The 144,179-nt window shown below is 47.0% G+C and overlaps 1 protein-coding gene and 1 pseudogene across 2 annotated transcripts; both read left to right on the top strand.

Moving 5' to 3' along the window:
* Nucleotides 1–7,692: 7,692 nt before the first annotated feature.
* Nucleotides 7,693–20,041, top strand: LOC136587452 (uncharacterized; annotated as a pseudogene).
* Nucleotides 20,042–63,056: 43,015 nt separating this feature from the next.
* On the top strand, nt 63,057–134,075 carry LOC136588511 (oocyte zinc finger protein XlCOF22-like). 2 transcript variants are annotated; one of them, XM_066587791.1, is made up of 11 exons: nt 63,057–63,182; nt 78,031–78,104; nt 81,698–81,847; nt 84,187–84,327; nt 84,807–84,930; nt 109,809–109,933; nt 110,004–110,195; nt 110,277–110,397; nt 115,670–115,767; nt 121,025–121,136; nt 132,622–134,075. In XM_066587791.1, exons 3-11 carry the CDS (start codon nt 81,773–81,775, stop codon nt 133,884–133,886), a joined length of 2,253 nt encoding a protein of 750 aa, XP_066443888.1. In that variant the 5' UTR covers nt 63,057–63,182; nt 78,031–78,104; nt 81,698–81,772; the 3' UTR covers nt 133,887–134,075. The 2 variants fall into 2 exon arrangements, with proteins under 2 accessions (XP_066443888.1, XP_066443887.1); XM_066587790.1 differs by having other exon boundaries at nt 132,619–134,075.
* The last annotated feature ends 10,104 nt before the right edge of the window (nt 134,076–144,179 follow it).

Here is a 144,179-nt window from a genome sequence, read left to right as displayed (position 1 = left end):
ATCACCACAAATGTCTCCTAAGGAGTACACAAACGGCAGTTTTAGGATTAGTGACTGTGTAACCATCCTGTAGTACCTGCCGGGCCACTACACTAGCGCGACAAACCCATGTTGATACACACCCCAGACTCTGCTAAGCGCGGGAATTCAGTGATTAAGTTGCAGTAGAAGTCTTGAGAGGACTCCCTTGCAATATGAAATAGCTCTGGCTAAGCGACATCCCCTCTTCTAAATACGTTTCTCTGTACTCCAAGCACACCTTCTGTCTGTATGACCCCTACAAAACAAAGTTCACCAATAGAGTACAGCAACTTTCGAAATCTAGCGCTATGGAAGACAATCAAATCCAATGTGTCCAGCTCACCTCTGGGGTCCCCCCCTGGTATTACCATCTCAAGTCCAACTTTTGCGGACGTACTTAGGGCCATAACGGAGTGTCGATCTGCCATTACTGGGAAGATTGAGGCCCTGCAGTCTGACTTCAGATTACTACGGGCAGATGTCCACAACCTGCAAGAGCACACCATCATTATGGAGATGTGAGTCTCTGATCTAGAGGACATAGTCGCACCACATAAAGTTTGAATCTGCCTCCTCCACTCAGCAGTTAAAATTGACGACTTGGAAAACCGCTCTCGCAGATGTAGTATTAGGATGATCGGCTTGCCTGAGGGAGTGGAGGGGAGACAACCCTGTGAATACCTCAAATCATTACTCAGGGAAGTTTATGTCTCTACTTCCTTCTCAACCCTCTTCTGCATGGAAAGTGCACACCACATTACCATCAAAAGCCCCGCCTCTGGTAGCGCCACTGCGCACATTTATCACCAAACTCCTCAAGGGCTGGAACTGAACCCAAGGATGGACCCCCCAAAAGTGCAGCAACAGCACGTTAAAATCTTCCCCGACTACTCCCTAAAACGACAGAAACGTCACCAGAAGTTTATGGAGGCGAAGCGTCTCTTACGAGCTAAACAGCTAGAATATGCCATGATGTATCCGGCTGAGCTTAAAGTGATTAAGGACAACCAGGCTCACTTCTTTGATAAGCCGGAAGATGTGATTGCTTGGCTAGAGTGCCAATAAATTCTGATTGTCTTTAACATCTGAGTGGGACTGGTCAGTCAAAGTAACATTTGATACTTATTGATGACATTAAAGGGGTTGTCCCGCGAATTAAAGTTAATCTAAGCACTTCTGTATGGCCATATACATGCACTTTGTAATATACATTGTGCATGAAATATGTGCCATACAGAAGTTATATACTTACCGACAGGCCCCCCCCCCCCCGCGCTGTGTTGGCGTCTCTGTTGTCCTGGCGCCGACCAAAGTCTTCTTCTCCCTGCTGGAACAGTCGCACTTGCGCAGTAGCCTTCTTCTTTCCTGTGGACGCGCCTCTCCAGCGTGCTCGCGCGGTTCAGGTCGTCTGCGCATGCGCAGACGACCTGTTACATCGCATGAGCGCGCTGAGCGCCCATTCTTCTACTTGCCTCAGAGAAGAGAAGAAGCAGGAGCGGGAGCCGCAGCAGACTACCGGACCAGCACATCAGCAGACCCAGGTGCCGTACCCAGAGCAGTCACCAGGTAAATGAGGGGGGGGGGGTTGACTGTCGGGGGCTAGCTGGTGTCTGTCAGGGGTCCAGGGGTGACTTTCGGGGCCTTGGGAGACTGTCAGGCCCTAGGGTGACTGCCGGAGTCCGTGGATAAGTGTTGGGGCCCTGGGGGGACTGTCCGGTGTCAGGGCTTGACTATCTGGGGCCTTGGGGTGACTGTCTGGGGCCCTGGGGTAACTGTCGAGGCCCTGGGGGGACTGTCGGTTGTCCGTGCCTGACTGTCGGGGGCCCTGGGGTTACTGTCGGGGGCCCTGGGGTGACTGTCGCGGGCCCTTGGGTGACTGTCGGGGGCCCTGGGGTCACTGTTGGGTGGGTTGTCGGGGCTGGGCAGTGGGTGCCACGGCCTGCGGGTGGGTTGTCGGGGCACTTGGGTGGGTGCCACAGCCTGCAGGTGGGTTGTCGGGGCACTTGGGTGGGTTGTCTGGGCACTTGGGTGGGTTGTCGGGGCTGGGCAGTGGGTGCCACGGCCTGCGGGTGGGTTGTCGGGGCACTTGGGTGGGTTGTTGGGGCACTTGGGTGGGTTGTCGGGGCTGGACAGTGGGTGCCACGGCCTGCGGGTGGGTTGTTGGGGCACTTGGGTGGGTTGTCTGGGCACTTGGGTGGGTGGTCGGGGCTGGGCAGTGGGTGCCACGGCCTGCGGGTGGGTTATCGGGGCACTTGGGTGGGTTGTCGGGGCTGGGCAGTGGGTGCCACGGCCAGCGGGTGGGTTGTCGGGGCACTTGGGTGGGTTGTCTGGGCACTTGGGTGGGTTGTTGGGGCTGGGCAGTGGGTGCCACGGCCAGCGGGTGGGTTGTCGGGGCACTTGGGTGGGTTGTTGGGGCGCTTGGGTGGGTTGTCGGGGCTGGGCAGTGGGTGCCACGGCCTGCGGGTGGGTTGTTGGGGCACTTGGGTGGGTTGTCGGGGCGCGCGGGTGGGTGCCACGGCCGGCGAGTGGGTTGTCGGGGCACTTGGGTGGGTTGTCGGGGCGCACGGGTGGGTGGTCGGGGCCGGGCAGTGGGTACCACAGCCTGCGGGTGGGTTGTTGTGGCACGCGGGTCGGTTGTCTGGGCCGGGCAGTAGGTGCCATGTACTGCGGGTGGGTTTTCCAGCAGCCAGAGGGAGGCTAAGATAACAGCATCGACTCTATCTCTCTATCTCTCTCTATCTTTCTCTCTCTCTATCTCTCTATCTCTCTCTATCTCTCTCTCTCTGTCTCTCTCTCTCTATCTTTCTCTCTCTCTCTATCTCTCTCCCTCTCTTTTTCTCTCTCTCTCTTTTTCTCTCTCTCTCTCGCTCTCTCTTCCTCTCTCTCCCTCTGTCTGTCTCTGTCTCTCTCTCTCTATCTATCTCACTCTGTCTCTCTCTCTCTATTTCTGTCTCTTTCTCTCTCTCTCTCTTTTCTCTCTATCTTTTTCCCTCTCTCTCTCCTTTTTTCTCTCTCTCGCTCTCTCTTCCTCTCTCTCTCTCTTTCTCTGTCTCTGTCTCTCTCTCTGTCTCTCTATCTGTCTCTCTCTATCTCTCTCTATCTATCTCTCTATCTATCTATCTATCTCTATCTGTCTCTCTATTTATCTATCTCTCTCTGTCTCTCTTTGTCTCTCTCTGTCTCTCTCTATTTCTGTCCCTCTCTTTTTCTCTCTCTCTCTCTCTATTTCTGTCTCTCGCTTTTTCTCTCTCTCTCTTTTTCTCTCTACCTAGCTATCTCTCTATCTATCTCTCTCTATATCTCTCTCTATCTCTCTATCTCACTATCTATCTATCTATCTCTCTATTTCTGTCTCTCTCCTTTTCTCTCTCTCTTTTTCTCTTTCTCTCTCTATCTATCTCTCTATCTCTCTCACTATCTATCTCTATGTATCTCTCTCTCTATCTACTTCTCTCTCTATCTCTCTCTCTCTATCTCTCTCTCTCTCTATCTATCTCTATCTATCTATCTATATCTATCTCCATCTATCTATCTATCTCTATCTATCTCTCTTTCTCTATCTATCTATCTCTCTTTCCCTATCTATCTCTTTCTGTATCTATCTCTATCTATCTCTCTTTATCTATCTATCTATCTATCTATCTCTATCTATCTATCCATCTCTATCTATCTCTATCTATCTATTTCTATCTATCTATCTATCTATCTATCGCTATCTCCTATCTATCTATCTCTATCTATCTCTCTTTCTCTATCTATCTCTATCTCTATCTATCTATCTCTCTTTCTCTATTTATATATCTCTCTTTCTCTATCTCGCTCTCTCTGCTATTATATTTTATTTTTTTTAGTTGTTTCGCTAACTTTATTACATGTTGTTCGTCAATCATTTTTTACTCCACTATGATAGTTCATTTTTACCTCTCTCTCTCTCTCTCTCTCTCTCTCTCTCTCTCTCTCTCTATATATATATATATATATATATATATATATATATACATACACTAAAAAAGGGATATATTTATATATGTATGTATGTATGTGTGTATGTAAGTGTGTATGTATGTATGGATGGATGGATGTGTGTGTGTGCGTGTGTATATGGATGGCTGGATGTGTGGTTGTGTGGGTGGATGGATGGCTAGATGTGTGGATGGATGGATGGATGTGTGAGTGTGGATGGATGGATGGCTGCCTGGATGGATGTGTGGATGGATGAATGGCTAGATGTGTGGATGGATGGATGGATGGCTGTATGTGGGGATGTGTGGATGGATGGATGGATGGATGGATGTGTGAGTGTGGATGGATGGATGGCTGGCTGGATGTGTGGATGGATGGCTGGATGTGTGGATGTGTGGATGGATGGATGGATGGATGTGTGGATGGATGGATGTATGTATGTGTGAGTGTGGATGGATGGATGGCTGACTGGATGTGTGGATGGATGGCTGGATGTGAGGATGGATGTGTGGATGTGGATGGATGGATGGCTGGATGTGTGGATGGATGTGTGTATGCATGTATGTGTGAGTGTGGATGTATGTATGTATGTATGTTTGAGTGTGGATGGGTGGATGTGTGAGTGTGGATGGATGGGTGTGTGTGAATGGGTGTGTGTGTGTGTGTGTGTGTAGAAGGATGGATGTGTATGAATGGATGTGTTTGGATGGATGTGTGTGGGTGTGTGTGTGCCTGTGAGTGACAATGGATGGATGGATGTGTGTATGTATGTGTGAGTGTGGATGGATGGCTGTGGATGGCTGTGTGTGTGTGTCTGTGTGCGTGTATATATACATTTATATATGGATGGATGTGTGGATGGCTGTGTGTGTGGATGGATGTGTCTGTGTGTGTGTGTTTTAGCATAGCATGTAGGTTATTCTAAGCCTTTTTTTAAACTGCAGAGCTGATATGTCGTTGCACAGCAGAGACCAGTGTCGAGTCCCAGGTTAAAATGTGATTGTTCTCAGCAAGAGAAAAGACGTAATCTTGTAGATATGATACCTTTTAATGGCTAACAAAAATACATGATGTAATAATAGCGAGCTTCCGAACCGACGCAGGGTTCTTCTTCAGGCTTGAATGGATTGGATCTGAAGAGGCATGCATATTTATACACACTTATAACATACATACTTATGACAAGGCACAGATATGGATGTGATTGGTTCGCACTTAAAAGGAATTCTGCAACAGCAAACAAACTTTTTTTGTCTAGGCACTGATAGCGAAGTGAAAGTTTTATGGTCCCTAAATTACTGTTGGAGGGGGGAAAAGTCAGCAGGCTTGAATTGCTACAAGATATACACAAACATTTTTAGCTAAACACTGATAAGGGAGTGAAAGTTTATGGTCCCTGAATTACTGTTGATGGGGGTCTTATCTGTGCAATCAAGTCTCACACTTCCCATTCACGCATAAATCCTGGGGAATAATTTAAAGGAGATGTCTCGAGGAAGCACTGAATTTTTTTTTTGCCCAGTCCCCCTAATTAAACATACATTACTAAATACCCCTGTAAATTACTTTCCTAGCTGGTTTCTACTTACCGTTCCAGCGTTTCAGCAACTTATAAAACTTTTTCCCAAGATGGCCGCCAGCTCTTTTCGCATCGCTTGCTGTAGCCCGACGTGCGCGCTCCCGAGACGCTACCAGCTGTGTCTCCATGGCAACCAGACGCCCCGCAGCCGCAGACCGGACCCCTGGAGTGAACACGGCCGACCTGTCACCCACTGCCAGGCAGAAGGTAACCGGCGCAGCCCCCTCCCCCCCCCATCACAGCGGCAGCCCCCCCGGCCCAGCGACAGCCCCCCCCGGCCCAGCGCTAGTTCCCCCATCACAGCGGCAGCCCCCCCGGCCCAGCGACAGCCCCCCCCGGCCCAGCGCTAGTTCCCCCATCACAGCGGCAGCCCCCCCGGCCCAGCGACAGCCCCCCCGGCCCAGCGCTAGTTCCCCCATCACAGCGGCAGCCCCCCCGGCCCAGCGACAGCCCCCCCCCGGCCCAGCGCTAGTTCCCCCGGCGCAGCGACAGCCCCCCCCATTGCAGCGACAGCCCCCCCATCGCAGCGGCAGCCCCCCCCCCGGCGCAGCCCGGCGCAGCGGCAGCCCCCCCGGCCCATCACTTACCAGGACAGCTGGGCGGCTTCTCCGGACAGCTCGGCAGCTCTGCACCTTCCTCTAACAGAGGAAGGTACAGAATGGCCGCTCCAGCGCGCTCCCGAGCAGTGACAGCTTGTCTGCGCATGCGCAGAAGAGCTGTAGCGGGGAGCACACTGAAGCGGCTCGTGCTGAATGGAGAAGACCGGACTGCGCAAGCGCGTCTAAAAAAGCAAGCTGCTGGCGAATTTAGACGGAACCATGGAGACGAGGACGCTAGCAACGGAGCAGGTAAGTGAATAAGTTCTGTATGGCTCATATTTAATGCACGATGTATATTACAAAGTGCATTAATATGGCCATACGGAAGTGTATAACCCCACTTTGTTTCGCGAGACCACCCCTTTAACCCAGTATTCAGCGTGTCAAAGGTTGTTATCAATTTATATTCCCAAATTCTTCTGTGGTTTTGTGACTTGAAACCACCCTTCAATATCAAAACTCTCATATCTCCTATGTCATGTCCATGGTTAGAGAAGTGCTCGGCCACCGGTAGTTCCCTTTTTCTGTGTTCAATCGTGTGGCGATGAGATCTCATCCTGGCTTTCAGTTTCTGTCCTGTTTCTCCAACATAAAGACCCCCAACAGGACATTTACTGCACATGATCAGGTACACAACATTGGACGAGGAACATGTAAATGTCCCTGGGATCTTATAGTCCTGCTGTGTGTTGGGGATCCGTATCCTGTCCGCAGTCAGTACATGTGAGCAGGTCTTACAGCTCCTTACATTACAGGGATAAGTTCCTTTTTGTGTGTCCGAGGGTAATGCACTCCTGATTATAAAGTTCCTCAAGTTAGGAGGTTGCCTGTAACACAGAAGCGGAGGGTCCGGGAATATGGTTTTCAGACGGTCATCCTTGTGCAGGGTATGGTGGACTTTTCTTGCGGTTTTCCTTAGTACCTCTAGTTGCGGATTGTAGGTCACTACTAGAGGCACACGATTGTTTCTTTCCTTCTCCTTGTATTGGAGTAGTTGATTTCTGGGTATCCTGGTGGCTCTGGTGATTTGGTCATCAATTGATTTGGGATGGTAGCCCTGATTTATAAATGTTCTTTTAAGATGGTACAAATGTTCCTCTCTGTCCGTTGGGTTGGAGCAGATCCGGTTGTATCTGATGGCCTGGCTGTAGACAATGGACTTTTTGATGTGTTTAGGATGGAAACTGTCCCATCTGAGGTATGTGGGCCGATCAATCGGTTTTCGGTATAGGAATGTCTGTATTGAGTTGTTTGAAATCTTTATGGTCCCAGGTTCACACTCGTAATCTTCTTCCGAAGTCACTGCAAGAGGGTGAGTATCTGCACCACATATTCTTCCCAAACACAGCAGATCATAGCTTCTTTAAAACTTCACTGTGCTCAGAAATTCATTTGGAAAAAAACACACATATATATATAAATACAGCACTAAAAAAACACATCACAATGCCGACCTGTGTGGTTCCTAGCTGCACCACCTACTGAAAGAGGGGTGGTGAAAATATTAGTCTTCATGTGTTTCCAATAAATATGGAAAGAACACGACTCTGGCTACAGCAGGCTCCTCACATCTTCGTGGACATAGATGAATGGATTACGAAGATTTCCGCAAAAAAAGATGCAGATAATTTCCGATTATGTAGCAAACATTTCACGGAGGATTGTTACATAGAAGTTGGCAACCGAAAAAAATTGAAGCCCGATGCCGTACCTAGCATTTTCCCAACAATGTTGGAAATTGAGGCCCGAGCTAAGCAGACAGAGAAGACAGGGGAACCGTCTTGAAAACGGCGAAGAATAGAGGAGACACAGCAGCCACAAACATCACGAGCAGAAACGAGCGCAGTTCCAGAAATAAACGCCGACGTATATCTACAAGATGAAGAAGCCCTGGTTGAAATTCCTGTTTTAGTATGCTGCGACGGTTCTGCTGGAGAAGCAAAAGTCATCCTCAATATAAAAAGGAATGTAGAAGACAGAGGTACCAACACTGAAGCAAGCATTGCAGAGATGGGTACATGCAAGACCTGGCAATCAGCTAAAAATATCTCTGCACAGAAAATACAACTAGAGACAAGAAGTATTGGCATCCAATGCGATCTGATTGACGCTAGTCACCACCTTAATCCCGGTTTATTTAAAACTCCCCAGAGAACTCCAGTAAGCCCTGCAATTAAATTGAAAACATGCCATTCTTTAGTTATAAGAAATGAGAACCTAAATTCAGCCTCAACTGCACCTGCCAGACCCTCCGCCTTCACAGTAATGGAGAGACAGACAGAAAAACAAGCGGGAGCGTATGAAACAATAACTATATGTGAGACCGAGGAAAATGAAGATATCAATAATCCAGCTTCCAACATTACTTTTGCTCCACACCAGTAAAACCTAATCTAGGTACTATTGCCGTGCTAGAGAACCCCGCAGAAAGCCCAATTTCAAAAGCAGTAAATGAGGGAGATAGAATCACTATGCAACCTTCAAGTTGCACTATGGATTCTACTTGGATGAAAGCTTTTCAACCATTGTTTCCGATGATCCCAACAACTGGACGTTTCAAGTCTCGCAAGCATCGGAGAGTTCTGGAAGTGAAGAAGTAACCATTCAGTCGGATACAGATAACCCATTGACCAATCCTTTGCAAGATTTCGAAAGCCTAGCAGAAACAGATATGGATCCTGCTGCAGAAGACAAATACATTGTCTTCAAAAGCACCTTATTGGCTTTATTTTCCATGATTCCTTGCCCATACAGAAAGCAATGCTTTCTGAAACTCACCCATGTCAGAATTTTTCCAAAGGGATCTATGATAATTGTTAAATCTGTTTGCCAAAGAGGCCACACCTGCAATTTGTGGCGAAGTCAACCCCTGATCCACAATTGTCCTGCTGGGAACATTTTACTCGCTTCCAGTATACTTCTGAGTGGTTCAAATTTTTCCAAAGTACGAAATATGCTTCAAATTCTCAAACTCCTGGGAATATCCAAAACCACTTTTTTCCGGCACCAGCACAATTTGTTATTCCCAGTGATAAATAATCATTGGATTCAGCATAGGGCTAATCTCATTACCCAGATGAAATCTACACCAGTGTGTATAGTGGGCGATGGCCAATCCGATAGCCCTGGATTTTCAGCGAAGTACACCGTGTACACATTTTTGGAGGTCGAAAGCAAAAAAAAATATTGGGCTTTACGGTGGAACAAGTTGTTCTACCAGCTACATCTGTATCGCTTGAAACGACAGCTTTCAGAAAATCACTCCTGGAATTGTTCGCAGAGGGCTTAAACGTGCAAATTGTGGCAACCGATAGGCATGTCTCCATCCGTAAAGTAATGCGAGAGGAATTCCCCGAAATCATTCACGAATTCGACATCTGGCATGTGGCAAAAGCAGTAGGTAAGAAATTGCTTGGGGCCTCAAAAAGCAGTCACTGCTCAACAATAGCACCATGGATATCCAGCATTAAAAATCATTTATGGTGGTGTTCGCATACCAGTAAAGGAAATCCTGATTTACTGGTAGAGAAATGGTCATCGGTATGTAGCCATATAATCAATGTTCACGAGTGGGAAAACAATACCCAGTATCACCGCTGCAGTCACGAAATTCAGGAAACAGACACCGCTTGGTTGGCCCCTGACAGTGCGGCACATGTAAAAGTGAAATCAGTTGCTCTGAATAAGAATTTGCTGAAAGACATCCGTCACCTATCCCATTTTTGTTATACTGATGATTTGGAGATCTATTGAGCTGGAATATGGTTTTCTCCAGCAGGCTTTAGGGTATTCTGTAGCTTCCTAATTGTGTAAAAAAACAGTATGAGCACACCGACCAAATTAGACGAAAGTTATCAGTCTCATGTCCAAAATGGCTCTCTGGGCAGGAATGTCCAGACAGCCTCTTTTATTGAAAGACATAACACCTGCCCTTTATGGGCGTTTAACAGATTACATCAGTAACATATATATATTCTTATTCGCTGGGTTATATAGAATTCCCCGCCTCCCCCTCTCCCCACCTCTCTCAAGTCCGGTCTACATAGGAGCCTTTTGTCTTAACAACATGTGGTCAAAACTGAAAGTATCCCATTTGTTGGAGAAGTTTCTGTGTGGGGGATGGGAAAGGACTGGGAAAACACTCAGTATTGAATACAGGTATACATGTAGTACTAGGACTTTTAACTCTTAGAGGCTGCTTGTGCAACTTTATGTATTCAGCTAACATTATACCACACATCTTTCACCATGCCATTGTCCAGCAACTACCATGATGAGATTGTGTGGCCATCAACCTCCACAGAGTTAAAAGTCATTACAGTAGCGTAATACATTTGGTTTATACAAATCAATAGACATTTTATACTAACTAATTATCATGTCTACTACAATCCCCCCTTGAAATGTCTATTCTCTAACTTTCCCTAGTAATTCCACAATCCCCTGCGGGTGACCCTCCTTGGGGTCCCAAATCTAGGCAGGCCAATCGAGCATACCAAGGTAAGCTCTCTAAGCCAACCACGGGTTCTTCACAGCCCTTGCGACTGGACCACAGCTAGCCTGGGTCCCCCGTAGTCACCGACTCATAATTCCAAGGAGGGTGGTCTAACCCTATAACTGGAGCGCGTTGTAGGTTGGATTTAGAGTCTTCAAGGGGGTGTAGGACTTTGTGGGAGCGGCTTTTTCAACAGCAGTTTCACAGGTCTTTTTGACACAGGGGACAACACAGCAGGCTAATTGGTCAGCTAGTCCCTGTAAGGCATCTCTGGTGTAGTTTATAAATCGCTGCTGATTGTAATAAATATAATTAATCCAGTCAACGTTTTTATTTACCGTAATGATTGGGAAAATGGACTCGAATCCAGCTTTAACTTGGTCTCTAGCTTTATACTCGGCAGGTACCCCCCTTGGCTGTCCTATGGCGTCAATGTACACGTGTAAATCGAAACTACCGCCAGGAGCCTCTCTTCTCACTCTATGGTAACTATGGGGGGTAACCTCATTATCCTCAACGTTATCTGATAGGATGTGGAGGGGCATAAGGGCTTTTCCTAAGGCACACTCTCCTGTCCAATTACCTTCCAGACGGGTCCTCAACCTCATGTCTCCACAAAGCCAGTAAACGTCTCCTAAGGACTGGACCTGATTCTGCGTCCATTCCCCTCCCAGTGTACTGTAGAAGGAGCAATACCCGTTGGTGAGGTTCCCCAAAAATCTTCCCCCCCCCCTTGTCTGTTTGCATAGCAGGTATAGTTTCTGGGGTAGATTGTAATACTCTCCCCAGGGCGAGGCACTTGGGTGATTATGGGGTATTCCTTTTTCCACTTCTCACAAGCAGTGTGATTGGTGGAAATGTTCGTGAAGAGACTAAGGAAACACTTTTCAACATCTACAGGGAGATTCAGTGGGACCATCCCCAAGTGCGGTCGGGCACTACCGCACACGTAACAGTTGGACTTGTTGCTCTTGTTGGCGTTATACTTCATCCACTCTAACCAGAGATTCTGGTCAGAGTAGCCAGTCTCTACTGTCATGACGTCTTCAAAGGTAGGGTCGGCTATGGCCATCATGTTCGTCAAGGTCTTTATTTTGGGGCGCAGGGGGTTAAATATAGGCACGGGACTAGGTGAAGGCCTCCATTCGGGAGCATCTACCATATCCCTTATTTTAAACTTCCCTAAGGGATCTGTCCTCCCATACCGGTATGTCCCCAAACAATAAGTCCCCTTGTCTCCCGGGCTTGGATTTTCTATGGTTAGTGTAAGAACCATATTAAAGCCAAGCAGCATACTAAGTTCAGCCTTCCGATTCCCACTATCTTTATTATTCTTAAGGAGGGTCATACGACTAATTAGGGATTTCCCGCTCTTATCTTTCTTATTTAAGGCACTTTGCGGTTTATAGGACCAGTCTGTTCCTGTGTTCCATCCCACTGATCCCCAATAGCGACAGTCTTCTCCCCAGACGTTATCAGTGACACAAATATATTGAATTACCTGGGTGTACAAGTCATATAGCCAGCTGGACCGGGCTGAATCCGGCCCATGGTGGGGTTTTGTCTCTAGACACGAGACCACAGTACAATAGTCGAAGGAATATGTAGCCACCTGAGTGTTGGAGGAGTTATACCAAAAGGTAACAGTACCCTCATATTCCTCCGACCAAGGATTCCAGTTGCCACCCTCCTCTCTCGTGATTACTGCTCGAAACCCACCTCCCACTCTGATGAGTCCCAACCAGAATAATGTCCACAGCATGACTAGACCTGGTCTCCCAGATCTGGAACTTTCTTACAGTGGGAAGCGTGGATCCAGGTGGGTCTTCCGGCTAGTTTCACAGCTGTGGCAGTAGTCAGAAGCACCTGGTAGGGACCATCAAATCGAGGCTTGAGGGAGTGCTTCCTGAGGAACTTCTTGACATACACCCAATCCCCAGGCTTCAAGGTATGGGTCCCGGTGTCCGCCTCTGGATCTGGAATGGAAGAGAACACCTGTGCATGGACCTTGGTTAGTTCTTTGGCAAGGGAAGTCACATACTTAGTCAATACATCAGATTGCAGTTGTAACTGTTGGGGGTAGTAACAACCTAACCTTGGGGCTGACCCAAACAGGATCTCATAGGGGGATAGTGCATGATCCCCCCTGACAGTCTGTCCAGGGTAGCCCTGTTTCCTGCGTCATTTTGAGCATTTTGCTCTTTAGTGTGCCATTAAGTCTCTCTACCTTTCCACTACTCTGGGGGTGGTAAGGTGTGTGGAACAGCAGACTGCTACCAAGGGCCTGCCAAATCTCTTTGGTGACGTTGGCAGTGAACGCTGGACCTTGGTCACTTTCGATGACCTCTGGGATTCCGAACATGCAGACGAGTTCTGAGAGTAGTTTCTTAGCAGTAGTCCTTGCAGTCATATTGCTCACTGCGTATGCTTCTGGTCAGCCGGAGAAGACATCTACCACTACTAGGGCGTATTCCTATCGCCCGCTCTTTGGCATTTGGATGTGGTCAATCTGGATCCGTTGAAAGGGATACACGGGTCTGGCGAGGTGTTTTGCAGGAACCCTCTCCATATGTCCTGGGTTACATTCCGCACAAGTAATGCACGATTTACAGTCAGAACTGAGATTCCAGGGGCCACATAGTACTTCTGAATGAGGGCATTCATCAGCATTTTGGATAAGTGCGTGGGTCCATGAGCCCATTGTACCACTGCCGGGTACAGAAATCTTGGAAGACAGGGTTTCCTTGAGATTTGATACAGCCCTCTTCTGTCTTTGGTAGCCCCCTTTTCTTCCCAGATTTTCAGCTCTTCTGGCGTAACTCTCGCCTGTGCTTTTGAAAGACTTCTTACATCTGGGGTGGTAGACACTTCTGGTCCCGTCTGAGCGACCATTTCCATTGGCTGATCCTCCACCTGAGTCTCACTTCCTTCGTCTGGACCTGCTGCTGCTTCTTTAGCTGCCTTGTCAGCTAGATAGTTCCCTCTAGCTTCTGGTGACTTTAACTTTCCGTGAGCCTTGACCTTCAGCACAGCCACTTGGGTAGGTAGAAGCAGCGCATCCATCAGTTCTCCGATAGCCTCATGATGTTTCACTGGAGTACCAGCTGTCGTCAGGAATCCCCTGGTTTTCCATATTAGTCCAAAGTCGTGAGCCACTCCAAGAGCATACCTGGAGTCCGTGTAGATATTTGCAGTCTTCCCTTTGGCCAATTTACAGGCTGAAATCAGGGCTTGCAGTTCTGCTTCTTGTGCAGACATAGTTGGAGGCAGTCTCTGAGCTTGGAGGTGGTGTCTTCCGTAGTGATTGCATACCCCGTGTGAAACCTTCCCTTGCTGTCCGCGTACCTGGAACCGTCAATAAAAATTGTAAGTTCGGGATTCTGCAGTGGGGCATCTAGGACAGTAGGTAGGTGTGAGGTTTGTTGTTTCATGAGCTCAAAGCAATCATGTTCGGGCACCCCCGGATCATTTGCTTCTTTTTCCTCTTCTGACTCTACACCCCCCTCAGGAATTGGGAGGAGAGTGGAGGGGTTGAGTATATGGCATCGGCATAGAGTCACATTATCCGGCAGGAGGAGCGAACATTGCAGTCTGAGGTGTCTTGCTGCCGAAAGATCTTTTGGTTGCGTTTGATTGAGGATGGCCGTAATGTCATGAGGAGCTTGGACAATCAAAGGGTGTCCCAAAACAAGGTCAAAAGTTTTGTCCAACAGGACCTGAGCAGCAAAAACGGCCCTTAGGCAGGAGGGCCCTCCACGGGCTACTGTGTCTAGCTGTGCAGAGTAGTAGCCAACTGGCCTCATTCTGGGGCCGTGAGATTGGGCAAGGACACCCGTCGCATGTCCCTGCCGTTCGCTGACAAAAAGGTGGAAGTCCTTGTTATAGTCCGGGAGGCCCAATGCAGGGGCTGTGGAGATGGCTGTCTTCAAAAGATAGAAACTTTCAAGCGCCTCGGGTTCTAGAAGAAATGGATCCGTCTTTAAAGCATCATACAGAGGTTGCATCAGTAGAGAGGCTTCTGGGATCCATGATCTGCAGTAGGAGATGAGGCCAAGGAAAGCCTGTAACGCCCGCGTGGAGTTTGGCACTTGTATCCTCTGGACTGCCAGTATCTGTTCGTGGGTGAGGTGCCTGGCCCCCTGCGTGATGCAGTGACCAAGGAAAACCACCGAAGTGGAACACCACTGGAGCTTGGATAGAGATGCTTTGCAACCTTGGTCGGCCAGGAAGTAAAGCAGGCTTTCCGACGCCGCCTCAGCTGTGTGGAGGTCATCAGCGCACAGCAAGAGGTCATCAACATATTGTAGGAGAACCACCGTAGTGTTTTCAGATTGCCATGGTGCGAGGATAGACGTAATGGCTTTCGCGAACTGACTTGGAGAATTCTGCGCCCCCTGAGGCATCACGGTCCATGTATATTGCCGGCCATCATGGGTGAAGGCGAAGAGAAATTGGCAGGACGGGTCCAACGGGATGCTGAAGAAGGCATTTGCAAGATCCACGACTTTGAAGTATGTGGCGGTGGGCGGTACCCCCGTCAACAGGGTAGGTGGATTAGGCACAAGGGGTGTGTCCAAAATGGTGGCCTCGTTCACTGCTCGGAGGTCCTGCACCATACGGTATTTCACCGGCATCCCCTTGGGTGTCTTCTTCTTTACTGGAAACAACGGGGTGTTGCAGGGAGATTCACAGGGTATGAGTGCCCCATTTTCCAAGAGTGTCTTCACTTGCCCTGCGATAGCCTGTGAGACAGCAATCTTAAGTGGATACTGCGGCCGACATGGGAGGCTGGCTCCAGGTTTCAGTTTAACTACCACAGGCGGCACTCGGAGTTTACCGATGTCTTCCGGGCCTTTGGACCACAGTTTATCTGGAATTCGCTGGAGGACATCGGCCGGCACTGTATTAGGGTTTTCCGTGCTGACTGCAAGGAGTAAAGGTTCTGATGCCAGAATCATCGTATCTTCTTCCGATAAAGGCGATGACACCTTTATTCCTCCATCCTCGGTATAGGTGATGGTGGCTTGCAACTTGGATAGCAGGTCTGCTCCCAGCAGGTTCAGCGGAGATGTCTTGTGGATCACAAACCGTGCTAACACATTAGGGAGAGAGCCAATCTGTAGGGGTTTTGAAAGGCGGTGAGAGGTAGGACGTCCTTCTATGCCCACGGTCAAGATTTCGACATTGTCCAGCAGGGTCTTGAAAGGAAAATCCGCTTCCTTAATCACACTTCTGGCTGCACCTGTGTCCAGGAGGAAGGTAGTGGGACAGCCTGCAACGGAGAGGTAACCTGGGCTTGTGGACCCGGCAGATCAATGTTGGTATCCCGCTGAGACATGGCCATAATGGACGCAGGCTTGCCACTGTTCTATTGTAGAAGGTCAGTGGCTGGAGGAGGCGGGGGCGGAAGTTGCTCTCTGGTACTTTGGCCAGAACGTCGCCTTCTTGGGGCGCGGCAGTCACGGCGGAGATGTCCAGGGCGACCACAATTGTAGCATGTACGCAGGTCTGGTTGTCCAGGCTGTGGCACCCGAAACCTCTGCAGGGATGGGTCCTCTGCCAGCATTGCCAGTGAGTGTCCTTTTCCTTCTAGGCCCTTTGCTACCAGTAACAGCGTATCCATGGACAACGTCTTGTATTCCGGACGAGATGTGATGAGACCTTTCCGTATGGGTTCACGAAGTCCCGACACAAAGGCAGATGAAAGCATTTGGGCATGCGCTTTGGTTTGCGTGGAGAAGCCTAGGTCATTAAACAACTGAATGAGGCGAGTGTGGTACTTCTCCACAGATTCCCCCTTTTCCTGGGTGACGTCTTGGATGGTGGTCGCTTGATCTGCAAGACGATCCTGGGCCCACACCTTGATCTGTTCACAGAACTGAATACCGGATTCATATGTAATGTCGCTCTCCACCTTCAGTAGGTCCAGGTGCTTTTCAATCACTGGCCAGTAGGTGTCTCCTGCTTTAACTTCAGTAAGGGCCTGGAGGTCCTTCCAGGTAGCACTAAAATTCTTCTGAATTTGCACCAGTCTCCGGTAAAAAGGCATCGGCTGTCTCTTCGGGTCAGGGAGACTGGTATTAAGGGTGGACGCCTGAGTAGGAGTAAAAGAAACGTACAACACAGGAGCATCAGCTGGAGGCCGGACTCCTGCGGACTTGGGAGGCTGTTGGCTGTGGGCTAAACGTGCGGGCCCTGGCATCCGGGCCCATTGGTCACCACTTGCGTTAATGAAGTGTTTAAGGCGGTCCTGCGCATTTCGGATATCTCTCTGTACTCCTTGGAACTCCCCCAGGAGGCTTCGGGTTGCATTAGCACTAGAGGGGGATAGATCTGCCCATGGATGGAGTCTGTAGCCAGGGGCAAGGCTCGGGGAACCATCTTCCCCTAACATCATGAGGGGAAGGCTGCCAGAATTGAACTGGTTAGCTAGTTCAACAGTGCCTTCTAGGGATAGAGGCACAGCACTGGATGGCACATGAAAAGAGCCATCTGCATGCAACACTGGATACAGGGACATCAGAGAATTAGGATTCCCGGGTGTAGCAAGATGGCCGCCGGAGGAGGAAGGGGCGAGGCCTGGGGCGGCAGCACTTTCAGGTGAGGCAAGATGGCCGCCGGAGGAAGGGGCGGGGCCAGGTGAGGCAAGATGGCCACCGGAGGAAGGGGCGGGGCCAGGTGAGGCAAGATGGCCGCCAGAGGAAGGGGCGGGGACGGGTGAGGCAAGATGGCCACCGGAGGAAGGGGCGGGGCCAGGTGAGGCAAGATGGCTGCCTGAGGAAGGGGCGGGGCCAGGGGCGGCAGCACTTCCAGGTGAGGCAAGATGGCCACTGGAGGAGGAAGGGGCGGGGCCAGGTCCTGCCCCAGATGGGGAGGGACCGGAAGTGATGTTACCGACACTAGAAGTGGGCACAAAGGAGGAAGTAATATCACGGTAGGGGCGGGACGCCCCACAATTACTGCAGACCTCACGCCATGTGGGATTTTGAACATTACAAACAAGGCAAGTCCAGCAGGGATGGCCGACATCATAGGGAGGGGGTGTAGTGGACACAAAGGCATTACACTGTTCATGATACAAGTAATACACATCCCCTCCTCCTTCACCTCCTCCTCCACCCAATTCTGCTCGTGTATCCCTTTTGCTACTCTATACCACGCCTCAGCAGACTGCAGCACCCCCCTGTCTGCCAGAGCCCCCTTTTTGTCCCTCAAAACTTTCCTCCATTGTTCTGGCTGTAATCTACCACCCCTAATCTTCTCCCATCCTGCAACTTTCCTGATCCTCTCCCATTGTTCAGCAAACTCTGCTCCCTCCCTTTCAGCAACCAAATCACAAGCTCTATGGCCCTTGTCCTTGCTCACTTTGTTCCCCATTCTCTAAACAACCTGCGTCTATGCCTAACCTTCTCAATCTGCTCAACTCTATTCTACCTACCAAGTCTATCCTATCCGAAGTTTCTGGACACAGTAGTGTTCCTCTTGTAAAATCTGCTTTCTTCAAATTCTTCCAATATAACCCCTCTTTCCCACTCAGATCACAATGCACATTAATTCTATAATACCGAACAGACGGTACAGACGGGATTACTGGAGAATACCCACAACGGCTAAAGGTATATGGCTCACCTACCTTTGCAACAGCCCACCCTCCACTAGTAATCCCCAACAGCACTCCCTGCACACAGTTTGGACAGGACATTTAGCTATACACAGAGACTGACGATTATATTCAGTGACCAAAGACAATATCCGGAGACGTCAGCCGTCACAAAGCACGGCTATAATTCCCACGTATCCCTCCCTTTGTACAAGAGCATATACCGTGCTCAATCATACAAATGGATACGCGTATTTTAAATTTACCTGCCCGCTCTCCAAGTGTATTAGAGCAAACATGCCCTATTACCTAGGGGAGCGCAGCCCTCGGGCGTTGCGCCCTCAAAGCGTATAGGAACACAGAATATGTCCGGCTATACACTCGAGTCCGCCCCTCTACACACAAAAGGTTAATCCTCACAGAATTTGTCTCTTGGTCTTAGATACACAGTCTTTAACCATCTCAGACACAACAGCCACAGCATACAGAATATGCCTAGACAGGTAACATGGTGGTAATCGGGTGGGCAGAACTAGAGTTATTACCTGCCTTTCAGTGAAGGTCTAGTCTGGATCAAATACAAGCAGATTAGCAGTTAGAAATCAGCTTGACACAGGTAGATAAAGCAATCATACCGTGTTCTGTAGATTTTTGGGCCCCTGAGTTCCGCGTGCTATCTGCCAGTCTCTATACGTTCTAGGCTCTGACTTCACAGATCCACCCGCTCACCCAGGAACGCCAATGAGCTGGAATATGGTTTTCTCCAGCAGGCTTTAGGGTATTCTGTAGCTTCCTAATTGTGTAAAAAACCAGTATGCGCACACTGACCAAATTAGACGTAAGTTATCAGTCTCATGTCCAAAATGCCTCTCTGGGCAGGAACGTGCAGACAGCCTCTTTTATTGAAAGACATAACACCTGCCCTTTATGGGCGTTTAACAGATTACATCAGTAACATATATATATTCTTATTCGCTGGGTTATATAGAATTCCCCGCCTCCCCCTCTCCCCACCTCTCTCAAGTCCGGTCTACATAGGAGCCTTTTGTCTTAACAACATGTGGTCAAAACTGAAAGTATCTCTTTGTTGGAGAAGTTTCTGTGTGGGGGATGGGAAAGGACTGGGAAAACACTCAGTATTGAATACAGGTATACATGTAGTACTAGGACTTTTAACTCTTAGAGGCTGCTTGTGCAACTTTATGTATTCAGCTAACATTATACCACACATTTTTCACCATGCCATTGTCCAGCAACTACTATGATGAGATTGTGTGGCCATCAATCTCCACAGAGTTAAAAGTCATTACAGTAGCGTAATACATTTGGTTTATACAAATCAATAGACATTTTATACTAACTAATTATCATGTCTACTACACTATCATGCCAGTGTGTTGAAATACAGACCCAAACGGATTCATTTTTTTAATGACGGAACGATGGCTAGAACGCAACTTGCAGTCATAGACCACAATTATAACGTTGGAAGAATGCAGTCTGTCCGAATACCAGCGGGATCAGAAGACGGGAGCGAAGCCCAGAAGCATTACCGAGTTGAATACTCAAAAGCAAGAAAGGAATGGATTTTGAAAAATCTTTATGAGCCTAAATCCATAGAATTTGCAATTGACATCACTCGAAAGATCATGCAGTTCGCAAAAGGTGAGATGGCTATCTCCTGGCAATCAAAGGCCAACGAATTGCCACGAAATATTGCACCGGTATTAAAACCCAGTGAACAGGAATTGATTGAAAAATTCAAAAGCCGATTTCCAACATAGATAAAAAAAAATTTTATTTTTGTTGCTCCGACCGAAAGTAACAATAAATTTGAGAAAAAAATAGAGTAATTTATAATTTGTTGCCATGTTTGTCTCTCTTTTTTTGCATGTGTGTCTGTCTCTTGTACATAGGGGGTCTCTGTATTTTTTTCCGGTCCGTCTGTCTCTTCCCTGTGCGTCTCTCTCTTCTTTACATTAGCTTTTGTATTTTTTACATGTGCGTTGCTGTCTTATTTCCATGTGGGTATTTTTTTTTTTTAATTGTGCTTGCTTGTCCTTTATTTCCATGCGCTCCAGCCCCTTAGTAACTTGCATTTACATGCCTTTTTCCTCTCTGCCATCATCTGCAGTACATGCCTTTTTTGGAATGAATATAAAAATGTTAACATCTGAAATGTTGCCCGGCTCATCAAGAGATTCTCCGTTCATTGTCACTGTTTTTTTCAATATATTTTCATTTTTCCTACTTTTGTTTTTTAATTTCTAAAAATTTTTTTGGTGTCCTTTTCGGTTCAATTTTAGTTAGGGCCTTTTTAATTTTTTAGATAGGACTCACAAGCTAATGAGGATCCTTGTCGTGGATTGCGAGCTTACGGTAAAATGACTAAATTAATGACACATCTATATAAATTTTAACCTTTAAATTATTCAATTTGTCTTTCAAAAAACTTGTTAATTTGGCCATTTTACTAACCAATACCTCATTAAATTTTTGGTTTTGAATAGAAATTAGAGTGATAGCATTACATATACAGGTTGCAAAAGCACATGACAAAAGAGAATAGCAACACACAGAAAGCTGAATACACAATTTATATTCAACCACCTTGTATTTATGCTTGCTGTCAGTGTTGCATCACAATGTCACCAGGACTCATGTTAGCTGCCGAGCCCGTCCCCCAATAAAGAAAAGGCTGCCACAACCGTCAGATTGAAACGTTGCACGCCTTTTTTAGAAATAGTAATGCAACTTATTTTGGTTTATGTATATGTATATACATATATATATATATATATATATGTACTTAAAAATATATGTGTACATATTTATATATGTGTACATATATATGTGTGTACATATATGTGTATGTACATATATATATGTGTATATATATGTGTACATATATATGTGTGTACACATATATATATATATGTGTAATTATATATGTGTGTGTATATATATATATATGTGTGTGTGTGTATATATGTGTATATGTATATATATATATATATATAGGTATATACATATATGTATATACATGTATATACATATATGTATATATATGTACATGTATATACATATATATACATATATGTATATATATATGTATATATATGTTATATATAAAACAACATATACATATTAGTGTGTTACAACATGAGTATGGCCGCCTGCAGACAAGCGGGTCGGATCCGGCGGCGAGAATTCTCGCCGCGGGACCCGACCCGAGCGCCTGCAGGGACGAGCGCGTACTCACCCGCGCCCGGCGGCCCCGGCTCTTTCATGTGCTGGCTGCCGGGCAGCCGGCGCATGCGCAGACCGGAGCCGGCGGCCGGGTAAGTGACGTATCTGTGCGAGGCTCTGCGAGCCCAGCACAAAAATAGGACATGCCGCGGTTTGTTTGCCGCACGACATTTCGCGCGGCCAAACCGCGGCCGTCTGCATAGGAGTGCGTATTGTAATGCACTCCTATGCAGGCTTTGAGCAGCGGAAATCCCGCTATGGCCTATATGTGTGAGTATATACCTTAGAGTACCTATATATATTTGTATTTATACCAAGATGTTTATCTGCATATACACATTCACACGTGTTTATTAGAGATGAGCGAGCACCAAAATGCTCGGGTGCTCGTTACTCGGGACGAACTTTTCGCGATGCTCGAGGGTTCGTTTCGAGTAACGAACCCCATTGAAGTCAATGGGCGACCCGAGCATTTTTGTATTTCGCCGATGCTCGCTAAGGTTTCCTTGTGTGAAAATCTGGGCAATTCAAGAAAGTGATGGGAACGACACAGCAACGGATAGGGCAGGCGAGGGGCTACATGTTGGGCTGCATCTCAAGTTCACAGGTCCCACTATTAAGCCACAATAGCGGCAAGAGTGGGCCCCCCCCCTCCCAAAAACTTTTACTTCTGAAAAGCCCTCATTAGCATGGCATACCTTAGCTAAGCACCACACTACCTCCAACAAAGCACAATCACTGCCTGCATGACACTCCACTGCCACTTCTCCTGGCTTACATGCTGCCCAACCGCCCCCCCTCCCCCCCACAGCGCACACCAAAGTGTCCCTGCGCAGCCTTCAGCTGCCCTAATGCCACACCACCCTCATGTCTATTTAGAAGTGCGTCTGCCATGAGGAGGAACCGCAGGCACACACTGCAGAGGTTGGCACGGCTAGGCAGCGACCCTCTTTAAAAGGGGCAGGGTGATAGCCCACAATGCTGTACAGAAGCAATGAGAAATAGAATCCTGTGCCACCGCCATCAGGAGCTGCACACGTGGGCATAGCAATGGGGAACCTATGTGCCACACACTATTCATTCTGTCAAGGTGTCTCTGCATGCCCCAGTCAGACCGGGCTTTTTAATTCATAGACACAGGCAGGTACAACTCCCTATTGTGAAGTCCCTGTCGACCGACAGCATGGGTGGCTCCCTGGAACCCACCGGCGATACACAAAAATATCCCATTGCATTGCCCAACACAGCTGAGGTAGTAATGTCGTGCTTAATGCAGGTGGGCTTCGGCCCACACTGCATGCCCCAGTCAGACTGGGGTTCTTTACAAGTGGACACATGTAGGTTAAACTCCGTGTGCACCTACAGCATGGGTGGCTCCCTGGAACCCACCGGCGATACACAAAAATATCCCATTGCATTGCCCAACACAGCTGAGGTAGTAATGTCGTGCTTAATGCAGGTGGGCTTCGGCCCACACTGCATGCCCCAGTCAGACTGGGGTTCTTTACAAGTGGAAACAGATGCATTTATAATTCCCTGTGGACCCACAGCATGGGTGGGTGCCAGGAAGCCACCGGTGGTACATAGAAATATCCCATTGCATTGCCCAACACAGCTGAGGTAGTAATGTCGTGCTTAATGCAGGTGGGCTTCGGCCCACACTGCATGCCCCAGTCAGACTGGGGTTCTTTACAAGTGGACACATGTAGGTTAAACTCCATGTGCACCTACAGCATGGGTGGCTCCCTGGAACCCACCGGCGATACACAAAAATATCCCATTGCATTGCCCAACACAGCTGAGGTAGTAATGTCGTGCTTAATGCAGGTGGGCTTCGGCCCACACTGCATGCCCCAGTCACTCTGGTAATATGTACCTTAACAGTAACCGCGTTGGTGGTAATGTGGTGGTGACTGCGGACCTAGTAGCACGGTTTTATTTTGTTGGTTTTCGGAATGTGGCCAGGATTAAGTGGGCCGTGGCGGGGGATGTTTTGGAGGCACTATGTGTCCTCTCCACGTGTCCGTGGTTATATGCACCTTAACAGTAACAGCGTTGGTGGGAAATGGCCTCGCCGCCATCATTTCTTTGGGAAGCCTCTGTTTCCACACCCCAGAGACATACCATTAGCAGCGGTATAGGCAGAGCCCAAAATTAGTGACATTTCAGCCGTAGCATTAGCGACAGGCCCCACTAACATATCACTAGCAGCATTATAGGGGGAGCACAGTCTTAGTTCCATTTCAGTAATAGTAGCAGCCTACACAGGCCCCAGTAACAATTCCGAAGCAGCAGTATAGTGGGAGCGCAGTCTTCGTTCCATTTCAGTAATAGTAGCAGCCTACACAGGCCCCAGGAACAATTCCGAAGCAGCAGTATAGTGGGAGCGCAGTCTTAGTTCCATTTCAGTAGCTGCAGTATAGCCAAGGCCCAAGTTACATTTATGTAGCTAAAGTGTAGGCCAACCCCACACACACTTCTGTACCATGAGTGCAGGCGAAGAACATACAAATTGCTATGATTACACTGTAGGTGAGGGCCCCAAAACATTGGTGTACCAACAGTACTAATGTACCAAGATGGCAGGTGAAACCCATTAATCGCTTTGGTTAATGTGGCTTAAGTGGTAACTAGGCCTGGAGGCAGCCCAGTTTAACTAAAAATTGGTTCAAGTTAAAGTTTCAACGCTTTTAAGAGCATTGAAACATATAAAAATTGTTTAGAAAAATTAGATGAGTGAGCCTTGTGGCCCTAAGAAAAATTGCCCGTTCAGCGTGATTACGTGAGGTTTCAGGAGGAGGAGCAGGAGGAGGAGGAGGAATATTAGACACAGATTGATGAAGCAGAAATGTCCCCGTTTTGGATGGTGAGAGAGAACGTAGCTTCCATCCGCGGGTGCAGCCTACGTATTGCTTACGTATCGCTGCTGTCCGCTGGTGGAGAAGAGAAGTCTGGGGAAATCCAGGCTTTGTTCATCTTGATGAGTGTTAGCCTGTCTGCACTGTCGGTTGACAGGCGGGTACGCTTATCTGTGATGATTCCCCCAGCCGCACTAAACACCCTTTCCGACAAGACGCTAGCCGCAGGACAAGCAAGCACCTCCAGGGCATACAGCGCTAGTTCAGGCCACGTGTCCAGCTTCGACACCCAGTAGTTGTAGGTGGCAGAGGCGTCACGGAGGACGGTCGTGCGATCGGCTACGTACTCCCTCACCATCCTTTTACAGTGCTCCCGCCGACTCAGCCTTGACTGGGGAGCGGCGACACAGTCTTGGTGGGGAGCCATAAAGCTGGCCAGGCCCTTAAAGACTGTTGCACTGCCTGGGCTGTACATGCTGCTCGATCTCCGCACCTCCCCTGCTACCTGGCCCTCAGAACTGCGCCTTCTGCGACTAGCGCTGTCAGATGGGAATTTTACCATCAGCTTGTCCGCCAGGGTCCTGTGGTATAGCAACACTCTCGAACCCCTTTCCTCTTCGGGAATGAGAGTGGGAAGGTTCTCCTTATAGCATGGGTCGAGCAGTGTGTACACCCAGTAATCCGTAGTGGCCAGAATGCGTGTAACGCGAGGGTCACGAGAAAGGCATCCTAACATGAAGTCAGCCATGTGTGCCAGGGTACCTGTACGCAACACATGGCTGTCTTCACTAGGAAGATCACTTTCAGGATCCTCCTCCTCCTCCTCCTCCTCATCCTCCTCAGGCCATACACGCTGAAATGATGACAGGCAAGCAGCATGGGTACCGTCAGCAGTGGGCCAAGCTGTCTCTTCCCCCTCCTCCTCATCCTCCTCATGCTCCTCCTCCTCCTCCTGAACGCGCTGAGATATAGACAGGAGGGTGCTCTGACTATCCAGCGACATACTGTCTTCCCCCGGCTCTGTTTCCGAGCGCAAAGCGGCTGCCTTTATGGTTTGCAGGGAACTTCTCAAGATGCATAGCAGAGGAATGGTGACGCTAATGATTGCAGCATCGCCGCTCACCACCTGGGTAGACTGCTCAAAGTTTCGAAGGACCTGGCAGATGTCTGCCAACCAGGCCCACTCTTCTGAAAAGAATTGAGGAGGCTGACTCCCACTGCGCCGCCCATGTTGGAGTTGGTATTCCACTATAGCTCTACGCTGCTCATAGAGCCTAGCCAACATGTGGAGCGTAGAGTTCCACCGTGTGGGCACGTCGCACAGCAGTCGGTGCACTGGCAGATTAAACCGATGTTGCAGGGTGCGCAGGGTGGCAGCGTCCGTGTGGGACTTGCGGAAATGTGCGCAGAGCCGGCGCACCTTTACGAGCAGGTCTGACAAGCGTGTGTAGCTTTTCAGAAAGCGCTGAACCACCAAATTAAAGACGTGGGCCAGGCATGGCACGTGCGTGAGGCTGCCGAGCTGCAGAGCCGCCACCAGGTTACGGCCGTTGTCACACACGACCATGCCCGGTTGGAGGCTCAGCGGCGCAAGCCAACGGTCGGTCTGCTCTGTCAGACCCTGCAGCAGTTCGTGGGCCGTGTGCCTCCTATCTCCTAAGCTGAGTAGTTTCAGCACGGCCTGCTGACGCTTGCCCACCGCTGTGCTGCCACGCCGCGCGACACCGACTGCTGGCGACGTCCTGCTGCTGACACATCTAGATTGCGAGACAGAGGTTGAGGAGGAGGAGGGTGCTTTAGTGGAGGAAGCATACACCGCCGAACATACCACCACCGAGCTGGGGCCCGCAATTCTGGGGGTGGGTAGGACGTGAGTGGTCCCAGGCTCTGACTCTGTCCCAGCCTCCACTAAATTCACCCAATGTGCCGTCAGGGAGATGTAGTGGCCCTGCCCGCCTGTGCTTGTCCACGTGTCCGTAGTTAAGTGGACCTTGCCACTAACCGCATTGGTGAGGGCGCGTACAATGTTGCGGGAGACGTGGTCGTGCAGGGCTGGGACGGCACATCGGGAAAAGTAGTGGCGACTGGGAACTGAGTAGCGCTGGGCCGCCGCCGCCATCATAGCTTTGAAAGCCTCCGTTTCCACAACCCTATACGGCAGCATCTCAAGGCTGATAAATTTGGCTATGTGGACGGTTAATGATTGAGCGTGCGGGTGCGTGGCGGCGTACTTGCGCTTGCGCTCCAACACTTGCGCTAGCGACGGCTGGACTGTGCGGTGCGAGACATTGGTGGATGGGGCCGAGGACAGCGGAGGTGAGGGTGTGGGTGCAGGCCAGGAGACGGTAGTGCCTGTGTCCTGAGAGGGGGGTTGGATCTCAGTGGCAGGTTGGGGCACAGGGGGAGAGGCAGCGGTGCAAACCGGAGGCGGTGAACGGCCTTCGTCCCACCTTGTGGGGTGCTTGGCCATCATATGTCTGTGCATGCTGGTGGTGGTGAGGCTGTTGGTGGTGGCTCCCCGGCTGATCTTGGCGCGACAAAGGTTGCACACCACTGTTCGTCGGTCGTCAGGCGTCTCTGTGAAAAACTGCCAGACCTTAGAGCACCTCGGCCTCTGCAGGGTGGCATGGCGCGAGGGTGCGCTTTGGGAAACAGTTGGTGGATTATTCGGTCTGGCCCTGCCTCCACCCCTGGCCACCGCACTGCCTCTTGCAACCTGCCCTGCTGCTGCCCTTGCCTGCCCCTCTGAAGACCTGTCCTGAGTAGGCGTTGCACACCAGGTGGGGTCAGTCACCTCATCGTCCTGCTGCTCTTCCTCCGAATCCTCTGTGCGCTCCTCCCTCTGACTTACTGCCCTTACTACTACCTCACTGCAAGACAACTGTGTCTCATCGTCATCGTCCTCCTCACCCACTGAAAGGTCTTGAGACAGTTGCCGGAAGTCCCCAGCCTCATCCCCCGGACCCCGGGAACTTTCCAGTGGTTGTGCATCAGTGACGATAAACTCCTCTGGTGGGAGAGGAACCACTGCTGCCCAATCTGAGCAGGGTCCCGAGAACAGTTTCTGGGAGTCTTCCCGCTCCTGAGCATGTGTCATTGTAGTGGAGTGAGGAGGCTGGGAGGAAGGAGGAGCAGCAGACAGAGGATTCGGATTTGCAGCACTGCACGGCGCAGAAGTGTGGGTGGATGATAGCTTGCTCGAAGCACTTTCTGCCATCCACGACAGGACCTGCTCACACTGCTCATTTTCTAATAAAGGTCTCCCGCGTGGACCCATTAATTGGGCGATGAATGTGGGGACGCCAGAAACGTGCCTCTCTCCTAATCGCGCAGCAGTCGGCTGCGACACACCTGGATCAGGAGCTCGGCCTGTGCCCACACCCTCACTTGCGCCTACGCGTCCTCAGCCGCGTCCACGTCCTCTAGGCCTAACCCTACCCCTCAGCATGCTGTATTACCAGTGATTTCCAAGCCAGGAAAGAAATTGGCGTAAGCCTGCAGCCAAAATATAATTTTTTCCCTTGTTTTTCAAAGGACAAGCCACACTGCGTGTATTCAATGAATACTACTAAGTTTAATAACTGTGTTGTGGCCCTGCAAATGTGTCAGAGAACTGTAGTGATGCAAAGTTATTCGCTACAGCAGATAAGGGATTTCCCATGCAGGAAAAAAATTGGCGCAAGCCTGCAGTAAAACGTAGCTGGCTGCGTCTGATTTTTTTTAACGTTCTGCACGCAGCACACACGTACCCAGAGCCCTGAGGACTGTCAGAGGCAGGCGAAATAGAATTTTTTCCCTTGTTTTTCAAAGGACAAGCCACACTGCGTGTATTCAATGAATACTACTAAGTTTAATAACTGTGTTGTGGCCCTGCAAATGTGTCAGAGAACTGCAGTGATGCAAAGTTATTCGCTACAGCAGATAAGGGATTTCCCATGCAGGAAAAAAATTGGCGCAAGCCTGCAGTAAAACGTAGCTGGCTGCGTCTGATTTTTTTTAACGTTCTGCACGCAGCACACACGTACCCAGAGCCCTGAGGACTGTCAGAGGCAGGCGAAATAGAATTTTTTCCCCCTGTTTTTCAAAGGACAAGCCACACTGCGTCTATTCAATGAATAATGTATGTCTTCTGGCCCTGCCTACACAATTCTATCCCTGTAGTATTAATGCCGGGTGCAATGCTCTGCACAGCCGATTTTGAGAAAAAAAAAAAAATGCAACACTGCTAACAGCAGCCTGGACAGTACTGCACACGGATAGATGTGGCCCTAGAAAGGACCGTTGGGGTTCTTGAAGCCTACACTCACTGCTAACACTCTCCCTGCCTAACCACCACTTCTGTCCCTATTGCAGGGCGCAATGCTCTGCAGATCCAATTTTGAAAAAAAAAAATACAGTGCTAACACAGTACTGCACACTATTAGATGTGGCCCTGAGAAGGACCGTTGGGGTTCTTGAAGCCTACACTAACTCCTAACGCTCTCCCTACAGCAGCTCCAGCACGATACCACTGTCCCTCAGCTAACTCACAAGGCATGTGTGGCGAGCCGCGGGAGGGGCCGACTTTTATACTCGGGTGACATCTGATCGCCCCAGCCACTCACAGCAGGGGGGTGGTATAGGGCTTGAACGTCACAGGGGGAAGTTGTAATGCCTTCCCTGTCTTTCAATTGGCCAGAAAAGCGAGCTAACGTCTCAGAGAGGAAACTGAAAGTAACCGGAACACCGCGTGGTACTCGTTACGAGTAACGAGCATCCCGAACACCCTAATATTCGCACGAATATCAAGCTCGGACGAGTACGTTCGCTCATCTCTAGTGTTTATGCATATAACAATATATATGTCAATACAATACAATACAATATATATCAGTACAGATATGTGATTATAGCATCGACGCTCAAAAAACCCTGTAAAACATGCTTTTTACAATTTTATTTCAGAAATTATACATTTGACATATAAAAAAGAGTCACCCATAAACATCAAATGGACATAGACCGCAAAAATCAGGACTATAAATTCAAATCAAAATCCATGTTGTTTTCAGTAAGGTCCATATAGAATTTGAATCCTGTGTATTGTCCTTCTGAATCAGGGTAAAGATTCCGGATAGCTTTTATTGCACACGAAGGTATTGGAATTCTATTGTATTTGCCAAGGAATCTGTGTATCCATGCCATATGCGCCCACTCGCATAACCCTAAGAAAAAAAGAAAAAGGAACTTTGTTACTTTGCTATTCTTATTCAATCTTTTAATAAAGTCTAGACAAAAAAAAATAAAATAAAAAGGGATGAAACACTAATAATATATTTTGTTTTTCATGGTGACGTTTGGCACAAAGTAAACACTAAATTTTCGGATGAACATGTCTTACACTTTTGGATTTGAATAAACTTTTTCTTTTTTAAAAATCATACTTTGTTTGTCTTTTTTTAGTATAAAAGAAAATTTTAATAAATACCTATTGTTTGTTATGTCATATTCTCTCCTGGTGAACAGAAGATAGTCTGATCGTGTGTTCAATGTTTTAAGCGGATGCTTTGTAATGCATGTGCAGTCTTCAGGCAAGATCTGAAGCACTACTTCGTGTTCTCTACAACACACGCACTCCGCCACTGTGGGCATGGCAATGCACTGGCCGCATTGACACCACTTTCTGTCTGTAAGTCTGCCATCTGGATCTTCAGCGGATCCTGATGCCCCCTCTTCTAGTGTTCCATGATAGTGGATCATTTTGAAAACACTGCACACCACATATGTCCGCCTTAGCATGTAGGGTGTCAGCCAGTTGTTGTTGAACCTAAGAAAGGATTGCATATTTAGTACAGCTTATCATTTTATCGTTACAAAAACTAAATGTAGAAATTGATCTTATTAATGTGCGTGGGTACGAGAAAATCTTGTATTTTTTTTTTAAGGCCATCACATAATAAGGTGAATTGTCAGCTCTTCAGCTAAACACTATTAGAGCTATCAGCAGGGGGGGAATTTTAAATCCCCTGCAGCTGATAGCTAAGAGCTACAAAGACGGGGACACCGACCGAAGTGAACGCAGTGGCCCGGCAACAGAAGGAAAAATTTAAATTTTTTTTTTTATAAATTTTTGCTAATATTTTAAATGGCTTGTCAATGACCGGCCTATGAAACCCTTCCCTGAAAAGCCATAGATGGTATCCCGGGAGTAGGACTGGCTACTGCAGCTGTCATGTGTGACAGCTTTGGTGGAGAACTTTAGAATTGCCTATGCTGGATATGCAACAGATGTGGCATATATAGCAGCAGGGATTTCTATTTACTAGCGGGGATAAAGCAAACATTTTATCCGCATGCAGCAGAGTTGTTGTTCATACGTGCTTGGGTCACAGCAGCGACGGAGGGAACCCCCTTTTTTCTTTGTAAACTGAAATGTTGCTTTTTCAGGGAAGGCCTTATATGTAAAGGCTGTTCCATGGAAAACACAGCAGTGGGCCACCAGAGCATTGTTTTCAATGGAGCTGCCGACAGCAGCCACGCCTCCATTGACAACAAGCACGCAGCTATGTTCACTGGGCTTTTTGCTGGTACCAAGGTGCAGACGTGTGTACACACTGTGAGAAGGTGACCGGCAAAGTGCTGGAGGGCATATATATTTCGCCTAGGATGCTCTCCTATCAGGCTTTGGGGAGCACTTGGCCAGGTACGTGCCACCGAGCAGCCTGGGCTCCGTGGAGGAAGCCGGCAGTATGGTGTCAGTAACATTAAGTTACTGACACGTTGTAGCAAGTAAGTGGCTCCAAGCCGCATAATCCGGGCCGGTTTTTCTGGAGTGACCAAAGTGAAGGGTGGGATGGTCACTCCCACGTACCAGGTGAGGCTGGTACCAGGCCATATAAAGTCTGGGCCTACAGGGCCTAGAAGAGAGCTGAGACCTCTGCAGGTCTGAGAGTCCTGGCTGGCTGTGTGCAGGAGCCATTGGTGTTACCAGTGTGTAGACAGGAACGCTACATGTTTAGTAAGTGCTCAGACGAGCAGGATTTCCTTTATGTTTGCCTGATGTTAAGGCCTGTATTTTGCTTTGTTTGCTTGGAAATAAACCCAGGCAAAGCCTGGACTAAAGACTTTATCGCAAGTGCCACTGTCTCTGACTGCTTATGCCCAGGTTGCTACCGATCCTAAACGCTAATCCCTCACAACACCTAAGAGCGAACAAAACACACTATTGTAAACCCACCCGCAAACACAATCAATCCGCAAAGCCTAACCAATACATTGGTGAAAAAAAGAAACCCGGCTGCTCACGGCCGTGATGGGCTCCGCCGCATAATTTACCGCGGTGGAGCATGTCACGGCGGCCCCCAGAGACCCCAAAATTACCTGCGGATCCGGCTTCCTCGCTCACACATGACGCTTTGGCATGCCGCGCCACAGCGTTATGCTACACGCCGGCCACGTCACATGACACGCCCACCGCGTCACATGACCCGGGCGGCTGTGTCATATGACGCGTTGCCGGTAGGCATGGAAGCGTTTTCACGCTATCTTCCGCTGTAGCACAGTGTGAGGGACGGCTTCTATTAACTGCAATAGAAGCCGTCCGCACGTACACCCGCGTCAAATATAGCATGCCGCGGGTAAGTTTGGATGATTTAACGGTGCGGAATTCCACGATGGAATGCCGCACTGTGAGCATTGAGCTGTTATGTTCTATAGATCCTAATAGCTTCGGGAAACGCTGTTGATTTTCGCCACGTATTACGCGGTGAAAATCCGTCCTTGGGAAGGCATAAGGAACTGCAACACTTTTGGCCTATTTTTTCAATAAAACCAAAAACAATTATTTACATTTTCACACCTACCTCTGAATATTGCCGACTTTGGGGAACATCCTCAGCTTCATCCACATCCGAAATATAATCCTGCGGAAACAATCACCGATATAATCATTATGTTTTGTTGGCCTGGTTATACGCAAAGGTTTAGGACAACAACAATTCCATTTGGAGCAAAGTCTTACCTCTCCAACAGAATCGCATGAAGAATCTAGGTCAAATTCCATGTCTTGCTCCGGGTTGTACATGTTAGCGTTAGGATTTGACTAAAAAAAAAGAAAAGAAGCAAAAATTCATTGCAATACAATATCACTTATACAAAATGTTACAAATTCCCATTCCCATCTGATATACACTACCGTTCAAAAGTTTGGGGTCACATTGAAATGTCCTTATTTTTGAAGGAAAAGCACTGTACTTTTCAATGAAGATAACTTTAAACTAGTCCTAACTTTAAACAAATGCACTCTATACATTGCTAATGTGGTAAATGACTATTCTAGCTGCAAATGCCTGTTTTTTTGTGCAATATCTACAAAGGTGAATAGAGGCCCATTTCCAGCAACTATCACTCCAGTGTTCTAATGGTACAATGTGTTTGCTCATTGGCTCAGAAGGCTAATTGATGATTAGAAAACCCTTGTGCAATCATGTTCACACATCTGAAAACAGTCTAGCTCGTTACAGAAGCTACAAAACTGACCTTCCTGTGAGCAGATTGAGTTTCTGGAGCATCACATTTGTGGGGTCAATTAAACGCTCAAAATGGCCAGAAAAAGAGAACTGTCATCTGAAACTCGACAGTCTATTCTTGTTCTTAGAAATGATGGCTATTCCATGCGAGAAATTGCTAAGAAATTGAAGATTTCCTACAACGGTGTGTACTACTCCCTTCAGAGGACAGCACAAACAGGCTCTAACCAGAGTAGAAAAAGAAGTGGGAGGCCGCGTTGCACAACTAAGCAAGAAGATAAGCACATTAGAGTCTCTAGTTTGAGAAACAGACGCCCTTACAGGTACCCAACTGGCACCTTCATTATATAGTACCCGCAAAACACCAGTGTCAACATCTACAGTGAAGAGGCGGCTGCAGGATTTTGGGCTTCAGGGCAGAGTGACAAAGAAAAAGCCATATCTGAGACTGGCCAATAAAAGAAAAAGATTAAGATGGGCAAAAGAACACAGACATTGGACAGAGGAAGACTGGAAAAAAGTGTTGTGGACGGATGAATCCAAGTTTGAGGTGTTTGGATCACAAAGAAGAACGTTTGTGAGATGCAGAACAAATGAAAAGATGCTGGAAGAATGCCTGACGCCATCTGTTAAGCATGGTGGAGGTAATGTGATGGTCTGGGGTTGCTTTGGTGCTGGTAAGGTGGGAGATTTGTACAGGGTAAAAGGGATTCTGAATAAGGAAGGCTATCACTCCATTTTGCAACGCCATGCCATACCCAGTGGACAGCGCTTGATTGGAACCAATTTCATCCTACAACAGGACAATGACCCTAAACACACCTCCAAATTGTGCAAGAACTATTTACAGCAGAAGCAGGCAGCTGGTATTCTATCGGTAATGGAGTGGCCAGCGCAGTCACCAGATCTGAACCCCATTGAGCTGTTGTGGGAGCAGCTTGACCGTATGGTACGCCAGAAGTGCCCATCCAACCAATCCAACTTGTGGGAGATGCTTCTAGAAGCGTGGGGTGCAATTTCACAAGCTTACCTCAACAAATTAACAGCTAGAATGTCAAAGGTGTGCAATGCTGTAATTGCTGCAAAAGGAGGATTCTTTGACGAAAGCAATGTTATTTCAAATACAAATCATTATTTCTAACCTTGTCAATGTCTTGACTCTATTTTCTATTCATTTCACAACGCATGGTGGTGAATAAGTGTGACTTTTCATGGAAAACACAAAATTGTTTGGGTGACCCCAAACTTTTGAACGGTAGTGTAGTTCTACTGTAGATAAACTGAAGGTCCCCATTTATTAGACCCAAGCCTCTTACGATTGTCGCTCCCCTGTACAGTAATTTCCCCCGTGACCCGGGAGTGCGGCATAAAGTCACGTTACAAGTTTTCCTTGGATCATTTTCAGTGTGAATCAACATTAGATGGGAAGATCCAGCGATCGGACCGATTTCCAAAGGGGCCGGTCATCGGGGCTAGACCAGCCGTGGTCTCAATGCCAACCACAGAGGGGGGGGGGGTTCTCATGTAACGGTGCGAATAGTATACCAGGAATGTAGACTCTATGGGCAGAATGCCTGAGTGCTTCCCCCACATCCCCCCTTCCCCTCCCCTCCCCCTATTGTCCATGGCACAGTGAAGAAAGACCAAAAGTTGGAATGCAGAGGCTATAGGCAGAATATGGGCAGATTATCGGCAGAATATGGGCAGATTATAGGCAGATTATAGGCAGATTGTAGGCAGATTATAGGCAGAATATGGGCAGATTATAGGCAGATTATGGGAAGATTATAGGCAGTGTTGTAGAAGCCGAAATCCAACACGATACCAGGGACATAGAAAATGAAGATTTATTCAATGTCGACATGAATGAGTTTAGGAGACACAAAGGTTCTCAAATCCAGACTGACTTGTGACATCACAGCAGATCTTAAATACTAGATAGGCAGTTTTATTGGAATCTAACACCTATTGGCTCATCTTATCTCTTAAACCAGTTACAAGTACAGAAAGTAAGTGGCAGTCGAAGCTAAGCGGGGCAGCAAGGGGGATCATCGCTGCATATGTACAAAGGTGTGAATTCCTGTGCTTCTCCTAGTACAGCGTTGCACAGTCTCCCTGACGACCACTTACGTCACACAGCAAAAGTTTACATTCTTGAGAAAAGGAGATTGCATTTCCATGTTCATAGTTGGGGAACTGAAAGATTATGTGAAGTTAGTATACAGTAGATATATTTCATTTGTTAGATACTTATAATTACGTTATGTGTAACCGAACAATATATGTTTAATATGCTTCAGCCTGAAGGCTGGTAACAGAGAAACAATAGCTTATAAATCCTCGTACCACAGCAGATTATAGGAAGATTATGGGCAGATTATGGGCAGCGCTACCCAACCCAACCCCTTCCCCCGCCCCGCACACCAGGAAAGTCTGATGAGGGACTTTATGGAATCCATGTCCATTGGTCCTCCCTGCCGGCCACCATGGCTCTCCAAGCCTGCGCTATGTCGGACTTCCACGCAGAGAACCCCGGCGAGGTGTCCCTGCGGGATGCCGAGGTGCTGAGCCTGTGCAGCAACGAGGAGGACATCGAGGGCTGAATGGAGGGGGTGAGCAGCCGTGGGAGCGGGTGCTCTTACCTTGCCTTCTTTGTGCAAATGGTCCAGGAGAAACAGCTGCGAGCTGACTCCTCCCTTGGCCGAACACCCTCCTCCCTCCTGCATGTGGTGCCGACCAGCCAATGAGGTGGCTGGAATCGGCAGTGCATATAGTCCTATGGAGCGGAGAGGGGGACCAGAGAGGTGCACGCCTACCGCGATGACGTCGGTCACTTGATCACGTGACCGACGTCATCGAGAGCGCGCACGTACTGCAAAAACAACCGCGGTGTACCATGGGAGAAGACCAGCGGCGCCATCTTAAAAAGGAATATTTTATACGTTGATAAAAGCTGCTCCAGGTTAGTGAAAATGATTTTTTAAAACGCAATAAATGGCTATTGTATGCCCTTTGCTCAACAGGGGGACTGGGCAGAAACAAAAATTAACGTTTTGCCGCAGGACAACCCCTTTAACCTTGCATTTATTCTCTGCAGAATTGAAATCTGCACTGCAAGTCAATTTTTGTGCAGTTTTTATTCAAATTATTTATGCAACTTGTGGACGAATTTTCAAAATATTTTCCACTTTGCTGCTACTGAAAATGCTGCGGAACGTCCGTACGGAAATTCTGCCGCCCCTTAATGCTGTGGGGAATACAGTTACATTCTGCAGCTTAGTGTGTGTATGAAGGGGGATGTTGGGACAACTCCGCTCCATACAATGCGGGTGCCAACACCCGCCCATGACAGCTCTGATGAGCCTCGCCGCTCAAAGCTTTGTACCTCTGCATGCCTCGATCAATGTTTGGGGGTTCCGCACTGCCCCCTATGATGAGATCGCAGAGAGCCATGTGGTTGCCATGCCTGTCAGATCGCAGTATGATGTAATGCTCTGGCATTCCACTACACTGCAGGAACGATAAAAGCATTGCAAGTTCTTCTTCCCTCTTGAGCCAAAAAAAAAAAAAAGATGGCGGGGTTTAGTCTTTTTCCATATCACTCCACTTAATTTTTTTTAATGCTTTAAGATTTTCAGTGTACTATCTAGTATCATTGAAAAATATAACTCGTCCCACAAAAAAACACCTGCTGACGTCTACAGCAATGGATAAAAAAATGTGCTATTTTTTATTTATTTATTTTTTTTAAAGGCAAAAGGGAAAACCCGGAAATGGAAAAAAAGTGCCACGTTATTAAGAATTTAAACTCCAAATTCTCCTCCCTGCTGGTCCAGCAGTATTGGACGGCCCGGCGGAAGAGAGGAGCCTCACGGCCCGGCCCGTTCACCGCAACACTGCAGTAGGAGTAATGTCTGTGTGTACACGATGCGTCCGGCGGCAGAGAGGAGCCTCATGGCCCGGTCAGTACCACTTTCGCTGGAGTAGTAATGGCCCTGTGTAAACTATGCGTCCGGCGGCTGAGGGAAGCCTCACGGCCGGGTTACCGCACCGACGCAGCAGTAGTAATGCCCGTGTGTACACGATGCGTCCAGCGGCTGAGAGGAACCTCACGGCCGGGTCACTGCAACGCCACAGTAGTAATGGCCGTGTGTACACGATGCGTCTGGCGGCTGAGAGGAGCCTCACGGCCGGGTCACGGCAACGCCACAGTAGTAATGGCCGGGTGTACACGATGCGTCCGGCAGCTGAGAGGAGCCTCACGGCCGGGTCACCGCAACGCCACAGTAGTAATGGCCGTGTGTACACGATGCGTCCGGCGGCTGAGAGGAGCCTCACGACAGGGTCACCGCACCGCCGCAGTAGTAGTAATGTCCGTGTGTACACGTTGCGTCCGCTGGCTGAGAGGAGCCTCACAGACGGGTCACTACCACCGCCGCTGTAGTGGTAATGGCCATGTGTACACAATGCTTCCGGCGGCAGAGAGGAGCCTCACAGCTGGGTCACTACCGTTACCGCAGTAGTAGTAAAGGCTGTGTGTACACGTTGCATCCGGCGGCAGAGAGGAGCCTCAGGACCGGGTCACCGTACCGCCGCAGTAGTAGTAATGTCCGTGTGTACACAATGCATCCGGCGGCTGAGAGGAGCCTCATGGCCGGGTCACCGCAACGCCGCAGTAATAGTAATGTCCGTGTATACACGTTGCGTCCGGTGGCTGAGAGAAGCCTCACAGCCGGGTCACTACCACCGCCGCAGTAATAGTAATGTACGTGTGTACACAATGGGTCTGGCAGCAGAGAGGAGCCTCACAGCCAGGTCACTGCACCACCGCAGTAGCAGTAATGGCCGTGTGTACACGATGCGTCTGGCAGCTGAAAGAAGCCTCACGGCCGGTTCACCTCACCGCCACAGTAGTAGTAATGTCCGTGTGAACACGATGCGTCCGGCGGCTGAGAGGAGATTCACGGCCCGGTCACCGCACCGCTGCAGCAGTAATGGCCGTGTGTACACGATGTGTGCAGCAGCTGAGAGGAGCCTCACGGCCGGGTCACCGTGCCACCGCCACAGTAGTAATGGCCGTGTGTACACGATGCGTCTGGTGACTGAGAAGAGACTGACGGCCGGGTCACCGCACTGCCACAGTAGTAGTAATGTCTATGTGTACACGATGCGTCAGGCGGCTGAGAGGAGCCTCACGGCCGGGTCACCGCGCTGCAATAGTAGTAATGTAAGGCTTGAGGGACAGTTAGAAGGGAAAGCCTCATGGGATCTGGGAGCTTTATGTACATGATGGATGGATGATATGTCACCTTCTATGGAGCCTCATGGGATCTGGGAGCTTTATGTACATGATGGATGGATGATATGTCACCTTCTATGGAGCCTCATGGGATCTGGGAGCTTTATGTACATGATGGATGGATGATATGTCACCTTCTATGGAGCCTCATGGGATCTGGGAGCTTTATGTACATGATGGATGGATGATATGTCACCTTCTATGGAGCCTCATGGGATCTGGGAGCTTTATGTACATGATGGATGGATGATATGTCACCTTCTATGGAGCCTCATGGGATCTGGGAGCTTTATGAACATGATGGATGGGTGATATGTCACCCTCTATGGAGCCTCATGGGATCTGGGAGCTTTATGTACATGATGGATGGATGATATGTCACCCTCTGAGGAGCCTCATGGGATCTGGGAGCTTTATGTACATGATGGATGGGTGATATGTCACCTGCTATGGAGACTCGTGGGATCTGGGAGCTTTATGTACATGATGGATGGATGATATGTCACCTTCTATGGAGCCTCATGGGATCTGGGAGCTTTATGTACATGATGGATGGATGATATGTCACCTTCTATGGAGCCTCATGGGATCTTTATGTACATGATGGATGGATGATATGTCACCTTCTATGGAGCCTCATGGCATCTGGGAGCTTTATGTACATGGTGGATGGATGATATGTCACCTTCTATGGAGGAGGTTTTCTGGTTAACCATGATATGTTACAAAGGTCATTACTGGGTAAGATGAGATGGAAGAGAGTGAGTTCTGCCCAGTGATGGACTGGTTGGCAGCAGCAGCTGATTGGCTGTAGAAAAATGGCGGGAAATGCCTGTGGTTGTCAGGCACAATCATGTGGCCTGACAGTGGCTGGTGATTGGCCCAGAGGAACAAGCTGTGAGGAGCAGCAGTGAGATATGGAGGTGCAGAGATGTGGGCCATCATCATCTGGAAAGGAAGCAGCATCCCGCCCCCCCTCTCTTAGGTTTGTCGCAGTGTAGTTAATGGGGGATTGTCGCCCGCATTAGGCGGGTGGGCAGGTAAACTTGGGGAGAGTTTGGTGATGGTAAACTCGTGTCAGTAAAACAGAGTTTACAGGAAGTGTTATGGTTATTATTGGTTACATTTCTCCCCAAATGTTTGTAACCCCGTTAATAAACATCGCGGCCTTCTTTATCTAATATTGGTTTCTGTGTCAGTCATTTATAAGAGTTTGTTAAGGTTTTAATAAAGCGTAAGATCCCATTTCCCTGTATACACGATGCGTCCGGCGGCTGAGCAAAGCCTCACAGCCGGGTCACCGCACCGCCGCAGTAATGTCCGTGTGTACACGATGTGTCCAGAGGCAGACAGGAGCCTCACAGTCGGGTCACTACCGCCGCCGCAGTAGTAGAAATGGCCGTGTGTACACGATGTATGCAGCGGCTGAGAGGAGCCTCACAGCCGGGTCACCGCACCACCGTGGTAGTAGTAATGGCCATGTGTACACGATGCGTCCAGCGGCTGAGAGGAGACTGACGGCTGGGTCACCGCACCGCCACAGTAGTAGTAATGTCCATGTGTACACGATGCATCTGGCGGCTGAGAGGAGCCTCACAGCCGGGTCACCGCGCCGCAGTAGTAGTAATGCCCCTTTGTACAAGCTGCGTCCGATGGCTGAGAGGAGCCTCACAGCTGGGTCACTACCGCTGCTGTAGTAGTAGTAATGGCTGTGTGTACACGATGCGTCCGGCGGCTGAGCGGAACCTCATGGCCGGGTCACCGCACCGCTGCAGTCATGTCCGTGTGTACACGATGGGTCTGGCGGCAGAGAGGAGCCTCACAGACGGGTCACTACCGCCACAGTAGAAATGGCCATGTAAACACAATGCGTCCAGTGGCTGAGAGGAGCCTCGCGGCCGGGTCACCGCACCGTCGCAGTAATGTCTGTGTGTATACGATGCGTTCAGTGGCAGAGAGGAGCCTTAAGGCCGGGTCACAGCACCGTTGCAGTAGTAATGGCCGTGTATACACGATCCGTCAGGTGGCTGAGCGGAGCCTCACAGCCGGGTCACCGCACCACCACCGCAGTAGTAGTAATGGCCGTGTGTACACGATGCGTCCAGCGGCTGAGAGGAGCCTCTCGGCCGGATCACCGCATCGCCGCAGTAGTAGTAATGTCTGCGTGTACACTAAGCATCCAGCGGCTGACAGGAGCCTCACGGCCAGGCCACCATGCAGCCACAGTAGTAGTATTGTCCGTGTGTACACGATGCATCCGGCGGCAGAGAGGAGCCTCACGACCGGGTCATTAACGGTAGTTTTGATCTACACGTGTACATTGACGTCATAGGATAGCCAAGGGGGGTACCTGACGAGTTTTAAAATTAGAGACCAAGTTAAAACTAGATTCGAGTCCATTTTCCTGATCATTATGGTAAATAAACGTTGACTGGATTAATTATGTTTATTATAATTAGCAGTGGTTTATAAATTATACTAGAGATGCCTTATAGGGACTAGTCGACCAATAGGACCTACCTCGACTATGACTCTTCAAAATAGAATGGCCTTAGATATGATTTTAGCTAAAAAGGGGAGTGTCTGTAAGATGATAGGGGAGACTTGTTGTACCTACATCCCAGACGACACGTGACCCGCAGGTAAAGACGCAGTTGCCATTAAGAAGCTGACCGCACTAACTAAAAAGAGCTAACTTTTGGGACCAGCACTCGCCATGGATGAGCGGGTGGTAAAGGATCCTGGCACAGACGGGCATCGCTGTTATATGTGAACTGATGATTACCTTTTCTGTTCTAGTCTGCTGTTTTATCTCCTGTGTCAGAGAGACCTGCGAAACTGATGCTGGAAAAGCTACTCCCACAATGAGTTCGCTGGATGCATCCCCAGAAGGAGTGGACAAGTCCTACACCCCCTTGAAGACTCTAAAACGAACCTTCAACGCGCTCCAGTTATAGGCTCACGCGCAGAGAACTGTGAAAATTAGATAGAGAGTTAGAGGATAGACATTTTAAGGGGGGATTGTGATAGACATGATGATTAGTTAGTATAAAATGTCTATTGATTTGTATAAACCAAATGTATTATGCTATTGTAATGACTTTTTAACGTAGTGGAGGTTAATGGCCACACAATCTCATCATGGTATTTGTTGGAAAATGGCATGGTGAAGGATGTGTGGTGTAATGTTAGCTGAGTACATAAAGTTGCACAAATAGCCTCTAAGAGTTAAAGGTCATAGTGTTATATGTATACTCGTCCAATACTGAGTGTTTTCCTAGCCCTCTTTCACCCCCCACACAGACACTATTTAAACAATGAGTTGCCACGTACACAGACATTGCTTAAGGTTGCCTGCATGCTAAGAAGACAAAGTCCAAGCTACATCGGGCTTGAGGAAGGGTGGGCAGAGAGGCGGGAGATTCTATATGATCCAACAAATGAGAATCTTATATGTTACTGATGTAATCTGTCGCACGCCCATTAAAGGGCAGGTGTCATGTGTTATAATAAAAAGGCTGAGGCTCTACACATTGTAGCGACTCTCCCGGTTTAGACCAGCATTTGTGTCTGATCTGGTCGATGATGTGTGCACACTATACAATTTGGAAGCTACAAAATACCCCGAAACCTGCTGGAGAAAATATAATCCAGCTCACTACCACTGCAGCTTTGCGGTGACCCGGCCGTGAGGCTCCTCTCAGCCGCTGTACGCATCGTGTACACACGGCCATTACTACCACTATGGCGGCGGTAGTGACCCGGCTGTGAGGCTCCTCTCTGCCGCCGGACGCATCGTGTACACAATGCCATTACTACCACTGAGGCGGCGGTAGTGACCCGGCTGTGAGGCTCCTCTCTGCCGCCGGACGCATTGTGTGCACAAGGATATTACTACTGCGGCAGTGCGGCGACCCGGCAGTGAGGCTCCGCTCAGTCACTGGACGCATCGTGTATATACGGCCATTACTACTGCGGCAGTGGGGTGACCGGGCCGTGAGGCTCCTTTCAAACGCCGGACTCATCATTTACACACGGACATTACTACTATTGTGGTGGTGCGGTGACTCGGCCGTGAGGCTCCTCTCAGCCGCCGGACGCATTGTGTACACATGGAAATTACTACTACTGCGGCGCTGCGGTGACCCGGTCATGAGGCTTCTCTCTGCCGCCTGATGCAACGTGTACACACGGCCATTACTAGTACTGCGGCGGCGGTAGTGACCCGGCTGTGAGGCTCCTCTCTGCAGCCGGACGCATCGTGTACGCACGGACATTAGTACTACTGCGGCAGTGCGGTGACCCGGTTGTGAGGCTCCTCTCTGCCGCTTGACGCATCATGCACACACGGCCATTACTACTAATGCGGTGGCGTTAATTACCCGGTTGTGAGGCTCCTCTCTGCCGCCGGACCTATCGTTTACACACAGACATTACTACTACTGCGGCGGTGCGGTGACCTGGTCGTGAGGCTCCTCTCGGCTGCAGAATGCATTGTGTACACACGAACATTACTACTACTGTGGCGGTGTGGTGACCCGGCCGTGAGGCTGCTCTCAGCCGCTGGACGCTTAGTGTACACACAGACATTACTAATACTGCGGCGTTGCAGTGACCCGGCCGTGAGGCTCCTCTCAGCCGCTGGACGCATCGTGTACACACAGACATTACTACTACTGCGGCGTTGCGGTGATCTGGCCGTGAGGCTCCTCTCAGCCGCTGTATGCATCGTGTACACACGGCCATTACTACCACTACGACGGCAGTAGTGACCCGGCTGTGAGACTCCTCTCTGCCGCTGGACGCATTGTGTGCACACGGACATTACTACTGCGGCGGTGCGGTGACCAGGCCGTGAGGCTCCGCTCAGTCGCTGGACGCATCCTGTAAACACGGCCATTACTACTGCGGCGGTGGGGTGACCGGGCCGTGAGGCTCCTTTCAAACGCCGGACTTATCATGTATACACGGACATTACTACTATTGTGGCAGTGCGGTGATTGGCCGGGAGGCTCCTCTCAGCCGCCGGACGCATCGTATACACACGGACAATACTACTACTGTGGCTGCACGGTGGCCTGGCCGTGAGACTCCTGTTAGCCGCTGGATGCTTAGTGTACACACAGACATTACTACTACTGCGGCGATGCGGTGATCCGGCCGAGAGGCTCCTCTCAGCCGCTGGACGCATCGTGTATACACGGCCATTACTACTGCAGCGGTGCGGTGATCGGGCCGTGAGGCTCCTCTCAGCTGCCGGACGCATCGTGTACACATGGCCATTACTACCTCTGCGGTCGTGCGGTGACCCGGCCTCAAGGCTCCTCTCTGCCACCGAACGCATCGTGTACACACGGACATTACTGCGGCGGTGCGGTGACCCGGCCGCGAGGCTCCACTCAGCCGCTGGACGCATTGTGTATACACGGCCATTTCTACTGTGGCGTTAGTGACCCGGCTGTGAGGCTCCTCTCTGCCGCCAGACCCATCGTGTACACACGGACATGACTGCGGCGGTGCAGTGACCCGGCCATGAGGCTCCGCTCAGCCGCCGGACGCATTGTGTACACACAGCCATTACTACTACTGCAGCAGCGGTAGTGACCTAGCTGTGAGGCTCCTCTCAGCCACCGGACGCAACTTGTACACAGGGGCATTACTACTACTGCGGCGCGGTGACCCGGCTGTGAGGCTCCTCTCAGCCGCGGTACACAACGTGTACACATGGACATTACTACTACTGTGGCGGTGCGGTGACCCGGCCATCAGTCTCCTCTCAGCCGCTGGACGCATCGTGTACACACGGCCATTACTACTACTACGGTGGTGCGGTGACCCGGCTGTGAGGCTCCTCTCAGCCGCTGCATACATCGTGTACATACGGCCATTTCTACTACTGCGGCGGCGGTAGTGACCCGACTGTGAGGCTCCTCTCTGCCGCCAGACGCATCGTGTACACACGGACTGTGATAGGCATGATGATTAGTTAGTATAAAATGTCTATCGATTTGTATAAACCAAATGTATTATGCTATTGTAATGACTTTTAGCTCTGTGGAGTTTAATGGCCACACAATCTAATCATGGTATTTACTAGACAATGGGATGTGTGGTGTAATGTTAGCTGAGTACATAAAATTGCACAAGAAGCCTCTAAGAGTTAAGGGTCATAGTGTTATATGTATATCTGTGTTTAACACTGTTAGGGAATTCAATGTTCCGTCAATATGCTGTGAGGCTCCAAATCAGAGGTGGTTATGGCGGCCGCCGTGAGAAAGCTATGAAACACAGAGATCAGGCCTGTGTCTAGAAGCAATCTGAGTTTATTGTGTACATTGCCTTATTCTTATACAGAAAATAGTAGGCGTATCAGTAGGCTAGTGTTACAGAGGTTGACCTGTTTTACTGGTAAATAATTTTGTCTTCTCTATAAACAATGCTTTATTTGTTTGTATGTAGACATCGTGTCTGGTATCCTGATTATCATCACACTCTACATTTTAATCACATGCCCTACCTAGACAGCAGTCAAAAAACAAAGCATTCCATACAACCTTTTGATCAGTGTAACGAGATAAACAAGCTCTTGGAGACATGATGGACATTTAAGATTACACCAGTACTTAATGTAATTAAGTACTAACCTAAATGTACAAGCATTTAGCAGAGCTTTTCATAGGACACAGAATAGAGTGTACAATTTAGGCCTACAGCCTCCGGAAACGTATATCAAAGATACATACATATATAAATTAATATGTTCATAACCCTCACAATCCCCCATTTTGAAACAGTCCATCTTGAAAAGAGCCTTTGTAGTGGTACTACCAAGGGTGCTAAGCCACCCCTGCCGGTCTTTCTATCCTCTTCGCCGGATCCCCACTGTTGTTGCTCTTTTACGTATGACTGTTTTAACGATATCGTAGAGGGAGCGATTCCAGATAATTTGCTTGTCTCCGTATCCCACAGAATGTCCATAAATTGCAAACACTCAAAAGAATGAACAAAAGAAACAGTATTAGTAAAGGGTGAAACATAAAATCCATCATCTTTCCTGCAATAGGTGACCATTCAGTAAAAATATCATACCAGTTATACTCTGTGTCTACCTGGATCTTAGTACCTAGGCTGACTAGCTTATCTCCTACCCATACATTTTTCTAATTCCATAAGGAAGAGGTTAGTAACATCCAAATGCTTTTAAAGGTGTTCAGTATCTATCATTAGTCTTACAATTCTACCCAAGGATACTGTCAGAGTTGACATAGGGATAGCATTTGGGTACCAGTAGTACCTTAATGTTGCTTCAGCAGCTGGCAAAAATGTGTAAGTTTCTGTAAATCAATGTATCACCGACATGTTCTGTATACATCCAGACAATGGAGTGGTGAGATTATACATACTGGTGGTTCCAGTTCGGTTGGCAACAAAGAATATATACATATTGGGGGCCAACTTCTATCAGCATATAGAAGAAGCAGGTAACACCGTCCAATCACATATGCTGATTGAAGGCTGCTGGAAACATGGCTCATATGCGGCTGTACTCCGTCCGCATGCTAGGCCATCCAGTGTTTCTTCACAGTTCTCTATACCATGGGTTTTATTTTCACTATAAATCATCATACCTGCGAACTTGGGCAACCAATATTGTAAAGCATATAGAGGAGGTCCGAACACCACAGGTAGTACTACAGACTTACACATCAGGCTTGTGTCCTTTACATCATAAAAAGTCATTTCCCCAGTGCTATACTCATCAGAGCATTCTACACCATCAGCCCCGGGCCGTATCCAAGATGCTACTGGAATTACATTATTGAGAATATTTCTCCACAATTTTTCATTATTTGTCATCACATCTGACTGCTTTGTCCCTCTCGTGAATCATATATACATATTGCAGGCTACATTGTGTATAGTTCATGAATTTACTCATATTTACAAACAAATCCTTTTAAACCGCAAAACCAGATTAAAAAGCGTTAATACATCCTTATCATATCCTAATGCAAGACATCGGGGGAGGAACAAGGAAGGCATGCATTGTGCCTGAACATTTATCAATCTAGAAACATCCTGTCCTACCCCAGCCATTTTATTCTTCATCACCTCTAAATCTATAGAGTTCAGAACCCCTACACCTGTACCAATTCCCCCTAATAGGGTATCATACCATTTTCGCTTTCCTCTGGTGCAGGGTTTCATTGCCTGAAGAGAAATATTATAATGCACAATTGTTTTCTGGCTCTTTGTGGATGATAAGGGGGTGTCAAATGCCTGGGAGTTACCCAGGGCAGACATGAAGTGTTGCATTATTTCACCTGTGAAATGTGTACCTATATCTGACTCGATTACCTCTGGTACCCCGTATCTGCAGATTACCTTATTCATGAGCTTCTTTTCGGTTACCTGCTCATTTACTTTTGTAACAGGGTACGCCTCCAACCTGAAAAACATCAACAACAACAAGCACATATTCATACTTCCCAACACGTGGGAGCTGAATGTCGTCAATTTGCAATCCCTGAAATGGGTAGAGTGGTCCTGGCAAGTGCCTTTGTGGTCAATTTACTTCTACCCTGTTGCTTACGGCATAGCTCATGCAAAACTGGACAAATGATGTAGCAGCTACGAAGAACCCAGGGGGCAACCCTTTCTCTCTCAAGCGTAGGTAACATAGCTGCCTTCGATAGGTGAGTCTTTCCATGGATCAGCTGGGCCATCATGGGGTACAGGGATCGTGGTAGGCAAGTTACTGACTGTTTGCCATACGCCACCCTGTTCTACTGCTCCCATATTAGTCCATTTATCTTTTTCTTCTTTGCTGGCTTGTGACTGTAATGTCTTTAGTACATCAATGTTCAAATTTTTATCAAAGTCCAAATCATAGTCTCTGACTTGTGCGGTCAGTATCTTCTTTTCTTCTTTCTTCCACGGCTTGAGGGCCGCTGTCTGCGCTGAAGTCTGCTAGGGCGTTGCCTTTTGCTTCTGCACTGTTGGCTTTAGTATGAGCTTTCACCTTCAGGATTGCTACTTTGTCTGGTAGGAGTAGGGCTTTCATAAGGTTCTGTACTGCTACACCATTCTCAATGGGTTGTCCTACAGAAGTTTAAAAATGTCTGGCCTTCCGTATTGGGCCGTAACCATGATCTATGCCGAATACATACCAGGAGTCAGTGTAAATGGTTACCTTCTGTCACTCTACACGCCTCAGTGAGGGCCTTCAGTTCCGCTTCTTGTGCTGAGACATGCGGAGGCATTCTGCTTTTAGAGATCTTGTTGTGTGAACACTGCATATCTGGTGTGGAGTTGTCAATCACCCTGGTACCATCTATAAAAAAAAAAACAACTCAAAATATGTATTAACAAGGGGTTTCAATAACTCTTTAAAACTTAAACTTTCTTGTTGCATCAATGCTAGACAATCATGCTGATATTCTATTCCAAATAGATCACGTTCTTATTTGCAAAACTTTTTAAAAATAGCTGATCTGTAATACATAGATCACCTATGCCTCCCCCTCCCCCATTTGATCACCTATGCCTCCCCCTCCCCCATTTGAAACAGGATACTCGATTGGAAGAAGAGTAGCCGGGTTCACCATTGAAAAGAAATATTAAAGGGGGGGCATGAGCAAAGCACATTGCAACCTTATTTGACGAGCTAGAGACAGGTGTTTAGGTTGTACTTGAGTGAGTATACTCTGGATGTCATGAGGGGTGAGAACCACTAGGGGGTAGTCCAGGACCAACTCAGAAGATTTGTCAACCATTGCTTGTACTGCTGCTACCGCACGGACACAGGAGGGGGCTCCTCGGGCTACCGGATCCAATCTCATGGAGTAATACCCAAGTGACCGTGGACGTCCTCCATGTTTTTGCGTCAATACTGCTGTCACATGAAAGGCCAGGGACGGCAGTATGAGACAAGTCCCAAAAAGGTGCGAAGCTTTGGCAGCAGAAGAAGATACAGAAATGGCTTGAACTGCAGCCCTGCGTCGTTCTGTGAGATGTCTGCCTTCTTGAGCTAGACAACAACCTTTTGTTTACAAAGCTGTAATTTTTCCTTTTTAAGCCTTGCAGCCATTTTCTGCTAAAAAAATTTTTTTAGAAGAGAAATGGATGCAGATTGACATTTTCAGATCCTCAGCACAAAGTGGAAGGTCATTAACATACCGCAACAGCACAGTTCCCTCAGGCGGAGTCCAAGCCTGCAGGACAGACTGGAATGCCTGGTTGTACATGTTTGGAGAATTCTGCGCACCCTTGGTGCCAGAACTTGTCCAAGCATTTTTATTTTATTTTTTTTAGCTTTACATAAATGCCCTTTTGTCTGAAAAAAAAAAGGCCGGAGATTCAGACTGTCTCCACTCTGGTTTATTATCTATGACCTTAGGGATTCCAATAGACCTTCTACAAAGGCCATACTAAGTACATGTTTACCCATCTCTTCTATGCCCCTATACCCCAGATCTGACAAACGTTGTTGAAGACGGGCATAGAATTGTTTTACACTTTCTTCCTTCTCTTTGTGTGATATTAGAAAGAGACAAGGAGGATTCTCTCAAATTTTTGTTTTTATTTTTCCCAATGTTCCAGACAAATTAAAAAATATTTTACCACTTCTCAATTCTCTATGTTTAATTTAATCCTAATCTGTGCCACAATAGTTTTTCACATAATTTTAGATTATCGTTCCCACTGCCTTCCCTGTTTTACATCTGCTCCTATTCCACCCTCCGCTCCCTGCATCTCTTTCTTGTCCTCATGCTTCCACTCACTAGTCTAGGATCTAGTGAGCATAGGCATAACCGGTTTGCACCGAGGAGCTCCGCAAGCAGGGCAGCTCTCTCTCCAATCCGGGTTCTGTTGTCCACAATGCCAGCAGGTCCATCCCTCCAGTCCAATGTTTGACCTTGGAGTGGATGACTTGGCATAGGGTGGGGGAGGAGACGGTTGGAATTGAGATGAAGGGGGTGGAGGTGAAAGAGGGAACTGACCCGACAATGGGAGAACATTATATACCTGTGCTTTGCTATTGAACAGTATATATATATATATATATATATATATATATATACTTCATATAATACAACATACGGGCCTTTTTCCTGTGCAGCCAAATATAACCAATTCTCAATTCACATTTCTTTGCAAAGACAAGTAGGCCCTCTAGTCTACAGAGAAACTTCTCCAGACAGATAGCAAAAGCTATATAACAGGTTCCACTGCCTGTAAACATCTTCTATTGTGCAAATAACCTGGGCTGACTATTCAAAATGAACTTAGAGTGTAATACACTTGCCCCCACCTTACAAAAACTGCAAATTCACACTCACTAAGGGGGGTTTTATTCATTCCTATACGGACTGATAATATGTGAAGTAGAAATTGGGATTGTATTTACTGTACACCAGACTTCCAATAATGAGCGAATTATGTATAGATAAGAAAAACTCTTAGTACCGCGGTTTTTACACAATTTGCTCAGAATAGGCTACCCAATGACAAACACAATACAACTTATGCCCATTTCTACCCATATACTCATATTCACCACACTGCGACCACTCAGCGGCCAATATATTATAGGGGGCTTTATTCCACCCTGGCATTATTAACAATTCATCGGACACTTCTTTGTTCTTAGCTACCGACATTTTCGTACTATTGCGGATTTTCTTAAACAGCGACATTTTCACACTATGCCAGATTATCACAAGAAATTCTTCAACTATCAGTTTATCAAAATTTTCCTTTAAAACAAACTAGTATATTACTCTCTGCGTAATCCTGTTCACAGCGCCATTTATGTATTGCTGCAAGGAGCAAGACTTAGTTCAAATTACGCTTTAAAGAGAGTTAGACACTATAAAAGGTTCATACTGTAGTTGATTGGGACCCTAATAAGTGGGATGGGGACCAATATTCATTTGCCAATTTCTTTAGCTATCTTTCACACCTTATCCTCTTTACCAGCAGTATGGACAATGGCTGGCGGTTTATGTACACCAAGAGGCTTATTATTTTTATTCTTTCACACACATAAAACAATTGTTTGTTTCACTATTTTCTGTGCAGTCTTCCACACCTTATCCTCTTTACCAGCACTATGGCCAATGGCTGGCGGTTTATGTACACCAAGAGGCTTATTATTATTATTATTATTATTATTTTCTTTATACACTCTTCAAATAAAATACTGTTGTTAATTGGAAATGAATTACACTTTAAATATTAATTTGACTAAAGTACTTATCAGGTGTTTCAAGTACACAATTATCTCATATAAATATCTTAATTCAATAATATTCAAATTAACACAACTCAATATTTTTGAATTCCACATATTCCACGAATCTGTATATTCATATATACACTGTGGTAATCCTGGGCTATTATCTCACACAACTAGTCTCAGGAATAAAATTAGATGCCCCTCCTTTGGTCACTCCATTTGTTCAAGTGAGAGACTTAACATGGAGTCTAAGAGTGACCTTCACTCTATACATTACCACAATATACATATATATACACCAACATCCACTTAAAATGGAGACACACTTCTCACCTAGGCTGGACTGTGTGGAGGGTGGAGCAAGACCTGTTCCTATTGTTCTTCCCTCCCATCTCCTTACATCACCTAGCTCCACCCCCTGTGGTCTGGCTCAGCATTTGGTCATTTTTGCTTCATTTCGTTTCTGGTTACCGGACAGTATACACCATATAACACAGTCTAACTCTCATACAGGTCCTTCCATTTATACACACACATAAAGACAAAAACATTTGCATGTCAGTTACTACTTTTTAAGTGTCAGTACTTCCTCACTTGTCTAAAAGTGTCGGTACCTCCCAACCCTGCTTATTTCCCCCCGTCTCAACTACTTCTCTTATACCTATAAGAGGCTCCCATCAGGGATTTTATCCCCTGAAAATTTTAGGCTTCCCTGGTACAATTTATACCATGCCTTCCTGAGATCGGCAAGAGGGTTTAATATTCTGTACTTCCTCACCCTGCATATTTTACCTCGTCTCTACTACTTCTCTTATGTTTATAAGAGGATCCCATCAGGGGTTTTATCCCCTGAAAATTTTAGGCTTCCCTGGTATAACTTATACCATGCCTTCCAGAGATTGGCAATAGGGTATCATATTCTGTACACTGACCATGCAAAGTAACAAATAAAGACAATAACAGTTAAACACCCGCACAGCATATTCAGCCCACCATATGAATTCTTAAAAAGCTTGAAGATTTATAAGAGGCATGCACTTCTTACCCCTCGGACAGGAAAGGAGCAGCCAGGAAGCACGGATAGATTGTGGCAAGATAAAACCTTACCTTACTGCGCAGTTTTTGTCAATCCGTGGTTCCGAGTGGCTCCTTATCCCATCTGGGTCCGGGGGGGTTTGAGGTGTAGGTGGTCCTCTTGTTCCATCAAGCCCCGCGTTCGGGCGCCAATTAATGTTAGGGAATTCAATGTTCCGTCAATATGCTGTGAGGCTCCAAATCAGAGGTGGTTATGGCGGCCGCCGTGAGAAAGCTATGAAACACAGAGATCAGGCCTGTGTCTAGAAGCAATCTGAGTTTATTGTGTACATTGCCTTATTCTTATACAGAAAATAGTAGGCGTATCAGTAGGCTAGTGTTACAGAGGTTGACCTGTTTTACTGGTAAATAATTTTGTCTTCTCTATAAACAATGCTTTATTTGTTTGTATGTAGACATCGTGTCTGGTATCCTGATTATCATCACACTCTACATTTTAATCACATGCCCTACCTAGACAGCAGTCAAAAAACAAAGCATTCCATACAACCTTTTGATCAGTGTAACGAGATAAACAAGCTCTTGGAGACATGATGGACATTTAAGATTACACCAGTACTTAATGTAATTAAGTACTAACCTAAATGTACAAGCATTTAGCAGAGCTTTTCATAGGACACAGAATAGAGTGTACAATTTAGGCCTACAGCCTCCGGAAACGTATATCAAAGATACATACATATATAAATTAATATGTTCATAACCCTCACAACACTGAGTGTTTTCCTAGCTCTTTCCACCCCCCACACATCATGTATTTAAACAATGATTTGTCAACTACACAGAATTCCTTAAGGTTGCCTGCATGCTAAAGAGGACAAAGTCCAAGCTACATCCTGACTAGTAGAGGGTGGGCAGAGAGGCGGGGGATTCTATATGATCCGACAAATGAGAATCCTATATGTTACTGATGTAATCTGTTGCACGCCCATTGTATGTTTTGCAATAAAAGGGGCTGTCTGGGTGTTTCTGACCAGAGAGCCATTTTGGATATGAGACGGATAGCTTGTGTCTGATCTGGTCGATGATGTGTGCACACTACACAATTTGGAAGCTACAAGATACCCCGAAACCTGCTGGGGAAAATCATATTCCAGATCAGTGGCGTCCTTCTGGGTGGGCCCGAGTAGAGATTTTGATTTCTTTCATTCTGGAAAAATACAGAGATCGGCAGATAGCACGCAGAACTCAGGGGCCCGAAAATCTACAGAACACGGTAAGATTGCTTTATGTAAAATCTACAGATGTGAGCTAATTTCTGACTGCTATTCTGCCTGTTTCTGATCCAGAGTGATAAATCAGTGAAAGGCAGGTAATATAGTTCTTTCTACTCAGGAAAAAAAACACACCATTTTAACCTACCTAAGGGGTATTTTGTACGCTGTGTATATTATGTCTGAGACGGTTAAAAATTGTGTATACAAGACCAAGAGACAAATTCTGTGAGGGTTAATGTGTCAGAAGGGCGGACTTGGCTGTTTAAGTCTGAGGGAGCGCGCCAGAGACACTTACCCCTAGGTAACTAGTGTGAGGTTAGGAAGATTTATGATACGCATATTTACCTGTATGATTGAGCATGTTATGTTCTCATATGTGAAAAGGTATATATGCGGGAATTATAGCCGTGCTTTATGACGGCCGATGTCTCCAGAATATTGTTGAGGTTTTGGTAATTGAAAATAATCGTCAGTCTCTGTGTATAATTAAATGTCCTGTCCAGACTGTGTGCAAGGAGTGCTCTTGGGGATTACTAGTAGAGGGTGGTTTGTTACAAAGGTAGGTGAGATATATACCTTGAGCCGTTGTGGGTATTCTCCAGTAATCCCGTCTGTTTGGTATTACAGAAAGAATGTGCAGTGTTTATTATTGGGGGAGGGTTGCTGATAAGAGAGTGGACTGAAGTTAAGCCACTGAAAGCATTTCCCAATTAACCCTTCTGTTCCCTTTGTCTTGTAGAATTAATGTGCATTGTGATCTGAGTGGGAAAGAGAGGTTATATTGGAAGGATTTGAAGAAAGCAGATTTTACAAAAGGGAACACTACTGTGTCCAGAAACTTCGGATAGGATAGACTTGGTAGGTAGAATAGAGTTGAGCAGATTGAGAAGGTTAGGCATAGACGCAGGTTGTTTAGAGAATGGGGAGCAAAGTGAGCATGGACAAAGGTCATAGAGCTTGTGATTTGGTTGCTGAAGGGGAGGGAGCAGAGTTTACTGAACAATGGGAAAGGATCAGGAAAAGTTGCAGAAAGAAATGGCAGGTTATGGACAGATAAGCAGAAATGAGTATGGTAAGATAGACTGTAGAAAGTTTTCAGAAGATGAGCAGGAAGCCCAGCAAAAAGAAAGGTGTTTTTAGCTAGTTTTTTGGTATAACATAGTTAAGAGATTCAAGGGGGAAAAGCATGTGTATTGCTTATGAACAATGTAATGCCTTTGTGTTGACTACAGCCCCTCCCTGTAATGGCGGCCGCACTTGCAATGTGTGACTCTGCAGCAAATGTAGTGAGCCCTGCCCCCACCCTGAAGTTACTTCCCCCCCATGTGCTCACTTTCAGGGTGTGTGATGTTACTTCTGGTCCCTCCCCATCCGGGACAGGACCTGACCCCGCCCCATCCTCCTCCAGCGGCCATTTTGCCTCACCTGGAAGTGCTGCTGCCCCTGGCCCCGCCCCTTCCTCCAGCAGTCATCTTGCCTCACCTGGGAGATTTGTAGCCCCGCCCCTTTCTGCCTCTGGCGGCCATTTTGCTGCACTTGGGAGGCCTATATTCCCCAATGCCACTGTATCCAATGCTAACATCATGATTGTCTGAAGTAAGGTTTTGTTTGACCGGACTTTGTTACACTCCAAGATGTGGCCACTTTGGACGTGTGATAAGTTCAGGGAAACAAACCTTTGTGAAGATGCAGCTTGGGACATAGTAGATGACTAAGCTGGTTTATAGTGCATGGAAGATTGGAGTTGATGCATGGGGGACAGAGGCCAGGAATACATGACAGCGGACGCTCTCTCATGTTCCCAGGGGCTCTGTTTTCCACTGCCCGTTTCTCCAATGGCTGCTCAGATAGATGATGTTATGAAAGGCTCCTACAGATGGAATAATTTCCCTATAGTCACCCAGCAAACTTTTTCACGCAATTTGATGAAGTAATTTTACTTTTTATGTGAAGAAAGAGGGACTGAATTGCCCAGAGTAGGATGTTAAGTCATCCGTATTCTTTAGTTTTTCCTTCAGTCTTTTGTATATTCTAGTGTCAGTCTACACTGAAGCTATAATTATATTCCGACAGGAGAGTAAAAGTTAAACGCTGGACATTCCCTGAAATACTATTACACTGGGTGATGTAAAATTTTACTTGTGCTGCGCCCCCTTGTGTTAAAAAATGCTAACTGCGACCTGAAGAAAAAAAAATCTAAAAGATATTTTCGCTCAGACTTCGCTGCATACAATGTCACCTTGACCTACAAAGTGCTTGTTTTTGTGCCTCTTGGTTTCCTTTTTCAACTTGTACTAGTATGAACGCAATTACATTTTTTTCCATTGAGTATTCCGGTTCAAAAGGAGGGAGGCATAGGTGATCTGGGTCATAGATGATCTAGGTGTTGTAGATCAGCTATTGGGTTAAAATAAATGATTTTGTGCTACAAGATTCCGAGCCATGTGAAATAGAACATCAGCACAATTATTTAGTACTAATACAGTAAGAAACTGCAGGTATACAAACAGTTACCAGAACCTCTGTTGATGATGCATATGTTGAGCTTTTTGCAGATGGTACCAGGGTGAGGATTGATGACTCCACATCGGATATGCAGTGGTCACACAACAAGATGTCCTAGAAGCAGAAGCTCTGCCTCCGCATGTCTCAGCACAAGAAGCGGAATTGAAGGCCCTCACTGAGGCGAGTAGAGTGGCGAGAGGTCAGACCGGCAACCCTTTACACTGACTCCTGGTATGCATTTGGCATAGCTCATGATTACGGCCCAATATGGAAGGCCAGACAGTTTTTTACCTTAGCAGGACAACCAATTGAGAATGGTGCAGCGGTACAGAGTCGCATGGAGGCCCTACTTCTACCTGACAAAGTTGAGAGTTCGCACCGATTCCTACACTGGAGAGGCGAGAGACGGCACCCTCGCTGACAGCATAGCAAAGGCAGCGGCCCTCAAGCCGTGGAAGAAAGAAGAAAAGATACTGATGGCATGAGTCAGTGGTAAAAACTTTGGACATTGACAAAAATTTGGACTTTGATATGCTAAAGACTTTTACAGTTACAAGCCAGCAAGGAAGGAAAGAATAAATGGACTAATATGGGAGCAGCAGAAACAGGACAGCGTATGGTGAACAGTCAACAGCATTTGCCTACCACAGTTCCTGTATCCCATGATAGCCCAGCTGATGGACGGAAAGACCCACCTAGTAAAGCAGCAATGATGTCGACGCTTGAAAGAGGACGGGCGACTTCTGGGTTCTCTGTAGCTGCTGCATCATTTGTCCAGTTTAGCATGATCTATGCCATAGGTGAGTCAGGGCAGAAGTAAATTTGCCACATCACACTTGCCTAGACCACTCTACCCATTTCAGGGATTGCAAATTGACTACGTTCAGCTCCCACTTGTTGGGAAGTATGAATACATGCTTGTTGTTGTTGATGTCTTTGCAGGTTGGAGGCCGACCCTGTTACCAAGGCAAACAAGTAGGTAACCACAAAGAAGCTCATGAATGAGGTAAACTGTGAATATGGGGTACCAGAAGTGATTCAGAGTCAGACAGAGGTACAAACTTCGCACGTGAATGTAACATGTCATGTCTGCTCTGGGTGTATCCCAGGCCTTTTACATACTCTACCATTTTTAGAGGAGTAGAAAGGTGGAGAGACGTAGTGGCACGCTAAAAAGTAAGATACTTAAAAATGACGCCACTTTGGAAAGACTGTCATCCAATAGCCTTGTACAGTGTTAGATATGAACCCAGGGGGGATTATACATTATCTCCCTACGAGATTGTTTGGGCTAGCCCCAAGGCTAGGTCGTTACTATCCTCAGTAGTCACAATTACAATCTTATGTGTTGACTAAGTATGTGATTTCCTTTGTTAAAGAACTAATCAAAGCCTATGCACAGGTGTTCTCTTCCAGACTCAGAGGCAAACACTGGGACACATATCTTGCAGCCTGGGGATTGGGTGTGCGTCAAGAAGTTCCTCAGGAAGCACCCTCTTGAGCCCCGATTTGATGGCCCCTACCAGGTGCTTCTGACTACTGCCACAGCTGTGAAACTAGCCGAAAGACTTACATGGAACCATGCTTCATACTGTAAGAAAGCTTCAGATCCGGAAGACCAGTCTTAGTTGTGCCAAAGACATTACTCTGGTTAGGGCTAGTGAGAGAGGAGGGTGGCAACTGGAATCCTTAGTCGGAAGAATATGAGGGTATGGTTACCTTCTGGTATAACTCGTTCAATGCTCAAGTAGCCGCATATTCCTTCGACTATTGTACTGTGGTCCCATGTCTAGGCGCAAGATCCCACCGCAGGCCAGATTTAGCTCAGTCCAGCTGGTTATATGACTTACATACCCGGGGAATACAATATGTTTGCGCCACTGATAACGTCTGGGGAGAAGACTGCCGTTATTGGGGATTAGTGGGATGGAACGCAGGAACAGACTAGTCATATAAACTGCGAAGTCCTTAAATAAGAAAGATAGAAGCGGGAAATCCCTAATTAGTCGTATAACCCTCCTTGAAAATAATGACAGCAGGTATTGGAAGGCTGAACTTAGTATGTTGCTTGGTTTTAATGCGGTTGTTATACTAACCATGGGAGATCCAAGCCCGGGGGACGGGGGGACTTACAGTCTGGGGACATACCGGTACGGGAGGACAGATCCCTTAGGGAAGTTTAAATTAAGGGATATGGTAGATGCACCCGAATGGAAGCCTTCACTTAGTCCCGTGCCCATAATTAACCCCCTCCGCCATGAGATAAAGACCTTGACAAACATGATGATCATAGCCGACCCTACCTTTTGAGGACACCTTCACAGTAGCGACTGGCAACTCTGACCAGAATCTCTGGTTGGAGTTGATGAGGTACAATGCTAACAGGAACAACAAGTCTAACTGTTGCATATGCGGTAGTGCCCGACCACACTCGGGGATGATCCCCCTAAATCTCCCTGTAGATGCTGAAGAGTGGTTTCTTAGTCTCTTCACGAACATTTCCGCTAATTACACTGTCCGTGAGAAGTGGAAGAAGGAATACTCTATAACTACTTAAGTGTTTTGCACCAGAGAGAGTATTACTGACTACACCTGCCAGGCAAATGGGCAGGGTGGAGGGAGATTTTTGGGGAACTCACCAACGGGTATTGCTCCTCCTACGGTACGATAGGAGGGGAATGGATCCAGAATCAGGTTCAGTCCTTAGGAGACGTTTACTGGCTTTGTAGTGACATGAGGTAGAGGACCCGCCTGGAGGGTAATTGGACAGGGGAGTGTGCCTTAGTAAAGCCCTTATGCTCCTCCACATCCTGTCAGACAGCATTGAGGATAATGAGGTTACCCCCAATAGTTAATTTATCTCGATCCAACTCAGTCTGTGTTTTGTGGTTATCCCGTCATGTTGGTCTATCCTTGTTTTCCGCATAGGTACGGCGGTTCCTTCCAGTCTTGTCACTAGGTAGTGTAGGGTCAGGGTGAGGCGGCCTGGACGTGTTCACCATTAGGACTATCTCCAGGAGGGACATTGGTGTGGGTGAAGATTAGGGAGTCCCAGGCCGTGCGTACCTGTGCACACTACTAGTATTGTAACATTATACTAGAGCGAGAAGAGAGACCCCTGGTGGTAGTTTTGATCTATACGTATACATTGACATCATAGGATAGCCAAGGGGGGTACCTGACGAGTTTTAAAAAAATAGAGACCAAGTTAAAACTAAATTCGAGTCCATTTTCCTGATCATTATGGTAAATAAACGTTGATTGGATTAATTATGTTTTATTATAATTAGCAGTGGTTTATAAATTATACTAGAGACGCCTTATAGGGACTAGTCGACCAATAGGACCTACCTCGACTATGACTTTTCAAAATGGAATGGCCTTAGATATGATTTTAGCTAAAAAGGGGAGTGTCTGTAAGATGATAGGGGAGACTTGTTGTATCTACATCCTAGACGACACGTGACCCGCGGGTAAAGACGCAGTTGCCATTAAGAAGCTGACCGCACTAACTAAAAAGAGCTAACTTTTGGGACCAGCACTCGCCATGGATGAGCGGGTGGTAAAGGATCCTGGCACAGACGGGCGTCGCTGTTGTATGTGAACTGATGGTTACCTTTTCTGTTCTAGTCTGCTGTGTTATCCCCTGTGTCAGAGAAACCTGTGAAACTGATGCTGGAAAAGCCGCTCCCACAATGAGTTCGCTGGATGCATCCCCAGAAGGAGTGGACAAGTCCTACACCCCCTTGAAGACCCTAAAACGAACCTTCAACGCGCTCCAGTTATAGGCTCACGCGCAGAGAACTGTGAAAATCAGATAGAGAGTTAGAGGATAGACATTTTAAGGGGGGATTGTGATAGACATGATGATTAGTCAGTATAAAATGTCTATCGATTTGTATAAACCAAATCTATTATGCTATTGTAATGACTTTTAGCTCTGTGGAGTTTAATGGCCACACAATCTCCTCATGGTATTTGCTAGACAATGGCATGTGTGGTGTAATGTTAGCTGAGTACATAAGTTACACAAAACAGCCTCTAAGAGTTAAAGGTCATAGGATTATATGTAATACCTGCATTCAATACTGAGTGTCTTCCTAGCCCTCTCCACCCCTCCCATCCTGAAGCTAGTTAAATAATGGGTTGACATCACTACACAGAAATGACTTCAGCTAGGACAAAGTCCACGCCACATCAACACTTGGAGAAGGGTGGGCAGAGAGGCGGGGAATTCTATATGATCCGACAAATGAGAATCCTATATGTTACTGATGTAATCTGTTGCACGCCCATTGTATGTCTTTACAATAAAAGGGGCTGTCTGGGTGTTTCTGACCAGAGAGCCATTTTGGATATGAGACTGATCGCTTCTGTCTGATCTGCTCGATGATGTGTGCACACTATACAATTTGGAAGCTACAAAATACCCCGAAACCTGCTGGAGAAAACTATAATCCAGATCAGTGTACACATGGCCATTACTACTGCGGCGTTGCGGTTACCAGGCCGTGAGGCTCCTCTCACCCGCCGGACGCATCGTGTACATATGGACATTACTACTGCTGTGGCGGTGCGGTGACCAGGCTGTGAGGCTCCTCTCTGCTGCTGGATGCATTGTTTACACACGGACATTACTACTGTGGCGGTGCGGTGACCCGGCCGTGAGGCTCCGCTCAGCTGCCGGATGCATCGTGTATACACGGCCATTACTACTGTGGTGGTGCGGTGACCCGGTCCTGAGGCTCCTCTCTGTCGCCGCATGCAACGTGTTCACACGGCCATTACTACTACTACTGCGGCGGCGGTAGTGCCCCGGCCGTGAGGCTCCTCTCTGCCGCCGGACGCATCGTGTACACACGGACATTACTACTGCTGTGGCGGCGGTAGTGACTTGGCTGTGAGGCTCCTCTCAGCAGCTGGATACATCGTATACAAACGGACATTACTACTACTGTGGCGGTGCAGTGACCCAGATAGAGACGCTCTTCTCTGCCGTGGTGACCCGGCTGTGAGGCTCCTCTACGCCGCCGTACGCATCGTGTACACATGGCCATTACTACTACTACGGTGGTGGTAGTGACCCGGCTGTGAGGTTCCTCTCAGCCACCGGACGCATCGTGTATACACGGCCATTACCACTACAGTGGCGGTGCGGTGAGGCTCCTCCCTGCCGCCGCACGCATCGTGTACACACGGACATTACTACTACTGTGTCGGCGGTAGTGACCCGGCTGTGAGGCTCCTCTTAGCCGCTAGATGCATCGTGTACACACGTACATTACTACTACTGTGGCGGTGGTAGTGACCCGGCTGTGAGGCTCCTCCTTGCCGCCGCACGCATCGTGCACACACGGCCATTACTACTACAGTGGTGATGCGGTGACCCGGCTGTGAGGTTCCTCTCAGCCACCGGACACATTGTGTATACACGGCCATTGCTACTACGGTGGCGGTGCGGTGACCCGGCTGTGAGGCTCCTCCCAGCCACCGGATGCTTAGTGTACACACGGCCATTACTACTACTGCTGCAGTGCGGTGACCCGGTTGTGATGCTCCTCTCTGCCGCTTGACGCATCGTGTACACACAGCCATTACTACTACTGCGGCGGCAGTAGTGACCCGGCCGTGAGCCTCCTCTCAGCCGCCGGACGCATCGTGTACACACGGCCATTACTACTACTGTGGCGGCGGTAGTGACCCGGCTGTGAGGCTCCTCCCTGCCGCCGCACGCATCGTGCACACACGGCCATTACTACTACAGTGGCGGTGCGGTGACCCGGCTGTGAGGCTCCTCTCAGCCGCCGGACGCATCGTGTACACACGGCCATTACTACCACTACTGCTGCAGTGCGGTGACCCGGTTGTGATGCTCCTCTCTGCCGCTGGACGCATCGTGTACACACGGCCATTACTACTACTACGGTGGCGGTGCGGTGACCCAGCTGTGAGGCTCCTCTCAGCCACCGGACGCATCGTGTATACACGGCCATTACCACTACAGTGGCGGTGCGGTGAGGCTCCTCCCTGCCGCCGCACGCATCGTGTACACACGGACATTACTACTACGGTGGCGGTGTGGTGACCCGGCTGTGAGGCTCCTCTCAGCCACCGGACGCATAGTGTACACACGATCATTACTACTACTGCGGTGGCGGTAGTGACCCGGTTGTGAGGCTCCTCCCTGCCGCCGCACGCATCGTGTACACACGGACATTACTACTACGGTGGCGGTGTGGTGACCCGGCTGTGAGGCTCCTCTCGGCCACCGGACGCATAGTGTACACACGGACATTACTGCTACTGTAGTGGCGGTGTGGTGACCCGGCTGTGAGGCTCCTCTCAGACGCCGGACGCATCGTGTGCACACGGCCATTACTACTTCAGTGGCGGTGCGGTGACCCGGCTGTGAGGCTCCTCTCAGCCACTGGACGCATCGTGTACACACGGCCATTACTACTGCGGCAGTGCGGTGACTGGGCCGTGAGGCTCCTCTCAGCCGCCGGACGCATCGTGTACACACGGACATTACTACTACTGCGGCGGTGGTAGTGACCTAGCTGTGAGGCTCCTCTCAGCCGCCGGACGCATCGTGCACACACGGCCATTACTACTACAGTGGCGGTGCGGTGACCCGGCTGTGAGGCTCATCTCAGCCGCTGGACGCATCGTGTACACACGGCCATTACTACTACTACGGTGGTGATGCGGTGACCCGGCTGTGAGGTTCCTCTCAGCCACCGGACACATTGTGTACACACGGCCATTACTACTACGGTGGCGGTGCGGTGACCCGGCTGTGAGGCTCCTCCCAGCCACCGGACGCTTAGTGTACACACGGACATTACTACTACTGCTGCAGTGCGGTGACCCGGTTGTGATGCTCCTCTCTGCCGCTTGACGCATCGTGTACACACAGCCATTACTACTACTGCGGCGGCAGTAGTGACCCGGCCGTGAGCCTCCTCCCTGCCGCCGGACGCATCGTGTACACACGGCCATTACTACTACAGTGGCGGCGGTAGTGACCCGGCTGTGAGGCTCCTCTCAGCCGCCGGACGCATCGTGTACACACGGCCATTACTACTACTGTGGCGGTGCGGTGACCCGGCCGTGAGGCTCCTCTCAGCCACCGGACGCATCGTGCACACACGGCCATTACTACTACTGCGGTGGCGGTAGTGACCCGGCTGTGAGGTTCCTCTCAGCCACCGGACGCATCGTGTACACACGGCCATTACCACTACAGTGGCGGTGCGGTGAGGCTCCTCCCTGCCGCCGCATGCATCGTGTACACACGGCCATTACTACTACAGTGGCGGTGCGGTGACCCGGCTGTGAGGCTCCTCTCAGCCACCGGACGCATCGTGTACACACGGCCATTACTACTACTGCTGCAGTGCGGTGACACGGTTGTGAGGCTCCTCTCAGCCGCTGGACGCATCGTGTATACACGGACATTACTACTACGGTGGCGGTGTGGTGACCCGGCTGTGAGGCTCCTCTCGGCCACCGGACGCATAGTGTATACACGGACATTACTACTACAGTGGCGGTGCGGTGACCCGGCCGTGAGGCTCCTCTCAGCCGCTGGACGCATAGTGTATACACGGACATTACTACTGCAGTGGCAGTGCGGTGACCCGGCCGTGAGGCTCCTTTCAGCCGCCAGACGCATCACGATGCGTCCGGCTTCATAGAGGAGTCACACGGCTGGGTCATCGCACCGCCGCAGTAGTAAGGGCCGTGTGTATAGGATGGGCCCCGCGGTAGTGAGGAGGACTCGTGCGTGAGCAGAGTCTCGCCGCCAGGTCACCACACCGCCGCCAAAGCTCTCCACCGCAGCAGCAGTCTGTGCTAGAAATCACGTGGTTCCAGGAGCGGAAGCATCCGGCAGTGGGCGGAGTGTCCTGCGGTGGGGAGGATTCTTCCGCGCAGTCATCCGCCGGGCGCAGTGAGTGCTCCGTGTTGTATTGTTCTCTTGTGCCTCCTCTGTAACATGTCTCCTCCGCCCGCAGGACTCGGTGTGCGGCGGGGCAGTGAGGGGAGGATACTGCTGGACATGTCTGGCACCTCCTGCTGCTGCTTAACTGTCAGTCTATCTTATATGTTTAGGACAAATACAAGAGTCTCTACTGTCCCCTTATATGCATCATATGTACAGGACGCCTGCAGTGTCCTATATAGTCCTTGGCTCTTACATACAGGATCCCTAAATAGTCCTTGTCTCATATATACAGGAACCCTCCACCGTCTCCCTATATAGTCCTTGTCACATATATTCAGGACACTTGCAATGTCCTCCTATACAGTCCTTGTTTCTTACATGCAGGGCGTTTTCACCGGCTATCTATATAGTCCTTGTCTTTTATGTACAGGACACCTGCAGTGTCCTTCTATATGGTCCTTGTCTCTTATATATAGGACCCCTCCATCGTCTCCCTATATAGTCCTTGTCACATATATATAGGACCCCTCCACCGTCTCCCTATATAGTCCTTGTTTGTTATATACAGCACCCCTCCACCATCTCCCTATATAGTGCTTGTTTCTAATATATATGACCCCTCCGCGGTCTCTGTATATAGCCCTTGTTTCTTATATACAGGACCCCTCCACCGTCTCCCTATATAGTCCTTGTCTCATTAATACAGGACGCCTGTAATGTCCCCCTTATAGTCCCTGTCTCTTATGTACAGGACCCTTCCACCGTCTCCTTATATAGTCCTTGTCTCTTATATACGGACCCTTCAAATATGTCCATATATAGTCATTGTCTCATATATAGGACCCCTCCACTGTCTCCCTATATAGTCCTTGTCTCTTATACGCAGAACCCTTCTTCCGTCTCCTTATATAGTCCTTGTCTTTATATATACAGAACACCTGAAATGCCCTCCTATATAGTCCTTGTCTCATATATATAGGACCCCTCCACCATCTCTCTATATAGTCCTAGTCTATTAGATACAGGACCCCTCACCGTCTACCTATATAGTCTGTCTCATATATAGAGGACACCTGCAATGTCCTCCTATGTAGTCCTTGTCTCGTATATACAGGACCCCCTCTACCGTCTCCCTATATAGTATTTGTTTCTTATGTACATGACCTTTCCACCTTCTCCTTATATAGTCCTTGCCTCTTATATAAAGGACCCTTCCACCATCTATCTATATAGTCCTTGTCTCTTATATACAGGACGACTGCAGTGTCCTCCTATATAGTCCTTGTCTCCTATATACAGGACCGTTTGACTGTTTCCCTATATAGGCCTTGTCTCATATACAGGACGCCTCCACCCTTTTCTTATATAGTCCTTGTCTCTTATATACAGGACCCCTCCACCATCTTCCTATATAGTCCTTGTCTCATATACAGGACCCCTCCACCATCTCCCTATATAGTCCTTGTCTCTTATATACACTACTCTTCCACCGCCTCCCTATATAGTCCTTGTCTGTTATATACAGGACACCTGCAATGTCTTCCTATATAGTCCTTGTCTCATATATACAGGACACCTGCAATGTCTTCCTATATAGTCCTTGTATCACATATACAGGGCCCCTCCACTGTCTTCCTACATAGTCCCTGTCTCATATACACAGGACCTCTCTACCATCCCCCTATATAGTCCTTGTCTCATATATACAGGACCACTACACTGTCTCCCTATATAGTCATTGTCTTATATATACAGGACGCCTGCAGTGTCCTATATAGTCCTTGTCTTACATATACAAGACAACTTCAGCGTCCTCCTACATAGTCCTTGACTCTTATATACAGGACCCTTTGACTGTCTCCCTATATAGGCCTTGCCCCTTTTATACAGGACCTCTCCACCGCCTCACTATATAGTCCTTGTCTCATATACAGGACCTCTCCACCATCTCCCTATATAGTCCTTGTCTCTTATATGTAGGACCCCTCCACCGTCTCCCTATATAGTCCTTTACTCTTATATACAGGACCCCTCCACTGTATCACTGTATAGTCCTTGTCTCATATACAGGACCTCTCCACCGTTTCCCTATATAGTCCTTGACTCATATACAGGACCCCTTCACCGTCTCCCTGTATAGTCCTTGTTTCTTATATATAGGACCCCTCCACTGTATCACTATATAGTCCTTGTCTCATATACAGGACCTCTCCACCGTTTCCCTATATAGTCCTTGTCTCATATACAGGACCCCTTCACCGTCTCCCTGTATAGTCCTTGTTTCTTATATATAGGACCCCTCCACTGTATCACTATATAGTCCTTGTCTCATATACAGGACCCCTCCACCTTCTCCGTATATCGTCCTTGTCTCTTATTTCACACAACCCTAAACGGCTCTTTGATAGTTTTCACTCCCTTCTCAGTCCCATACACCTCTTCCCGTGACATCTCTGCACCTTTCCTCCAACACATCACTAACTGTCTGTCCGCTGTCTCTAACACCATGTCCTCTCTCTACCTAAAACTAAACCTCTTTAAAACTGACCTCCTGGTATTTCCACCCTCCACTAACCGCCCTCCTCCTGACATCTCCATCTCAGTCTGTGGCATCATAACTCCCAGCATGCCCGCTATTTTGGGGTCATATTCGTCTCCGATCTCTCCTTTACCCCCTACATCCAATCTCTTGTCCGAACATGTCAGCTGCACCTCAAGAACATCGCAAGAATCCGCTCTTTTCTCACTGTGGACACGCTAGAAACGCTTACTGTTGCCCTCATCCACTCCCGGATGGATTATTGTAACTCGTTGCTGATCGGCCTCCCCTGCGCCAGACTCTACCCTCTCCAATCCATCCTGAATACAGCAGCCAGGCTCATCTTCCTGTCCAGCCGATCCTCGGACGCCTCTGCCCTGTGCCGGTCACTGCACTGGCTGCCCGGTAAATACAGAATTCAATTCAAACTCACTACCTTCATCCACAAAGCCCTCCACAGTGCAGCGCCCCCCTATATTGTATCCCTCATCCCTCATCCACAGCGCAGCGCCCCCCTATATTGCCTCCCTTATCCACAGCGCAGCGCCCCCTATATTGTATCCCTCATCCACAGCGCAGCACCCCCTATATTGCCTCCCTTATCCACAGCGCAGCACTCCCTATATTGTATCCCTCATCCACAGCGCAGCGCCCCCTATATTGTATCCCTCATCCACAGCGCAGCGTCCTCTATATTGTATCCCTCATCCACAGCGCAGCGCCCCCTATATTGTATCCCTCATCCACAGCGCAGCGCCCCCCTATATTGTATCCCTCATCCACAGTGCAGCGCCCCCCTATATTGTATCCCTCATCCACAGCGCAGCGCCCCCCTATATTGTATCCCTCATCCACAGTGCAGCGCCCCCCTATATTGTATCCTTCATCCACAGTGCAGCGCCCCCTATATTGTATCCCTCATCCACAGTGCAGCGCCCCCCTATAATGTATCCCTCATCCACAGCGCAGCACCACCCTATATCGCCTCCCTCATCTCAATCCATCACCCAGCCTGGGCTCTCCGCTCTGCTAACGAAACTAGATTGCACACCCCTATAATTCGAACCTCTTATTCCCTCCTCCAGGACTTCTCCAGAGCAGCACCAGTCCTCTGGAACGCGCTACCAAAGGATACCCGGTCAATCCAGGACTCGCAGAACTTCAGGCATGCTCTAAAAACGCACCTCTTCAGGGAGGCATACCGCATTCCCTAAACAAAACCCTCCATACTCTGCCTGATACAACATGCTTCCTGACCTACTGACTGCAATCCTTGCCAGCCACCATAAACGGCCCTTGCAGTCACACCGATTCTGCCGTCACACGGCTAAATGTCTGTAACACCGTGCACATCTCCAGCCCCTTTACCTTCTGTATCCCCCCATTACTTGTAGTAAGCTCGTTGGTGCCGGACCCTCACCCCTATTGTTCCCATCAGCTGATTACTATATGTAACCGTGGTTCTGTAATGTTTGTATTGTCTTTCTGTATCCCCCCTGTCTATGTAAGCGCTGCGGGATATGTTGGCGCTATACAAATAAAGATTAGTATTGTTTACAGGATCCCTCTACCGTCTCCCCATATAATTGTTGTATCTTATATACAGGACCCCTCCATGTCTCCCTTTATAGTTTTTGTCTCTTATATACTGGACCCCTCCACCATCTCCCTATATAGTAATTGCCTCTCTTATACACTGGACCCTTCCACTGTCTCCCTATATAGTACTTGTCTCTTCTATATATAGGATGATGGTGGAGAGGTCCTGTATATAACAAACAAGGACTACATAGGGAGACGGTGGAAGGGGTCCTACATATAAGAGACAATGACTATATAAGGACACGGCGGAGGGGTCTTGTATATAAGAGACAAGGACTATATAGGGAGACGGTGGAGGGGTCCTGTATATGGGATGCAACACTTATATAGGAAGACTTGTCTCATATATATAGGACTCCTTCCACATTTCCCTATATATTCCTTGTCTCTTATATACAGGACCCCTCCACTGTCTCCCTATGTATTACTGGTTTGTTATATACAGGACCCCCCCCCCACCGTCTTCCTATATAAGTGTTGCATCCCATTTACTGGACCCCATCCACCGGTCTCCCTATAGAGTCCTTGTCCCTTATATACAGGACCCCTCCACCGTCTCCCTGTAAAATTTTTGTATATTATATACTGGACCCTTCCACCTTCTCCCTATATAGTACTTGCCTCTTATATACGGGACCCCATCCACCATTTCCCTATATAATTGTTGTATCCCATATACAGTACCTTTGCATCATCTCCCTATATAGCCCTTGTCTCTTATATACTGTACCCTTCCACTGTCTCCCCATATAGTCCTTGTCTCTTATATACAGGACCCCTCCACTGTCTCTATATAGCCCTTGTTTCTTATTTACAGGACCACTCCACCATCTCCCTATATAGTCCTCGTCTCTTATATAGTTGACCCTTCCACTGTCTCCCCATGTAGTCCTTGCTTTTTATATACAGGACCCCTCCACCTTTTTCCTATATAGTCCTTGTCTCTTATATTCTGTACCCTTGCACTGTCTCTTTATAGTCCTTGTCTGTTATATATACGACCCCTCCACCATCTCCCTATATAGTTATTGTCTCTTATATACAGGACCCTTCCACCATCTGCCTATATAGTCCTTGTCTCTCGTTTACAGGACCCCTCCACCGTCTCCTTCTATAGTCCTTGTATCTTATATATAGGACCCATCCACCATCTCCCTATATAGTCCTTGTCTCTTATATCCTGTCTCCTTATATGCATCATATATACATGACACCTGCAGTGTCCTCCTATATAGTCCTTGTCTCATATATACATGACTCCTTCACCATCTCCCTATATATAGAGAGAGACCTATACCTTCCACCGTCTCCCTATATAATTGTTATATCTTATATACAGGACCCCTGCACCGTCTCGCTTTATAGTTTTCGTCTCTTATATACTAGACCTCTCCACCATCTCTCTATATAATAATTGCCTCTCTTATATACTGGACCTTTCCGCTGTATCCCTATATAGTACTTGTCTCTTATATACAGGACTCTTCATCGTCTCCCTATATAATTGTTGTCTCTTTATATACATGAATCTTACACTGTCTCCCTATATAGTCCTTGTCGCTTATATACAGGACTCCTACACTGTTTCCCTATATAGTCCTTGTTTCTTATATACAGGAACCCTCTACTGTCTCCCTATATAATCCCTGTATGTAGAAACTGGAGTGTGACTTGCTTTGTTTTCCTCCATTGAAGATTCACCGGCAGAAATAGATGCGTGCAGCGCTGTTCTTGTCAAAGCAATGGGAGCCCAATGATAGCGGGCATTTACACGGGACGATTGGCGCTCAAGATGAGTTTAAGTGAACGAATTGAAGCGATAATCATGCAGTGTAAAGGCAGAAAATGTCCCTCTCCGTTCACAGGTCATTACGCTGGCTCTGGATCGCGGTCTTGTGTGTAAATGCTCAGGGCTTTACCTTCTAACGCCGACGAGGAGCCGCCGCCCTAGCCGTGACATCAGCACTTGTCCTGACGGTCGGATGTTGGTCTGTGGGGTCCTAGATCATAGTGATCCATAGTCCTCCGTTCACCAGGTCTCCCAGTTCTAACGGCAGAGCACAGCGCCACCCTTGTCCATGGTTGGTCTCTGCTGGTACCATTCCTCCTGGAAGTGAATAGAGTTGAGCAGACGGACGAAGGGCACAGCTCTGGCCTGTCTGTCGCTGATTTCACACGTTGGGGGATGTTTGGTTTCTTTAATACTGATAGACTGAACAGTGTGCCTCTCTCCCCGTGGTGCGGTGTGCGACACCTTCGGTATGTAAACAATGGCCCTTTATTTTTCCATTTTTATTTTTTCCTTCCTCCTTGTAAAAAATCATAACTCCTTTATTTCTCCATCGCCGTCGCTCTATGAGGGCTTGTCGTTTGTCGGCCGAGTTGTATTTTTCACTGGTATTATTTACTGTACCACATAATGTACTGAAAAACTTTAAAAAAATTCTAGGCTAAAAAAAAAAAGATTTGCCATATTTAGGTGCGTCTTGTTTCTACGGCGCTCAAACTGCAACACAAGTAACATGATAAATTTATGGATCAGGACTAGAGATGAGCGAACGTACTCGTTTCGAGTAATTACTCGATCGAGCACCGCGATTTTCAAGTACTTCCGTACTCTGGTGAAAAGATTCGGGGGGGGCGGGGGGAGGCGTGGCGGAGCGGGGGGTAACAGGGGGGAGCCCTCTCTCTCTCCCACTCCCCGCTGCAACCCTCCACTCGCCCACAGCGCCCCCCGAATCTTTTCGCCCGAGTACGGAAGTACTCGAAAATTGTGTCGCTCGGGCGGAAAAGGGGCGTGGCCGAGTATGCTCGCTCATCTGTAATCAGGACGATTACTACAATACCAACTTTATAGTTTTTTTTTTTTGCTGTAGTACTTTTATTTTTTTTCAAAGAAATTTAATTTTTTAAAATTATTTTCTGCTGCCATCTTCTGCGCACAATAACTTTTTTTTATTTTTCTGACAACATAATTCTGCGAGGGCTCATTTTTTGCGACATGTCCTGTAGTTCACGTTAGTAGCATTTTGGAATATATACGACGTTTTGATCGCTTTTTATTGCCTTTTTCTTGGTGACAGGGTGGCTAAAAAAGTGCATTTCTGGCGTTCTTTATATTTTTTTCGGACGACATTCATCTTGCGGGGTAATTAATGCACTACTTTGATAGATCGGACTTTTACGGACGCAGCGATACCAAGTATGTATTTTCTTTTATTTTTTACATTTTATTTTAAACATGGCAAAAGGTTGTTTTTTTTAAAACTTTTTTTTATCACTTATTTTGTTTAATAGTTAGTAAGACTTTATTAATCTAGTTTTAACTTTTTTTTATCAGTCCTCAGAGGGCACAACAACCTGCGATGCTTTGATCTCCCCTGCAGTATGATATAATGCCATGACATTACATCATACTGTGATCGGGCAGGCAGTCTATCAGGCAACCCCACGGGGATGGCTTGATAGGCATTCTGCCATGACAGGCCTGGGGACTTCCAGAAGAACCCCAACTGCCATGACACCCGCACGGCTCCCTGCGATCTTATTGTGGGGGGCTGTACGCGACCCCCAAAAATCGGCTGGGGAATTTAAATGTCGCTTCATACATACCCCGATGCTGCAGGATGTAACTGTACGTCCTATAGTGTTAGGGGTTAAAAAATTGGAAAGTTTTCCATTAGCTGCTGTTTCTTAGGTTTAAATGGAACAAAAGAGACGGAAACAGGAATTCAGGCTAAATGCTAGTGTGAAGGAGCCCTTTGAAAAATGAAGCTTTAAAAAAACCTGTCTCAGCAGACATTGTTGCAAGCTTAAATGTATCAACATGGAGTCTCCTGAATCCACCACAAATCCGGGTGCTCTGGTATATTCAGGAGGCTGGGAAGGGGAGAGGGGTAAGAGAACCTCTGCACTCTTCAAAGTTTGATGCAAGACAGTTCATGAAAACCACACATTGGTGAATAGGACCAGGGGCGTACCTAGAGCCTAAGGGGCCCGGGTGCAAAAGTTCAGCTTGGCCCCCCCTCCATCTGTACCCGTACCTATACCTATATGCTAATTTACAAACATGATGCAGCCCCTTGGCGTAAGCCTTCTCATCAGGACTCCTTCCCTTGACTACGTAAAAACCTGTTGGTAATGTCTTAGGCCGCTTTCACACGGTCGCACAAATTGCGTGAGATTTGTGCGTTGCAAGACGTACAAATCGCACATGAATATGACCGCATTGTTTTGAATACAATCATACACAGGAGCGATGTTTTGTTTGTTTTTCTCTGCATCGCACGAGAATATGATGATGTGATGTGAGCTGGTTTTAACACAACAACCCCTCACATTCGTGGGGACGACACACGTTGGTGAGTGTGATAGGGGGCAGAGTTTCACGGCCTGATATCAGACTCACTCCTGTGAAATTAGCCTAAGGCCGGCTGCACACGGCTGGATCTGCATTATGGAATATGGAGCGGGCATCCGCCTACGGATTCCGCAGCATGTACCGCCCATAGCATGCTATGGAAAAGCGTTTTTTTCTCTACACGAGCGGAAAGCAATTGCGGTTTTCCACTCACGGAGGAAAAAGCATGGCGTGCTGTATTTTAATGCATGTATATACCCAGGTTATACCAGCTGTACATATATAATTATATACAGGAGAGGTATAGCCTATACCAGCTATACATATATAATTATATACAGGAGAGGTATAACCTATACCAGCTGTACATATATAATTATATACAGTATATACCCAGGTTATACCAAGTGTACATATATAATTATATACAGGAGAGGTATAATCTATACCAGCTGTACATAAATTTATATACAGGAGAGGTATAACCTATACCAGCTGCACATATATAATTATATACAGGAGATACACAGGTTACACCAGCATGGTACATATAGCTATATACAGGATGTGTATCCCCCTGTATATAGTGGTATGTCCCATGCTGGTGTAACCTGTGTATTCCCTGTATATAATTATATATGTGCAGCTGGTATAACTTATACCAGCTATACATATATAATTATAATTCCTCCTCTACTCACCTCTGCAGCAGTCTTTGGGCAGCCTGTAATGGAAAGTCCCCCGTCGTTTGATCACATGACCAGAGCCTGGTCATGTGATCTGCAGCCACAGGTCCTCTCCCAGGTCCTGTGCATCCAGCGCTCCGGAGGTGAGTAGAGCCACAGTAGCCCCTCCCCCTGGTAATCGCTGGTCGGCAGAGACTGATAGACTGCAGCTGTGACAGTTGGAGGGCCGCGCCGTGGGAGTCTGCAGCCTGTAATTGGCTGCCGGCTCCACATGTAACAGCCCTCCCCTCTGCTCTTGCCGACCTGCGGCGCTGCCTCCCGTCTCTCTCCTCTCCCTTCTCAGCCATCATGCGGCCGACAGCGCCGATCCCCTGGGCCCCCTCAGCTCAAGGGCCGGGTATATGCACTGAATGTGCATGTGGGTATGGCGAAGGGAGGCCCCGGGGCCCCCTGAGCGCAGGGGCCGGGTCGCCATGGCGACCCCAGCACCCCCTGACGCTACGCCTATGAATAGGACCTTGTCAGACTGAACCCCTGGGAGGAGGGAGAGCAACAAGGTATCGCCAAAGAGAATAGTCTAAAATCAATCCGGAGTCACAGGTGGCTGGTGGATCAGTCCAAGCTGTGGCCAAGAGTCTGACATGGCACCATAATCCAGAATACATTGTAAAGGTTCTTGTAGGGACATATCGCAAAATACAATAAATACGGCAGCCAAACAAAGACCATACAGATCACCAACTAACGGACAAACCCATTACATTATAATAAAGGGTTAATCAAAAAGGGGGAGCAGATTTGGGGATTTAATTACAAACAAACTCCAACAGACGCAAACCTTCCATCACCAGGAAGAAGATGTACCAGATAGCGCCTCAAGGTTGTCATTCAGTGGAAACCGACACTATTTTGATCCTCCAATGCAAGGGGGAGAGCTGCAGAAATAATTGGGGTCTCTCATAAGAGAGTAATCCCAAAGAAATGAAATACAGAAGAGCTATCAGCAAACAACATTTTCTGCGCTCAATAAATAGTGTGTAACCACAAATAGTAGTCTGTCAAGAATGTATAGGAGTTACACTTACTGGGAAGGCGGGGGGTATGATGACCATGAGCCCCCTCCTTGAAGTGATATCTCCTTCAGTCTCCAGATAGATGTTTCCACACGTTTTAGAAATGAAGTAATAACACCTTTAATTCCAAACTTCGCTAAAACAACGGGCAACGCGTTTCAGTGCACATAGGCATGGCTTGAGAAAGGTGCCTGTGTGCACTGAAACGCGTTGCCCGTTGTTTTAGCGAAGTTTGGAATTAAAGGTGTTATTACTTCATTTCTAAAACGTGTGGAAACATCTATCTGGAGACTGAAGGAGATATCACTTCAAGGAGGGGGCTCATGGTCATCATACCCCCCTCCTTCCCAGTAAGTGTAACTCCTATACATTCTTGACAGACTACTATTTGTGGTTACACACTATTTATTGAGCGCAGAAAATTTTGTTTGCTGATAGCTCTTCTGTATCACCAGGAAGAGGAAGGTTGACAGTATTTTATAACATACCGGTAAGTTCCACTTTCTGCCACACGGCAGCGCTGTTTCTGGCTTACAGATATAGGAAGATGGCGACCCCGCAGGAGAAATCCTTCCGTGAATCCTTTATACAAGTGCAACTTTAATTCTGCCTCGTCACAAGCGAATCCCAGAGAGACGCAGAACATCTGTTGTACTTGGTCGCAGCTCAGGGACCAGAAAGAGGTAAACGAGGCGCCCAGCGCTGCCGTGTGGTAGAAAGTGGAACTTACCGGTATGTTCTAAAATACTGTGAACCTTCCTCTTCCCGGTGAGGGGAGGATTGTGTCTATTGGAGTTTGTTTGTAATGAAATCCCCAAATCTGCTCCTTCTTTCCCCTTTATATGTCACTAGCTGATATACCCGGCTTCGCCCGAGTTAATTTGGTGCTGGTGTTTATCTGGTGTTCACACGGAAAATCTTATGAAGTCGTGGTTACTTTAGAGATACTGAGGAAAAACATATGTTCACCATTTTGCATAGTTCTCTGCGTTACCCAGGAAACACCACGGGGAGGTAACCATGCGACGTTTCCTTCATATAAAATGACATCAGGAAGTGAGAGAATTAGATTCCATACGTAAAATTTGGACGCTAATTCTTTTGCGCTTAGAATTGAATAATCGAGTTGGGACCCATTAGCTTTTCCTATTTATGACAATCTATGCTCGTGCCAAATTTCATGTTTCTACGACATGGGGAAGTTGGAGAATTAGTGGCAAGTCAGTGAGTGAGTGAGTCAGTCAGTGAGGGCTTTCGTCTTTATATATATAGATAATCAGCAATTTAGAAGCCGCATAGCAAATAAGTGAAGGGAAACGTGAAAACGGCGGTATTATGTCACAAATCAAATAGCTGAGCCAGCAGAGGGACCCATCCCTACCCTGCAGGCATAGTCCCACTAGGCAGTCCTACTGACCGGAGTGTGGCCAGCTCTAGTGCCGCATAGTACATCATCCTGCTGCGGCGGCTTGATGGCATCTTATCCTCAGGGCTGGGTATCTTAAAGGGGTTGTCCACGGTTGGAAAAACAGGGCTGCTTTCTTCCAAACATAGCATCACCCTTGCCCAAAAGGTTGTGTGAGGTACTGCAGCGCAGCTCGATTGAGATAAAGACACAACCCACAGACAAGGGTAACATATTTTTGGGAGAAAGTAACCATGTTTTTCTAACTTTGGAAAACCCCTTTAACAGCCTTTTACACAGGCAGATGATCAAGACTGAATACTTGTTTACCCAATCATCTACCTGTGTGAGGTGCCAGCTATCAGTGGACAGACATCCTCGTTTGCCTGCAGTGCATCGCTCTGTGAGCAACACACCGCACTACTGATTGGTCCATGTAAATAGAGCGAGGCGACTGAAGATCTGATGAGATCCGCACTCGACTCCTTCATAGATGCTGGCTGCTTGGCGGCATCTAGTGTGATATTGGGCTGTGAAGCTCGCCAATATACGATGGCCCCGCATATGAGAGGTGCTTTTGTGTTAAAACTGCCTCCTATCACCTTGGGGAAGTAGCGACAGCGGAGGACCTCGGAGTGTTTCCTATTGCTGTCAATGGGTAAACCATGCTATGCCGGCCCATTGCAAACAATGGGCGATGCAAGGCGTTCCAAGGGAACACCCAAAGATGGGACATGCCGTAACTTTTATTCCTGCACCACGATGCAAGATAAACCTCACTCATGTATGACCGCATTCAGAAGAATGGCGTTTATATTCGTGCGTGAAAATGACCTCAGGAATGGCGCGAGCCACATGGTATAACTGCTACATGACCCACTTGTAAGATGACAGCGTGATTCCAGCGCGACTACTCCACGTCTCCCGCTGCGCAGCGCAGTCACATGATGACCTATGTAGGCTGGTAACGGGGGCAGCGTGTAAGGCTTACAAGATTGACGCACATGCAGATCAGTTATTAACAGAGATATATGCTTGAAGGCGGTTAATTGAATACTGTTTGTGAACACTGACTGCTGCTGGGACTTGTAGTTCATCTGACCGTTGAAGTAAGGGCATATGATAAAAATTTATCATATGCACACGGTCTGACTAAACAAATATATACGTCTCTTGTGTTGCCACGTTGATCTCCTTGGGATGCTGATACGTCTTTTTCACCTTTTCATTTAGAATCCGATTTTAGTTCATACCAAGTCATTACTGAGAAGGAGAGTGAGGAGACTCAGGCTCATGTCCACAGCTAAAATGTAATTTAAAATCTGCAGCGTTTCTCCCGCCCGCGGATCCGTGTCCCATAGGGATGCATTGGACACCCGCAGGTGATTAAATACCTGCGGATGTCATTTTCCCCTGAGGCGCGGATTGCGTGTGCGGGAAAACACCCGCGGCATGCTCCATTTTTAGTGCGGGTCTCCTGCGGGGACGGCTCCCGCAGGCTTCTATTGAAGCCTATGGAAGCTGTCCGGATCCGCGGCACACCTGCACCTGAATTTCTGCTCTCCGGTGCGGGAGAGCAGGAGTTTTAAAAAAATGGAGTGCCTGGCGCATCCGCCAGGTCGAAGAAAGAAGATCCGGCCGCGACGGAGGGAAGATCCGCTGTGTCCGGACAGGTAAGTTAATCTTTTTAGGCCTCCTGTCCGCGGAAAAGGAGGGACCCGCTGTGGGATTGTGCATGAAGAATCCACAGCGGGCCTGATTTTCCCCGTGGACATAAGGCCTTAGAAGGCCATTCATGCTCCTCTGGGTAATATGCAAAGAGAGAAGGTGAAACAATACCTCTGCAGCGCCACCTATTAGAAGGCAGCATTCCTGCAAGTCAATGTTAGACTCTTTAGACAAGTCTTGTAACAATGACTGGAAATTGTAAGCCAGAAGCCATCCACAGACAGCTGTTTTGGGGTAATTGCCCCTAATTACTGGTCATGTAACTGTGAGGACAGTTGGGGTGGAGACATGGGTCACTTGCACAGGAATCATGTGTTATGCAGTAGCTCTATACATGTGACTAAGGACACAATGTCTGAAGCTCCTCATGCGGCCCTGTTTATGGCTTGGTGTTGTTTAACTATTTTTTTTTCTAATAAAGCTTTGTAACTTTTTATTGCTTGATATTGCGCTGGATGGTTGTTTTTGTAAATCATGGTTACCGGTGAGTGGAGCGACGAGTCCGGTGCTTAAAATGTCAGGGGGTCTCGTATTTGTTTGGAGGATGACATATTTCATCAAGTCCAGTTTTCAACACGAAAAAACTACTTTTTCCCATTCATTGTCTTTGATGATTATCTGGTCAGTCGAGGCCAACTTTCAATCACTTTATCGATCCTCGTTCTCCATGCTTTCCGATCCTTGGTGGCTTCTTTCAGTTCTTCCGTCGGCATGTTCGTATCCGCCTTGATTGCGTCCAGCCAGCGTGTTCTTTGGTTAAAGGGGTTGTCCCGCGCCGAAACGGTTTTTTTTTTTTTTTTTCAACCCCCCCCCCCCCCCCCCCCGTTCGTCGCGAGACAACCCCGATGCAGAGGTTAAAAAAGAACAACGGACAGCGCTTACCTGAATCCCCGCGCTCCGGTGACTTCTTACTTACCCGGTAAAGATGGCCGCCGGCATCTTCTCCCTCGGTGGACCGCAGGGCTTCTGTGCGGTCCATTGCCGATTCCAGCCTCCTGATTGGCTGGAATCGGCACGTGACGGGGCGGAGCTACACGGAGCCCCATTGAGAAAAGCAGAAGACCCGGACTGCGCAAGCGCGTCTAATTTGGCCATTAGACGGCGAAAATTAGACGGCAACCATGGAGACGAGGACGCCAGCAACGGAACAGGTAAGTGAATAACTTTTGATAACTTCTGTATGGCTCATAATTAATGCACAATGTACATTACAAAGTGCATTAATATGGCCATACAGAAGTGTATAGACCCACTTGCTGCCGCGGGACAACCCCTTTAATGTGGACCAGTGACTAACAAATACTTGCGCAGCCTCCACCCTCAGGCAGGGAGGAGACAGGACTATAACACTCACGAGGCATAATGGATACTTTCCAAGCCCTTGAGCGTAGCGATCTTTATGACTCCTGTAGACCTACTGTGTCAACAGCTTCAATAACAAGTCTCCTTTTCTCTTCACAGACGCGGGAAGCAGGCTCACTGGCGATGGGCAGCGGAGCCGGGTGTAGCGGGGGCCATCTGATCATCTTGGTTTGGTATAACTTCTGTATCTACTATCTTTGTCTTTATAGAACCAGTTTATTAGGATTCCTATGTCCTCCCTAACCCTGACTAGGAATTGTCCAGGTACGATTCATTCCACCTATCTGCAGGATATCTAAATATGTTCAATGATGCGGCACAAGCTCATATTTTTCAACTATTGATGGCACTTTTCATCACTAAATGTCACTGCCAGCTCATTTCCCACTACCAACCTGAGTCTATGGGCCAGTGTGCTGCACCTGATACAGATCCCCATGCTGGAGTGCAATGAGGCACCATGCATCCTTAGTAGTGCCGCACGTTAAGAGTGGTCTGATAGCGGTCACAAGGTGCCCTTGTACATGAATTACACTTAGGCTCAATGTTCACCGGCAGATTTGATTTGCGGAACCCGCACGGGAGATCCACAAATCAAGACGCCCATAGGGATGCATTAGTGACTGCAAAAGAATTTAAAGCAGTACTTGGCATGAAGCGGCAGTATGCCCGTGGTGTGACGCGTTGGGCAGTCTAGTAGGGTAGGACAGGGTAATTTGGGTATAAATACAGCATTTTCTAAGTGTTGGCACTTATATCGTCTTATCAAATCATCTTTCTCATTCTGTCTTTTTTGCTAATCACTTGGTGAAAAGCAGGTAAAAGTTGGACAGTACCAAATTACCCAGGGTTGGTGAAATTTAGGTGTCACGTGAAAAGCCCACTTTAAACTCTGTTTACCTAGATTATTTTAGCGTAGTAGGTATTGTGAAAATCTACCCAACGTTCCGCATCCCACCTGAAGTGACATAATAGCGCTGTCTTCAGCTTGCTCTTGCATCGTTTCTACATCTGTGTTGCTCTTGTACGATGCATGGCACGGTCTTCAGTCTGCGCACATTGATCATGTTTGGTTACGTCTTTGTTTGGATGCTGTATTTTGCCTGTTTGGACATACATACTTATTGGCCACTTTATTAGAGACGCCTGCCCTTGCAGAATTGTGCATCAGACACGTGACCCTGGAGTCGGGCCTAAAATCAGGTCACCATGTTTTCTGTGAAAACCATCCAAGTGAAAAAATTGAATAAGGCGCCACCTCACAGCAAAAATGTATAATTGGCTTATGCTCTCTATTGATTTATAATGCCAGCAAGTATAAAGTCGTTATAAGTGCCTCTTCTCCAGGGCCGTCGGCTGCAGACATTTGCCAGAAGAGTCACGGATGTTCTTTCACTTTGGCGGTACATGGATATGGCCACTCCTGCCATATTGATATCACCTGGACCAGCCGGGTCGGCATCTCAAAAACTGCCAGCCTTGTGGGGTTTCCTCATGTGTTGAGAGTTTACTGAAAATGGTGGAATTCAGAAGAACCACAACTGCACTGTCTTTGAGGGGGGCTTGTTTTTACGGTGTCCACGCTGCAGCAAAAATATCACGGTGACCTTATTCTTTGGCCCGGAACTATTACAGCGATACCAAAATAAAATAGCTTTAAAAACATTTCTGTCGCCAGAACTCTTTATATTTTTCTGTTCTTGCTGTATGAGAGCTGTTTTCTGCAGAACGGCCCATGGTTTCTGTCAGTACACTTATGGAGTACATACAAATTTTTGTTCCGTTTTTTTCTTAGAGATGGGGTGACTAAAAAAAGTGCATTTCTGGTGTGGTGTATTTTTCTCTGATGATGTTCACTGTGCACGATAAACAATGCATTGTTTTTATAAATTGAACTTTTATGGATGTGGTGATACCAAATGTGTGTTGAGGTTTTTTGTTTAGATTTTTTTTATTATAAATATGGAGAAAGTGTTTTTTCAACTTTTTATTATGCTTTATAATTTTTTTAATTGCCTATGGGGACTTGAACTTCCGAACGTTTGATCACTTATACCATATACTTCAATACTTAGGTATTTCCGTTTATAGTATTTCTACAGGCATCTAATAAGGCAGGCCACAGGCACGTCTTAATAGGTAGAAATACATGGTAGTCCTAGAGGCCATCAAAAGACCCCTGGCTTCCATGACACATGGACTGCACCCTGCAATCTCATCACAAGAGGTGGGAAGGCAGTGTTCAGAACCTCCGATCGCAGATTGGGTAATTTAAATGCTGTTGTCAGAATTAACACAATCCACTATTGCTGCTGGGTGTCATCTGTCAAAAACACCCGACACCGACTGTTAATGGAGTGGGTTCGAGTTTTGAGCCCGTGCCATATTACCCCATAACTATAGGACGTACATGTATGTCCTGTGGCGCGAAGGGGATAAATAATGTCAAAGGACATTTCAGAATCAGTATGGTGAAGGGGGTGCACCAACAAGACCTTGCATTCACAAATTGGTGAAAGAATTTGAGACAATGTAGCAGAATGTTACTTCCAACAAGATGGTGCAAAGTGCCGAGCGTCTAACGCAAGCACAATGGAAATTGAAAGTTATTTCAGTGACAGACCGGATGCCACCAGATTACTTCTTGTGGGATTTAATGAAGGTCTATACAGCAATACACCATGAACAATTGACACTCTCAAAGACGAGATGCGGCAGAAGGTCACTGCAATAGTACCGGTGTATCTTGTCTCCACCAGAAGAATGGGTGGAGACAAAATGCACGCCCACAACCAATGCCAACAAATTGATTGGCTGGGCAGGAGAATGGGTGCCCATCATCTGCCCTTCCACCTCGTGTCACTCAGCTCTCCCTTGTCCCCTTCCCGACTCCTGCGCTGTCAGTCTCTTCACTGCTGTCACGTATTGCAGCCATTATGCGAGGCCGGCCAGCGAGGAGACTGACAGTGGCTGACCCAGCAGGGAGGGGAGAAGGCAGAGCGCCGGGTCTGTAAGCGGCGGACAGATTGCAGCGCTGATGGGAGGCTGGTGGGGAGAGTCTCCACAGGGGACGCACTGCGCCGAAGCCAGTAGGCGACAACTTCCAGGAGGGGAGATGATGTCACAGCGGCAGAGATGGAATTGGGGTGGGGGGGGGGGGGATTGACAGCGCCGAAGGTGGGAGGGGAGATGGCAGAGCATGTGGGAGAGCTGAAGCTAGCAAGGGAATAATGGGAGACCAGCAAGCAAAGTCACTTACAGGGTCGCCAGCAGCGAGAGTGCACATGGCACGCCGGCAGGGGGAGAGTGACAGGGTCGGCAACAGCGGAGATGCGATGTTGCAGCCGGGAAGATGATGGGCAACCATTCTCCTGCCCAGCCAATCAAGTTGTGTGCGTTGGTTGTGGGCGTGCATTTTGTCTCCACCCATTCTTCTGGTGGAGACAGGATACACCAGTACCCACTGCGATTAGTGATGTCACGTTAGCCAATGTCTTCACCAATATGTAGCTCGGATGCTGGAGGGGCCATCCTCACCATATTGGCTAGGCAAACCCTGTTTTGCAACACGCAAAGTAAATATCTACCAATATCTTACCAGACACGGTAAAACACATCCGTAGGGCTGGACAGAAACTACAGAGTTATTGAGGAATGTTTCGGTTTTCTAGCCAAAAAATCAGCTTGTATGTTTGTGCAAGTAAAAAGGATGTATAACTGATGTAAATGTGTGCTTATATAAGGGCTCCTCTTGTTCATTTTCCAGCTATCCAGGATGATATTTGCTGAATTTTCCTCATAGTCTCTTTCGCAAGCCAGCAGTCCTCTCTCTGCAAGGAGCATGGAGGAGGAGAGGAAGATGGCAGAGAGCGTGCTTCACATCAGCCTGGATATTATCTGCCTGCTAACGGGAGAGGTGAGGAATACTGGCAGTAAATATACATAAGCCCCACGTGTAAAACTGAGTGAAATAATAGGAGCTGCTTACCTCCTTAGTGCTGCCCGCTCCCTTCTTATACCAGTGGATACTGCAGGTAGATAAACCTCGGAACGCATCGCTGTGCTGATTCCTGGAGACAGGAAGATAGTTGATTCCCTCTTGGCTGCAGCGGTCATGTGGCTAAACAACCACGTGACCACTGCAACAAGTGTGAACAGAAACTGGCCGGAGGATGGGAGCCGTGGAGGGGCAGAACAGCAGAGTGCTAACTTTTTAGATTTCATTCCTCCCCACTACCATCAATATTTTTTTGGACAAGAAAGCCATTTAACGATCTATGACAAAAGCATATGTCATGGGAGGCGCAGCATGATGCCGTGTGAAATCACAAGCAGGAGTGGCGTGGGGCTGTATAGCATAGCATGCTTTATAAAAAACAACAAAAGGGTCAGATTAGTAGCGCTCCAAAGGCAGAGTTGGATAGTGTAAAAAGAGGTAAGAGAGTCAGTGAGGACTCACCCCAGACGCATCAGGATCCTCTAGGGATCCCGGTATGCTGATAAATCCTAGTTGGCAGAAAGATGTATCAAATAGTCGCATCCACGTTGGAAATCCATTTCACACTGGTCTTGGCAACATCTCAGAGGGAGAGCGTCACGGGGTGGCTCTAGGTATGCAATACCAGAGAACAAAAGAGCAGTACTAGACAACAAGGAAAAAGATATGCTTGATAAAGGCTGCTTTTAAGCCGAAACGCTTTGCATACCTTGAATACACCGTCACTTTGGAACCTTTGAGAACATCTCTATCATCTGTCTATACTACATGTGATCTGGGGTTAAGGGGTGCTGCGGACCAGGCACCCATACAAAGTAAGTCATTCTTTCTTTTCATACGACTGGAGCATCAGGGGGTCTTTTTCCTTATTGTCTAGTATAGCATGCTTTCTGCGGTAATGCCAATCCTGGTATTTAACACTGTAAATGCCACAGTTAACAGCAACATTTAAAATATCTTACAAAGCAAGAGGTTCTCTCTGTCACCCCATCCATGCCCCACAACCCGACCAAAGGTTTGCTGCTGGGTTTCTGTGGCAGCTGGACCCCATGCCTACCATCACTATCTATTAAGGCCATGCCAGTGTCACAAACGTTGGGACAGGAGTAACAAAAGGCTGGAAAAATAAGTGGTACAAATGAAAAACAGCTGAAGGGTCAATTGTCTACTATGTCACATGACTGTGTATGAAGAGAGCCTGTTAGAGAGGCCGAGTCTCTAATAAGCAGAGACGGTCAGAGCTTTACCAATCTGTGAAAAACTGCATCTAAAAATTATGCAACAATTTCAGAAAAATGTTCCTCAAAATAAAGTTGTGAAGACTTTGTATATCCCACCATCTACAGTATATAATATCATCAGAAGATTCATAGAATCTGGAGGAATTCATGTGGTCAAGGAACAAGGCCGCTGGTCAGTAGTGGATGCTGGAGATCTACGGGCCCTCCAGCGGCGCTGCATTATAAACAGGCATGATGCTGTAATGTAATCCCTGCGTGGGCTCAGGAGCACTTCCAGAAATCACGTGGAATCCACAACTGCAAGTTAGGTCTGTATCATGCAAAGAAGAAGCCAGACATCAACGCAATCCAGAAACGCCGGCGTCTTCTCTGGGCCAAAGATCATTTAAACTGGGAAGCACTGAGCCGTGTCCTGCGGACTCCAGAGGAGAGGAACCTCCAGCTAATTATCTGCGCACAGTCCTGCACCTCTGATGGGATGGGGTGGCATTAGTGCCTCTGGCATGGGCAGCTTACACATCCTTACAGGCACTATCAATGCTGAGCGGTAAATAGAGGTATTAGAACATCATATGCTCCATCCAGACGTCCCTGTCAGGGAAGGCCTCGTATAGTAGTACAGCAGGACAATGCTGAACCCCATACTGCATCCATCACAACAACATGGCTTCCAGAAGAGTCCGGGGTGAACCAACCGCCTGCAGTGCAGACCTTTCATCAATAGGAAACACTTGGTGCATTATGTACCGAAAAATCTGTCAGAGATGACCGAGGAGCGGCGAGAATCCAACATCAGACAAGGGGACAAGATGCTTCTCCCAAAACTCCAGCAATTGCACCCCCAATCTGATGTGTTCTATTGTGGCTAATATATGGTTCGATGAGATTTCCAGATCATTATATTCTTTTTTTTTTTTTGTTTGTTTTCTTAACATTTACTTACACTCTACTCAGCGGCCCATCCTGTTTAGAATTGGAGTTGTATCTAATGATTTCAGTGCCTCTCTCCTCACACAGGATTACACAGTCGTGAAGAAGATCCCCACCAGCCATCCATGGACGCAGAGCCCAATGTCAGAGTCTCCATCTCACTCACTGAGCAATGGCCAGAAGATTGTAAGACTCGCCAACAAGATCCTTGAGCTGCTGACTGGCGAGGTGAGCGCTGCGGGGCATACCGGGCCACGACACAGTGAATATCCACGGCTAGTCCCCCCGACCAGAGACCCCACTGGTCAGCAATCATTCAGAAGTGCACCATCGGGCTCTCACAGTTTAGTAGTCCTCTTTTAGACTATGTCTAATAAAAGGTGGACGATGTCCATTGGGAGTAGTTCATATGAAAAGTCCTCTAAGAGTTGGATGGGACCATCTGGTGCCCTTGGAATGTTCTGCCTGGGTTTCCCTTTACACTTGCTATGAGCATTTATACAACTAATTTGCTCCTGTTTTAAAGTTTTGTCCTTTAATAAATGCACGTTTATATTTAGGCGATGCCCACTTTTCTTTATTTGCAGATACAAATTAAATATTGCTGATCTGGCAAAATTTTGATGTAATTTTTTTAACCTGTGCAATTTCCACCAAAATGATTACCAGATGTGTCTGATGGTGACGGTATCACTCTGTGTTGTCAGGTTCCTATAAGGTGTCAGGATGTGGCGGTCTACTTCTCCATGGAGGAGTGGGACTACATAGAAGGACACATGGGTCTCTATAGGGACATCGTGATGGAGGACCACCAACCTCTTCATTTATCAGGTGTGTCATGTTTGGTATGTACTCTGGGGGCCATTTATGAAACTGTCAAAGAAAAGCTGCCTCTGCTGCTCATGGCGGCCATCATGGTGTAGCTCCCATTTCTTATTGTGCTCTTGAAAAATTAAAGGGGTATTCTGGGCTCTTTTCAACTCCTGACCTACCCTCTGGATAGGTAGATGATCGACCCCCCCGTCCACCACTCGGGATCCCCATCCATCGGCTGACCGCCTACCCTGCTGCAGTCCAGCAGGAAGTGGGAGCGCTGACTTCACTGCCATTATAATCACTGGGAGCACCACGCTGCTATTCCACTTCCTGTTACTGACAGCCTGGGGGACAAGCGCACAGCCCACACGGGGCCAAAACACCAGCAAATTGTGTGCTCCTCAGCCACTGCGGGTAGGTGTGCGTTCACTGCATGTGCCCAGCCGCACTGTACGGTTCCATTGTAATAAAGTCAGTATCACAACCAAGCTTACTGGGGAGATACGGTACCAGAACCAAGAGTACTACATATACACATAGGAAATCCCAGTTCACCTCACAACTAAGGATGCGCGGAGGAGGGTGGCGCAGAAGCATAGAAGATAAAGGCCAGCATCCATTAAACAGCTTATTTCCAAGGTAGAATATTTCCCTCAGGAAAAGCCTAAAACACTTTAAAGGAGTCAATTGTTCACCCTGATTGCAAACCCCTCAGAGCCTGAAAATCAGTACAAGAGTCCATTTTTTTGTCTTGTGTTTTCCAGATGGAATTTTACTGACTTGGAAATGAACTGTTTATTATGGATGCTGGGCTCTCTCTTATTTATATAAGATTACTACATAGATACAGAACCAGTACAGAGCTTACCACATAGGTATGGTACCAGAACCAAGCTTACTGAATAGATACAGTACAAGAACCAAGCTTACTACAAAGATGTGATACCAGAACCAACCTTACTATATAGATGCAATAACAGAACCAAACGTATCACATAGAAAGAGTACTATGTCGTGGATTTATTTTGGGGTCCACGGCGTAATCAATAGGAATGTTTGCCCCCTTCCAGATTTATGTTCAGAGATTGTGCGCACAATGGAAGAGATCACATGGAGACAAGACTGTCAGTATAGAAAGTCTTCCTGACTCTGTTTATTAGTAGGCGTATAGCATGTTATATAGCATTATGGATTAATTGCCCTTTATGGGCAGCAGGAAGCAATACGTGGTTGGAAATCAAAGCATGGGATTGGGTGGTCCAAATATGGTCTTTTTGCATCCGGTCCTGCGTGAGTTGCTGTCGTCATGGACGTCCGACATCACGTGTTTTCAGATGAAAAGCCAGCGCCATCTTTCTGAGTTCGATGGAGAGGGCAGGGGTGGGAATGAGCAATGTGGTGTCGTCAAATGACGCCGGAGGGTTATGTGCGGGTAAAAAATGTGCCCTGAGGTTATGAGCGTGTGTTTCTATCAAGCTGCATATTCTGATAACGGTTAGCAGTACAGGCACATTCCATTCTATTCTACTGGCTTAGATAGTGAAATTGACATTTCACCTTGCATATATATATATATATATATATATATATATATATATATATATATATATATCCTCCACAACTATAAGCAAGGCTACTGTATGGATATGGTACTCGTATCAAACATTGCATAGATAATATGTTAACAAAACTGATCCATCAGAAACAGCATACAGCTGACCTTCAGTTACATCACCTTTTGTACACCTGAATGTAGTTGAACACGTGGTGAAAATGTATCCTAAGTTACAGGTTTAGGACATCATTTCTAAATCATCCGAATAGGTTTTAACACACGAGGCCGATCCGCAGTGAAACGTCCAAAGTGTATAGTGGCCAAACCAGCACTAAATGGTGCAGACTTTGGTGCGAAAATGCTTCAGATTTGCTGTAGATTTCAACATTTGCATCGTAAAAGGTGAAATCTGCAGCATAAATTGCCAGAGCAGATTTTCTGCAGATTTATTTTTTAGCAGCGTGTGCATGAGATCTCGACCTGCGGATGTGGATCAAAATCTGTGGGTTTTGACTCTGAATTTGACATGGAATTGGTATGGATTTTCCACTGTGGAAATTCCACTACGTATGAACACCCCCTAAAGCTGCTGTGTGACTGATGACTGTGGGCCATTTTACATGGAATGATTACTCAATTAATAATTTAATAAATTGTTGGACCATGCAAACAATAATTGTTCTGTGTAAACATGGCCAGTGATTGATGACAAACAAGAATTAGTTTGCTTGTTGTTTATTGTTTATCTTATGCAGGCAGAAAAATACTTGTTTGCTCGTTCGCAAACCTTTGGAATTGTGCCCCCCCCAGGCATCCTGCCGTGTTTAATCTAGCCAAACTGACGATGGGGCTCATCCCCGAAACGCGTCTTCACTTGCTGGGTTTTTATTTTGATAAATAAGAAGTGCTTTCACTATCGCATCTTGGACTGTAATCTTCTACTGGCTTAGAGCGTTACACCTTCACTCCAGTATATTCCACATTCTCTTTCGCTATCCTCACGCCCACCTTGATGGATCGTCATCTGGTTGGCAGCACCTCCATCCTACAAAACTTTTTTTACTCCAGAACTATTTCACCACTCTCACTGGGTCCCGCTCCACTCTCCTCTTTCATCTTTGTTACTCACATACCGCAAAGTCTGGTCCTTTTAGGTGGCGCTCATTCCTCCAAATCAGTGTTCCCCAACTCCAGTCCTCAGGGACCACCAACAGGTCATGTTTTCAGTATTTCCTCAGTGTTGCGCAGGTGATGCAATTATTGTTGGTGCCTCAGATATTGCCACAGGTGCTCTTACCATAGGATATCCTGAAAACATGACCCGTTGGTGGTCCCTGAGGACTGGAGTTCGGGACCCCTGCTCCAGATCACACGGTGAAGTCTGTTAACACAGTGCAGAAGATCTGTGAAACTGTCAAAGAAAATGTGTCCTTGTTGCCCGTAGCAGCCAATCCGAGTGCAGCTTTAATTTTGTGTTCTTCTCTTCAAAAATGAATGCTGCTGTTTGGCTGCAATGGACAACAAGGGCAGATTTGCTTTTAGATCATTTATCTAGCTTTGCCTGGCACCCTTTGCAGCTGTTGCGGTGTTGGGGAATGTTCTGAAGGCACCAAAGCATAAAATATACTTGTTTCTGAAGCTCATCTCTTGTTGGCGAACCACAAATGTTGTTCTTGAAGGTGTTTGAGACCCCATTGCCCACTTGTCGAGCCCTTGAGCGGCCAAAATGATGGAGAACCCCCACAAATAACCCCATTGTGAAAACTAGACCCTCTAACGAATTCATCTAGGGGTGTACTGTGTATTTTGACCCCACAGTTTTGAATGAATCTAAACAAATTAGAAGGAAAAAATTATGATTTTCATTTTTTTGGCAATTGTGTCATTTTAAAAAGAGTTTTTTGTACCGCACACATATGAATCAAAATGGATCCCCCCGTTTATCCCGTGTTTAGAAACATACCCATTGTAGCCCCAATCTGCTTACAGGACCCATGGCTCAGCCTATAATGGAGGGAACACCCATGTGCATAACCTTACATTTATCAACATTGAACTTCATCAAAACCTAGCAATCTACAATCAACGGTTTGGAACCGATCAAGACTTAGAAAGTCAATGCCAACCTCATACCACCTGGCACTCCCCACAGCTCATGCGATATGAGCCACTAGTTTAGCAACTCCGAACTCACTCAACCACCAAGTACACACAACTTGAGCCATTACTCACACAGCCCCTCTATGGAATAGAGCACATAATATTGTACACACACATTCGAAAAACCCCATAGACTATTACTTCCTCAAGCCAAATAAGCCTAGTGACTGCCAAACTGCATAAACACAATGTTCACAGGACCTGCGTGTCCTATATTTGATGATACAATGTACTGAGTATACTCTGTTCTCACCCACTGCTTCAACCCTTGTTTTAATGATTTTCAATAAAAAAAAGATTGTTTAAAAAAACATTGAACTTCATTTGCCATTTTTCTGCCCAAGCCCCCGGCTTATCTCGGTCCGTTTGCAGCCGCACATTGTCCTCTATTGAATTAATTATTTTGTATAATTTTGTGTCATCTGCAAATATTGAAATTTTGCTGTGCAGTCCCTCTATCAGGTCATTGATAAATATGTTGAACAGAATGGGGCCTAATACTGAACCCTGTGGCCCCCACTAGTGACTGTGGCCCAATCAGAGTATGAGCCATTTATTACCACCCTCTGCTTTCTATCATTGAGCCAATTTTTAACCCAATTACACACGTTTTCACCCAATCCAAGCTGTCTCATTTTGTATATTAGCCTATTATGTGGCACTGTGTCAAACGCTTTAGAGAAGTCCAGATATACGAGATCCATAGATTCTCCCAGGTCCAGCTTAGAGCTTACTTCATCGTAGAAACTGATCAGATTTGTCTGACATGAGCGACGCTTCATGAATCCATGCTGGTGAGGAGTTATTCCCTTGTTCTCCTTGAGGTGCTCATCGATGGCATCTCTCAGAATCCCCTTGAAAATTTTTCCCGTTACTGAAGTGAGACTTACCGGCCTGTATTTGCCAGGCTCACTTTTGGTCCCCTTTTTATAAATTGGAACCACGTTGGCAATGCGCCAATCCAATGCTACAACACCGGTCTTGATAGTGTCTAGAAATATTAGGTATAGCGGCCTAGCTAACTCATCACTTAGTTCCCTTAGTATCCTTGGGTGTATTCCATCTGGGCCTGGCGATTTATCGATTTTAATCTTCTTTAACCTGTTCCGCACTTCCTCCTGCGTTAGGTATGACATATTTTGCGAGGGGTTCGTTTTATTCCCCTGTATCTCGTGTGGCATTTCCTTTTCGTTTGTGAATACGCTTCAAAAGAAACTATTTAGTAGATTTGCCTTCCCTCCATCATCTTCAATGATTTCCCCTGCATTATTTGTTAAAGGGCCAGTGCTCTCCCTGCAAATTCTTTTGCTGTTGAAGGGGTTCTGACATAAAAAAAAAAAAATTGTACTCACCTTGCCTGGCCTGGCCCGATCGCCAGGCATGTCCCCTCCAGCCGGCATCTTCTTCTGTGCCTTTAAAGCAGAGCAGGAGCGGTCAAAAAGACCGCTTCCTGCTCTGGTCCGTCTGTCAGGCACTTCCGAGGTGAACGGACGGACCGCCCACAGCAAGCACGTCACAAGCAGTGCTTGCTGTGGGCGGCCCGTCCGTCCTGCTGAACTCCGGAGTGCTGCGCATGCGCAGTGGAGACGCAGCCCGTCCTGACTCCTGTCAGAGGGCACCTCTCCACTGCGCATGTGCGCGATCCCGGAGCGGCGCGGCTCGTGCAGACAGAAGAGGAGGAACAGCGCCTGCTGGGAGATGACCCGCCCGATGTCAACAACAACAGAAGAACAGGTAAGTATTATCTTTTTATGCTTTAGCAGCCATTAAACCATGGGTTCCCTGGGTCCATTAGGCACACCAGGGAACAATGGCTGCTAAAGCATAAAAACATTATTCATGTCAGAACCCCTTTAATATAGTTGAAAAATAGTTTTGGGTTGTTTTTGCTCTCTTTGGCGATCAGTCTTTCCGCCTCCTCCTTGGCAATTTTGATCGTATCTTTGCATATTTTGTTTTTTTCCCTGTACGATTTTAGTGCTTCTTCGCTGCCTTCTTGCTTTAGTAGTTTGAACGCTTTCTTTTTTTCGTTTATTGCCCCTCTTACCGTCTTGTCGAGCCACATCGGTTTCCTTTTAGTTGAGATTCTTTTATTTTTAAAGGGAATGAACTGCTCACATGAGGTGATTAGGAACCTTTTAAACTCCTCCCATTTGTCCTCCGTACTGATTTTTTTGAGGATGTTGTCCCAATTAATGTTACCGATAGCAGTTCTAAGCTCATCAAATTTTGCTTTACTAAACTTTAGTTTGTTTGTCGCTCCCTGATAAGGCTTCTTATTGAATGACAGCTGGAAGTTGATTATATTGTGGTCACTGTTCCCCAAGTGCCCCTCAACCTGTACCCCCTTTATTCGGTCCGGTTTGTTAGTTAGTACTAGGTCCAGAATGGCCCTCCCTCTTGTTGGTTCCTGCACCAGTTGGTTTAGATAATTATCTTTAATTACTCTCAAGAACTTATCACCCCTGTGAGATTTGCAGGTCTCATTTTCCCATATTATATCTGGATAATTAAATTATCCCATTATAATTACTTCGTTGCGGTTTGACACTTCTTCTATCTGCCTTAATAGTAAGTTTTCAGTTTCTTCTGCTGCTTTTGGTGGTCTATAGAAAACCCCTATCAGGATTTTGATATTTTTTCTTCCCTGTATTTCTACCCACAGAGATTCCACCTGTTCTTCTCCTACCCCTATGTCCTCCCGTAGTCTCGGATTTAAGTTCGATTTGACGTACAGACATACCCCTCCCCTTTTCTGGTTCCTTCTGTCTCTTCTGAGGAGATTGTACCCCTGTAAATTCGCCGCCAAATCACACTTATCATCAAGCCATGTTTCCGTTATTCCAACTATATTGTTAAGGACCGTTACACATGACCGGTCACATTAACCTTTCAAGCCTTGGGTTCCAAATTAGTTCATACCTGGATGCATCAGGGAGGCCAAAAACTATATGATTTATAGTAATTAGTTCCCACAGATACGTAGAGATGAGCCGCGGCAAGTATACAGCCCACTCTGCTTAAGGCGCGTACACTGAATCTTTATTAACTTTTCATAGCGTTTCTCAATACAGGAAAGGAATACGTCATTAGTCACGGCTTTAATCTCATTGGGTTAGAAAAACATCAAGAATTGTGCTTTGTTCAACAATCAGCGCAGTGAGAATAAATATGTGAAATGTCCTTCAAATGATTATTCCTCCCTTGTGAGTTTGGATGGTCGCAGCATCTTATTAGCACGATTCATTCTTTTCCCAGGGCTCAGGGCGTGGGAGGGTTTCTTCTGATAACGATTTTTTTCAGGCTTGGCTCTCGGAAGAATAAAAACAAATCATTAGACATTGCACCGAATACCCTGCTGTAAAGTTATTTCTACTTGAATTATTGTTTCACTACGCACAAGCTTATTTACATCTTGTAATGCTCCATTTTGTATCTAGCGGCCATTTTGAGACAGATTCTTCCATTTTATGGACCTGTACCTTCTCAATATCATAACTCTCATTAGTCATTCTTGCTTCAAGCTCACCCACTTTACCAATCAGACTTCGTGCATTTGTGGTCATACAATTGATATCGTTATTTTTGTTTTTTAAATTCGTTTGGTTGCTATTTGTACTAATAGCTGACCTCACATTTCTTTTTTTTTTTTTTTTATTCTTTATTTTTTATTTTTGCAAATAGTAATTCAATAACAACTGGATTACAACTTTCGAGTTCAATCTTACTCGCGTTTCCAGACAACCTCGATATTAGGTGATTGGGAAATTAGAGAACTTTTCAAATAATCATATAAAACATGTCATTGAGGTGCATTATAATAAATCAAAACTTGCCACACTTCACGGCTCTGTCTGTAGTCCTTTCCATTGTGCACCGTGTGGGGCTTCAAACCTATATTCACTGTATGATATATTCAATAGCATCTAGCAAAACAAACAGGACACAAGAGGGGTATACGACAATGGTTACAGGTAAGTATGTTTCTGATATTGTCAGAGAAAGTGAAGAGTTCAGTTGGGTAAGAGAGAGTAGGTTAGTTAGTTAAGTAACAAGCGATATTCTTCTGAGTCCTGAAAAACTATCCAGTGGTACCATGTTCTACGGAACCTTTCTTGTGTGCCCTTAAGTGATGCAGAGAGGTCCTCCATCTCCTTGATCCAGCTAACTGTATTTAGCCATAATGCCAGCGATGGCGGGTCTGTTTGCCTCCAGAGCCTGGCAATGCAAGACCTCGCCGCGGCCACCAGGAAGCGTACCACCGATTTTTTTTTTTTTTTTTGTAGGTAGCCAGCGGTATATCAGTATGGTGTAGGAGGAAGAGAGCTGGGGATTTTGGCAGAGAGAAATGAGTAAATTTAGATGAAATCCGCCAGACTTCTGACCAGAAGCCCGCCAGCACCGGACAGTTCCAAAAGACGTGTAACATGGTCCCATGCCCCTCTCCACATCTCCAACATGTGGGGGAGACTGATGGGAATATCTTGTGTAGATGGGAGGGCACCCTGTACCATCTGGAGAGGATCTTATAGCCGGATTCTTGTATTCTACTGGATATGGATGAGGAGTGTGTGATAGTAAAGATTTTGTCTCTGTCTTCCGTGGTGAAGTTGATTCCCAGTTCCTCTTCCCATTTCTCCATGTATTTTGGTGGCACGGCATCCGGTTGGGAAATAAGGATATTGTATATTCTGGATAAGGTGTGTCTAGCGGCACCCTCTTCAGTACACATGGATTCTAATTTTGTTTTTGGTCGAGAGAATGCTTTAGGTTGGGGTAGTGACTGTAGGAAGTGTCTTAGCTGTAGCGTCTGCCACAGTGGGAGTGGGGCCGGAACCGTGGGTCCCATCAGCGTGTCCACCTAGAGCCACAGGTCGTTTTGTATGAAATGTTCCGCCCTATATCTGCCCTCTGTGAACCATGTATGGAATACTCCCTTCTCCCCTCCACGCTGGAAGTCTGGGTTACCCAAGATCGGGAACAGTGGGGATGGCCTGGGGGATATGTCTGCCCTATCTAATACTTTGGCGGCTACTGTTAACATTGGTCCGATAGTGGGGTGGTGCGTCAACGCCGCCGGATTAGGACTGCCAGACCACGGGAGAGCCACCAACGGCACTGGAGTAACGGCTTGCTCGATAGCTATCCACGGCTTAAGTGCAGAGTGTCGGTGCCAATCTATTATTCGTACGAGGTGGGCCGCTTGGTGGTATCTCGCTAAGTCTGGCAGCCCCAGCCCGCCCTCTTTTTTCGGTCTGGACAGCGTGTTGCGTGCTATCCGGGATGCCTTTTCTGCCCAGATGAATGCGGAGATGAGTGAGAGTAGATGTTGGAAAAATCCCTTTGGGACGTGTATGGGGAGGGCTTGTATTAGGTATAATACTCTGGGGAGAATATTCATTTTAATGATTGCCCCTCTGCCGAACCAGGAGAATGTACCTTTGGTCCACGAATTAAGATCCTGTCTGATCCGGCTTAGGAGCACTGGGAAGTTGGCCGAGTATAGGTCCTCATTGTTCGGTGTTAAGTTAGTCCCTAAATATTGGATACGGTCCCTTGCCCATGTGAATGAAAAGAAGTCCTTGAGCTCCTCTATTTGGGGTTGTGTGAGCGAGACGTTGAGTGCTGCTGATTTGTGGTAGTTGATTTTAAAGTTAGACAATGTGGAGTATTGTTTGATCTCGGCCAATAAGTTTGGCAGGGTAATTCGTGGGTCAGAAATGAAGAATAATAGATCGTCTGCATAGGCAGCTATCTTGTGTTCTGTGTCTCCTGCGGTGATCCCGTGAATGTTTGGGTTAGCACGGATTTTTGTCAGTAATGGCTCTAAACACAAAATGAATATCAAAGGTGATAGGGGGCAGCCCTGTCTCGTCCCATTCGAGATGGGGAATGATGTTGAGAGCTGGCCATTTACTCTTACTGCTGCTGTTGGGTGGGAGTATAGGCTTGTGATCCACTGTATCATGTTAGGTCCCATTCCCATGTGTGTCATCGTTGCAAACAGGAAGTCCCACTCCACCCTGTCAAAAGCTTTATCCACGTCTGTGGACAATAGGCATACCGGCAGGGGAAGTTTACGTGCTATGTGTATTAAGTTGATGGCTTTAGTTGTGTTGTCCCTAGCCTCTCTCATTGGGACAAATCCAACCTGGTCTTTATGGATTGTATTTTGTAGGTAGGGGGAGATCCTGTTTGCAAGGATTTTGGCGAACCGTTTCAGGTCCGCATTTAACAAGGAGATTGGGCGGTAGCTTTGGCACTGAGAGGGGTCCATACCCTCCTTAGGGATGACCGAAATATGCGTTGTTAGAGTGTCTCTAGGTATTTTGTTCCCGGTGATTACAGAGTTAAGGGCTTGGATGAAGTGGGGAGATAAAGTTTCCTTGTATTTCTTATAGTATGTTAAAGTGAGCCCGTCTGGACCTGGGGCTTTTCCGGACTTAGAATCTGTGAGCGCTTCTGCCAGTTCCGTTGGGGAAATAGGCGCCTCCATCATGTCTATTGCCTCCTGAGGGAATTTGCATAGATTCGCCTGTTGCAGGTATTCCCGAATTACGACTCTCTTTTGTTCTCTGGCCTGGCTTGATTGTGGTGGAGATAGGTTGTAAAGGGAGTGATAATATTCCCGGGACGCTTTGGATATTTGTTGAGGTAGGACCTGTGTGTGGCCATTAGGCGCGGTGATATGTGGGACATACGTTCTAGCTCTTGTGGTACGCAGGGCTCGTGCTAATGCGCGACTGGGCTTATCCCCAAATTCATAAAAGTGGCGCTTACATTTCGTTAGGCATGCTTTGGCCCGTCCCAGGCAATGAGAGCGAACCTTTTCCCTAAGATGGATTAACTCGGCCCCTCTAGTGCTGTCGTGGGTAGATTTGTGGCAGGACTCTAGCACCTGGATCTGGTCCAGGCGTCCCTTGAGGTGTGCGGATCGTTCTTTCTTAATTAGGGAGCCTATGCTAACGCAGAGTCCCCGTATCACGCATTTATGAGCTTCCCATACCGTAAATGGGTCCACATCTGGAGTGGTGTTATGGCTAAAATAGTCGTTTAATGTTTTGTGGATCTCTTCTGAGATTTCTGGGTCGTGGAGGAGCGATTCATTGAGCCGCCAGTGCCATGTTCTGTTGTATAGAGAAGGTAATTTCAGTGTTAGTGTGATCATGGCGTGGTCCGAGAAGGTGATGTTGTCTATTGTAGCCGTTACTAGGGACGATAGTGTGGGGTGCTGGAGGAGGAAATAATCAATTCTAGAATATGTGTTGTGTGGGTGGGAGAAGAATGTGTAGTCTTTAGTGTCAGGGTGCAATATTCTCCAGGGGTCTACGAGTTGGTATTTGTGGAGTGTTCTTTTGATCCTGCGGTGTATAGATGCAGAGATGCTGTCTGACCCTTTTGATGTATCTATCCGTGGGTCTAGGGGGACATTGAAGTCTCCATCTAGCACCAGGGTGCCCTCTTTGAATTCGTCCAGGTCCTCCAGGGTCCTTTCGAGAAAAGACACCTGGTCGGAGTTGGGGGAATAGATTGTGGCAAATGTTACTGGTGTGCTGGCGAGCTTACCTTTGAGGAACAGGTATCTGCCTCCCGGATCATATCGCGTCTCCCCGTGTTCTCATGGAATGGAGTTGGCCAGAAGGATTGAGACCCCCTTGGACTTGGACTCAGCATTCGTACTGTGGTATGCGTTTGGGAATCTGGCATCCGCAAACCTTGGACAGGCGTTCGTGCGGAAGTGAGTTTCCAGGATGAAGACCACTTGTGTTCTCTTCTTCCAGAGTAGGTGGAGGATGGAGGACCGTTTCTCTGGGACGTTTAGACCTTGTGCGTTAAGAGACATTATCGAAAGGTTATTAGTATATGTTGACATGGTTGCCTGAGTACCTTAGGATTGTCTGAAGGAGAGGGAGGTAGGAATATTGAATATAAGGAGGATAGTCAAGAAAGAGATGGGGGGGAGGGGGAGCAGTTGGGGGACACAAGACACACTAGGGGGAACAAGACAACAACGAAGTTAAAGGGGTTGTTTCGCGCCGAAACAGGGTTTGTTTTTTTTCCATAGGCCCCCCGTTCGGCGCAGGACAACCCCAATGGATGTGTTAAAAAAAAAAAAGAACATATTACTTACCCGAATCCCCGCTTTGCGACGTCTTCCTTCTTCCTACTTCTTCCTTCACCAAGATGGCCGCCGGGATCTTCACCCATGATGCACCGCGGGTCCTTTCCCATGGTGCACCGTGGGCTCTGTGCGGTCCATTGCCGATTCCAGCCTCCTGATTGGCTGGAACCGGCACACGTGACGGGACGGAGCTACGATGACCAGCTCTCCAGCACGAGCGGCCCCATTCACCAGGAAGAAGACCGCACTGCGCAAGCGTGTCTAAAAACGCCAGAAGAAAGCGAAATTAGACGGATCCATGGCGACGGGGACGCTAGCAACGGAGCAGGTAAGTGAATAACTTCTGTATGGCTCATATTTAATGCACGATGTATATTACAAAGTGCATTAATATGGCCATACAGAAGTGTATAACCCCACTTGCTTTCGTGAGACAACCCCTTTAACCTCTAACCAACCTAGTGGCTAGCAACTGTATTTTAATCAGGGAGCCTGTTACCCCAAAACTTTAGGGCAGAACCAGGACCCCTGATACCCTCCTGGGGGAAACGTGGAGGAACACCGAGTCCGCAAGGCCGCCTCCGGACTTCAAAGTCTTTTAACTTGGTATATCAGGTAGTAAGTCCGTGATAGTCTCTTCTTGTGGTTGCTTCTTTCCTTTGCAATCTTGCCTAGGAGCTCCATGCCGCTACAGGTGAAAGATCTAGTTGTCCGAGAAACTGTGAGTGAGTGTAATGCAGTATAGTCCGCCAGCCGTGAGACTGCTTCATCCTGAGGGCGCTTTCTGAGGAAATTTCAATTATGAAAACTAACGAGAACGTAGTTGACCGAACTCAGGTTTGTTGTTCAGATTACTTGAGACCGTTTCCATGCTTATATCAATAGTGTCTTCCTCACGGGGGATCCTTTGGCTCAGAGTTGTGTCGGGGCAGGGTCCCAGGGTTCCGTCCAGTCTGGTATCGGAACTGCTGGGACCTGTAGGAACTCAAACGCACCTTCCGGGTCTGCCGGGGATCTGACTATAAAGATGCGTCCACGCTTTCGGAGGATTAGATGAAAAGGGTGACCCCACTTATATGTAGCGTCTGCTCTGCGCGCCGCCTCGAGCAAGGGGCGGATCGTTCTTCGGCTGTTAAGGGTCAGTCTGGAGACGTCAGGCAGTATTGTAATCTCCGCTCCGTGGAATTTGATTGGGCCTCTTTCCCAGGCCAGACGTTGGATTTCCTCTCTTTGCCTATAAAAATGCACCCGGCAGATTACGTCCCTAGGCAGGTTAGTGTTCCGTGTTCTACCCCGCAGCGTTCTGTGAACCTTGTCCAGTTCTATTGCTCTGTCTTCTGGACGCTGCAGTAGTTTGTTGAAAATGGCAGTTACACATTCATGTAGCGCGTCTGGGGGGTATGTCTTCTGGAAGGCCTCTTAGTTTTAGGTTGTTGCGGCGACCTTTGTTCTCGATGTCGTCTAGGTGAAAGGTCAGGTCTCTAATCTGTTTCTGCTGCTTTTCTATTATAGTAGAGAGCTGTTGGAAGTCTGTAGATGAGACCTCTGGGTTTTCTTCTAAGGCTGTAACCCGTTCTGTAAGGGCCTGCACTGAGTGACTGACTGTGGCGATGGCTTTATCGTGTTTCTCTTCTATACGCCGCAGTTGCAACTCTAGGTCTGTCTTAGTAGGTAATGCACGGATCATGACCCAGAAGGCTTGTAGTGTTTGAGAGTCATCCAAGGGTGGCGTTAATGGGTCGTCCGTGGTCGCTCTTGTAGGTGGTTGTGGGGAGTTAGGGACGAGTGCGTTGCTGTAGGCTCCTGTATTGACCCCTTCAGTGCAATGAAATCGCGTGAGGGGGGATGTGGGACTCTCCTGCACTTCTGTGGTATTGTCTGCATTTTCCACCCTGGTTTGGGTGGGGGCTGTCTCTTGGCTATATGCACCTGTCTTTGCTGTAGTGTGGTGCCCTTGTCTACTCGCCTCCTGTGGCCCTCCTTTCTTTGTGTCAACCTTGGATATAGTGACCTCCGGTGTCTGGGTGGGGGCTGTCTCAGTGCCACCTGTGTGGGTCTTTCTGGCAGTGTTGTACCCCTGCCTGGCCGCAACAACTTCCCCCCTTTCCACTGAGTGGTTTAGTGAGTTGGTGGGGTATTTCTGTAGTGTCCCCTGGTCTTTACTGACCGTTTCTGAAGTCCCATCTGGAGCTTGGGTTCCCGCACTTCCCGGGTTCTGTGGTCTTCGTGCCTCGTGGTGCCTTGGCTTCATGTTGTATGGGGGAGGGGGGGAATCTTCCTGCTCCCTCGGAGTCTGTGAATGGAGCCTCCGCTCCCCTGTCCTGCTCTGTGACAGGGTCTGCTGCTTTGTATCGGGTCTTGTGGCAGGTGAGCTTCCCTGCTCCGTTGATGTCTGGCCCCGGTGCCTCTGCCTCCCCTGCGGACTTTCTGCCTGGTCCCGGCATCTGGGTGGTGGAGTGCCGCTGCGCTCCTGCTGTGCCTGATGTCGGAGCGCTTGTCTCCCTGCACTGCAGCTGTTCGGGTTCCCCTTGCTGTGCCGGGGTTTTCGGCTCTGTCATTTTCGTTAGCGGAGGTGAGGAGGGAGCTTCTGTTCTCCTGGGCGGGTGTAGCGCGGGCTCCACGTGCAGAGCCGGCGCCATTCCGGTGGGTCTCTTCTCTGCTCCAGTGCTTGCTCCTTGTAGATATCTGCTCAGGGGTGACCTGTGGACTTGTGTCTGGCTTGCCCTTCTCTTCCCCACTCTGGTCATCATTCGTGGGGCTGTTTTCTGTGCTATTTCTCGGTCGGCTGGTGTCTAGCGGCGACGGAGCTCCGGAGCTTGCGACCTTACTCCTCCATGTCTAGCCACGCCCCCTCCTGACCTCACATTTCTAACTGTACTTACCCCCCCCCCCCCCTCCTGCTCGACCCCCCATTCCCATTTCTTTGACCCAGGTCGCTATCTACACTGGCTACCCCACTATTTCTCATTTTGCCCTCCCCCCCCAGTCCCTAGTTTAAACACTCCTCCAGCCTTCTAGCCATCTTTTACCCCAGCACAGCTGCACCCTCCCCATTACGATGCAGCCCATCCCTACGGTAGAGCCTGTAACTGACAGCAAAGTCAGCCCAGTTCTCCAGGAACCCAAATCCCTCCTTCTTACACCAACTCCGGAGCCACTTGTTTACCTCCCTAAGATCCTGCTGCCTTTCTAGTGTGGCTTTCGGTGCAGGTAGTATTTCCGAGAAAACTGCCCTGGAGGTCCGCGCCCTACACTTGGACCCTAGGTCCCTGAAATCATTTTTGAGGGCCCTCCATTGATCCCTAATTTGTTCATTGGTGCCAACGTGCACCATGACCGCTGGATCCTCGCCAGCCCCTCCCAGTAATCTGTCAATCCGATCCGCGATGTGTCGAACTCGAGCGCCAGGAAGGCAACACACTGTTTGTTGATCCCGGTCTTTATGGCAGATTGCCCTCTCTGTCCCCCTAATAATTGAGTCCCCCACCACTAGGACCTGTCTAGCCTGCCCTACGCTCCCCGTCCCCTTCTCACTGGAGCAGTCATCCCCCTGGCGTTCAGAGGGCGTGTCGTGCTGCAGCGGTGCTGGCTCTGTAATGGAACCCCCCTCATCTGCCAACGTTGCAGACATGTTGGGTTGTGCCAGTTCAGGACCAGCCTCCCTGGTTCTCTTCCCTCTATCCCTCCTTCTTTCTGTCACCCAGCTTCTTGCCTGCTCCCCCTGCTCTGCCGTACAGCACAGTAGAATACAACTTGCTTAAGACTTCCTTCTCCTGTGGAGGTCATGTGACCGCTGTGGCCAATCAGTGAATGCAGTATCACCTTCCGAACTCCTGGTATTAATTCTGACCATCTGGTTGCCATGACAGCCAAGGGCCTTCCAAAGGCTTCCAGGGCTGCAGTTGCAGATTGCTCCTGGCGTGGCTTTATAAGACTGCTTGTCAGATGTTGGTATAATGTAATACTCTAGTATATATCACATTATGCTATGTTGTTGTTAGCCGCTTAGTGGCTCACGACGTTTGGTGACCCTAAAGGCGAGCTCCCTCCATGTTTTTTAGTTTTGCTTCTTTCAGTTGTGTGATATCCATGCCACTATCTGCTCTGACAGTATCATCCATCGTGTTCTTTGGCAGCCAGGTCTTCTTTTGCCTCTGATCTGCCCAAGCATTCTAGCGACTCTGTTCGCATTACATGCCCTAAATATGAGTCGGAGCCCGGTCATCTTGCCCTCCATTATACTATGGTAGCGATCAAACGATTGCAAGTTCAGGTCCCCTGTACGGACTAAAAAAGAATGTAAAATTGAGGAAAAAAAAGTAATATTATTTATTAAAATAAATAAAAGGTATTGTAAGAAAAAAAGAAAAAACCTTTCCCCATATTTATAGTAAATCAAAATTTAAAAAAACATATTTGGTATCGCTACGTCCGTAAAAGTCCATTCTATCAAAGTATTGCATTATTTATCCTGCATGGTGAACGCCGTCAGAAATAAAAATACATAATTTAAGAATTGCGGGATTTTTTTGGTCACCCCGTCTCAAAAAAAAATGTAATGAAAATTGATCAAAATGTCATATGTACTAGAAAATGGTAGCAATAGAATCTGCTGGATGTCCGACAGAAAACGAGCCTCACACAACTATGTAGAATCATAGAATGGTAGCGACCGCTCACCATCTTGTTAACTCTTCTCTGAACTTGCTCCAGTTTGTCTATGTCTTTTTTAAAGTGGAGTGCCCAGAACTGGACACAGTATTCCAGATGAGGTCTGACTAAGGAAGAGTAGAGGGGGATAATGACCTCACGTGATCTAGACTCTGCTTCTCTTAATACAGAATCCCAGAATTTTATTTGCCTTTTTGGCTGCTGCATCACATTGTTGATTCATGTTCAGTCTATGATCTATTAGTATACCCAAGTTTTTTTTCACATGTGCTGCTGCTTAGCCCAAATTCTCCCATTCTGTGTGCTTTTTTTCCTTTTTCTTGCCCAGATGTAGGACTTTGCATTTCTCCTTGTTTAATACCATTCTGTTAGTCGCCGCCCACTGTTCAAGCTTTTCTAGATCTTTTTGAATACTGTCTCTCTCTTCCCTAGTGTTAGCTATCCCTCCTAGCTTTGTGTCGTCTGCAAATTTGATCAGTTTCCCATCAATTCCCTCCTCCAGATCATTTATAACAATGTTGACCAACACTGGGCCCAGGACAGAGCCTTGTGGTACCCCACTTGATACATTCTTCCACTTGGATGTGCAGCCATTTATGACCACTCTTTGAGTACGATCACTCAGCCAGTTATGAATCCACCTAACAGTTGCCTTGTCAATCCCAGATTAGGTCATTTTTTTCAATAAGTATAGTATGAGATACTTTGTGAAATGCTTTACTAAAGTCAAGATATACTATATCTACCGCATTTCCCTGATCAACCCAGTCAGTGATTCTGTTATAGAAGGAAATTAGATTAGTCTGGCATGGCTTGTTTGTTACAAACCCATGCTGGCTTTAGATAATTACCGTATATACCGGCGTATAAGGCGACGGGGCGTATAAGACGACCCCCCAACTGTCACCTTATACGCCGGTATTCAGTGGAGAAAAAAAAAAAAAAATTATTACTCACCTCCCCTGGCGTCCTGTCGCGCTCCGGCAGGATGTCGCTCGCTCCGGCAGGCTGTCGCTCGCTCCTCGTCCCCGCCGCAGCATAGCTTTCTGAATGCGGGGCTTGAAATCCCCGCTTCCAGAAAGCTAATACACACGCCGGCAGCCATGACATCATTGAATGGCTGTGATTGGCTAAAGCACACGTGGCTTCAGCCAATCACACTATTCAATGACATCATTGAATGGGTGTGATTGCTAACACGTGCGCCTTCAGCCAATCACAGCCATTCAATGATGTCATTGAATAGTGTGATTGACTGAAGCCACGTGTGCTTTAGCCAATCACAGCCATTCAATGCTGTCATGGCTGCCGGCGTGTGTATTAGCTTTCTGGAAGCGGGGATTTCAAGCCCCGCATTCAGAAAGCTATGCTGCGGCGGGGACGAGGAGCGAGCGACAGCCTGCCGGAGCGAGCGACATCCTGCCGGAGCGCGACAGGACGCCGTGGGAGGTGAGTAATAAAATTTTTTTTTTTTTACACTTTTTTTTTTTTGTATTACCGGCGCATAAGACGACCCCCGACTGCAGAGCAGATTTTTCGGGGTTCAAAAGTCGTCTTATACGCCGGTATATACGGTACTCCATTCTCATCCAAGTACTTGCATACATGCTGTTCAATAATTTGTTCAAAGATCTTTCCCGGTATAGAAGTCAGGCCCACAGGCCTGGAGTTTCCTGGATCCACCTTCTTCCCTTTTTTGAAGATAGGGACAACATTTGCCCTTTTCCAATTTTTGGGACTTCTCGTCTTCTCCAGAGATTTTCAAAGATTATAGCGGAGTGGTTCAGTAATTACCTCCATTGCTTCCTTTAGTATCCTAGGATGTAATTCATCTGGACCTTGAGACTTGAATTCATGCAAGTTAGCTGAGTGTTCCCTCACCATCTCTCTGCTTACAGATAGCCTGCATTCCTGTATTCCCCCAATAGCACAGGGAAGATCAGCTGATGTTACATCTAGTTTCTGAGAGAAAACAGATACAAAATAGGAATTTAAAAGTGCGACCTTCTCAACATCATTCTTAACCAATTCACATTTTCATCTTGTAAGCTTCCAATAGCATCTTTGACTTTTCTTTTGCTTTTGACATACCTCCCCAAATCCTTTTTTATTGTTTTCGGTCTCTCTTACAAGCCTCAATTCATTATTAGCTTTAGCTTTTCTGACACATGCCCTACAGTGTCTGCAGACCGCATTATATTCTTCTTCAGGTATCCCCCCCCCCCTCTTTCTATTTGATAAACATGTTTTTCTTTGTTTTTAACATGTGTGCAAGTTCTGTGTTCATCCATCCTGGTCTCTTTAAATGCTTCTCATTCTTCCTTCTTTTAGGAATTGTTAATAATTGTGCTTTTGAGAATCTCATTCCGCAATATTTCCCATCCTACTTGGTCATTTCTGTCCTTAAGAACATCCAGCCATTGGATTCTTCCTATCCTCTTTCTGAGTTCGTTAAAATCTGCCTTTCTGAAATCCAACCTTGAGGTCTGAGTCTTCTCATGTTTTCCTACCCTTGTTATCCAACATCCATCCCTTGTTGTCTCTTCTACCTTCTGGAAGATAAAGTTGTCAGCAAGAGCGGATAAGAATCTGTTGGATCCATTCCCAACAAATGTCTGGATGGGTAAAATCTCCTATGATCACTATGTTGGGCTTCTTTGAAAGCTTGGCCATCTGTTGTAAAAAGAGTTCCTCCATATCTTCTGCTTGTCCAGGTGGCCTATAGTAAATGCCTACAATGGTGTCCTTTCTGTTGTTCTCTCCCTGTATTCTTACCCAAACAGTTTCTACAGAACCACCATGCTCTGAAGCGTGAATCTCTGCAGAGATGAATGTTCTCCTAACATACAACACAACACTTCCTCCCCGTTTATTAGGTGTGTTTCTTATAAATACATTGTATCCTTCAAGCCTTGTATTCCAATCATGTGCATCATTCCACCAAGTTTCCAAGATGCCTATGACATCATATTTCTCTTCCTGTGTTCGGAGCTCCAATTCCCCTTGTTTATTTCCCATGCTCGGTACATTTGTGTAGAAACGTTAGTTTGTGATCGGGGTCTCTTGCTCCTCTACTTTGCTTCTGATTTTTTTGTCTTTGTTCTTTCTTTCCACTTCTAATAGAGAGGTTCTTACTTGTATTAATTAGCTGTATATTTTTGCCTTCCACTTCCCTTCCCATATTGTTCTAGTTTAAAGCTCTCCCAATGAGTGAAGCAAGGCACCCACCAAATATATGCTTACCTGTCTGGAAGGAGCAACCCGTCTCTAGCAAGCAGTCCATCATGTAGGTAATTCACTCCATGGTCTAGAAATCTTTGCTGACAGCACCATCGACGTAGCCAGTTGTTCACCTCTAGAATCCTGTTCCATCTTCTTATTCCTTGGCCATCCACTGGGAGGATGAATGAGAAGACCACCTGTGCTTCTAGTTCCTTCACCTTCTTTCCGAGGTTTTCAAAGTCTCTGCAGATAGTTGCAAGGTCCTTTTTGCATTGTCATTAGTCCCTACATGTATTAGTAGGAATGGGTGGTGTTCTGTACAACTGAAGAGTCTTAACAACCTATCAGGCACATCTTTGATTTCTGCACCTGGAAGACAGCACACCTCTCGTGAGGTGTCAGGTCTGCAGACAGCGGCCTCTCTTCCTCTCAATAGGGAATACCCCACAACCAGCACTCTCCTCCTCCTCCTTCACAACAGCACTACTGGCAGCCGAATACTACCACACCACCCTCAGCCGTGCCCTGGATGAAGTGGCACCGCCCGTGACGCGAGCTGTCAAACGCAGACCATGGCAACCCTGGCTCACGTCCCAAACGCGCTTCATCCGGCAGTGCTCTCGGTGCGCCGAGCGGCTGTGGAGAAAGTCAAAGCTGCCAGCAGACTTCCTCCACTTCAAATTCATGCTTAAAATGTATAACCTAGCCCTTCACCATGCCAAACAAGTTTATTTCACCTCCCTTGTCTCCACACTATCCCACAACCCCAAACAACTCTTTGAGACCTTTCACTCCCTTCTCAGCCCCAAGGAACAGGCCCCTGCGACAGACCTGACTGCTGGAGAACTAGCTGCCTATTTCAAAGAAAAAATCGACCACATTCGAAAAGAAATCTCTGAAAGCTGCATGGTTAGCCCTGATCCCAGCTTCATCAGCACTGCACCCAGCACCTACTCACTATCTACGCTAGAACCAACGACAGAGGAAGAAGTCTCCAGGCTCCTTTCCGCTGCCCGCCCTACCACCTGCGCCAGCGACCCTCTCCCCTCTCACCTCCTCCGCTCCCTTTCCCCAGCTCTCATTACTCACCTTACCACAATCTGCAACCTCTCCCTAACCTCTGGCACTTTTCCCTCCTCATTCAAACACTCCATTATATCCCCTCTGCTTAAAAAACCAACCCTGGACCCGACTAATGCTGCTAACTACCAACCCGTCTCAAACCTCCCCTTTATCTCCAAATTACTGGAACGCCTGGTCTACTCCCGGCTTACTCGCTTTCTCTCTGACAACTCACTCCTCGACCCCCTCCAGTCTGGCTTCCGCTCTCTACACTCGACCGAAACTGCCCTTACAAAAGTAACAAATGACCTGATGACTGCAAAGTCGAGAGGTGATTACTCTCTACTAATCCTCCTTGACCTGTCTGCTGCATTTGACACTGTCGACCATAATCTCCTTCTCACTATGCTCCACTCTATTGGTCTAAAGGATACTGCTCTCTCCTGGTTCTCCTCCTACCTCTCTGACCGCTCTTTCAGTGTTTCCTTTGCTGGTTCTATCTCTGCTCCACTTCCTCTCGCTGTCGGGGTACCCCAGGGCTCGGTCCTTGGTCCCCTTCTTTTCTCTATCTATACTGCCCCAATTGGACAAACCATCCACAGATTCGGCCTCCAATACCATCTCTATGCTGACGACACCCAACTATACACCTCCTCTCGTGAGATCTCTGGACCATTCCTCCAAAATATCACCGACTGTCTGTCCGCTGTCTCTAACACTATGTCCTCCCTTTTTCTCAAACTAAACCTCTCTAAAACTGACCTCCTTGTCTTTCCACCTTCTAACCGACCTCCCCTCAACATCTCCATTCCAGTGTCTGGCACCATCATAACCCACCGACGGCATGCCCGATGCCTTGGGGTCACACTGGACTCTGACCTCTCCTTTGCCCCCCATATCCAGTCTCTGGCCCAAACATGCCACATGCACCTCAGAAATATTGCTAAAATACGTCCGTTCCTAACCACGGACACGCTAAAGACGCTTGTGGTTGCGCTCATCCACTCCCGGCTTGACTACTGCAACTCGCTACTCATTGGCCTCCCCCGCACTAGACTCGCTCCGCTCCAATCCATACTAAATGCAGCAGCTAGACTCATTTTTCTATCCAGTCGTTATTCAGACTCCTCTGCATTATGCCAGTCGCTGCATTGGCTGCCCATCCACTGCAGAACTAAATTTAAACTCCTCTACCTCACTCACAAAGCTCTGCATGGCGCTGCACCACCATACATCGCCTCCCTACTGTCAGTACACCACCCAGCCCGCACACTCCGATCGGCTAACACACTCAGACTAAACACCCCTGTAATCCGAACCTCTCATGCTCGCCTACAGGACTTCACTAGAGCAGCACCCATCCTCTGGAATGCTCTACCCCAAGGCATCCGGACAATTCCCAATGCACGAAATTTCAGACGTGCCTTAAAAACGCACCTCTTCATGGAAGCATACCAAATCTCCTGACCTAGTCCCTCGCCCCTCCCTATGGTGCTCCACCCTGTTTGCCTTCTGATAAATGATCTGTACATAAAATTTCCTATTGCCTGTGTTCCCCACCCCCTGCACCTCCTCTACCACCCCCAACCCATTTGTGTCTAACCCAATGTACCTTATATTGTAATTGTTGTATTGTTTTGCATTTATCCATGCCTGAAAGCGCTGCGGAATAAGTTGGCGCTATACAAATAAAGATTATTATTATTATATTATTATCCATTCAAGAGGACTCTGTGTGCTTACTACACAGTTCTTTGTGGGTCATTTCTTGCTGTCCCTCTTTCTCCTCTGCTCTTTGTGGGTAGAGTCATTTCTTACTGTACTTTTTTCTCCTCTGCTCTGTTCTTTGTGGGTAGAGTCATTTCTTGCTGTACTTTTTTCTCCTCTGCTCTGCGTCGGTAGAGTCATTTTGTGCTGTACCTCCTTCTCCTCTGCTCTTTGTGGGTAGAGTCATTTCCTGCTGTACCTCCTTCTCCTCTGCTCTTTGTGGGTAGAGTCATTTCTTGCTGTACCCCTTTCTCCTCTCCTCTGCTCTTTGTGCGTAGTCATTTCTTGCTGTACCTCTTTATCCTCTGCTCTGTTCTTTGTGCGTAGTCATTTCTTGTTGTACCTCTTTATCCTCTGTTCTGCTCTTTGTGGGTAGAGTCATTTCTTGCTGTACCTCTTTCTCCTCTGCTCTTTGTGGGTAGAGTCATTTCTTGCTGTACTTTTTTCTCCTCTGCTCTGCTCTTTGTCGGTAGAGTCATTTTGTGCTGTACCTCCTTCTCCTCTGCTCTTTGTGGGTAGAGTCATTTCTTGCTGTACTTTTTTCTCCTCTGCTCTGCTCTTTGTCGGTAGAGTCATTTCTTGCTGTACCTCTTTCTCCTCTCCTCTGCTCTTTGTGGGTAGAGTCATTTCTTGCTGTACCTCTTTCTCCTCTGCTCTTTGTGGGTAGAGTCATTTCTTGCTGTACTTTTTTCTCCTCTGCTCTGCTCTTTGTCGGTAGAGTCATTTTGTGCTGTACCTCCTTCTCCTCTGCTCTTTGTGGGTAGAGTCATTTCTTGCTGTACTTTTTTCTCCTCTGCTCTGCTCTTTGTCGGTAGAGTCATTTTGTGCTGTACCTCCTTCTCCTCTGCTCTGTTCTTTGTGGGTAGAGTCATTTCTTGCTGGACCTCTTTCTCCTCTGCTCTTTGTGGGTAGAGTTATTTCTTGCTGTACCTCTTCCTCCTCTCCTCTTTGTGGGTAGAGTCATTTCTTGCTGTACCTCCTTCTCCTCTGCTGTTTGTGGGTAGAGTCATTTCTTGCTGGACCTCTTTCTCCTCTGCTCTTTGTGCGTAGTCATTTCTTGTTGTACCTCTTTATCCTCTGCTCTGTTCTTTGTGCGTAGTCATTTCTTGTTGTACCTCTTTATCCTCTGCTCTGCTCTTTGTGGGTAGAGTCATTTCTTGCTGCACCTCTTTCTCCTCTGCTCTTTGTGGGTAGAGTCATTTCTTGCTGGACCTCTTTCTCCTCTGCTCTGTTCTTTGTGGGTAGAGTCATTTCTTGCTGTACCTCTTTCTCCTCTGCTCTTTGTCGGTAGAGTCATTTCTTGCTGTACCTCTTTCTCCTCTGCTCTGTTCTTTGTGGGTAGAGTCATTTCTTGTTGTACCTCCTTCTCCTCCTGCTCAGGAACCAGTACCAGGACCCCCTGCGTGAGAACCTTGTACCGGTTCTCGAGCAGTATGGGTGCTGGCTGACTCCTGATCCTCCGGCTTCTTTTGGTCACATGCTTCCATTCCTCGGCTTCTGCAGGTACACTGGACATTTCTTTTCCTTCAATATTTTGAAGACTTTCTTCTACTCTGTCAAGGAAATCCTCACCTTCCTTAATAAGTTTTCATGTAGCTATTCTCTCCTGAAGACTCTGCACCTTTTCCTCCAGTAGAGGCACAAGCTTACATTTCTGGCCGGTGAAGTTTGTCTTTTCCTCTGGTAGGTCTGTAAACATATAGCATACGTTGCAGCTCACCAAATGCCTCATCTCCTTTTCCATGTTGTCAAATGATATCCACTTCCAAACTTCTAAAAGTCAAGAATGGTAGTGAAGTTGCTACTGATAGTGAAGATACTACTAAGTGTACAATGGCGCCTGGTCTGGCGATGTCATCCGAGCAATCTTCCCCCTTACAGTGATTCTTTGCTCTTCCCAGAATGCACAGGGAATATGCAGATGAACTTCCTGCAGCTCCAATCTCTGGTCTCTGGTCTTGATTGACAAGGATGCTGAATCCTGACAGATGCAACTATTCAGAATGTGTCTTGTAACTGCTACAAACCTTCAGGAAACTGCAATAAATCTTACTTTTTAATATGAGATCATTGAGTCCTCCATTATAACCTGAAAAAGAACTAATGTGAATCTTGACATTTCCCAGTTTTCCTAGGACCTTCTATATCCTGTATGAAGGGTAATGTATCGGTACAGAGTTACATCAGTTAATTCATATATCATCAAAATGTAGCTTTGTAGAAACGACCCCTTGTTATCCCCGCACGCTGCTGTCTTGGTATGTTGGATGCACATGAGAAGATTCGTATTTCCCAGTAGATGTTCTTTTCTTACTCAGATTTTCTTCTGTTCAGGTTCTGAGTTACAGTCTCCCCACAGTCTCCTTGATGAAGGAATCATGCTTTCCCTGAGCGACCCTCCATGGACAAAGACGGTATTAAGCATCACCTTGGAGATTATCTACCTGTTGAGTGGAGAGGTGAGGGACTGATCATCCTTATCTCAGTGAGGTGGGGTTGTAATTAATACTATTGCTTTTTCATAAACAGCATTACAGCCTAGTGAAGAAGGCATCTGGTGAGCGAGTAACATTTGCCAGCCATCCCAATGTGTCTAGAGGAGAGAACAAAACCCAGAGCCCCATGACGGAGCATCAGCTGCACTCAGTGGTACCCGAAAAAGACAACGAGCAGAAGGTCCTAAAGCTCACCCACAAGATAATAGAGCTGCTGACGGGTGAGGTGAGACTGCCGGGGAGGGGGGACTTTACAATGACACAAGGGGTGATGTGTCGGGGGGATGACTCTGTCATTGTCTGTCAGGTTACCATAAGGTGTCAGGACGTCAGTGTCCACCTCTCAATGGAGGAGTGGGAGAACATAGGACAGAAGGATCTCTACAAGGACTTCATAATGGAGAATGATGAGTTCTTTACATCACTAGGTATGAAGCGATTGTATGCAATAAAGATACTAGAAGTTTTCCTGGGGATGCTTTATACAAACCAATAGTCACCGAAGTAATCATTCAAAAAAGCGATTACGGGTGACTACTGTCTGTGTGAACACGGAACCCTAGAGGGCAAGTGAGAAAAAATTGCTCACTTATTGGAGTCACTTGCTTTTTAGCTTACCTAAAATCCAAGCGACTATCAACCCGTGTAAACTAGCAGTCATTTGTTTATGAACGACTGCCTGTTAACTGCATGGAGGTGGGCGGCTGGATGAGATCTCCGACCCGCTCTGCCTCCTTATAGTGAGCAATCATCGCCCCTGTGTAAAAGTACCGGAGCTAGAACTGTCGGGAGTGCTATCAGGTGTAAAGCCACCCTTGGAAGCACCCATCATCTGACCATCCGGTATCAGCAATGTGTTTTTACCATAGCGTTCATCCTGACAGCACACATGGAGGTTGCCCTGCCTGAGCTCGTTGGGACAGAAAGAGGAGAGTTCTTAAGGCCGCCTCCCACCATCCATCTCCAGTGTTTCTTCCTGTCCCAACAGACACAGAGGGAGTTCTCAGTGCCAGAGGATGGCCCGTTTGGGAAAGTGGCAGTGGTGGAAAAACTGCAGGTGGTCAGGAAGCTGCGGGACCCGCAGCAAATGCTTTTGCATCTTGCGCATAGCTCCCGGCGTCTAGCAGCAGCCGTCTCCAAGTGGTGATGCAGCGCCACACCATGTGCGATGACGTCAGATGCACTCCAGTGGCATCAGCGCACCAAATTCAAAGTAAGGTGCTACATTTGAATCCCTGAGAGCTTTTCTTATGGGATTCAAGCTCTGCATCTCCTCCTAATGCTATGGAAGAGCATAGAGGTAGCAGGGGAAATCTACAAACCGTGAGTAGTCCACTTGGACAAAGCTCATAGCCTATTGGCACTCACCTGTTATTGCAGGATGAAATTCCATAGTCAAGACTTGGAGAAGCCTAATCAGGGAGAGATGAATAATCTCTGCCAGATGATCAGTGAACTAGTCTCTAACCCCAGCCAGGTCCGTCTAGACCACCCGTATTTATGAGCATGCTGAGGGGATGTGGCGCTATACCTTAAACTGGATTAAAACACATGTCTAGTAAACAGGAGATCCTGAGTTCAGCTCAGCAGTTTTCTTGCTCTGTACACAAAAGGGAAAATATTATCTAATATATAAAGATCCAGCTAGTAGAACTGATATCTGTGAAATTAGAGTCACAGAAACAAGGACAAAACTTTAAATCCAACAGTTGAAGCAGAAAGGAGCAACTTTGTAAAAGCCTGGCTAACTTCCATAGAGTTTAAAAAGCTTTGAAACTCTGGAGTGAAGTGCCTATAATTGATTTACAAGCGACTATGTTGTTTAAGCCCAGCTGAAAGACCCCATGAGGTTATGTGAGACTGCATGTAGTCTCCCAGAAACCATTATAGCAGCCACCTCGGAGCACGCCCAATGTGCCTGTGGCCCTCATAGCTAAGAGACCATAGCTGCAGGTGCCGCAGCAGAGCCGTACACTTTCAGCCAAACCCCCCCCCCCCCCCCAAAAAAAATCCCTCCTTAAGAACACGTGCTCTCCACTGACCCTAACCTCATTTGAGAGACACTGTTATAAATACCCGCACGCAAGAGGCCTCATTTCACAGAGTTACTCAGATCTGACACATTCCTCCTTTCGTACACAATTACTGTACGTAGTCCGCTGGGAAAGGGACCTCGGCGAAACTCTCTCTGAGGAAGACTGGGTTTAGATATGGGAGTCTACTAACAGTAGTGCCAGAAATATACTAATGTTGGAAACCTCATTTAAAGTCTTGCTCGATGGTACCTAACCCCAGATCGAGTAGCCCACGCTATTCCCGGGCGATCTCCCAACTGTTTCCGCTGATGTTCAGCTCCAGGAGATATGCTCCGTATTTGGTGGGCCTGTCCTCGGGTTAAGAGGCTTTGGATTCGAGTCTACTCCCTAATATATTCAGTCACAGGCCACAACATCCGTAAAGACCCTTGGGAGGCACTTTTAAATAAACGTATAAATAATATCCCCCCTGACTCTAGGAAGATAATCTCTTTCTTTTTTCTGGCCACGAAACAAGTTATTGCCCATTTGCGGCGCAAAGCTTCCCTTGACTTTACTGAAGTCAAACGCAGGTTGGACTTGTACCCAATAAATGAAAAATTGACCTCCATCCTTGCCGATAAGCACAACAAATTCTTAAAAATATGGTCCCCGTGGCTAGATTACTCCTGTCCCTCGCGAAATAATAGATTTCTAACCTCCCTGTAAAAGAAGAGAATAGTACCAATGAATGCCTACTTTATTATTGTTCTACAGTCCAAGACTGTCCCCGGCAGCGTCCACCCCATGGGAAACACTTCACCTGTCTCAGAAACCACCCCTTCCCCCTTACCTATCTTTCCTAATCCCCCCCCCCCTTTCCCCCCTAAATCCAGGTTAGGCCCTGGCCAGGCCGTTCGTATTCTGTTACTTTTAATCAACAGTCCAGTTCCAAGATTGGGCCGGGATATAATAAGAGGGGACTACTCTAAAAGTTTCCAGATATGTTTTCTCTCCCCCCAATCCATATCTTTGCAAATTGTGTTTGTTCTATAATAATGTGACTGTAACGCTTTTCAGTTAAATGTTCACTACACTGCTGTAAAATGTGAAAACTTCAAATAACCACAGTATTAAAAAAAAACCGCAGAATTTAAAAACTGCAAGGCGTGCCCTAAATAAATAAACTTTTGGGAAAAGTGCAGGCAAGGACAAAACAGGTGGATGAACCTACCAAAAGATGGCTTGCATAATAGCCTCTCTCCTGGATCCAAAATAGAATTTTTGCCCTTTTTTTCCTGAAGCGGTTATGGTTACACCAGACCAAGTCACGTTTTCTCCAAGAGAGTTTGGAGCAGGGAGTTCAGACTGAATGCATTGGAGCTGTTATCCACTTCCTTTAGTGAAACAGTTTTTTTGGGGGAGTTTATTTGTCTTTGGTTGGGCTACTAACTTAATGGTTCCTTTAAAACCATACTTAATTTAAAGTCCTTTAATCAGTATATTTCTGAATTTAGTCTGAAATGAAGTCTATTAGGTCCATTATTTCCCGGGTTATTCAGGGCAGCGTCATTTGCACGTTGAACTCAAAGACGCACACTACATATTCCCATCCACCCGGTGTACCAAAAACATATTAGATTGCGGTTAAAATTAGTTTTAAATAATTTATTTTCAGCCTAAACCCAGACACCCAAAAAGTTCTCGGAGCATTCCTTGATTCCTCGAAGGGTTACTGCTTTCCTCAAATAAAACAAGAGTATTTGGTCATAGAACCACTTGTCGGCAGAGAGCACAGGCGACGGATGGGGAACAGTGGGGTTCCTCTCCGGCTTATGTCTGCTCTAAATCATCAAGCAAAAGGAGCTCGGAACAGTTTGGGAAATGTCGATTGAAGCTGAAGATATAATTTGTGGGGAACACGTAAAAATATTGTCTGGCAACAGTGTCTTATTTGGCACCATACATCATCCTCAAACTACTGTTGAACATTCTACTGGACGAAGAACTAGATAAAGTCTTTACTGGCTATCACCCTAAAAGGCTCTCAAAACATTATTGCAGACTTTGAGTCGGGGAAGGTTAGATCCAGGGGAATGGTCCCTAAACTTCGACATATTCGATCTGTTGACATCTCAGTGGTGTTCCCCCCAGATAGACCTCTTGCATCAAAGACAAATTCGAAATGCAGAAATTTTTTTCTTTAGTCCAGTAAACAATCTCCTGGCACCGAATGCATCTTCACAAGAATTGGACATGGATTTGGCGTATCCTTTTCCCCCTTCCCCTAAATTCTCGGACTCTGCATAAAATCCAGAACTGATGGACCGTGGTTGTATTCATTGCCCAGCGTGGCTAAAAGGCCCTGGTTCCCATCATTGTCTTTCTAGGCCATACAGACACTGATTCCGCTGCCCTCAGGCACGGCCTTCTGTTCCGAAGTCCAGTGTTCTGCCAGGAGATCCTCTGCATGAAGCTGATGGTCTGGCTATTGAGCGGCAGAAATTGAGAGACCAATGACTATCATCCAAGGTAATACACACTCTCTTGAGAGTCAAAAGAGCTCTACCTCCAATATATACGAGGGTCTGGAGGAAATTCCACAACTGGTGTGAATCACATGGTCAGATCTGGGATCTTAGTTTAGTGTTAGACAGCCTCTTTGAACCTCTCTTTGAAACCCATACTTTTGGTATTGCTTAAAAACCTATCCATCAAAGTAGCCTTACTGATAGCTATTACAACCAATTGGTGAGATACAGGAATTACCCTGTAGAGTCCTACTTAAAGGTATTTGACGATAGGATAGTCATGAGACTAAACTTATTCTTTTCCTAAAGCGGTGTCGATGCTCCACATGGAACAGGGAATAATTATACCTTCCTTCTGTCAGGTTTTTAAAATGACAAAGAACGGCGCTTGTGCAGTTTAAATGTCAGGCGGGCAGTCCTGTCCTATTACAGGTCTCACAAACCTTTAAAAAAACAGATAACTTATTCCTTAAATGTCAGAATAAGGGAAAACCAGCGTCTGAAGATATCATTGCTGGATGGATTAAAACATCAATTCAGGAAGCATATAAAGCCAGAGATCTGCCTCCCCGGAAGGGTTGAGAGCCCACACTACAAGGGCCCTCGCATCCTTGTGGGCTGATGGTGGTGAAGCTCTACAGAACATTTGTAAAGCTGCAACGTGATGTAACATCCACACATGTACTAAGCATTATCGCTTGGATCTCCATACTGCTAGGGAGCTGGCTTTTGGGCGGAAGGTCCTTCAGGCAGTAGTTCCCCCTAAAAGCATGGTGATCTGGTAATGCCTCCATGTGTGCTGTCAGGATGGACCCTAGGGTAGAACTGGAATTCTTCTAACTGTTAATTCCTTTTCCATGAGTCCATCATGACTGCACATACTTACACCCCCCTCCCGTAAACTACTGTATATTGTGCGTGTAAACATAACAGTACGTTGGTTTTTTAAGCAACAATAAAAGACTAGGCCACGTATACATTGTGATGATTTGAAGTCACTGGAGATGGATAGTGGGAGGAGCCCTCAAGAACTCTCCTCTTTCTGTCCCAACGAGCTCAGGCGTGGCAACCTCCATGTGTGCCGTGAGGATGGACTCATAGAAAAGGAATTGATGGTAAGAATAATTCTAGTTATCGCTGTGTATTGCTTACAGATGGATGCAATAAGAGAAATCCACCAGAGAGGTGCCGCACTCCTCTTTGTTTCCAGAATTGTACAGAGAACGATCCCAGCGGTCCCCAGGATCCTCAGGTAAATAGAGTTTAGGTTTTTATATAACCTGAGACCACTTGCTTAGTTTTTAAAGGGGTTGTACTGGGAACATAAGTTGTCCTTTGTCCAAAAGATAGGGAATAACTTGCTGATTGTGGGGGTCTTGCCGCTAAGACCTCCTCCGATCCACACAATGGGGTTCCCATGTCCTCTAACTGCACCCTCTGTAGTGAGAAAGAGACAGAATAGAGCGCTGGTCTTGCAAGCAGGCTGACACTCCATTCATTTTATATAGGACTGCCAAGATAGCCGAGTGGCAAGCACTCGGTTATTTTCATCAACCCCATGAAATGAATGGAGCACCGACCGTGTATGCTCAGCCAGTCTGACGTTACAGCGGGTGGAGAATCAACCCCTGCAGTGGCAGGCAGAGGAGGACACAGGACCCCTGTTCATGAAATCGGTGGGAGTCTCGGCAGTTGAGAGTTTCGGTGCCAAAACGAAACCTGGATTTGTTGTTGAGGACAACCTATTTCCACTCCATAGCGTCCAGTTCAATTGCAAACAAAGGCTTTGGTGGGTGGATGTTAAAGGCCGCACACATAATTTACGCCATGAGAGCAAATGTCCTTCAGCCAAGCACGTTGAAATGGTTATGACAGACACAGGGGCCCTGTTTACTGGTGCTTGTCGAACTATCAGACGTTCCTCTCTACTGGTGGTCTGTAGGGGGCATCCTTAGTCCGGTCACCATGTGTGCCCCCATCCACTGATCCCAACACCTCCTAACAGTCTGGTCAGATGCTCCTCTCTACTGGTGATCTGTCAGGCGGGATGAGCCCGGTCAACTTGCGTGGCCCCATACACTGATCCCAACACCTCCTAACAGTCTGGTCAGATGCTCCTCTCTACTGGTGGTCTGCAGGGGGCGTCCTGAGCCCGGTCACCTTGTTTGCCCCAATCTACTGGTCCGAACATCTCCTAACAGCCTAGTCAGATGCTCCTCTCTACCGGTGGTCTGTAAGGGGTGTCCTGAGCCTGGTCAACTTGTGTGCCCCCATCCACTGATCCCAACGCCTCCTAACAGTCTGGTCAGATGCTTCTCTCTACTAATGGTCTGTAGGGGGCGTCCTGAGCCCGGTCACCTTGTGTGCCCTCACACATCCACTCGTCCCAACACCTCCTAACAATCTGGTCAGACGCTCCTCTCTACTGGTGATCTGTTCGGGGGGCCTGAGCCCGGTCACCTTGTGTGCCCCTATCCACTGGTCCCAACACCTCCTAACAGTCTGGTTAGATGCTCTTCTCTACTGGTGGTCTGTAGGGGGCGTCCTGAGCCCGGTCACCTTGTGTGCCCTCACACATCCACTGGTCCCAACAACTCCTAACAGTCTGGTCAGATGCTCCTCTCTACTGGTGGTCTGTAGATGGAGACCTGAGCCCGGTCACCTTGTGTGCCCTCACACATCCACTGGTCCTAACACCTCCTAACAGTCTGGTCAGATGCTCCTCTCTACTGGTGGTCTGTAGGGGGAGACCTGAGCCTGGTCACCTTGTGTGCCCTCACACATCCACTGATCCCAACACCTCCTAACAGTCTGGTCAGATGCTCCTCTCTACTGGTGGTCTGCAGGGAGCGTCCTGAGCCCGGTCACCTTGTTTGCCCCAATATACTGGTCCCAACACCTCCTAACAGCCTAGTCAGATGCTCCTCTCTACCGGTGGTCTGTAAGGGGTGTCCTGAGCCTGGTCAACTTGTGTGCCCCCATCCACTGATCCCAACGCCTCCTAACAGTCTGGTCAGATGCTTCTCTCTACTAATGGTCTGTAGGGGGCGTCCTGAGCCCGGTCACCTTGTGTGCCCCTATCCACTGGTCCCAACACCTCCTAACAGTCTGGTCAGATGCTCCTCTCTACTGGTGGTCCGTAGGGGACGTCCTGACCCCGGTCATCTTGTGTGCCCTCACACATCCACTCGTCCCAACACCTCCTAACAATCTGGTCAGACGCTCCTCTCTACTGGTGATCTGTTCGGGGGGCCTGAGCCCGGTCACCTTGTGTGCCCCTATCCACTGGTCCCAACACCTCCTAACAGTCTGGTTAGATGCTCTTCTCTACTGGTGGACTGTAGGGGGCGTCCTGACCCCGGTCACCTTGTGTGCCCTCACACATCCACTGGTCCCAACAACTCCTAACAGTCTGGTCAGATGCTCCTCTCTACTGGTGATCTGTCGGCAGGCTGAGCCTGGTCACCTTGCATGCCCCCATCCACTGGTCGCAACACCTCCTAACAGTCTGGTCAGATGCTCCTTTCTACTGGTGGTCTGTAGGGGGCGTCCTGAGCCCAGTCACCTTGTTTGCCCCCATCCACTGGTCCCAACACCACCTAACAGTCTGGTCAGATGCTCCTCTCTACTAATGGTCTGTAGGGGGCATCCTTAGTCCGGTCACCATGTGTGCCCCCATCCACTGGTCGCAACACCTCCTAACAGTCTGGTCAGATGTTCCTCTCTACTGGTGGTCTGTAGGGGGCATCCTTAGTCCGGTCACCATGTGTGCCCCCATCCACTGATCCCAACACCTCCTAACAGTCTGGTCAGATGCTCCTCTCTACTGGTGGTCTGCGGGGGCGTCCTGAGCCCGGTCACCTTGTTTGCCCCAATCTACTGGTCCCAACACCTCCTAACAGCCTAGTCAGATGCTCCTCTCTACCGGTGGTCTGTAAGGGGTGTCCTGAGCCTGGTCAACTTGTGTGCCCCCATCCACTGATCCCAACGCCTCCTAACAGTCTGGTCAGATGCTTCTCTCTACTAATGGTCTGTAGGGGGCGTCCTGAGCTGGTCACCTTGTGTGCCCTCACACATCCACTCGTCCCAACACCTCCTAACAATCTGGTCAGACGCTCCTCTCTACTGGTGATCTGTTCGGGGGGCCTGAGCCCGGTCACCTTGTGTGCCCCTATCCACTGGTCACAACACCTCCTAACAGTCTGGTTAGATGCTCTTCTCTACTGGTGGTCTGTAGGGGGCGTCCTGAGCCCGGTCACCTTGTGTGCCCTCACACATCCACTGGTCCCAACAACTCCTAACAGTCTGGTCAGATGCTCCTCTCTACTGGTGGTCTGTAGATGGAGACCTGAGCCCGGTCACCTTGTGTGCCCTCACACATCCACTGGTCCTAACACCTCCTAACAGTCTGGTCAGATGCTCCTCTCTACTGGTGGTCTGTAGGGGGAGACCTGAGCCTGGTCACCTTGTGTGCCCTCACACATCCACTGATCCCAACACCTCCTAACAGTCTGGTCAGATGCTCCTCTCTACTGGTGGTCTGCAGGGAGCGTCCTGAGCCCGGTCACCTTGTTTGCCCCAATATACTGGTCCCAACACCTCCTAACAGCCTAGTCAGATGCTCCTCTCTACCGGTGGTCTGTAAGGGGTGTCCTGAGCCTGGTCAACTTGTGTGCCCCCATCCACTGATCCCAACGCCTCCTAACAGTCTGGTCAGATGCTTCTCTCTACTAATGGTCTGTAGGGGGCGTCCTGAGCCCGGTCACCTTGTGTGCCCCTATCCACTGGTCCCAACACCTCCTAACAGTCTGGTCAGATGCTCCTCTCTACTGGTGGTCCGTAGGGGACGTCCTGACCCCGGTCATCTTGTGTGCCCTCACACATCCACTCGTCCCAACACCTCCTAACAATCTGGTCAGACGCTCCTCTCTACTGGTGATCTGTTCGGGGGGCCTGAGCCCGGTCACCTTGTGTGCCCCTATCCACTGGTCCCAACACCTCCTAACAGTCTGGTCAGATGCTCCTCTCTACTGGTGGTCTGTAGGGGGAGACCTGAGCCCGGTCACCTTGTGTGCCCTCACACATCCACTGGTCCTAACACCTCCTAACAGTCTGGTCAGATGCTCCTCTCTACTGGTGATCTGTCGGCAGGCTGAGCCTGGTCACCTTGCATGCCCCCATCCACTGGTCGCAACACCTCCTAACAGTCTGGTCAGATGCTCCTTTCTACTGGTGGTCTGTAGGGGGCGTCCTGAGCCCAGTCACCTTGTTTGCCCCCATCCACTGGTCCCAACACCACCTAACAGTCTGGTCAGATGCTCCTCTCTACTAATGGTCTGTAGGGGGCATCCTTAGTCCGGTCACCATGTGTGCCCCCATCCACTGGTCGCAACACCTCCTAACAGTCTGGTCAGATGTTCCTCTCTACTGGTGGTCTGTAGGGGGCATCCTTAGTCCGGTCACCATGTGTGCCCCCATCCACTGATCCCAACACCTCCTAACAGTCTGGTCAGATGCTCCTCTCTACTTCTCTACTGGTGGTCTGCGGGGGCGTCCTGAGCCCGGTCACCTTGTTTGCCCCAATCTACTGGTCCCAACACCTCCTAACAGCCTAGTCAGATGCTCCTCTCTACCGGTGGTCTGTAAGGGGTGTCCTGAGCCTGGTCAACTTATGTGCCCCCATCCACTGATCCCAACGCCTCCTAACAGTCTGGTCAGATGCTTCTCTCTACTAATGGTCTGTGGGGGGCGTCCTGAGCCCGGTCACCTTGTGTGCCCCTATCCACTGGTCCCAACACCTCCTAACAGTCTGGTCAGATGCTCCTCTCTACTGGTGGTCTGTAGGGGGCGTCCTGAGCCTGGTCACCTTGTGTGCCCTCACACATCCACTGGTCCCAACACCTCCTAACAGTCTGGTCAGATGCTCCTCTCTACTGGTGATCTGTCGGGCAGGCTGGGCCCAGTCACCTTGTGTGCCCCCATACACTGATCCCAACACCTCCTTACAGTCTGGTTAGATGCTCCTCTCTACTGGTGGTCTGTAGGGGGTGTCCTGAGCCCGGTCACCTTGTTTGCCCCCATCCACTGGTTCCAACACCTCCTAACAGTCCTATACGACCATCCAGCTTCTCACATCCCAATAATTCTCCCCTCTCAGACTCTGGTAATGGGGTCTCTTTTCTGCGTCGTAGAGGCGTCTAGTGGTCAACAAGCTTCACACAAGCAGAAAAAAAGGTCACTACACTCAAGGAGCCTCCGATAGCCTCTTATAGGCCAAGGGGGGAACTACTTTTAGGGCCTCCAGTGTCAAGACTGTTCATCTAATCACCACAACTCTCATCATGTATATATCTGCCTGAGATGGAACTGCATGCCGGGTACTACAGGAGAACGACAACTTCTTCTGGGGGCGCAGCAGTGTTTTTGACAGAATGTGCGTTCTGCATGGCTTCTCACTGTATTGTGGTAGAATTGAATATTACATCTAATTTGTCTGGATTTTAAATCAGGAAGAAGATCTCATTAATATAAAAGTTGAAATTATAGAAAGTGACGAAGAAACATATGTGATGTGTGACGAGTGGTGTGCAGAAGAGGAAGTTTCTACAAATCCCAACACAGGTGAGTAATAAGCTCCTCGTTATCTGCATTGGGTTACACTTTGCTATATGTGTTTTGTCTTTTCGTAAATGACAGAATATACACGGATTGGAAATTTATTAGAGACGCCTGCCCTTTTATGATTGAAGTATCTTTATATAGAAATTAGACACGTGACCCCAGAATACGGTATAAAATCAAGTAGGCAAGTTTTCAGTGGATCAACTGCAGAGTGAATCCATGCTAGAATGGGAAAATCATGCAATCTTGGCAACTTTGAACAAAATTTAGTCATTGGTACCAGACGAGCCGGGGCTAGGATTTTAAAAAACGCCAACCTTGTGGTGTTTTCTTGTACAGCGATGTAAAGAATATACAGAAGATCATGTGATTTGAGGAAAAACACCCAGGAGATGTAAACAACTCGTCAGCGAAAGGGGTCAGAGGAGGCTATCAAGAATAGTTTTGACAAACAGGCAGTGCACACTGATGGAAATTGCAAGTGAATAAAACTCAGGTGTCTGAACATCTTTACTTACCGAGGATGGACTATAATAGCAGATGATCAGTTTGAGGGTGATTCTTGTCTAAGAGAAACAGGAAGGCAAAACTCCAGCAGGCAAGGGAGCCCAACACTTGGATCACCGAGCAGTGAAACAACCTCAGCTGGTCAGATGAATCCAGATTTCTGTTGCTCCCCGCTGAGTGGGTCAGAATTTGGCACAAGCTTCCTGAATCCATGAACGGTACCCGTCCGCTGTATAGTGCACATCAGTTTCTTTTATCTAATTTGTGGCAACTGTAAGAAGCTTCCTGTCCGCAGGGGCCGATATTCCTGCAGTACGATTGCAACACCTAGTGAAATCTATGCCTCAATAAATTGTTGCGGTCTAAGGGCCGAAGAGGTCCAACGTGCTACTGAAGGGGGTCCCTAACATAGTGGTCTTTCCGTGTAGGTCGTCAGTGCTGGGCACTAACCTGCTCCTACATGCGCTAGCTGCCTTGCATGCATCAGAGCAGTTGAGATGAGAGGCATGTCATGTTTCTTACCAGAGGGAGATAATATTTGTGTTCAATGTACCAGACCTTACAAAAGCAGGAGCTGAAGCCAGGAGACGACTAGTCACATAAGTGCAAGTGAAACTGGCTTACAGAGGTATAACGGCCAGAGCCCTCTCCTTTCCCCGTGCTGGCTGGTTTTCCACACCTCTATACAATCCATAGTGCCCCATTTAGAAATTAGTCCCTACACAGTAAAGGCCCATTAAAAAATAACGATTATCACTCACAATTCGCTTAAAAGCCGTCTGTGTGCGACTGCGCGGACATCCTGCAGTTTTCGTTCCCCCGTCGCTCATCGTTGTCTGTCAGCGTGCTGACGATGAGCCTTATCAGGAATTCACAGAAGGATACAGCTGATACTATTGTTTCAGCCCGTGTGACCCCAGCCTTAAGCTTGTACCTCCACTACCATCCATAGCAGATCCCCAACTCTTATTCCCAGGCTGGGACATTGCTATAATCTAGTTGTTAACAATTAGTTTCTGGTTTGCCACTCCAGTTATACTCGGCCATTTCCCCCATATCTTGTCATATTTGTGACCAGCGTTTCTTTTAAGATATATCCCTTTTTCCCGGGGTAAAAGACAATTAACTTTAGTGTTAAATTCTCCCCCTGTAGGCGGCGCTTCATCCAGCCAAAGTAGGCCATCCGTTTTCTTGCTACGTAGAGTAACCTCGCCACCGCTATTCGCTCCTCTATTGGCAGATCGCTCACATAACTGAGTATGCACACTGGTGGGGAAAGATCCAGGTTACCTCTGTATATGGAATTGATTAACTCTTTCCAATCCATTCCCCCCCCCCCCCATTCTCCCCAGCTCCAATTTATTTGAATGCCTATTTGGCATTCTCCCTTCACCCTCCTGCTCCTTGACAGCCGAAATCAGGAGGGTCCCAGTGATCAAATGATCGCCTGGCGGAATGCGCATTCTCTCTTCATCCTCCCGACCTAGGCTGTGAGTGACAGCTGAGGTCACAAGGCTCTTTGCATTGCATAGTGCTAATGTGCATATTCACAAATGAAAAGGAAATGCCACATGAGATGCAGGGGAATAAAATGAACCCCTCACAAAATATTTCATGCCTAACGCAGGAGGAAGTGCGGAACCGGTTACAGAAGATTAAAATCGATAAATCGTCAGGCTCAGATGGAATACACCCAAGGGTACTGAGGGAACTAAGTGATGTGATAGCTAGGCCGCTATATAAAATATTTGTGGATACTATCGAGACCGGGGTTGTACCATTGGATTGGCGCATTGACAACGTGGTTCCAATTTACAAAAAGGGGTCCAAAAGGGAGCCTGGTAACTACAGGCCGGTAAGTCTCACTTCGGTGACTGGAAAAATATTCGAGGGGTTTCTGAGAGATGCCATCGAAGAATACCTCAAGGATAACAATGGAATAACTCCTCACCAGCATGGGTTCATGAAGGGTCGATCATGTCAGACCAATCTGATCAGCTTCTACGATGAAGTAAGTTCTAGGCTGGACCTGGGAGAGTCTATTGATCTTGTATAGCTGAACTTCTCGAAAGCATTTGACACCGTGCCGCATAATAGGCTAATATATAAAATGAGAAGCTCAGATTGGGTGAAAACGTGTGTTATTGGGTAGAGAACTGGCTCAGAGATAGAAAGCAGAGGGGGGTAATAAATGGTTCGTACTCTGATTGGGCCACCGTTGCTAGTGGGGGGCCACAGGGTTCAGTATTAGGACCCATTCTGTTCAATATATTTATCAACGATCTGATAGAGGGACTGCACAGCAAAATATCAATATTTACAGATGACACAAAATTATACAATATAATTAATGCAATGGAGGACAATGTACGGCTACAAACAGACCGAGATAAGCCGGGGGCTTGGGCAGAAAAATGGCAAATGAAGTTCAATGTAGATAAATGTAAGGTTCTGCACATGGGCAGGAGAAATGGATGTCACCAATATACACTAAATGGGGTACTGCTAGGGAAAAGTGAGATGGAAGAAGACCTGGGGTACTAGTGGATTATAGATTAAACTGGAGTAGCCAATGCCAGTCAGCTGCTGCAAAAGCAAATAGAGTCTTGGGGTGCAATAAAAGAGGTATAGGGGCAAGGGACGAGAACATTATCCTTCCATTATATAAGGCACTTGTCAGGCCTCACATGGAATACTGCGTACAGTTCTGGACACCGGTGCTCAGGAAAGATGTTACAGTCCTGGAGGGGGTTCAAAGAAGAGCGACTAAACTAATACATGGAATGAGAGGACTGGAATACCCAGAGAGGCACCAAAACTGGGATTATTTACCCTGGAAAAAAGACGGCTAAGGGGTGATCAAATAACTATGTATAAATACATGAGGGGACAATACAAGGATCTCTGCCAGGATCTGTTTATACCTAGGACTGCGATGGTAACAAGAGGGCATCCACTACGTCTAGAAGAAAGTAGGTTTCATCACCAACACAGAAAAGGGTTCTTTACTGTAAGAGCAGTGAGACTGTGGAACTCTTTGCCTGAGGATGTGGTGATGGCAAAATCCATAGAGGAGTTTAAAAGGGACTAGATGTCTTTCTAGAGCTGAAGGATATTACAGGATATAAATCTTAGGTTAATTGTTAATCCGGGTATACAGGCAGGTAGGAACTATGAGAGGTTGATCCAGGGATTAGATTAGTCTGATTGAAATTAGGGAGTCGAGAAGGAATTTTCCCCCAAAAGGGCTAATTGGCTCCTGCCTCTTGGGGTTTTTTGCCTTCCTCTGGATCAACAACATAGGAGGATAAACAGGCTGAACTAGATGGACAAGGAGAAGGTAGAAGGGGTTAAAAAGCCTTTCTGCCGTCTCCTCAGAGGTCCTCGATGAGGACCAGTGCAGGAGTGCATCTGCACCCGATGTGTCTGACAAGCGGCGGGCCTGTTCCGACATCGGAGCTATAGAGGAATTTCACAATGTCGGGACAGGTCAGGCATTGGAGTGGGACGGGTTACTGAGTGTACATGTATATCTGTTCAGCATTGGACATCTCCACATCATGTGTATTAACCCGCCCTTTGGATCTTACACCGTATACCTAGCGGGTTATCCCTTACCCCTGTGTCATGCCAGAACGCTGAAGTGCGATCTACTCTGTAGATACAGTTGGGACAGCCCAGGTGACTTATTGACAGTCTAGGGGTCACTCAGAATCTCCTCCCATTGTGAGTCTTTGATGGGTCCGATATCTGCTTCCCATTTATGTTTGACCGTCAGTGGGTTTCGTAAATGTAGTTTTCTTTGTAGTTATTCATACATCATAGATATTTTTCCCGTGGTGGTGGATGATGTACCTATCATGTCCGCCTCTATCTGTATCCGGGAGACCCTCTCTATGCTCTTCCTCTTCCACCCATCAGATTCTGTTAGTTGGCAAAGCTCTGGTAGCCAGGCCACATCCCATAATGGAGTATACAGTGTACATCTCTAGTCTGCCACCATGTTTTATGTATAAGTGAGAGTGTAGGGAAGCGTCAAATGTAAAACTATGTCTTTCTAGTGCTTCTAGTAAATGCATTCTGTCAAAATAGTTTTAAAGGATTTGAAAGCTAGCTTCTTGTACTTCTTCTTTCTCCCACCCCCTGAGATGTTGCATCTGTGCCATAGGGTTAGGTAAAGCCAGACCTCCCGTCCTTTGGGTTATAGAGTATTTCCAATTTTATCCGTGTGCATTTTTGACATAATATAAGGTCCCTGAATAGACTATAGACCTTGTAGAAGCGCTGTATAATCCCGTAAGTAGAGTAGTTGTGGCATCCATATCATTTTGATTAGGTTTGCCCTACCTGTTCCTGAGTGAGCGCCATACTCATCAGTCGTGAAGATAGCCGTTTTCAGTGATATCCCATCATCTCCAAGAACAGGTCATCCGCATACAGTGCGGTCTTCTTCTCTATATTTCCATGTCTAAATCCCACTATTTCTGGATGTAGCCTTATCTTACTTGCAAGGGGCTCTAATGCTATTGCAAATAGCAGTGGCGGAAGGGGACATCCCTGACACGTTCCTCTGAATAGTGAGAATGCGTCTGTACAGCCCCCATTCACAGCTACATAGGCCCTAGCATCAGTGTCTAATAGGTGTACTCAGCCTATAAATTTGGAGCCTATAACCATAGTATAATAAATAATAATAATAATAATCTTTATTTGTATAGCGCCAACTTATTCCGCAGCGCTTTCAGGCATGGATAAATGCAAAACAATACAACAATTGCAACAATTACAATGTGAGGTACATTGGGTTAGACACAAATGGGTTGAGGGTGGTACAGGAGGTGCAGGGGTTGGGGAACACAGGCAATAGGAAATTTTATGTACAGATCATATGTAGTATCCATAACCTCCCATAGAAAGGGCCACTCTACGCTGTCAAACGCCTTAGCGGCAACTAGTGAACATATTGTTCTCTCCCTTGTATTGTCCGCTGGTAACTGCAGATTGAGGAACAGTCTGCGGGTATTGGTGGCTGTGGGTCTGCTTGGTATAAACCCACTCTAATCTGGATGGATTAGGGATGGGATCACCATCATGAGGCGATAAGACAACACCTTTGACATCCGCGTTCAGTATGGAGATGGGCGTATAAGAATCTCCCATCAGTGGATCTTTTCCTGGTTTGGGTATAATGGCTATGATTGCCTCCTTAATCGAGGGTGCAGTTCGTGCCTACGCTCTGCCTCTTGGGATACTGGGAGCATATCTCCCCAACTTTTTTGTAAATTTCAGCCGGCACCCATCTACTCCTGGGGCTTTATTATTCCGTAGGGTGTTTAAGGCCTCGTGCAACTCTTCGAGATCCGCAGGAGCATCTAAACATTCCCTCTGCTCTTGTGATAAGCTGCGTATTGTTAGAATTGCTCCCTAGCCCTGTGTTATCCAGAGGAGTACAGCGAGGCATAAAAGGTCTTTCTATGGGAAATGGTATCAATGTCAATTTTCCCCCATCAGTCCAGTACTGTAGATGGATCCCGTCTGCGCTCTAGCTATAATCGCCAGCATTTCATAAAACACTGCTTATTCGCTGCCGTCTCTAGGGTGTACTGGGTAAATGCTTCTTGCACCTCCCTCCATTTAGTTGTAATTTCAGATGTATTGTTCCTAACGAACTGGGATTCTGCTTCGGACAATTTCCCCTGTAGCTCCTGACCCAATGCCCTACGCTTCTGTTTGACCTGCGTAACACTTTGTATAAGGAGACCTCTGAGAAAGGCCTTCATTGCCTCGGATTCTGTAAATATATCGGGCCTACGATTGTTTAAGATAAAGTATTAATCCCACTATTCTTGGGCAGTCTATTATGTTTAGCCAGAAGGCATTTAGTCTCCATTGTCGTTGTCGTAATCTAGCTCCCTCAGTGTCCTGTACTTCCTGCAGCATAGGTGAATAGTCTGGTATAGATCCGGGCAAGTAATGGATCGCTGTTATGTAGTAGGGCGTTACCAACTGCCAGATCAATACGTGATAGGGATTGGTAGAAGCTGGAGTGGCAGGAGTAATATTTGATCCCTGGATTCCTGGTCCGCCATAGATCTATAAGTAGTGTTTCGTGTAATAGATGTCCCAGCAGTGTTAGTTGTCCTTCCCTAATACCTTCCTCTATCCGTGTTTTATCCCAGTATGGATCGATAACGGAGTTAAAGTCTCCCACTATTAAAATTGGAATGTCTGAGATTTTTGTTACAAATTTCAGTATCTGACCCATAACCCTGCTACTGTAAGGGGGTACAATGTATAGAGAAACAAGAATACATGTAAAATTGTACAGTTTACAGTGCAGACACACAAATCGCCCCTTAGAATCAATTTTACTGGAGAAACAATAAAATGGGATTGACTTGTGTATCAGGGTGCTTACTCCCCTCTAATGGCTTGAACGCACGCAGTGGAAACTATTGCCTGCCCAGTTTACATTCACTGCATGTAGGTTTTCCTTGGACAAATGCGTCTCCTGTAGACATAACACCAACGGGTGATACTGGTTGACAGTTTGAAATATTGCTAGTCTTTTAACTGAATCGCTCATGCCCCATATGTTCCACGAGACTATTGTAATACCTCCCCTCCCACTCCTCTATGTAATGGAGAGACCCACTGACCGCTTGGGCAATGCCGTCCAGCGACATTCCCCAGCATGCCCTGAAAACCTGCTGACCATCCTTCAGAGTGCAAGACATCCCCTATAACCCAATTTAGAAACCTGAAACTTCCCTAACAGGCTAGGGCACAAGTCCTCCATAAATCGGGTTATGCTGATCAGGCAAACCTTAGAGAAAAATTAACATTTTTTTTCGTTAACAGTTATGTAGCCTTCTTGCTCCATTTGTTGACCTGGAGTCTTTGCTGCAGATCTTGAATGGGTTCCAACTTTAGTTGCTTCCAGCTTCTTCTGGACTGTGATTTGCTTGTGATTCCCTTCATATTTGGTTTTCGTTTTGTTCTAGTCAGGCAATGGCATCTCTGGAATTTTCAAAAAAGTGTGTCGCACCACCTGTCACAATTCTCAACCTTGCCGGATATAACATAGTATGAGGGATATTCATATTGCGCAAGCAACGTGTTACGTCCTGGAAGGTTACGTGCTTCTTTTGGGCTTCTGCCCAAAAATACGGGAAAAAGGAAATTATTGCTCCCTCCACTATTATGTTTTCCCGCTTTCTGGCTTTGCGCCGGATTATGTCTCGGTCCTTAAGGTGCAGAAGCTTGATAAGGATAGGTCGAGGAGGGGCCCCCAGTGGCGGTAGACATGTCGGGACAAGGTGTGCTCTTTCCACCTCAAATAATGGTGTCAGGGAGTCCTTGCCAAAGGTGTTAAGTAGCCATGTTTCAAAGAAATCAGAAGGATTATTTCTCTCCGCCTTTTCCAGTAAACCAGCGACACGGATGTTGTCTCGTGTGGTTTTCCAGGTCGTCAATCTTATTGAACATGCTAGCGATGGTCTGGTTCTGCCTGGTCAGGTGGCGTTTTAATGGTACGATGTGGTCCTCCACTGTCGTCATCGGCTGAGATCTTCTGCACATCATGTCTTAGTATTCTCATATTTTCTGCAGATGCAATGTGTTGAGGGAAGTGTTCCAGTTCCTCTGGGGGGCTGGCTGCTCACCCCTCCCCATCATGCTCCCTCTAATCTCCCCCATTGTCCTGTGTGCAGGATTCATTCTGCTGCTTTTGTGGATCTGTTATTGCAAACTTCGCCAGCTTCTGGCAGGCAGTCCTGTCCACATGTGCCTCCACTCTCTGCACGCCGTGACATCTTGGGAGTCCCGGCTGCTGGCTTCTCCCACTCGCCGCTGGTCTCTGCTACGGGTCATAGCCTCCTGTCAGCGCAGGGCTGTAATATATTACTTAACGGTGGTCCGGGTCCAGGATCTCTTGCTGGAGCTCAGTCAGCACACGTCTGTTCACATCCAATCAGACTGCGCCCCAGGTGCTGCTTTTAGTACCCTCTTCACAGTAAGAATGTCCCCTTTCCTTCCCATATCAGTAATAATGCTGCCTTTTCTGCCCCATAGGTAATAATTCCCACTTTCTGCCCCATAAATATTAGTGCAGCCTTTGTTGCCCCCGTAATTAATACTGCCCCTCTCCTGCTTTCGTAATAAATAATACCATTCTTTCTGCCCCTGTAGTAGATAAGGCCACCATTTCTGCCCCCGCTGGTAATATTGCCACCTTTTCTGCCATTTTATTAATAATTCTGCCTTTCCTACCCCCATAAATAATAATGCCACCTTTTCTGCTAGTTTTTTAAAAAAATGCTCACCTTGCACAGCGCTTCAGCAGTCTACACCGGACCGCTCTTCATTCTCTTCCTTTCTACTGGAGTGAGCGCATTTGACAGGTACCTAGGCCAGCACCAATCACATGACCACGCTGTCGCTAGAAGAAAGGAGGAGAATGATGGGGGAACTAGAGGGATGAGGGGTGGGAGGTGTAGTTGCAGGGTGAGTATTCCACTGTTTGGGGGGTTTGTTACATCACTACAAAATTGAGCCTCACTGCTTCTCTTCAAATCTGCCAAACCGGTGAGAACCAGTGTCTGGGACTCCATCTTCCTGCTGAGGAACATGCATCTGGGGGTCCCCCTAAACATTGGGGGATTCGGGACCTGGAGACAGTGCTCCATTGGCACCATTGCTAATCCTGATGTGATTGCAGCTGCAGGACACAAGAAGAGAGAATGAGAGGAGAAAACGAGAGACAGAGGGAAGGAGACTGAGAATGAGAGAGAACAAAAGGCAAAACATGTTGTATATTTGGGTTGCCATCAATGCTTTGGTATACTCAGTGCTATAGAAGATTTTACCACTACAACTCCCAGTGTGACCCTAACGGACATAGTAGTGCAGTGGACCAATGCTGGTGTGACGCTGACAATGAGTGACCGCAGCCGGGTCCTCCGGACTCCTTCATCTACAACGTTCATGACTTCTCCAGTGAATGCTTGTTTCTGCACATTTGTGGCCCTCTGAAAATAATAACACCACTCGCTCCAGAAGTATATTACAATACACACCATGACCCCAGAAATAATAATCGTTGTGACCCCCCTGCAATAAATTATACTACACGCCATGAACAAGAAATGAATTATACGCTATACCTCCAGAAATTCTACTACGCGTCATGCCCTGAGAAATTAATTAGATTACAAGCCGTACCCCCAGGAATTAATTGTACAACAAGCTCTGCTCTTCCTATTAAATTATACTACATGCTGTGCCCCCACGGTAGTTAGCCCTCCGTCATGTAGCCCCCTCGGTATTTTAGCATTCCCCCGTTGAGACCCCAACGCAGTAAAATAGAATTACTATACTCGCCTCTTAGCTCCCCATTTCGGCAGCTCCTGTCATCGTTCCACCAGTCTCTCCTGTTCTCAACGCAGTCAGTCACATAGTCAGTTCCAGGAATTGACCGGAAAAGCAGCACGGATGGTCTTTGATTGCGATGGCTAAAGAGCATCCCAAAGCCGTCATGTGCTTTTCAAATGATCTTCCCACCCCATAAGTTTCCCCGATACCTCCATACCTGCTCTTCATCAGCTACAAATATCTGGGTCCGCCTTTGCTAGACAGTCATGTGACCAGGGAATGTCAGCTGGCCTGTTGACATGAGATGTCCTCTAGTCCAGGAGTCCCCAACTCCAGTCTTCAGGCACCACCATCAGGTCATGTTTTCAGCATATCCTATAGAGAGTACACCTGTGGCAATGTCTGAGGCACCAACAATAATTACATCACCTGTGCAACACTGAGGAAATCATGAAAACCTGACCTGTTGGCGGTCCCTGAGGACTGGAGTTGGGGAACACTGCTCTAGCCCATTCCACTCTAGCTTCTTCCCAGCGGGACTGTGACTGAAGCAGCCGGAAGGAGTAAAAGAGAATTGAGTATAGTCCTGCATCTTATAGTAAGTTGTGCATATGTGCCTCTCCGCCATTTATTCCAATGGGAGTGCCAGAGATTACAAAGCATGTGTACTCAACAATTTGTACATGGAGATGAATGGAGTGGCAGTACGTATGCATAACCTTGGCTCTAATCTGCTACTCCAATTTGTCGTATTGGTAAATGTCAAAAATCCAACATACACACATATATATATATATATATACTAGTACCAGTGATTCTTACATATATAACATAGTAAAGGGGACTGGAGTGGGTCACAGTTAGTAAAGTAGAATAGCCAGACAGCAGCCGAGTGCTTATAGGACCTGTGATACCACAGTCATGTGATCGGTCACTGGGGCTCCGAGCTCCGCCCCTGATCACATGACGGTGACATGAGCACAGTTCCTGTAAGCACACGGCTGCTGTCAGGCTCTGCATGCACTGTCGTGATCAAGGATGGAGCTCAGAGCCCCGGTGACTGATTAGATGACGGTGATGACATCGCATGTAACTCACACAATCACTCAGTCACACATCACTAACAGACAGGTAGTCGTTAGTATTTTGATCAAATTTACATTTAAAAATGGCAGAATTTGTACAGTCATTGAAAGGCTGCCTGTCCAAGGGCGTAGCGATATCCCATGGCAGATCGCCGCCGCCAGGGAGCAGAAGACAGCTGACTGTTTTCCGCACTGAGCCTATCTGACAGATGGGCTCACTGCATAGAATCACGGCAAATCGCAGCATGCTGTGATTTGAATCCTGCAAGCGGAGAATCGCTATGATTTTCCACTCGTGGACACTGCGGCTACGCTTTCCATAGCAACGCTATGGAAATCTTTAGACAGCGTGATTCGCCGGCAGAATCACGCCCATGGACATGCAGCCTAATGACCATGTGCATCAGCTACTGTACTGTGTTCAGTTTTTAAAACCACCAATTGTTTGTGGTAGTTTGAAAATTGCTGTGTAAATAGGCCTTAAGAAATTGGTAATAAGTTTCATTTTTCCCCCCCAGTAGATGACACCGAGAACTTAACAGAATCATCACAACTTTCTACAGTGGAGGATTACAACCTCAAACACCATTCTTCAGGAGAAAACGCTGTCATTTTAAAACCCCCAGGACATGTCAGCACATACGGGGCACACCCGAAGGATAAATCACCAGTCGTTACACAAAGAACTGGAATGCAGTTTATATGTTCTGAATGTGGAAAATGTTTTACGCGTTCCCATCTTTTCAAATATGAGTCAGCGCACACGGGACAAATACATTTTTTATGTGATCACTGCGACAAATTTGTAGGTCAAAAATCTCATAATGGAGATCAACTTATTCGAACTGTTGGAAAACCATTTTCTTGTTCTACATGTGGAAAGTGTTTTGCGCTTAAGGCCATTCTTTTTAGGCATCAGAAAATTCACTCTTCTGAAAGACCACTCACATGTGAAGAATGTGGCAAATCATTTCCTTATAAGTCAAGTCTTCTAGAACATCAGAGATTTCACACAGGTCAGAAGCCATACTCCTGTGCCGAATGCGGGAAGTCGTTCACTAGAAAACGCGTACTTGTTGAACATCAGCTAATTCACACCGGGGAGAAACCGTTTCCATGTTTGGAGTGTGGAAAGTTTTATGCACGTAAAAGTCAGCTTGAGATACATCAGAGAAGCCACACAGGGGAGAGGCCGTTTACATGTCAGGAATGTGGGAAATGTTTTACTCAAAGATCACATCTTGTTAAACATCAAAGAACTCATAAGGGGGAGAAGCCGTTTTTGTGTTTGGAGTGTGGGAAATGGTTTACTAAGAAATCAAATCTTGTGGAACATCAGAAAATCCACTCGGGGCAGAATCTATTTTCATGTTCAGATTGTGGGAAATCTTTTACTAGGAAATCAGTTCTTGCTGACCATCAGAGAATCCATTCCGGTGAGAAGCCTTTTACGTGTGTAGACTGTGGAAAATGTTTTAATCAGAAATCAGCTCTTGTTAGACATCAGAAAATTCACACAAAGGAGAAGTCATTTTCATGTTTAGAATGTGGGCAATGCTTTACCTGTAAAATTCAGCTTAAAATCCATCATAGGATGCACACGGGAGAGAAGGTGTTTACATGCTTGGAATGTGGGAGATGTTTTATCCATCAGTCGGATCTTGTCAGGCATGAGAGAACCCACACAGGAGAACCGATACCTTCATATCCAGAAGATGTTAAACAAGAAGATACTTTTGATATGAATGAAAGCAACAACAAAGAGGCGACACCATTTTCATATTAAGTTGGTTGGAGATGCACTAGCCATAAAGCACCTCTAATAAAACATCCCAGCAGTCCCACAACAGAGAAGCTATTCCCATGTTCAAAATATGGAAAACGTATTAATTGTAAATTCAATCTTCCCTTTGCTTTGTGGATTCCTTTTAAAACTTTACTTTTATTAATAAGATAAGATTTCTTTCTGGACTAGAAAGTAACAAACACATACGTTCTAGACAGACCACCCAAGTAGACCTCATTTGCAAATAAGTGTATTTGATACTGGCATAAAATGAGTGGTTTAACCCAGGACTTCAGTATTCCCATGGGAACACAACCAGATCCAACACTCACTTAATAAAAGGTTATACTCAGAGCCTAGATAGTAATGTCAAAATAGGCAGAGTAACAACCAACATGGAGGCAAAAAGGGGCTTAGATGACTTCCCTGAGCATGGGAGAGCCAAATAGGCAAGACTAAAGATGCTCAGACCGCATATAGATGAAAATAGCAAAATAAGCCTATAGTTTATGGATGTTCTACATAGAGAATAATATACCGGTATACTAACTGATAAAAAGTGAATAGATATTAATTCAACTCTATCTAGAACATCTGCCTCTTGGCTATATTGGAAAATGGTTCCGTGCTTATGCTGAAACTTTTTTCCACTCTTTCTACTCTGAAAAGGGAAAGGGACTTGTTATTTGTATAGTGCCAACTTATTCTGCAGCGCTTTCAGGTAATTTATTTATTACACCCCAGCAAGCTGGATAAAGACCCTCAGTAGATCGCAACAGAATTCACTGTTAGACTACCACCTCAGAGTAACATGTTCATTTTGGAGACCATGAGACTATAGGCTTATTCCGCCATTTTCATCTATATGCGGTCTGAGCATCTTTAGTCTTGCCTATTTGGCTGTCCCATGCTCAGGGAAGTCATCTAACCCACTTTTTTCGCCTCCATGTTGGTTGTCACTCTGCCTATTTAACCTTTTATTAAGGCCGCCTGCAGATGGCCGGGTCGGATCCGGCTGCGAGAATTCTTGCAACGGGACCCGTCCCGCGCCCCTGCAGGGACCAGCGCATACTCGCCTTCTTCCGCGGCTCCGGCTGTTTGATGTGCCGGCAGCTGGCGCATGCGCAGACCGGAGACGGCAGCCGGGGAGTGAGATTTTTTGTGTGGGGTTCTGCGAGCCCCGCACAAAAATAGAGCATGCCGCGACTTGTTTGCCGCGCGAGATTTCACGTGGCCAAATCGCGTCCGTCTGCCTAGGATTGCGTTTGCTAATGCAATCCTATGGCAGCTTCCATGGGCAGAAATTCTGCGGGAAATCCCGCCGCGGAATCTCCGCCTGTGTGCAGGAGGCCTAAGTGAGTGTTGGATCTGGTTGTGTTCCCATGGGAATACTGAAGTCCTGGGTTAAACCACTCATTTTATGCCAGTATCAAATACACTTATTTGCAAATGAGGTCTACTTGGGTAGTCTGTCTAGAACGTATGTGTTTGTTTATTTTCTAGTCCAGATAGAAATTTTATTGTATTCATAAAAGTGAAGTTTTAAAAGGAATCCAAACAGTGAAAGGTTTCTATAAGTAAAATATTGATTCCTCTGCCACAGTGGAACCTTCCCTGAATTCAATCTTCAGATGCATCAAGAACAATCGCAACTATTCAAAAGTCTTTATCGTTCTTTCATTTTGTATTCTGAGTGTATTGATCATTGATATCCAACATATCAGAGCTATGTATATTTTACAGTGGATATTGGGTACGGAGGAAGGACACTATGGCCTGCTGCATCAAGGCATTGGTTTTTAAAAAAGGCAGAAAAATTATGACTTTTTGCACTTTTATAACACACGTTAAAAAAAAAAAAAAAAAAAAAAAAAGAAAGAAAAGAGGCATGTGCCTTGTAATAAAAAATTGTTGCATCTTACTCCAGTGCAGATAATATCAAGACAGGTGTAAAACACATTCAAGAAATCAGGGTCTGCATGTTTAAAAAAAAAATAGAGGAAAGTTGTCACCTTGGGCATTGTTTCTGGTCTCCTCTTCCATGCATTTTCTTATGTGTTTGGCTGCTCTCACGCATGCGTTCACAAAACGCTGCATTCAAAATTGTGGCATTTTACCACGATATTAAGTGCCATCTTTGAACACATGTTACAGCATTTGACAGCGCTTTTTAACACACCGTATCATTGTGATGGGTGATGAGCTGCATTAGTGCTAAAACGTGCAAAAATTGAGCGGACAGTGCTCAAAAAATTGCTGCATTAAAAACGCCACGTTCGAGCACAGGTTTGTGAGCCCCCAAAAAACGCACCGTGTAAAAGCGGCCCTAGAAGACACGAGGTATAGACCTGGTCTAATCTGTTGAGATCTTTGGACCCAGCAATCCATGTCAGCCTTTTACAGATAGCCATTTTTACTTTGAGCACTCCTCTCCCTAGCATTGTTAATAATAATAATCTTTATTTGTATAGCACCAACTTATTCTGCAGCACTTTAGCCCTCATTCACACGGGCGACACGGCATCTCTGCGAGAAAATCGCAGCAATATCGCATCGCTGGTCCGTGCGATATCGCTACATCCTCTCGCGGCAATCCCGTGATTTTGTAGCGCTGCAAAGTCTCGCGACTTTGTACCATCACATGCAAGGATTTTCAGGGGAGGCGTGAAATATAAGCTCTACCCCGAAAATAAGCTGTAGCTGAAGAAGAGAAAATAAAAAATACACATACATCACCTTAGACACGCTGTCAGTCCGGACGCATCTTCTCCCCGGGTCACAGCACTGATTATCTTCTCTTCTGGCCAGGGATTAAAAAATCCCTGCCTTCTGGAAGCGCTGGCTGTGATTGGCTGAAGCTTAGCCAATTACAGCCAGCACTTGATGAATGGCTGCGATTGAACCAATCACAGAAGAGAAGAAGATCCGTGACGGGACCCGGGGAGAAGATGCGGCCAGACTGACAGAGTATCTAAAGGTGATGTATGTGTATTTTTTCCCTGCAGCTAAGGCTTAGTTTAAGCTTTGACAGTAGGATTTCCTACTGTCAAAGTTGCACTGCACCACACGAAAACCGCGTTTTTATGCGATACTATGCATCAAAGAGGAAGGCTCCATAGAGAAGCTTGGGCTACAAAACCTTATGAGTCGCGTACATATCGCCGGGCCCGCGAGGTTTTTGTGTCGGGTTGTCGCGTGCTACAAAAGAAAAATTGCATGTGTGAAGTAACCCATAGGAAAGCGTGGGCTTCTCATGCATGCGATTTGTAGCAACGCAGTTCAACATTACTGCTGTTTCTTTTGGAGCAACTACATTAATATGAATGCTTGGATTTTAAACAACGGTGGAGGTCTTTGTGAAATGAGAGACCGGTCTCCAGTCTTTCAGGCTGATCTCAACCTGTCTTGGCAGCAAAAGTTGTGATTTATACTTAAATTTGGTTCAAAGAACATCTAGATATTTTTAGGTAGAAAATATTGCTGAGAGTCCTGCATCGATCTCTCCTGCTTGTTTCCTGAAAGGCCCTCCAAAGTGACATTTTGCTTTAGTTCTTTTGGGTGTAAAAATGTTGTTTTATGATGTTTGTCTAGTTATATTTATTATCTAGTGTTTATGTTAATAACATCTGAAAACCTTCTTAGAATTGCCTAGAATATTGTAAAATCTTTGTGAAAAATAGACAGAGATTTTTTTCAATGTTTTAACCTTCCGTTTTATGTACTGTATATTAGTATAGGTCTAGAATAAAATTATTTATTGATAAGAGTATGTCATCTATCATTTTTAAGTTTGTAAATGAGATTGGGTTTCATAACATTTGTGTATTCAAATGCATTCTCACCAGATCATGATCAGTAGTTGAGGACGATTCTTGAATGTCAAGCTAACTGGAAAAAAAATTAAGACAGGAGGAACAGTTTGTGTATATGTAAATTTTTTGTGCATAACTGAATAATGAGAACTCAAATATCCATAGCGTGTCGTTACACCCAGGTACCAGAATTAGTTGAATATTTTACTCAACTATTTTCGATAGTCCCATTGAAGTAAATAAATGGAGCCACACATGCACGGCCACCTCTCATTCATTCTCCTTGGCACTTGCAGTGACATTGGTCTCTGGGCAAACCTCTTCTCTAGTTACTGCTTGGTTACTGACAGAGATCATTAATTGGTCATCTAGAAGTATTCCTAAGTGTGGTTAAGGTTTACATAGTTAAATATATGTATAGACGATCAAATAAAGTAAAACAGTAAAGTAAAAAAGAGTTCTATTTGCTAAGCAAATTACATTTCTAAAACAAAGTCCATCTTTAGTCAGCTGTGTTCCTCTGATCACACATTTGTGTGAGCGAAGATCAATCGCAGCTTTCTTCTTCAGGCCTCATAATCTTCTGCTTGTCCTAATCTTCTGAACCAAATATTTGAATACGTTTATCAAGTAAGTTAGAAAATGGAGTGGGAAATAAGATAGCGTTCAAACACTCTGGTTTCTCTCACATCAGCGTAGTTTCAGTTCTCATTGGTGGGAACAATATCTATCAGCCATTTAAGACATATCCACAGGATATAAATGTTTGGGATGGAAATATCCTTTTAATGGGATACATAGTGAGCTATCCCAAAATTGTTTACAAAAGTGTTGATTTCTAATGTTATACACACAAATGGGAAGTGATATCATTAAGCTTCAGTATTTCAGTCTAAAAAGTAATTCCAGGTTTCTTAAAGTCAAACAGATGCATTTTGAAACAAGTAACTCCTTTTTCAATCACAAATGACATACTAACAGCATAGGGCAAAAACAGCTTATGTACCAAAAAAAGGGGGGAGGCCCAAACTCCATAAATAACGTTTACACATACACGATATGAACAAAGGTATTTGGACATTGCAGCAAATACTGAGTTTACCGAACAGTATGCTGGTGTTATCGGACCACACAGGCACCGATCTGATGACTTTGTTGCCAGGTGCCAAATTGGTAGATAATAATAATAATCTTTATTTGTATAGCGCAAACTTATAAATGCAAACAATACAACAATTACAATGTGAAGTACAGTCAGTTTGAAACAAATGGGGTGCTGGTGGTACAGGAGGTACAAAGGGGGGGGAGCGAGGCATGGGGAACACAGGCAGTAGGAGATTTCATGTGGAATCCCCTATTAGAAAGCAAACAAGGTGGGGCGATAAGGAGGTGCAGGGGTAAAGGTCATATGTGATAGGCAGGGTGGAAGGTATGGGGAGCCATAGGGGGACTAGGTCACAGGATTTGGTATGCCTCCCTGAAGAAGTGCGTTTTTAAGGCAACTCTGAAATTTTGTGCATCGGGTATTTTCTGGATGCCTTGGGGTAGAGCGTTCCAGAGGATGGGTGCTGCTTAGAGATGAGCGAGCGTACTCGGAAAAGCACTACTCGCTCGAGTAATTTGCTTTATCCGAGTATCGCTGTGCTCGTCCCTGAAGATTCGGGTGCCGCTGCGGCTGACAGGTGAGTCGCAGGGGAGAGCGGGCGGGAGAGAGGGAGAGAAAGATCTCCTCTCCGTTCCTCCCCGCTCTCCCCTGAGGCTCCCCGCTCTGTGCCGGCACCCGAATCTTCAGGGACGAGCACAGCGATACTCGGATAAAGCACATTACTCGAGCGAGTAGTGCTTTTCCGAGTACGCTCGCTCATCTCTAGTGCTGCTCTCATGAAGTCCTGTAGGTGAGCATGTGAGGTTCGTATTAGAGGGGTGTTTAGTCTGACTGTGTTAGCGGATCGGAGTGTGCAGGCTGGGTGGTGTATGGACAAGAGGGAGGCAATGTATGGGGGTGCAGCGCCATGCAGAGCTTTGTGGGTGAGGTTAAGTTTAAATTTAGTTCTGCAGTGGATGGGCAGCCAATGCAGCGACTGGCATAGTGCAGAGGCGTCTGAGTAATGGCTGGATAGAAAAATGAGCCTGGCTGCTGCAATTAGTATGGCTTGGAGTGGAGCGAGTCTGGTGCGGGGGAGGACGATGAATAGTGAGTTGCAGTAGTCGAGTGGATGAGGGCGACCACGAGTGTCTTTAGTGTGTCCGTGGTGAGGAATGGACATATTTTAGCAATATTCCTGAGGTGCAGGTGGCATGTTTGGGCCAGAGATTGGATATGGGGGATAAAGGCGAGGTCAGAGTCCAGTGTGACCCCAAGGTAGTGGGCATGCTGTCTGGGGGTTATGATGCTGCCAGACACTGGAATGGAGCTGTTGAGGGGAGGTCGATTAGAAGGTGGAAAGACAAGGAGGTCAGTTTTAGAGAGGTTAAGTTTGAGAAAAAGGGAGAACATAATATTAGAGACTAGCTGATATACCCGGCTTTGCCTGAGTTAATTTGGTACTGGTGTTTATCTGGTGTTCACACGGAAAATCTTATGAAGTCGTGGTTACTTTAGAGATACCAGAAAAACATATGTTCACCATTTTGCATAGTTCTCTGCATTACCCAGGAAACACCACGACATTTCCTTTATATAAAATGACATCAGGAAGTGAGAGAATTACATTCCGTATGTAAAATTTGGACGCTAATTCTTTTGCGCATAGAATTGAACAATCGAGTTGGGACCCATTAGCTTTTCCTATTTATGACATAATCAATGCTCGTGCCAAATTTCACGTTTCTATGACACCGGGAAGTGATAGAATTAGATTCCGTACGTAAAATTTGGACGCTAATTCTTTTGCGCATAGAAATTAATAATCGAGTTGGGACACCATTAGCTTTTCCTATTTATGACATAATCAATGCTCGTGCCAAATTTCACGTTTCTATGACACCGGAAAGTGAGAAAATTACATTCCGCACGTAAAATTTGGACGCTAATTCTTTTGCACATAGAATTGAATAATCGAGTTGGGACCCATTAGCTTTTCCTATTTTTGACATAATCAATGCTCGTGCCGAATTTCACGTTTCTATGACACCAGAAAGTGAGAAAATTACATTCCGTACGTAACATTTGGACGCTAATTCTTTTGCGCATAGAATTGAATAATCGAGTTGGGACCCATTAGCTTTTCCTATTTTTGACATAATCAATGCTCCTGCCAAATTTCGAGTTTCTATGACACCGGGAAGTGAAAAAATTACATTCCGTACCTAAAATTTGGACGCTAATTCTTTTGCGCATAGAATTGAATAATCGAGTTGGGACCTATTAACTTTTCCTATTTATGACATAATCAATGCCCGTTTCAACTTTTAAGTTTCTATGACACCGGAAAGTGAGAAAAATACATTCCGTACGCAAAATTTGGACGCCAATTCTTTTGCGCTAGAATTGAATAATCGAGTTGGGACCCAATTTTCCTATTTTGGAGATAATCTATGCTTGTGCCAAATTTCATGTTTCTACGACATCGGGAAGAAGAACTTTTGGCGAGTGAGTCAGTGATGGCTTTCCTCTTTATATATATATAGATAGCAGACAGGCAGTTTGTGATATTTTGGAGGAATGGTTCAGAGATCTCATTGGAAGGTGTATATTTGGGTGTTTTCAGCGTAGAGATGGTATTAGAGGCCGAATTTGTGGATGGTTTGTCCAATTGGAGCTGTATAGATAGAGAAGAGAAGGGGACCAAGGACCGAGCCATGGGGGACCCCGACAGCAAGAAGAAGTGGAGAGGAGATAGAGCTAGCGAAGGAGATGCTGAAAGAGCGGTCAGAGAGGTATGAGGAGAGCCAGGAGAGAGCAGTGTCCTTTAGGCTGTTAGAGCAAAGCACAGCAAGGAGGAGATTATGGTCGACAGTGTCAAATGCAGCAGAGAGGTCAAGGAGGATTAGTAGGGAGCAGTCATTTGATACTTTTGTGAGGGTGCTTTTGATTGAGTGTAGAGAGTGGAAAACAGACTGGAGGGGGTCGAGGAGAGAGTTGTCAGAGAGAAAGCACGTGAGGCGGAAGTAGACAAAGTGTTCTCGTAATTTGGAGATGAAGGGTAGGCTTGAGACCCGTCGGTAGTTGACATCGGTTGGGTCAAGGGTTGTTTTTTTTAAGCAGAGGGTATATGATGGAGTGTTTAAATGAGGAGGGGAAAGTACCAGAGTTTAGAGAGAGGTTGCAGATTGTGGTGAAGTGAGTAATGAAAGCTGGGAAAAGGGACCGGAGGAGGTGGGGCGAGCAGCGGGAAGCAGCCAGGAGATTTCTTCCTCTGCCGTTTATTCTAACATAGAAAGTGAGTAGGTGTTGGATGCAGTGCTGCGGAGACTGGGATTGTGGCTAACCATGCAGTTTTTGGAGATTTCTTTTCAAATTTTGTCGATTTTTTTTTATTTTTTTTATTTTTTTAAATAGGCAGCTAATTCTCCAGCAGTCACATCCATCATGGGGGCCTGTTCTTTGGGGCTGAGGAGGGAGTAGAAGGTCTCGAAGAGTCATTGGGGTTGTGGGATAGTGAGGAGACAAGGAAGGTGAAATAAACTTGTTTGGCATGGTGAAGGGCTAGGTTATAAGTTTTAAGCATGAATTTGAAGTGAAGGAATTCTGCGGGCAGCTTTGATTTTCTCCACAGCCGCTTGGCGCACCTAGAGTCCTGCTGGATGAAGCACATTTAGGACGTGAGCCAAGGTTGCCATGGTCTGCGGTTGACGGTTCAGGTCATGGGTGGAGCACGGCTGTGGTGGTGTGGTAGTGTTCGACTGCCAGGTTAGGGCAGGGGGGAGAGAAATTTGGGACAGGGAGGACTGAATGGTCTCGGCGAACCGTTGGGTGCATACGGACTGGAGGTTTCTAGAGGTGCGATAGATAGGAGGGTCAGGGGAGATGCTAGGGTGCCTGATGGATAAAGAGAGGAGACTGTGATCTGAGAGTGGAAGGGGGAGTTAGTAAGGTGATAGGCAGAGCAGAGACAGAGGAAGATTAGATAGTGTTGCCATCTCTGTGAGTGGGGGAGTCAAAGATTAGTGATAAGCCAAGGGAGGAGGTAAGCGTTAAAAGGCGGGCGGCAGATGAGCTGGGGTCATTAGTAGGGATGTTGAAATCGCCGAGGATGAGGGTTGGGATTTCACAGGATAGGAAGTGCGGGAGCCAGTCGGCAAAGTGGTCTATGAACAGGCGGGTGGGACCTGGGGGGCTGGTAAATAACTGTGAAACGCAGAGGCAAGGAGCAGAGGAGTTGCAAGGTATTGACTTCGAATTGTCAGGGAAATTTCTGCGTACAGCACCAATCAGGCCCACCCCAATGCCCCGCTGCCGGCGGTAAAGAAACACCACACACGGAGGTCTGGTATAGTTCCTCACATGGGGACATAACTGCGCACTTTATTACAGATTACATGGGATCTTATACTCTTTGGTCACATCACTAGAAATGTGTAATGGTCTCATTGGCTCAAATCCATCGCATAACCATAGATGTAAAGTCCGCATTTCCGACTGAGGCAGTGATAGTTATATACGTAATTAAACAGTTGTTATCTAGATACTGGGAAAATAGCCAAGCACGCGTCCTTTGTATCCGGTTCTTCCTTGCGGTTTTCAAGATACATTTTGTCTTCGCCTTGCAAAGCCTTAGAATATCTGATATAAGGCGACATATTAAAGGGGTTGTCTCGCGCCGAAACGTTTTGTTTTTTTTCCATAGGCCCCCTGTTCGGCGCAGGACAACCCCAGAGGATGTGTTAAAAAAAAAAATGTTTATTACTTACCCGAATCCCCGCTCTGCGACGTCTTCCTTCTTCTTCCTTCACCAAGATGGCCGCCAGGATCTTCACCCACGATGCACCGCGGGTCTTCTCCCATGGTGCACCGTGGGCTCTGTGCGGTCCATTGCCGATTCCAGCCTCCTGATTGGCTGGAATCAGCACACGTGACGGGGCGGAGCTATGAGGACCAGCTCTCCGGCACGAGCGGCCCCATTCACCAGGTAGAAGACCGCACAGCGCAAGCGCGTCTAAAAAAGCAAGAAGACATCAGAATTAGACGGATCCATGGCGACGGGGACGCTAGCAACGGAGCAGGTAAGTGAATAACTTCTGTATGGCTCATATTTAATGCACGATGTATATTACAAAGTGCATTAATATGGCCATACAGAAGTGTATACCCCCACTTGCTTTCGCGAGACAACCCCTTTAAGTTTTTGTCATTTAGCCTAGAATTAGTATACATATAAAAAGAAAGACACATACCAATATATATATATATATATATATATATATATATATATTTATTTATTTTTTTCCCGTATTTTCTACCTACAAATGTATATATTTCCCTCTCAGAATGACTGGAAGGTAAGCAAGGGAGCTGAGGGAATGACCTGAAGGTACAGTT

Source organism: Eleutherodactylus coqui, chromosome 13 (assembly GCF_035609145.1).
Source record: "Eleutherodactylus coqui strain aEleCoq1 chromosome 13, aEleCoq1.hap1, whole genome shotgun sequence".
Lineage (NCBI taxonomy): Eukaryota > Metazoa > Chordata > Amphibia > Anura > Eleutherodactylidae > Eleutherodactylus > Eleutherodactylus coqui.
Note: the sequence above shows the minus strand (reverse complement) of the source record. Positions and strands in the feature narration are given on the sequence as shown.

What these genes read in the sequence shown, in the direction of transcription:
- LOC136588511 (XM_066587790.1), top strand. Translation starts at nt 81,773, where the DNA reads ATGGAGGAGGAGAGGAAGATGGCAGAGAGCGTGCTTCACATCAGCCTG. An exon ending in TCTGCCTGCTAACGGGAGAG is followed by an intron (nt 81,848 to 84,186) that starts GTGAGGAATACT and finishes CTCCTCACACAG; the next exon opens with GATTACACAGTCGTGAAGAA. An exon ending in TTGAGCTGCTGACTGGCGAG is followed by an intron (nt 84,328 to 84,806) that starts GTGAGCGCTGCG and finishes CTGTGTTGTCAG; the next exon opens with GTTCCTATAAGGTGTCAGGA.